The sequence below is a fragment of the Chinchilla lanigera genome, unplaced genomic scaffold (genome assembly GCF_000276665.1).
Source record: "Chinchilla lanigera isolate Chin_1 unplaced genomic scaffold, ChiLan1.0 scaffold00146, whole genome shotgun sequence".
Lineage (NCBI taxonomy): Eukaryota > Metazoa > Chordata > Mammalia > Rodentia > Chinchillidae > Chinchilla > Chinchilla lanigera.
Genome location: NW_004955547.1, coordinates 2673928 through 2814326, shown reverse-complemented (window position 1 = coordinate 2814326; position 140399 = coordinate 2673928). Strand labels below are relative to the sequence as shown.

The window sequence follows — 140399 nt, the reverse complement described above, 5'->3', positions numbered from 1 at the left end:
CATGCATGATCAGAAGAATTAGAGTTCATAAAGGGGCTCCAAATAAAAATTCAGGAGATTAATAATTCTAATGAAAGCATGGGCAGCAGACATGACCAATGTGAGGACAGAATCTCAGAACTAGAAAACAGGGCTGCTATGACCAGATAGGGCTGCTTCACAGGGCCTCTGCCCTCACACAGCACAGGAAGAGCCATTTTGAGTATTTCCTAAGCAGCTGCTAGGATCCAAGGAGTGCAGCAGAGTCTAGCCTCATGGGATAGACTTGGGGAATATATGAGCCCCTTCATTCCATGTCTTCTCTCTAAACTCTGAGGAGGCTGCAGCTGGCAGAATTTTCACTGGCACATACCAGGGACCAGTGATCAGTGCCAAGAGAGGCTCCCACCACACCTGCTTGATCTCAGACTCCAAAAGGATAAACAAGCAGTAGCTGTTTGTGTTGGGAGCCTTTGTGTTGGCCTGCCCAAGTCACCACCAGGAGTCTGAAGTTTGTCCCACGCCAACTGGGACAGTCATCTGGCACACAGAGCTAACATCAGTCCAGTTTAAACTCATACTCAGCACTCTGGGCTCTCTTGAGTCTATACCCAGCTCTACTTTCCCTACTCCAACCTTAGACCTGCCAGAGACTTTGACATCCAGCATCAGTCCTGAGTAACCTAGTGTTAATGGGGAGGTCAAATCCTGTGCAAGTCTCTGCCTGGTACAGTTGGACTGTGGCAGCATCTATTTAGCACCAGGTACACTGCCTCAACTCTAGGCACAGCGAAGTTTCCACCCAGCATTTTGCCAGAGTTGGGGCACGCTTCCTGTCCTCACAATAGGCTGGTCCTCAACCTGGTTAGCAGCAAGGGTTGAGGTTAGCTGCCTGTTTTTTCCAACACCCTATGCCCTCACTGGACCTGCCAGAATCTCCTCACATCAGTTCTGGAAGCACCTGGGGCTCCTTTGGGAGTCCTGAGGTGAAAAAAGCCTCATTGGTGTCTGGAGCTGGTCCCATGGACACTGAAATATACATCAGGTACCCAGCATTGGCCTCCAGTGTGCAGTAATCCACACCAGGAATCTTAGAATCCAATGCTCCGCACATCTGCTGGGCTGGTGTGATATCTTGGACAGTCATCACAAACAGTGATTTAGACAAGGGCCCCATTGAGCTGAGAAATCTCCACAAACCCACAGACTATAAAGAGAGGCAAAGAGGAATGTGACTTATAAGATTCAAGACTGCAGATTGTGGAAGAAAACACTCTTCTGGAAATATGTAGGAATTTTTAAAACTTTTTTTGCTTTTTTTTTTTCTTTTCTCAGTTAATTTTACCCCAATTTTTTTCTTTTCTCTCTTCATTTAAGTGTTTTCTTTTTTCCTCTTTAATTTATTGTTATTATTATTATTATTACTATTGGTGGAATCTGGAGTTGTATCACCTATTTTGTTACTCCCCCCTTTTTAAAATATAACTGCTTTATTTGTTTAAATAGAGCTTCCCTTTTTTCTCTGTCTCTCTTCCAACCTGTTTCCTGAGTGTTTCTTCTTATTCTATTTTCCCATAGTTTAATCTCCATTCTTGCTTATTTATCCTTATCTTGGTTGGTTTTTCTGCTACTATTATCTAATACTTCTAATTTTCCTTTACTCCTTAGTAGAACCTTGTACATCAATCTTACCACCTTCCTTCTATCTTACACTGTTTAATTTTTCATAACCTTTTTCTTTTTCTTCAGGCTACCATAGCCTTACTATTTACCCTTAAAATCTATAAGTAGTTAACTATAAGTAGATTTTAACTACTTAAAATCTATAAGTAGTTAACTATATGCTACTATGGATGAATATTATTCAATTTTGAAAGGAAGTAAAATTGCTCTAATAAGTAGGTATTTACTGTATAAATACCTGGATTTCTTAGTTCTGTGGCTAAAGATGGTACAGTGTTAGTTATCAGAGTTTGTCTAGTTTCTTCATCCAGCCTATAAACTTTTCATAGAGTTCTGCTACCTGTTATGTGCTTTCCTCTCCCTTTGTGAGCCATTTCTCTGCCTTGAGAGAGTTGGGACACCTCCAGGGTCTTCTGTTGTCTTGTTTCCCCATGCTACTATATGTACGTATAACCATGATTTGATATATGTATATATCACTCTTTTTGCCTCTCCCTTTTTGATGGGAACACTGCAGTTGAGGTCTAGTAGAGTGAGATGTACTTGTGGGATGAAGAAACTAGAGGAGTTCAAAGAGGAAATGAGGGGCTAGGGATTTAGCTCAGAGGTACAGCGCCTGCCTGGCAAGTGTGAGGTCGTGAGTTCAATTCCCAGTACAGGAGAAAAAAACAAACAGGAAATGAACCAAAAGTTCACAGCAACTTCACTCAGTATACCCACAGTGAATTCAGGGGAAATAAGCAAAAAAAATACCAGATGAGCTAACCAAAATAGTTCAAAACTTAAATGACAGCTTCAAAAGGATATAAGGATATCCTCAAAAAAATGTCAGATGAAAATACTTGAAATATAAAACTGTGCAGAATTCATAAATTGCAGAAATGACCAGTGTGAAGACAAAATGTCTGAAATTAAGAACAAAATAATCAGTTACAATGAAGAATTCAAAGAAGACACAAAAAAATAAGAGAACAAAGAAGATTATTCAGTGTCTATTCGATGACAATAAGACCAATCAAAGGTTAACTGGAGTTAGAGAAAAACTAGAAGGTAACACAGGTGGATTTACTAAAATGTTTACAGAAATCATAGACAAAATTTCTCAAATATAAGAAATGAATTTAAAATAAAAGTAAGTGATGCACATAGGACACCAAACAAGTATGACAAAAAAAAAGTTCATCAAGACATAGCCTTACTCAATTACTAGACATCCAGCAAAAATTTTAAAGAATTTTAAAAGTACTCAGAGAAAAACAAAAAAAATCACATATAAAGGTACACCAGTTAGAATCACAACAGACTTCTCAACACAAACCCTAAAGTCCAAAAGAGTTTGGAGTGAAGCCCTGAGAGCATATAACTTCCAACCCAGATTAATTTACTGAGCAAAGCTACGCTTCAAAACAGATAGAGAAATAAGGTATTTCCATAAAAAACACCAGCTCAAAAGATACGTGAGTGCTAAACCAGCACTCAAGAAGATACTTAAGAACAGCTTTAACAGAAACGATGAGCATTGTTAATTCCCTACCACTCTGTTTGTAACTCTGTAATGTCTGTACTGATCCTATGCTATTTTGTAAAATGTTGTCGGTCTGTTAGTATTTTCCTCTTTTTATTTCTAAAATAAAAAAAAAAAAACAGAAACAATGAAACCAACACATCTAAACACAGAAGAAACAAAAACTCTTAAGTAAGGTCAATGGATAAATAATAATTAAAAATACCCTTAAAAGAAAAACAAAAGAGTCACCAGCAGACAAAGAAAATACCCAACACCCCAAGTTAAAGGGAGAAAGATTTCTTTAGCTCACGGTTTGTAGAGGTTTCAGTCCATAATTGGGATGAAAGTACAGCAGTTTTGTAATGGAGGGAGCCGGTTGAAACCCCTGAAATCCCCTGTCAGTCACATGCCTAAAAGTCGGACAACGAAGATTATGTTCCCCATGGCCTGATGCACAGCACCAACTATCACATAATCTTCCCTGCAATACTGGAGCTGAATTTCATCAAGTCTCTACACTAGCTACCAGTACACAGAAAAGCCAAAGCTAGAAGGAGCTGTGTAACACCACTGGGAAAAAAATGAGCCAAGTGCACTATTTGAGCATCATGTAGAAAAAACTACAAAATTTCTCTCCAAATGCATGGCCTATAGAAAACAATAAGGTCTTACAGAGTAAACAACTTTAAGAAGTTCAGTAGCCAAATTCAATACGCAAAGTTAGCTAGAATGTTGCTTCAAGAAAAACTAGCCACAAAAGGACATCATTCAGATAATCGGAAAATATGAGGTAAGGAATAGACATCATTAAGAGATGGCTGTTAGTTATGATAAATGGATGCACTTTTGCAGATAAACAATAAATACAACATCAGACACATGTACAAATATTTACAAGTGACTTGAACTCTAGATTTTCTTTTCAATGTTTCAATAAAAGAATTAAGTAGAAAAATAGAAGTAGTTAGAAGGAGATAGATACTGGAAACATTGGGCATTTACCTAAAATATGAGAAAATTTTGATAATTGTTTGTTCTGGTGATTTTAAATGGAGGTTTACGTGTTACTCTCTTTAACTGTATCCCCTTGCAGTTTTCAATAATGCAAAGTTTGTGTGAGCAATAAAGGAACTTGTCATACTGAGAAAACCACGAATATGTTTTGCAACTCAATTTCTAGTGATGGTATTAATGAGCTTGTGGAAAATATTCAGGACTCAAAATAGTTCTCAAAAGAAAGACCATAACAGCAATGAGGACTGCCCTGAAAAAAATTGTTTTCATGAAGCATGAGAGAAGAAAAATTAATATTTTTCATCATTAGGTTAAAATTTTCAAGTGTGATATTTTAAAAGTAAACAAGTGAATGGGTAGCTTTTGAATGTAACCTAGTGGGGAAAATAGAGCTATGTATCTTTTCCCAGAAGTTACCTAAAGTCGATAGAGAGAACAAGGAACATAAAGACAACCCTCTTTTCAAGTAATAAAAGTAGAACATTTTAAAGTTCATTGAAAAATTTAAAAGGTAATTTTCACCAAAAAAAAGATAAATGAAAACAAACTTATTAGGGACACTCAGAGGGACAAAGGCCCACACATCCAAATCTTAGAAAAAGTAGGTGAAGAACAATACACTCACAACAAAGGAAGCAAAAACAATCAACATGGCAACCACAATGGAAATCGAAATCAAACTTAAACCTGAGCAGGCACTGTTATCTCATAAAACTCATGTCACACAGCATAAAAAGCATGCCCTCTTCTTGGAGATCCAAGAACCCTTTGTTTGAAACCATCGAAACCAGGTGAGCAAGCAGGAGGCAGGTGCCCAGTGTCATAAATTTTCTAGATTGTGAGCCACCATGCAGTAATTTTACCAGGTTGCCTGAATAAAAGAATTATTCACACAGTCCTATGGAATACAGAATTCCTGTGAGCCTGGAAGTGGCCCAGCCACTCTCCTAGAATACTTACCACAAATGGCAGGTCCAGAAGGCACTCATCTCATGCAGAGAGGCTGATTTGTCTTGAAGGAGCCATGCTTGGTCCACAAAAGATCTGTGCATTCCAAGAGTGAAACCAGTAGGAAAAACAAAAGGTAGAGAGAGAACACTCAACAACAAAAAACCACAGTAAAATATGAGCAAAAGTTGAACACTACACAATCAGAAACTGAAGGGGAAAACATCATGAACTAATATGAGACAAAACATTAGCTTCCAGACCTCAGAAAAGACAGAGTCAAACCACAATACACATCAGACCAAATTGAAAGCTCTACAAACATCAAAACCATGACAGGTGCCAATAATAGACACAGAGGAAAAAATGGACAAAAGCTCAGGGTTATGAAAGAGAGATCACATACTGTTAAAAGAGAAAGAAGAGAAAAAAGAAACCAGAGACCAATATGTCTATAGTAGTCACATTTTTCATTACTAGAAAAAATACAGGGCACCCAAATTTAAAAAAAAAAAAAAAAAGTTTGTTCGGCTCAAGATTTCAGAGGGTTCAGCCAGTGGTCACCTGGCTCTGCGATAGAAATGGCATGACTGAAGACCTGGTGGAGAAAATATCCTCAACCCCTTGCAACTAGAAAGCAGAGAGACAAGAAAGAAACAACGTATACCCCCAGAGATCCATCTCCACCAACTGCCCCACCACCACCACATAACACTACACTCAGCCTTGAACTCGTCAGTGGAGTGAATTATTAGTGAGTACAGAGCCCTTACGATCCAATCACCTTTCTAAAGTCCACCTAGAAACTCGGGGGAACATTTTAGATCCAACCCATAACACACATATACATTTTATATTCATAAAACACACACTCAGAAACAAACACAAACACACACACATTCTTCAGGGTATATAGTTACCCTCCTTTCTATATTACAGACTTTCTCTACACATAGAAACTGTGCCACCTCCCTCAGGTGTTCTTTCTCATACACACACACAGGCATATCACATATGGCTTAGGTTTGAGCATGTACTGTGTTTGTTAAATATGCATTACAAAAAATTAGTAGACTTTTATGAAAACATTATGTAATCTTTAAATGTATAAAATAATGTGTAATTAACAATATTTCACACGTAAATATGCAATCTAATATATCTACATTGGAAATATTTCAAAATATAGAAGAATCTTAACAAATTTCTAACTTTAAATATCAGTTTATAGGACACACGAAGCACACAATACATGTTAAATAAACACCATGAGCATGTAATTCTAAAAAGCCAAATACTGAGAGAACACATATGACAATTAACCTGGCTTCTAAAACAAATAAAAATGCAAGGATAAAATAAAGGGATGTTCTACAGTTTTAATAATGTAAAAGACATTTAGAAGATAAATACTATTCAAATACACATACAGGAGCAAAGTTGGATCTTGCCCTGGAAAACCAAAATGTAAGATTTGTACCACAAATAGGGATATTTTAATTGAGCAGACAACTGATGGTAATAATTGTTGGTAGTAAATGCATGGATTTTTAGGACATGCAAATGATATTTTGGTTATATTTTCTAGTGTCTTCCCATTTTGACATTAATGCAGAATTACTTATTCTGCATTAATGAGAAGTATTATTTCATATTATTATCATATTAAAGAAATAATCTTTATCATATTAAAGAAATAATAAGATATCTAAATAATCTTTATCATATTAAAGAAATAATGTGATGTCTAAGACTTGCTTTAAAAGTTTACATTTGGTGAGGGAACAGGAAAAATGTACAGAAGAAATAAGTTTGGCCATAACATAGTAATTGTTAAACTGACTAACAGGTGTACAGAGTTCTACTGCATTGTCTTCTACTCTGTCACAGGTTGCACAAAGGGGAAAAGAGCTCATGTTTAACATTTGTCCTCATTCCAGAAAAGACTAATCTCATTCTTCAGGTGTGGGCTATAGATTACTTATGATTTCCAACATCTCTGGTTAGAGAAAGATAGTGTGAAAATAAATGTACACTCAGTATATTCTGATACACACGGAGAACCTTTGTGGGAATAATGAGTAACTCATCAATACAATGACTTGAGAATAGACTAATTGTACTGACATTAACTCAAATCTGGGGGCCAGAGAATTTCCTCTGATTAAAGGAAGCTAACAATGCAATCTTGATATCTCATAACTTTCCTAATAACCCAGATGTGAGCTCAATGTTTGTACACCTGGCCCTCCCAATCTGCATGTTCAACCCTCAAACCTTCCTCAGCCTATTCAGCTCCAGGAACAAGTCTGCCAAAACCATCCAGAGGAGCCAGAGTGGCAGCTGCTGTGACTTCAATGCCAGCTCCGCCAGAGTCCCTGGGCTCAGCCACCCTGGCTTCAGCAGTGCGCCATTCTAGGAGCAGTGGTGGCATGGGTACAGCATGGGGAGAAACTGGTTTGGGCAGCAGGAGCCTCCCTGGATTGGGGAGCACTAAGATCTCCATTGGAGGCAGAAGCTGTGCCACTGGTGGTAAATACAGCAGCAGATTTAGAATTGGCTTTGGCTTTGGAGGTATAGTCAGAAGTGGATTTGGTTTTGGTGGAACAGGTAGCAGTTTGGTTCTTGGTGGAGAGCTGGGTCTGACAGTGGCTAGAGGATGCTGGCTTTCCCGTGTGCCCTCCTAGAGATGTCCATGTAGTCACCATCAACCAGAGTCTCCTCACTTCCCTAGACCTAAAAATTGATCCCCACCCCCTAGCAAATGAGGCCTGAGGAACATGAGTAGGTCATGAGCAGATCAAAGCCCTCAACAACAAGCTCGCCTCTAGCCTGGACAAGGTGAGCAAGGAGTCCTAGATGTCTGCAGGACACATGGAACATAGCAAACTTCAACCAGGGGAGATGGGGCAAAAGGAAGGGTACCTTACAGTATATATATATATATATATATATATATATATATATATACACAGTATATTATATATATATAATTTTAAAAGATAATTTATTAAGGAAATGGAGAATGACCATGAATCTGGGGTTATTTTAGAGGAAATACATGCACTAAAATAGGAAGTTAGACAAGAACTTCATTGCTAGGCAAACTTTGCATTCCGTATAGCTCACTCTGCCACATGAAAACCTAGAACAATATCTCAGAACAATAATTTTTTTCAAACCAGATTTCTGATTGTGCTTTTTAAAGAGGAGCAGAAATGTGAAAGCCAATGATGTGCTCCATCACTTACAGGGTGGAAGCCCTCCATGACCCCTGGCTGGTTTTCTGCACAAGTCCCCATGCTTTTCTAAAAGCCATAGAAATTTTAAATTAGATTTATTGGTATATTTTAGGTATACGTAATGATCATATTCATCATAGGGAATTTGTACCTGCACATAATATATTTTAATTCCTCTTTTTGCCCATCCTCTCTCCTCTCTTCAATCCCTCTTTCTCTCCCTATTTGCACTCTGGTTCCTCTGGATGGTTTTGCTAGACCTGGTCCTAGAGCTGAACAGACTGAGGAAAGTTTGAGAGATGATATTTTTGAGGTTTGAAAGATGATAATATTGCTTCCATTTTATCTTTTTTATTATCTTTTTTCTTTTTTATAGCACAGAGTAAACTTTAATATATGACATTTAAAAAAAAATTCTAAATATGGTACATCCCATGATGAAATGCACAATTGTCTTGGTTACTTTTTTTCTCATTGCTGAGACAAAATACCCAATGCCTAAAATTAAGGAAGGAAAGGTTTATTTAGCTTACAATTTGTGGAGGTTTCAGTCCATACTATGCAAGTCTGTTTTACAGATATGTGCTGGGCAGGTCCAAAGGTCAGTAGTGGAAGCTAGAAAGTCTGAAAAGTAGACATTAACTAAAGAGATCTCCATACTGAAAACAAAGCTTTTGACTACAATCAACCATCAAGCCTCAACAGAAACAAATTAAGCCACACCTCAAATTATTTGAAATGATACCAGGGGAAAAAACAAAATAAATCAATATGTGATTTGGTGATCTCACAGAAGAAATAAGCACAGATGTTCCTCACTTAATGACCTACCTGCTTACAACCAAGAAGCACCATTCAGACTTATGACCTATCACTCAGACTTACAACCCATTTTTTAAATCTTTTGCTGATTTCTGTACATCTTGTTTATAGAACCTCAATGTCTTTTTTTGTACAGTATACCTTGTTTTGTACAGTAATCCTTGATTATACAGTATGGTGACTTTTGCTGATTGTACTGTATGGTGTCCTGTTATATATTACAGTACTGCATATCAGAGTTATGGAAATAAAACCAAAGTCATCAAGTTGCAGTTCCTTTGACCATTTCTTTTTTCTGAAAATTATAATGTACATATTACATACAACTCCTTATTTAGTGACCAGTTCATTTAACAACATAGTCACAGGAGCAGAAGTCAGTCATTAAATGAGGAGTGGCTAAAATGAGATATTGGGCCAAATAAAGAAAATGATCAGTGAGTCTACAGAGAACACTAGTGAAAATCTAAATGAACTAAACAAAACGTGCATGACAAGTATAGAAACAAATTAAGAGTCCATAAAAAAGCCACCAAACAGATTTTCAGACGACTAAAAGGTCTATCAAACATATGGGCAATAGAAATGGCCAAGGTGAGGACAGAGTGTCAGAATTAGAAGACAGGGCTGTTTTCAGTGACTGATTAATGAGAGATCCTGAAAAACAAAGGAACATGAAAAATTAATCCAAAAACTCCTAAATGATGAAGACTAGACTAAGATTAATTGATTAAAAAAAAACAGAAAACAGCAAAAATTACATTAAAAATCTGATTCTTGAAATATTACAAACAAGAGAAACTTTAAATGAGGCATATAGAACTCCAAAAAGCCACATTCAGAAAGCAACTCTCACGAGACATAATACTTAAAACCCCAGAAGTCCTACACAAGAGGAGAATCTTAAAAGCAGTTACAGAAATGCAGTGAATTATTTATAAAGGCAAACTGATTGGAATTAGGGTAGACTTTTCAATGCAAACCTTAAAGTCCAGGAGAGCTTGGAGTGGAGGGTTACAAGCCCTAAAAGAAAACAATCTCCAACACAGGATAATACAGCTTTCAAAACTGTATTTCAAAACTGATGGAGGAACATGATGATACTTTTGATACAGAGGATCTAAAGAAATTCATGACCACAAAACCAGCACTCCAAGAACTTTCCAAGGAAACCCCAAAAAGAGCCAATGAAGCTAACAATGACAAAAATTCTAATAGAATTAAACATGTCAGGTAGGTGGAGAGTTAAGTGGAAGGGGAAAATAGAGAATCAGCAACAGGAAAATAAGGCAATGACAGGAATAAGTCAGTACCTATGATAAATAATTCTTAATATGAATGGTCTCAAGTTCCCCAATCAAAAGATACAGACTGTCTATGGCCATATCACCCTGAATGCGCCCAATCTTGTCAAAAGATGCAGACTGGCAGAATAGATCAAGAAGCAAAATCCAGACATTTAATCCAAAAAGAAACTAAAACCCAAAGGATGGAAAACAATATTCCATGCAATGGAAACTTAAATAAAAGCAGGACTAGCTGTCCTATATTCAGACAAAGTGAACTTTAAGTCAAAGCCAATTGAAAGAGGGTTAACTAGACCAGAGGGTTAACATATTGGTTAACTAGACCAAAAAATCAACAAAGAAACACTGGAGTTGAGAAAAAATTTCAAACAAATGGACTTAGTAGATATCAAAAAGACTATTCCACCCAACAACAACAAAGTATACATTTTTAGAGCACTGCATAGCACTTTCTCCAAAATAGATCACACAGTAGCAATAAAGCAAGCTTAAATAAATGTAAAAGCATTGAAATTAGTATGTGTATTATCAGATCATAGAACAATGAAGTTAGAATTCAAAACCAAAGAACACAGAAATTATGGGTGGAAATTAAAGTATTCATACTTAAATAAACAATGAGTTACAGAAAAAATTTGAAAATTTCTAGAACTAAATGATAAGCCAGTACAACACAGCAGAATCTACAGAGCACAGTGAAAGCAGTCCTTAAAGGGAAATTTATAGCTGTGAACGGTCACATGACAAAAACAGAGCAAGTCCAAATAAATAGCTTAATGAGCCACTTCAAGGTACCGAAAAACAAGAACAATCTCAACCCAAAGCTAGTACAGGGAAGGAAAATATAAAGATCAGAGCAGAACTCAATGAAATTGAGACAAAAAAACAATACAAAGAAGTAATGAATCAAAGAGTTGGTTGTTCAAAATAATAAACAAAATAGACAAAAACCTTAGCCATCTAACCCAAAAAAGGAAAGAAAAGACCCAAAGCAGTGAAAGTAGCAATGAAAAAGGTGAAATGATAATGGACACTGATGAAAATAAAAAGATTATTAATAATTATTTTGCAAACCTGTACATCAATAAATTGGAGAATTCAGAAGAAATGGCTAAATTCCTACATACACACAAATCACTAAAACTGAACCAAAAAGATTTAAAATCCCCAAATAATCCCAAAACAGGTAATGATATTGAAGCAGTAATAATAAAAAAAAAAAACCTACCAAAAAGAAAAGCCCAAGTACAGATTGATGCATTGTTGACTCTACAAAAATTTCAGGGGAGTTCTAACACCAGTACTCTTCAATCTTTTTATGAAATTGAAAGAGAAGGAATATTCCCAAAGTCATTCTTGGAAGCTACCATTACCTCCATTTGAAAACTAGAAAAGTGAATATAAATCAATCTCTTCAATAAATATAGTTGCAAAAATCGTCAGCAAAATACTGATACTACTAAACAGAATGCTGTGAATCTTCAAAAAGATCATATATCCTAAGCAAGTAGAATTTAATCCAGGAATCCAAGGATAGTTCAAAATGTGCAAATCAATAAATGAAATACATCAAATAAACAGAAGCAAAGACATAAAAATCAAATGATCATCTCAATAGACACCCCCAAAAAAGCCTTTAACAGAAACCCATCATCCTTTCATAAGAAAAACACTGAAGACAATAGGCATACAAGAACATTATCTCAATGATAAAAGCTATTTATAACCAACCTACTGACATCATATAAAATGGGAAAAACTTAACAACTTTCCCCCTAAAATCAGGAACAAGACAAGAATGTCTACTATCACCACTCCTGTGCAACATAGTACTCAAAATATTAAGTAATCAATGGGATATGTACAGGAAAGGTAGACATCAAATTACCATTACTTGAAGATGACAGGACTGTCTACATAAAAGAACCAGAAAAATCCACCAAAGGCACTTAGAATTAATTAAATTCAGTCATTTAGAGGAACATAAAATTAGCACATAAAAATAAGTAATTGTCCTGTCACTAATAATGAACCCACTGAGAAAGAAATTGAGAAAACTGCCATTCACAATAGCACCAAGAAAAATTAAATACTTAGGAATTAACCTAACTGAGGAAGGTTAATTAAAGGTACAATTAAACTGAGGAAGGTTAATTAAAGGTACAATTAAAACTACAGCATTCTGAAAATGCAATCAAAGAGGACATCAGAACATAGAAAGGCATCCTTTGTTCCTGGAGAAGAAGAACCAGTATAGTCAAAATAGCCACACTTCCAAAATTGGTATACAGATTTAATGCCATGCCAGTCAAAATTCCTATAGCATTTTTCAAAGAACTGGAGAAAACAATCCTAAAATTCAAATGGAATTCAAAGAGACCAAAAATAGCAAAAGCAATCCTGGCTAAGAAGAGCATAGCAAGAGGCATCATGATCCCAGACTTGAAGTTATGTTACCAAGTTACTGATTAAAAAAAAAAAAAAAACACCATGATACTAGAGCAAAAACAGACACAAAGAAAACTGGAACAGAATAAAGGCTGTAGTACAACCCCAAGCACATTCAACTATTTCATCTCTGGTAAATGGAACAAAAGCATACACTGGAGGAGAGATAGCCTCTTTAATACATGGTGTTGGGAAAATTGGCTACCCACATAGTTTGAAGCTAGACCCACAGCCTTCATCATATCCTAAACTAAAATCAAAACAGATCAAAGATCTAATTGCTAAACAGAAATAGTAGACTTGCTGAAAGATAAAGTGGGTAAAACTCCTGAAGTCATAGGCACAGGCAAGGACTTTCTTAACAAAACCCAGACTGCACAGAAAATAGTACCAAGAATCAACAAACAGAGTTATGTCAAATTGAAAAGCTTCTGCACAGCAAATGAAACAACCAACAAAGTAAAAAGACAACCTCTAGAATAGGTAAAAAATTGCTAGCGATGCCTCAGACAGAGAACTAATATCTAGAATATATATATAAAGAACTCAAGAAAATTAGACCTACAAAAATAAAAGACCCAGTGAAATAAGTGAGCAAGAGATATGTTTAGGCACTTCACAGAAGAAGAAGAGAAATGAGGAGGAACAGGAGGAGAACTAGCACGAGGACTAGGAGAAAAAGAAAAAAAAAAAGGTCAACAAATACATGAAGAAATGCTCAAAATTGCTGGTCATTAGAGAGATGCAAATTAAAACAATACTGAGATTTCATGTTGCCCTAGAAAGAATGAACATCATCAAGAAATCCAATAATCACAAATACCATTGGGGCTGCAAGGAGAAAGGGAACCCTTCTATACAGGGGTGAGAATGAACAACTGTGGAAATCAGGATGAAGATTCCTCATGAAACTGAAACTAGAAATTCTATTTAACCCAGGTATTTCCCTCCTAGGTACCTCCCAAAAGACTTGAAGATATCCTATTATAACATATGTGTATAGCCACGTTTATAGCAGCATAGTTCATAAGAGGTAAATCTTGGAAGCTGCTGATACATCCATGGAGTACTACTTTATCATAAAGAAAGATAAACTTGTAGAAAGCTGAACCCACCTTGAGACCATAATGTTAAGTGAAATCAGACACACAAGTTTAAATATTTTACAGTACCTCTTATTTGAGAACCGAAGTATAAATTGGGAACAAACTAAAACATAATAAGAGTAGGGAGATCGATGTTCTTCAAATAGGAAGGGGATAATGGGATGGAGAGATGGGGCAGGGAGGGGAGGGAAAAGGGGCAAAAAATAGAATTAAGACATTTTATGTATATGTACCAATTCCCAACAAGGAATATAAGCATTATGTACTACAAACATGTACTAAAAATAAATAAATAAAAAATATCATTCTCACAAAAATGGACAAATAACAAACTTGCTAGGAATGCTCAGAGACATAAGGCTCACAGCTGCAAATCTTAGGAAAAAGCAGGTAAGGAACAACAGTAATGCAACAAAAGAATAAAAAAAACAACAACATGGCAACCACAATGGAAATCCAAACAGCCTAATTCTGAGCAGGCACGGTGACCTCCTGAACTTCATGCCCTATCGGTGTAACAAGCGTGGCCTCCTTTAGGAGATCCAAGAATCCTTTGTTTGAAACCATCAAAACCAAGTGGGTGAGCTGAGGGAAGATGCCCAACGTCATAAATTTTTTAGACACTGTGAGGGCAGAGCTGAGTAAGATAACGGGCAGAACCTGCTGGCAGCATTTTGGAGATGAAGGAAAGCAGAGAGACTAGACTGTGAGCCATTCTGCAGTGACCTTCAGAGAGTTACCTGAATAAAAGAATTATTCTCACAGACCTAGGTAATATTAAAATTCCTGTGAGCCTGGAAATGGCCTGGACCAGTCTCCTAGATACTTCCTACAAATTGCCAAATCAAGAAGATGCTCACTTCAGGTAAAGATGAGGATTGGTGAGTAAGGAGCCATGCTTGATCCTCAAAAGATCTGTGCATTCCTGAAATGAAACAAACAGGAAAAACAAAAGGTACACAGAGAATACTCAACAGCAAAAAAGTACAGTAAAACACCAGCAGAAATTAAAAGCTACACAATCAGAAAAAGATGGAAAAACGCTGTGACACAATAAAAGACACAAATGTTAGCTTACAATGCTCAGAAAGGGACAGAGTAACAGTAAAGCACAAAATATGTCAGGCCAAGTTGCATAAAGAGGAAAACCATGGCAGATGACAGGAAAAGATGGACAAAAGCCCAGAGGATACAAGAACGATCAGAGAATATTAAAAGAGAAACAACAGAAAAGAAATGGCAGAGCAATATACCCATAGTAGTCACATTTTTCATTACTGGAGCAAAATATTTGCTATCAAAATAGAAAGAGAGATTTACTTGGCTCCTGAGTTCAGAAGGTCAGGCCCCGGTCATCTGGCTCAGTGACTGAAAGGGCGTGACAGAGGGTCTGTTGAGACAATCTCCTCAGCCCATAGCAGCCAGGAAGCAGAGCAAGAAAGAGCCAAAGCACACCCCAGTGACACAGTTCTTTCTACCGGGCCTCGCCTCCTAATGGCCATGAACTCATTAGTGGAGCTTAGTGTCCTATGAACCAATCACTTTCCTAATCCCACTTCTGAACATAGGAAACGTTTGAGAGACATTTTATATCTAAATAATAACAACATATATACATTTCATATTCATAAAGCACACACTTAGAAACACATACAAATATATACTTTGCTTACTTTGTGCACCTTCCTTTTGAAATTGCAGGCACTGTCTCTAAATATACAAACCTACTCCGCCTCTCTCAGATGCTCTTTCTCATACATGCACGCAGGTACAACATACATGACCTAGGAAAATCACAGAAGCATACCCAACTAAAGTTATCAGAAAGATCCACAGGGAACTGACAACATTGCTTACCTGCAATTTAGGAATATGGTAGCTGGGAATGGCCTCAAATATGTTCTTTGTTTATTAAACATGTATTACAAAACATTAATACATTTTTACAAAAATGTATAAGAGAGTGTAAATAATAATATTTAATATTTAAACGTATGGTCTGGAAATATTTACATTATTATGACACTGAAAAGCTTTCACTATATAGAAGATACTTAATAAATTTCTAATTTTAAATATCAGCCTATAGGAAATACAAAGGACACAGTACATGTTAAATGAATACAATGAACACACAATCACAAAAAGTCAAACATTGAAAGAACATACGGGATAATTTACTTGGTTCCAAAACAAATAAAATGAAAGTACATTCTAAAATTTTAATAATTTAAAGGGCATTTAAAAGATAAATGCCACTCAAATATACATATATGGAGCTGTTTGGATCCTATTCTGGAAAACCAAAATATAAAATTTGTACAGAAACAGAAATATTTTAACTGAGTGGGCCATTAGTGCTAGTAGTAAGTGCAAGGATTTTTAAGACATGCAAATAATATTTAGTTATATTTTAAAGTGTCTTATTTTGATACTAATGTAGAATTATTTATTTGAGAAATAATATGACCTCTGAAATTTGCTTCCAAATAATTTATTGTTAGTTGGGAGGAAACAGGAAAGGCATATTGAAGACATAAGGTTTGTCATGAAATAATAGTTAGAGCTGGGTGGCAGGATATAGATGATTACATTTTTTGTACTACTCTATATTTGTCACAAGTTACACAAAAGGGAAAACAAGTCATGTTTAACATTTGTAATCATTGCAGAAAGCCAGTAATCTCTAAAGGTATATGCAATAGATATCTCACCATTTCCAATATCTGTGTTTGGGGCAGAGACAGACGTGAAGACAAAAGGACACACAGAATATTCTGATACACATGAAGAACCTTTGTTAGGATAATGACTAAACCACCTGTACTGAGATTAACTCAAGCCCGGGGGCAGGAGAATTTTCTCCACTTAAAAGAAGCCAAAAATGCAATCCCGATATTTCATAACTTTCTTAACCATGCAGGTGTGAGCTCAGTGCTTGTAAAACCAGCCCTCCCAATCTGCCAACTCACATTCCAGAACCCAGTTCAATGCATCAACACCATATATAAAGGCTGCTGCCCCGCCATCTCTTTCATCTGTTCCTCTCAGCTCTGCCTGTACCTTGCAACACTCCTCAGCCTTCTTAGGTCCAGGAAACATGTCCAGCAAAACCACCATAAGGAGCCAGGGCAGCGGTCATGGTGGCTTCAGTGCCAGTTCAGCCAGAGTTCCTGGGCTCAGCCATTCTGGCTTCAGTAGTGGCTCCATATGCCAGGCCAGAGGCAATGGCAGCATGCAGACAGCATGTGGAGGAGCTGGCTTTGGCAGCAAGAACCTCTACAGCCTTGCGGATACCAATAGGGTCTCCACTGGAGGTGGCAGCTGTGCCACTGGAGGCAGACATGGAAGCAGAGCTGGAGGTGATTTTGCAGGTGGAATCAACTGTGGACTCGGTTTTGGTGGTGGGGCCGGTGGCAGTTGGTGCTTGGTATTGGGGCTGGGTGTGGTGGTGGCTGTGAGGGCTGTGGCTTCCCTGTGTGCCCCTCTTCAGGCATCCAAGAGGTCACAGTCAACCAGAGTCTCCTCACTCCTTTGAACCTGGAAATCGACCCCACCCTCCAGCAGGTGAGGACGGAGGAGCGTGAGCAGATCAAGACCCTCAACAACAAGTTCGCCTCCTTCATCGACAAGGTGAGCTATGAAGCCTATCCCTCCATGGGGCATTTTACAGTCCCCAGTGGAGACACAGCAAACTTCTACCAGGGGAGAGTAGGACATACAGAGGGGGTTTCACAGTAGCTCTCCTTGGGCACAAAATGGCCGCATAGTGAAGTGAGAAGCAAGAGATGGAAACCATTTAGAACAGCTGAGTCTCCCAGCCCTTGCTTCTTGCTAAGGACCATCAACATGCTGCCCCTGGGCTATGGCATCTAGACCAAAACACACAGGTGATACAGTAGTATGGCCTGAGATTCTGTATGCTCAGGACTGTACACTATGGGAAGCACAGATCCACTAGGGAAATTTCCACACCAACCAGCTCCTTTGTCCTACTTCTGTCTGTCATATGAACATCTGTCTCTCTTCAGGTGCGGTTCTTGGAGCAACAGAACAAGGTCCTGGACACCAAGTGGACCCTGCTCCAGGAGCAGGGCACCAAGACAGTCAGGCAGAGCCTGGAGCCTCTGTTTGAGCAGTACATCAACACCCTCAGGAGGCAGCTGGACATCGTCCTTGGAGAGAGAGGCCGCCTGGACTCAGAGCTCAAAGGCATGCAGGACACAGTTAAAGACTTGAAGGACAAGTGAGTCAAAGAGGAGTGAGCTCGCTTCTCAAAGCTGGTTGGTGACTTGGTCTATATGCAGGTGTCATTTCAAAGCAAAATGCGTTCAGAGGAATTAAAATCAGAAATTATTGCCAAAGACCAAATTTGGAAGACAAAGAGGTTTGTGGGAGATTGAGGGAGACTGAACTTAAAAATTGAATCACAACAAAACATCTTTTAGTCTCTTCTGGGGGAAAAAATGGATTTGGAAATATTCCATTCATAGAATTGAGGGATCAAGGACTAGATTTGAATGCACCAAAACACTGTTGCAAATATGTTATACTGTTCTTCCCATAGATATGAAGGTGAAGTCAACAGACACACAGCAACTGAAAATGAATTTGTGACCATGAAGAAGGTAAGGGGATTGGAAGAAGATCAGGATGTGGGTTGACCTTCATTGGGAGAGACATGGCTTGGGTTCCCACCCCACCCTAAAGGAGAGGTGCCAGGGAGATGCAGATGGATGGGCTGGCAGGAAGGCTCAGGTGACACCATGTAGTCATCTCTGTCTCCAGAATGTGGATGCTACCCACATGAATGAGGTTGAACTGCAATACAAGGCCAATGGTCTTAAAGATGAGGTCCGCTTCCTGACATCCATCTTTGATGCAGTAAGTATCCTTACCTTTCCTTTATCTAGGATAGGCTCTGCAAAAGGGAAGATCTGGGTGTTGGGTACATCTGAAAAGAGAAACTTAGAACTTTCTGTTGGGCAGGAACTGTCTCAAATGCAAGCCCACATCTCAGACACTTCCGTGGTTCTGTCTATGGACAACAACCGTAACCTGGATCTGAGCAGCATCATTGCGGAAGTCAAAGCCCAATATGAGGAGATCGCTCAGAGAAGCCGGGCTGAGGCTGAGTCCTGGTACCAGACCAAGGTGAGTGTGAGATGGTGACTGCTAAGAAATCCATGTCCCCTGCCCTGAATACCAGAAGATTTCTGACTCCATGGGTGTGGTATGGGGAATCTACACAAAGTCTACATGAAGAAAGCTGGGTCTTCTCAGGCACTGTTTCCTGTACTGTAAGAGCTGACATTTATAGGATTTATCTCCATTTCCAGAAAGCAAAAGAAATCAGAGACAAAAGGAAAGCCCCCGCAGAGAAGGACATAATCATCTTTGTTTATGCCAACTTGAATATTAATTCCCAGAATGCACTACAGAACAGCATCAGTTTCCAAGAAACTTGACAATCTGTGATCTCCTAGTCAGGACGATCTGTGACTCAGTTATACAGTATTCAACAACCATGCAAAATCAGCTTTTCCTAAAATTTCTCAAAGAGAAGGAAACCATTGTGTCACGGTTATTATCTGCCTTATTGAGAAGAGAAAACTCATTATTCTCAGTTAAAAACTATCTCTCTCTCTCTCTGTCTCTTTCTCTGTCTCTCTGTCTCTGTCTCTGTCTCTCTCTCTCTCTCCCTGTCAACTACAGTATGAGGAACTACGGGTCATAGCAGGCAGCCACAGTGACAACCTGCGCAACACCAAGCAAGAGATTGCTGATGTTAACCACATGATCCAGAGGATGAGATCTGAAATTGACCAGGCCAAGAAGCAGGTATGGTGAATGGCAACTGCAAAGACCTTGCTAGACCATGATGGAATCACAAACTAACTTTTGTGATATATCCCAGAGAATAAAGAAAACATCAGCAAGAGAGAGACAGCTGCAGTTCAGAACCCATCTGCGAAAGACATAGATCCTATCAAAGTCTTGGGAAAAGACCTGGGCAGATCCAATCTCAGTTAGTCAAGCAATAAAAAGATAAACAGGAATAATTGATTGCTTTTTGCATAAGCAAACTGACTGACTTGGGAATAGAAAATATACAAATTGGGAAAGAAAAGGGAGGCCTGAGATGTGACCTCAGAAATCTTACCTGGTTGGCCCTGGAGACCATACACCCCCACCAAAAAAACCCACTCTAACTCTTCCAATATTCCTTCTATTGTCTCTACTGCTGTGTCTCCAGTCAGTAACTAGCTGTAACTTCTTGAAGCATGGTTAATAGAATGGCCTCATATATTCTTGTCATTGACTCTCTAACTAGATAAAGACTACAAATGGAAACCACTGGGCAGAAACACTCAGAGGTGGTGTTGCACTCATTGATGGCTCTGTGACCCACTGGGAAAGAAGATCTAGGGTTAATCCACTGGGGAAGCACCAAACTACAAGCCCATTCTACTTGCTTCCTCTTCAGAGCTCCAATCTACAGTCTGCCATCACTGATGCCTAGCAGCGTGGGGAGCTGGCTCTCAAGGATGCCAGGCAAAAGCTGGAAGGGCTGGAGCATGCCCTGCAGAAGGCCAAGCAGCACAGGGCCAAGCTGCTGATGGAGTACCATGATCTCTTGAACATTAAGTTAGCCCTGGATGTGGAGATCGCTACCTACAGAATGCTGCTGGAAGGGGAGGAGTGCAGGTGGGTCCCTCACACGCTGTCAAATCTCTAACATCTGCAAAGAGCACAAGATTAGGAATACTAGTCATGGTTATAATTTCAGCTCTGGGAAACAATTAAAATAGCAATTCCACCTGAGCTTTCCCAGCTAGAGGCTTCCCACAGGCTCCTGTGAGCACCTCTCAAGGTCTCACTTTTCTGTGTTCCTCTCTTGCTAGGCTGAATGGTGAAGGCCCTGGACCAGTTGACGTCTGTAAGTACTCAGCTTTTCTGTTTCTGCTGTGCCAGACCTTGTGCCCTGGCTCAGGCAGGCACAAGAGCACACTGTGTCCTGTGTCCTTGTCTCCTTCCTACAGCTATGGTGCAGTCCACTGTCTCCAGAGGCTATGGCAGTGCCGGTGGTGCAGGCAGTGGCATAGGCCTGGGCAGGGGCAGCAGCTCTGGAGGAGATGGCTTCAGTGCCAGCGCAGGCATCGGTGTTGGGGAAGGCCTCAGCTCCGCCAGGGGCAGCACTTCTACCATCAAGTACACCAGCTCCTCTCCCAGCAGAAAGAACTACAAACACTGAAGTCTTGCCCATATCACTGTCATCACCAGAGCTCTATATTACGTTGTTTTCTGATAGTTCTAGTCATTGTTTCCGATGTTTTCTGGTTATTCTTACTTTAGTTAGTGGTAGGTATCCCTAGGTATCTTAGAGTTCTCATGTTGTTAGAACCCTTTTCCCATGATTTCTTCTTATTTAAATGTAGTATGTAAAAATTAGTGATTTCTCTACCTTCATCTTGCACCCAACCACCTTGTTAAACTTTATCCCCATTTTGAAGATGAGAAAATCAAGATTCAGAAAAGTTAACTAACATGGTAATAAGAGGCAGAGCAGGATCCGATGACTGATCTGACTCGTTGCAGAACCTGTGCTCTTTCCCTATACTGGGAAGTTCAGTCTCACCACATACTCAGTCTATCACCTCCTCGCTGGCTTATGGTGAGGGAGAGGCCTGTGACTTCCGTCACCCCTGCCACCTTTCATTGCTTGCCCTCTGGTGGACACACCTGCCCTGGATTGCTAAGAGAGATGCAGGATCAGGCTTCTTACCTAAGCAGGGCAACGCTGGACGATGACATCAGCTGGTGACACACACACCCAGGGCAAACACCAAGCAGTGTCTCCTCTTTGGCTTGAGAATTCCAGCCCATACTGGGAAGATGAATGACTGCTTTTTCCCAAGCTGGCTCTGCCTGCCATCCCTCCTCCCTCAGCCTGGACTCCAGCCAAGCCTTATTTTCACCTTTTCTCTTTTCAACACTTCTTACTAGTCTCTGAAGCCCTGTTTTCCCCGCCTTGATTTCTTGACAATTCCTTTGTGGTGAGGGGGTGAGGAGCAAAATGTGATTATCTTTAGCCCAGAAAACATCTTAAACACCTCATTAGTTGCTCCTGCATGCCTCTGTCACTCAGCAGCCTAGCAGTCACTCAGCATGACAGTTTAAGGTTGCCTGTGACATGTCAGGGTCCTAGACCCTGTAGAACAATTTAAGAAAAGTCAGGTGCATTGTTAAATGTATACTAAATTCAACTGAATTATGTTCTTATATTTGAAAAATCTCCAGAACTCTATGCATAAACACAGACATATGTATACACAAGCATACACACACACACACATGCACACATGCACACTCACACACACACATGCATGCACACAACAGAGACCAAGAGGCAAGGGCAGTGAATGCCCAAGCTTGAAAGTACATGAGCAATAGGAGGCCCAACTTCAGAGAGGTCAACTGAGTACCAGTTCCATTGAGGGGAAATTTTGAAAAACATAGGGAAACCCTGCTTTATCACAAAATCTATAAAAGGCTGTGGTACAATAGATACTGTGAAAGGGAAAGAAACTGCTCAAAAGGAAAGAACAACTGGTATAGGGGAAAGAAAAATTTTTTTTAAAATTATACATATATATATATATATATATATATACACACACACACGATAGCTAACATAATTGTACTACTAATTTCTATTAGTTTCTACAAAGGAACAGTTAGTGCTTATATTGTTTGATCAATTTTACATGCCTATGTCTTGTAATCTGAGCAACTACTTTGAAAATAACAATATGCAAATAATAACCACTGTTAATTTCCTATCATCTTGTTTTGAAATTCTGTATCATGTCATTGTTTTTTTTCTCTCCTTAAAATAAAAAAAAAAAAAAAAGATCATGATACCTAAACAGCATTATTGGGGTAGGGTATAGATGCTTAACTTATAGAAACACTAAGTGCTCAAAAAAAGCGCTTTTATTCACTGCAAAACCACATTCCCTAATTATCTCAGAAAGAATCTACCCAAATCCTTGCAACTTCCCCAGAGAGAGTATTTCCCTGTTTAGCACTAGAACATAGAAGCCTTTTGGTACTTGAATTGAATCCTTCACAGTGAAGTTTAATTTACTCCCTGGTAGTTAAAACCACGACCACCACCACAACAACAAAACAACAGCAACAACAACACACAGATTGGCTTCTTGTCACGGTTCCTTCCCTCTTTCCTCACTTCTCCCACTTCCGTACTCATCTGTCATTTTCATTAGTCCCTGGGCTCATTCCAGGTTAGCCACCTCTTGTGTAATAAATTAGTGCTCAGAGGTGGACAGAAATTACTTTCAGTCGTTTCCTTTAAAAGGAATTTGTCTCTCTCATTAGCCTAATGGGAGTGCATCCAAAATATTCCCAGGCCTGGCATGATGCAGAGGGCATCTGTCCATGCAGTCTGTGACATTTTGTCCTTTTCCGGGGAGAGAAAGCAGTGTCCCGGCTGCTGGGATCTAACCTGCATCACAAACGTGGTGCTCATCTACTCAGCAGACATTGTTTCTCCCCATAGATTCCTCAGTAGTTTTGGTTTTATGCCCTGCAAGCCGCCTGCCGCTCAATGGCACTTTGATTGTACACTAAGAGAGGGACTAATTGAGGGAGCCCTCTGCTGAGCCCTTCTACAAAGAGATGAATTCCAATGTAATAATAAGTCATTGGTCCTAATTCTCCACTTCTTTGCATCCAGGCTTTTGAATGTTTTCCCTTCTTAAAGAAAAACAAGGAAAGACGTTCCTGGTCTCCAGTTACCTTCAGTCAGTCACTCTCAGCTTAGTGGCTCTCAGTTTCCCATTGTTATCACCATTGTCATGTCACCACCCTCATCATCAGTGTGTCCTAATCTGGTATCTGCAGGTCAGCTAGGCGTGATGGAGCCCAGAGTGAGGCAGGGATTCCTCAGCCAAAGCTGGGTGTCCCATAGAACCAGCCTCCCTGGGAATTATAGGAAACACAGTCTCACATCCTGATGCTCCCGTCCCTGGAAATACCCAGGCAATGGATGCATCAGCTGGATGCCTCATGTAGAAGCACCGTGTCACATAGACAAGGTAGGTACACTCAGCAAAGGAACGCAATCCTGTCCAAAGTGTCTGTGGGTGGATTTCTCTGTGAGTTATCCGTGAGAAATGTTTAAGCCAAGCCAGCCACTTCAGCCTCTCTCCTATCCTCAGGAGCTGTGTGTTTCCAAAACACAGCATTTGGAACCAATAGGAGAGCAAGACTTATTTGAAGTCCTCAAGCCCCATCCAATCATATCAATCATACAACTCCCTTTGAAAGGAATTTGTCTCTGTCTTTGGCCTGACAGGAGCAGAAAGCAATCATACCACTTCCTGAACCATATTTCTAATTCTTCATATGTCATTTTATATGACTGTGTTGTTTCATAAATAGCAGTCTTGTCATCCTCACAGCCTATCAAGTCTCTGGTACCTGAGAATCATGGAGAACAATTACTTTCTGTTATGGCAGATAGGGGATTCATGTGCCATGGAAACAAAGCACCATGCTAGGGGACAGAAGACAACCGTCTTAGTTCCAATTTACTTCCTACTTCATGTAGAACTCAGAGTCTCCCTCTTCTCATTCATAAAATATGGGACTTCTATAATGTGCACCTCATGCATTTTGATGGAGCTGCAGTGAACAACTAAGGCCAGGACACTCACCACACAGTCATGGCGGGTCACTCTATGCTCTGGTCACAAGGAGGGCATGGCCTCCAGGTGTCTCAGAGCTCCTTGTCTACATCTTGAGTCTACCCCTAAGGTAACAGCCTACCTTTACAGTCTACTTCCTTGTCATATTGTGGATGATTATGTCTTCTCCCTTGTGGGTCCCAGTGCCCAGCACATCACAGGTCCCCAACAAATATTTCATGAAAGAATAAATGAATGGGTGAACAATAACTTGTGGCTGAAGGCTCTGGCCTCTCAGAAGTAACTGGGATGAGATAAGGAGGCTAGAAAGCAACAGGAAGGAAGGTGTTTTCAGGAGGTCCAAGTTCATGGACACGGAGGCACTGCCAGGCCCATCAGGAGTGTGGTGATTGCTTCCAGCTCTTACTTCCCAATTAGTGACACATACCCCAACCCTCAGCAGCAACCTCCAGACCAGTCACAAGCCAAGGAGATGGTGTCAACAGCGTCCTTCAGAGTGCCAGTATCACCCAGCCGGCCCAACATTTGCCCACAGGCTATGGCTCCCTGCCAGCATTCATGGTGTTGGGTTTCTAGGGTTCTTGCTTCTCAGTTCACACAGGGCATCTGGGTCCCCTCCTGTGCAGAAGAGCTGGGGTGTGTCTCATTTTTCTCCCACTTTCCTCTCTCACCAATTTCTCTATCTGGCAGCTCTACTTCTGCACAAACCAGAGATTTGGTGAACAAAGTACCCTGATCCCAGGAACCAGTGAGACCAATGCAGGGTCACAAGTGAATAAGAAAGACACCTGGAATCCTGTCTTCTCTAAATTTCTCCAGCTGCTCTCCGTGGGATGCACTGGGAGGGCCCTTGAGACGGTGACACCTCACCCATTCCTCCCCCAATGAAGACCCCATATGTGGGTCACAGGCAACAAGGAGCTTTACTCTCTGGTCTTTGTAAGGTGCAGGAGCCTCGGGGCAAATGTGTGGCAGCAGAAAGAATCAGGAGTTCTGGCTCACCTTCAAAACACCTCTGTGGCGGGCCACAGTTTTGTCACCTCTCTGATCTGCCCTATCTGTACATTCCTCCAGGCTTTAGAAGACTAATTCTGCTGCTTTAATTCACCTTTCTTTCCTGATGCACTCAGTTGGCATTACATTCACCTATGATTGCCATTTTGTGAATGTTCTTAAGACACATGTGTCTGTGTTGAACTTTGAGGAGTTGAATCTGTCGGGTATGTTGAAACACTTAATCATGGAGCAAAGGGTCAGCTCTGTCTCGCTTGTCTTAAACACAAGTTTGAATGAGAAGAGCACAGGAGCACACTACTTAGCCACTAAAACTGCCCAGTGGGGTCTTGAGGTCTATTGGCCTATGTACAAGAGGCCTGCACCCACCCATTAGTCCAGGCCCTGTGGAAGGCCTGAGTCGTGGCCAGTGGAAAGGAGCAGAGCAGGTGAGTTGGCTGCGTGTAGGTGGATGTCCCAAGTCCTGGGCCTTGATAGACTGTTGAGATCCAGTGGCACTTCTAGTGCCCTTTAAAGGACAATTACCATCACTGAATGGAGGAGCAAGAGTGCTGCAAAGAGGAGCATCTGAGCCCCTTCAAGGCAGGCTGGTGGTGTCCAGTAGACACTGCAAAGATTAAGGAAGCATGGCTCCACCAACAGTCAAGGTAGAAACGTGTTCCAGGTTGGGCTTTCTCCAGTCCCACCACAGCAAGACTACCTTCCCCACACAACCCAAGGAGTGTGTCAGCTGGCTGTGACTGCACCTCCAAACTTCCTCAGCTTCTCTCCTCCTCTAGAGTGAGCTCTATCTGCTTTTCTCACAACTATATCTCCCTTGCTTAGAAGAGTGAGAACCTGGCAGGCAAGAGGGGCTACTACCCAGAAAGGAAGATTAGTCTAAGAGGGAGCTAATGTATTGAGCAATGGGACAAAGGTGGCTGTGGCTTGCGTACTCAAGCCTTTGTGCAAGACCAGCCTGCACTAGGGAACCAGCCCCCTTCATCCTGTGTTCTACCAAGGCTCTTCCTCTGGTGCTGGCCTGGGTGGAAGCCAAGGCTCCCTGATTTCCCCAACTCCTCCTCCTTCAGATTTGTATGTCTTCAACATGCCGTCCTCCTCCCCACACTGCCACAGCCACCACTGTCACCTGGCCCAGCCTCCTTGAAACCAACCACCTGCAAAGGACTTGTGTGTCCCTCTGAGTACAATGGCATCATCCTGAGCAGGAAGGACAGGCAGTGGAGAAACTGAAAGGTTTGCCTTCCCAGGCTTGGGAAGGTATGCCCTCAAAGCCACCACTCCCCTAAATCTCAAGGTCACTCCTCCCAGCCAGACCCAATAATAGAGTTGGAGAGAGTCAAGAGTGCTTGTAGAATAAAAAGGAATATGTAGTTCTCCTTACATTAGACACCCTCTATCACAGAGGTAGGCTAGCACCCCAACCACCAGAAAAACCAACTCACTGCAGCTCAAGCCAAACACAGGTGTGCTCAGGGACAGGGGCAAAGTGGCACTCACTTGGGCCGCTTCAACTGAGAAGGCTTCTGGGGGTCAATTTTAAGCAGAATTACAAAGGAGGTTCAAAACAACACAAAACAAAAGCAAAGAAGAAAATGTTATCAGTCAGTAAGTTTTGAGATTTTAATAGGGATGGACTTAGTACGTGCAAGGATCCAGACTGGAACCCCAGAACCACAAAAATAAAATCAATAAAAATAAAGGGGGAGATGACACAGATTGTCAGGAAGGCTGTGTCCCAGGCACTCACAGTCTTCTAGGGTAAAGATCATGGTGCAAATCAGAGGTCACAAAAGAGAGAATGAAGAAGAAACAGAGCCAAAAGACATCCACCTCAGTGTAGCCCACCAATATCTGTGACCTGATGAGAAACCGCCATCCTGGTGGGAACATTAAGCAGAGGGGAAGAAAGCATAAGAGAGCATTCCCAGGGGAGAGGCTGCGGCTGTGAGAAACAGGAATGGATGCGATGAGACGGCAGGGCCTAGAAATGAGTGTCGCAGGAGGGGGTGTGGGAAGGGAAGAGACGGCAGGGAGAGAAGCAGCCTGCAGCCACTTCACCCGTGGGTGGTTCCATAACCTCCCATGGGCAGTCAGCAGAGCAGCTTCCTGTGCCTGACCCTCACTGCTTCTCATCTGCAGAGACCTCTGCAGGGGCTCACTCAGTACACTCAAGAAGCAAACAAGCATCCCTTCTTCTGGGGACAGATTGTTGTGTTATAAAGAGTGCAGGACAAAGATATTTATTCTTTCTGCTCAAAAAGATAAGCATGCACCACCCTGGCTGGCACCCGGGTATTCCAACTACCGGATGAGAGAACTCCTTTGCTCTTCTTGGCTTGTGTCAACAAACGCTGTGATTCATAGGTGCCCTATGCAAGCTGAGACTCTCAGGCAACCGTCTTTTAGCTAAAGGAGAATCCCAGCCCCTGGCTGGAGCCCTGAGGAAAAGCCTGCTCAGGGCATAGGGAACTGCCACTCCGAGCACCACATTGCCAGTCCAAGCAGGTGAGAACATTTGTCAGCCTCCAGCTGGTAGACACTGGCCAGACACCTGCATGGCAGGACAATGACTCTGGCTCTGCTTCTTACCAGCAAGGTCATGTGGTCAGTCTACTGAATTAATCAGTTGGGATCGCCTTTCTTCATCCACACAGTAGAGACTGAATGCATATAATTTCTTCTCTCTCTCTCCCACCTTTCAAAACCACAGCAAGAAGTAAGAGGTCTCAAAAACAAAGAAAACTGAATTGCTGTCTGCAATTGTAAAAGAGATGCAGAAAAAGAGAGCGCTGCTGTAGGCTTCCTGTCAGTTGCTACTGAATATAGGCTACAATCAGAAAGATAAATGGCGCCAGGGGCAAGGGATTAAAGAAAGAATCCTCCACTGGATACAAAGCTGAGAGTTCATTTGGTGAGGGTGAGAAGACCTGCAGAGCCCAGTCCTAAGGAGGAGGGAGAGGGCTGGGAAGCTTCTGGGAGAGGGCAGCCTCCAGGACTGCCTGGAAGTGGTGCTCTGATGCCTACCCTCTTGTTCCACAGTTATTTAGCATCTTTGCCAAAGGACCACGAACTTACTATCAAAGAAACAGAATGTGCATTTTGCTTCGTTGGAATCCCCACAGGACTTGTCATAGGACAGATACACAGCTGACCCTCTGTTAATCCTCACCTGAATGGATCAGGACGAGCAAAGACTCAGTGCTCCCATGGTTAAGGATTGCAGCAGTTTTCACACGTGTGTCCTCACCTCAAACCCCATTTTACAGGCACACAAACCAAAGCTCCAAAAAGTTGCATGATGTGCCCACAGTTCCACAGCTGGTCATTGGCGAGGCTGGGATTCAAACCCAAGTCTTTCTACTTTCCTGTCTTTTATCCACAGAAGTCTGAGGCTGGCTGGCCTTGATGGTCACATCCTATTGCAGTAGGCAGGGCATACCACCCCCATGCGCATACACATTCACGCTCCAAAAAATCGCAAGAGACCTACATAGCACACAGGGAAGCTTCGGAGCTAAAGAAAGGGACAATCAACCAGTCGACCCTGGGTGGATGCTGAGAAAGAGGAGTGCCCAACCCAGCAGGATTTTCATGATTAGGAGGGCCAGTCTGATGGGGTAGGGGAGCGGGCAGCAGCTGCTGAGAACGTCCTCAGGCTTTGGAAGCACACCCCAGAACAGGAAACAGTGAATATCACCGGCTTGTATTGACACAAGATGTTTGGACGGGAGGGAGTTGGTCCCAGGCCTAAGAAAGCGGTTTAGAAACGAGGCAGTGTTTTTTGAGTCCATTAGAAGATGCGTGATTAGGACATGACTGAGAGCAATTAACGTGCTTCTCACTGGTCTGCTGATCAAGTTGCAACTGGAAAGGAGTTTCCACATGGGGGAGGGAGACAGGGAACCAACCAGTGGCTTTTTTTGGTATTTCCCGGGGGGTGCTGAGTGTGAGCTCAGGGCTCGTGGATGCCTAGAGGATGCCATCAGCGAGGCCCCTTCATTACCATGCCCCGCCCCTTTTGGAGCCCCATAAAGCCCAAGGATCCCACAGCTCCCTAGCTGCCTGCCTTCTCCATCCCCTTCACGCCTACCTCAGAAGCTCCCCGCCGGCCTTCCTCACCACCATGTCTCGACAGTCCACCATCACCTTCCACTCCGGCAGCCGCAGGGGCTTCAGCACCGCCTCGGCCACCACACCTGCAGCGGGGCGCTCCCGCTTCAGCTCCGTCTCTGTGGCCCGCTCCACGGGAGGCAGCGGGGGACTGGGCAGGATCAGTAGTGCTGGGGCCAACTTTGGGAGCCGAAGTCTCTACAACCTGGGGGGGACCAGGCGGGTCTCCATTGGTGGGTGTGGAGGCAGCTTCCGAAGTGGCTTTGGTGGCAGGGCTAGTACCGGATTTGGGATCAGCCATGGATTTGGCTATGGGGGTGGTGTTGGAGGAAGCTTTGGTGGCCCTAGCTTCCCAGTCTGCCCTTCTGGAGGCATCCAAGAGGTCACTATCAACCAGAGTCTCCTGACTCCCCTCAACCTTCAAATCGACCCCAGCATCCAGCGGGTGCGGAAAGAGGAACGCGAGCAAATCAAGACCCTCAACAACAAGTTTGCCTCCTTCATCGACAAGGTGGGACGAGCACTTCATCTGTCCTGTTGCTTTGGGATGAATACACTTAAGGAAGGCCCAGCCCAGAGGGGAAAGCACTGATGCAAGGGCCCCCAGGGGAGATGCGGCTGTTCTACTAGCACTGGTGGTGGGCGAGGCATTTTCAAGTCAGGCTGGCTTAGCCCGCAGGACCTTGGGAGGTGGCCCTCACCCTCTCTGGGAGCCAATGGGTTGGTTTGGAGTCAACATCTGGAGGAGAGCAGCTTCTGCTGAGCCAATTACCTGTAACCAGGCAGGTGGTGTTAAAAAACTCAGCTCAGGCACCACGGGCTCTGAGTCCCCTACACCCCTTCCGTGGAAGCTCTGAGGGACTTTGGATTCTTCGTGGCTTCCTCCTTGGAAGTGGAACTGTCAATTACAAAGCTGCCAGTTGGGCATTGAGTGAAAACCATCTTTTCCTTTGCTTTCTTGTTAATAGGAGTGTCTGGCTCTGTGTCCCTGGCTTCTTAAGATTCATGCTCAGGCTGGGGATGTGGCTTTGTGGTAGTGTTGCCTTGCATGCTTGAGGCCCAGGGGTTCAATTTCCAGAAACACGCACACACAAAAATTGATTCTCTCCGCTTCTCTCCAGGTGCGCTTCCTGGAGCAACAGAATAAGGTCCTGGAGACCAAGTGGAACCTCCTGCAGGAGCAGGGCTCCAGGACAGTGAGGCAGAACCTGGAGCCCCTGTTTGACACCTATATCAACGACCTCCGACGACAGCTGGATGGCATCACCACAGAAAGGGGCAGGCTGGAGGCAGAGCTGAGGAACATGCAGGAGGTTGTAGAAGACTTCAAAGTCAGGTGAGTAGGAAACAGGCCTCTGGCCACACACAGCTGTCCCAGGGCTCCTTTTTCTGAAGACCAGAGATGTGCAGAGAAACAGCAGCCAGTGTCACCTGAGAGCTCTGGACCTTGCTGTCATGCCCCGTAAGGAAAAAACAGCATGTGTAGAGTAACAAAGAAACGTTCCTCTATTAACAAGGAGCGCATTTTTATCAGTGTATACGCCACATCTAACAAAACACAGCAACTCATTTTCCCACACACATTATTTCACTTTGGGCACTAACGTTTAGCTTCACTGGCTGTGAGCTCAGAGTTTGGGATCGCTGGCCTTTCCAAGGAGCCATTAGCTTAAGGGTTGAAAAGAAAGGAAGAAAGAATGGGGGTTTAAACAAGGCTATCCAATCTTCTTCATGATGGCAAATTTCGGCTTCACATCACTCAGCCTGCAGTAGGGGAGGTTAGGAAGAGCAACCTAGCTAACCCTTAGCTGGCACACCCTCGGCTTCTGAGTTTGAAGTACACCTTGTTACAAAAAGCACACCACTCTGTGGTCACCCAAAGGTCCAGTGAAAATAGGTCAGTGTCCACCTGGAACAGTGTCCTGAACAAGTACAGCTTCCTCTACTATTTCAGCAGATGCTTGAGGCATCGTTTTCTGAACAATTAGAATTAATTATGCATCTCTAAAGAGACAATTGCCTAAGACATATTTCTATTCCCATCAGTTCCATGATCATCTTCTAGGCTTATAAAAGCTTTAAAAAAAAAAAAACTGTCAGAAGAAATTAGCCCCCTTTTATAGAGGAAGAAATAGAGCTTAAGTGAATCACCTAGAGTCACACATAGGTCAGCAGAAGAGCTGGAAAGGCTTTGATGTCTCTGAACTCTTGCTACACCAGCCTGGAAGAGTTGCACGGAAGACTTGCTCAATAGCACACCCCCTCCCTCGCCCCTGTCCTTACAGGTATGAAGATGAAATTAACAAGCGCTCAGCTGCTGAGAATGAATTTGTGGCCCTGAAAAAGGTGAGTGAACATGTCTCTCAAAGGAAACAATACTGAATCTTGGAGTGAGGGTAAACCGACAATTGGAGCACTCAAAAAAAATTTTTTTTCACTTCAACCTTAAAATTACCCAGAGAGCTTAAACCAGCCAAAATGTTGTGTGCCCCACCACACACACACTGCACTGACCCTGCTCAGGTTTCTGTCACCTCAGGTAACTCAAGTCCCCAGCCCCAGTCACCCACCCTCAGTACTCCTGGTACTGAGTTTTCTAAAACCAAAGCTAGAAGAGCCAGGCGGGATTCTGCCTAGGTTTGAGGGGGGAATGACTGCTTGGAGCTGGGGTCTCAGAGGAGCTTCCTGTGTTATTCTAGGACGTGGATGGTGCCTACATGAACAAGGTGGATCTGGAGGCCAAGGTTGATGCTCTGACAGACCAGGTCAACTTCTACCGGATGATCTTTGAGGAAGTAAGAGTCTGCAATAGTTTTTTGTTCTCCCTGGAGCCTAGAAAGGAAAAGATAGTACAGAATGCCTTTCATGGTGTGCCTCTACCCAGAGTCTTGGCCTTCATCCTCCAAGCTGGACTTGGGGGATAGCCCCAGCTCTGAGACCTATCCCTCCTCCCATGGCAGGACACCCCCAATCAAGGAAGTACTGTTGATTCTCAAATTCTGGGTCAGTGGGTAACATCCCCAAGGAATCAAGAACCACCTGCTCCCCCAAGAAAATTTCACAAGAGCAGCTGCCCCTCAGCTTACTGACTGGGGGCTTCCTATCTTCTGAAATGCTTCAGTCTGGCAGAGCCCTGGGTCTGTGGAAAGGGAGAGGGAGAAAGGGATGAACTCATACTATGCAAGGGACAGCAGGGTCCTCAGCATCGCCTGATCCCAAAGGCACCTTTTATGCTGACATTAAAAAACATACGTCATAGTCAAGTCTATGTGATTTGGATCTGGAGGACACTTACCCCCCATAACACTCAGGGAAAGCACACAGATGGGAGACTGGAGAGGTGGTGCCAGGGAAACTCTCTCAGCATACTGATCAGTGGCCCACACAGAGGCTCCCCGGGGTGAAACAACATCCCCTTGATAGCTGTTAGTGTCCAGGGCACCTCTGGAATAATCCACCAGGGTTACCAAGGAAGAGCTTCCTCCTCACCTAGATGGTCACCACAGGGATTCAGGATCTCGCCTGTGCTTGGGTGACACTGAGTTGCTGCTCTGCAGGAGCTGTCCCAGATGCAGACCCAGGTCAGTGACACCTCTGTGGTGCTGTCCATGGACAACAACCGCAACCTGGACCTGGACAGCATCATCGCCGAAGTCAAGGCCCAGTATGAGGACATCGCCAACCGCAGCCGGGCTGAGGCCGAGTCCTGGTACCAGACCAAGGTAAACGTGGGCATTTCCATGATCAGTTGTAGGGTCAGTGAGGCACCTACATCATCACTTCACTCAGGCAACATGAGCGCATTTCCATTTCTTTCAACACAATAGGAGCATCTCTGATGCTATGAAAACCTAGCTTGATGTATCTATGGATATCTCACCAATATTGCTAATATGCTGCCAGGCACTGCTGGGTGCTCAGAGGGACATGCACAGTCCCCACACTGCTCATGCAGAAGTAGTCCTGAGGCAGTTTCTAAAAGGCTTACTAATTCCGTACAGATATACTGAGCTCCTACCATCTGCCAAGTGTTGTTACAAGGTTGTAAATGAGTGAACTGCAAACAGAGAACCCAAGGTTGGGAAAGCCATGGAGTGAATAGGGAGTCATGGAAGGGAAAATGAAGACCTTCCCAGAAGAAATGAGTCTTTTGTCCAGCAGGACAGAGATTATGAAGGGGGTAGAGAAATGTTTATGGCTAAACAAGCAACCAAAACACAGGAATGGGTCTTTCGTGGAGCAAGAGTGTGAATGTGGAAGAGGGAGATTGGGATGACAATAGAATTTCTGTTCCTGGACTCTGATGGCCAGAGGGAGCTTAGGCCTTAGTGAGGTATAGGAGACTAAAAGGTCAGCTCCCTGCCAAATACAGGTCACTTACAGGGACAGCTGCCCACTTACAAGCTAGCCCCTGTCCCTTGCCCTATCCTAGTGCTGCCTTAGTCCCTTCTGGCCTGCAGAGCGTAGAAAGGAAGAGAGTATCAGGAGTTAGGAGTCCACAGAGCTGTTCTGTGATAGTGGACAAAGCCAGGAAGCACTCGGCTTCAAGGTGACATGGTGGCAGTGTTTCCTGAATGATTCTTCGTGTTGCTGCGGCTGTTGTGTTTTCTAATCCCGAGTATCTAGAACCAGAGGTAGCTAATTTGCCCAGTATTTTCAAAACTGGGCAGATCTTGACTCAGGCAGGGTTCTCCTTTTGTTGAAAAAAATAAAAATTTCACTCTAGTCTGCCACAGGAGACAGGACACAGTGATTCTTCCAAATGAGTGTGTCCTAGACATGTACCACTAGACTGATAGCCACTGAGACCAGGAACATTCCCCTAAAAGTCCCATTTGTGCCACCCCCAACTTCTACACCACAAACACTGTTCCCTTGCCTCATCTCCATGTGTCCCCAGCACCAGTACCTGAAGGGCTACCAAAACTCCTGGGTACAGTTGGTTTGGACACATGCCCAACACTGACTATGTCATCTCCTCACTTCTAGAATTTTCCATGTTCTTTCCAGCTCCAGAGTCTTCCCACCAGCTATTCTCCATCTGGGATGTTCTCCTCTTAAGAAAGCCACTTAGGCTCTTCTTGCCATCCTTCAGACCACAGCTCAAGCATCTCTATCTCTGGAAAGACTTCTCTTACCACTCCTTCCCCACATGCAAGTTGATCAGACTCCTGTATGACACTCTCAAGGGCCCTGCTTCTTTCCTTAGGGGCACTTAACTCTGTTTGGAACTATAAATTGAATAATACACTGGTTTTATTAATGTCTATCTCCCCCAGGAAACTGTAAGCCTTAAGGTAATGATGGTGAACCTTTTAGAGCTTTCAGTGATAACAAACAGCTTGTTGAGGCATGCATGCCATAGGTTCACCACCACTGTCTTAGGGAAACAGGGGCCTGATTGCTCATTGTGGTATTCTTGGAACCTACTGCCTCCTAACAAGCAGATTTACTCAAGAATTACCATCTGAGCTGAGTGTGGTGGCACATGCCCATAATCCTAGCAATCTGGAAGGCTGAGGCAGGAAGGTCACAAGTCCAGGACCAGCCTGGGCAACCTATTGACTTAGCAAGACCCTCTCTCAAAATAAATTTTAAAAAGGTCTCAGATTGTAGCTCAATGCCAAAGCCCTGGGTTCAATCCCCAGTTTTGAAAGGAAAAAAGAAAGAATGGAAGGAAGGAAGGAAGGAAGGAAGGAAGGAAGGAAGGAAGGAAGGAAGGAAGGAAGGAAGGAAGGAAGGAAGGAAAGAAAGAAGGAAGGGAAGGAAGAAGAAAGGGAGGGTAGGAGGGAGGGAGGGAAGAAGGCAGGCAGTCAGGCAGTCATGTTGGCCACCTGAATTAATGAGTAATGGAATTAATAAGTGTCCACAGGGTGAGTAGGCTACCTCTAGCATACAGGGTTTGCCCAAGTCAAGCATTTCAGTAGGTGACTGGGTCTTCTCTGGTCCTATCAGTATGAGGAGCTGCAGGTCACAGCGGGTAGACATGGTGATGACCTCCGCAACACCAAGCAAGAGATCTCTGAGATGAACCGGGTAATCCAGAGGCTGAGAGCAGAGATCGACAACGTCAAGAAGCAGGTAAAGTTTTAGCAAGGGCAGGAGCACCTCTGCTGCTAACTTGCTCTGGGTTTTTCTGTCTTCAGTGACTTCTGCCCAAGCAGCACCCCACCCACACATCCAGAGGCTGTCTGTAAGAGCCACAGTTTCCTCTTTCCCTTGCAGTGCTCCAGCCTGCAAACAGCCATTGCTGATGCAGAACAGCGTGGAGAGCTGGCCCTGAAGGATGCACGGGCCAAGCTGGTGGATCTCGAGGAGGCCTTGCAGAAGGCCAAGCAGGACATGGCCCGGCTGCTGCGTGAGTACCAGGAGCTCATGAACGTCAAGCTGGCCCTGGACGTGGAGATTGCCACCTACCGCAAGCTACTAGAGGGCGAGGAGTGCAGGTGAGGGGCAAGGGCACCAACCCATCCTCCATACAAGTTGAGCTCTCCCCAGCTGCCTGGGTATTCCAAGGGGCTCAGATTGCCACAGCCTTCTCCTCTACTAGAAAGGAATAAAGTATGGGTGGAATGGGGCTATCACAAAGAAGACAGGTGCAATGTCCTTCTGAGCTAGCAAATCACTTGAGGTTCAAGTGATATTACTTATACAACTATATTTAGCATGCCAGAGAAACCTAAGATCTGAGAGGTCTTAGATCTGAAGTCTAAGGTCTAAGAGAGTACATCCTATCAAAGGAGAGGTTGGTTACACAGCAGGTCTTGAAATATGGTAAAAATGCTCTGGACTGAGAATAAATTTCCCTAGTAGTTGGCTCACCTGTCCACCACTGTCTGGCTACATAGGCTTGGGCACATCCATCTCCAGTTCTAAATTTCTTCAATGAAGAAATAAAAGGTCCAGATTACATGATCCCCAAATCTTGGTGGGATCTTGGTGTTCTGCACATTACCATCTTTGTAGCCAAGGGAAAATTATTCATCTTCTCCATATCATGGTGCTTGCACTTCTAAAAGGGGGGTTAATGATAGTTCTGATGTCATATGTTATTAAAAGGGTTAAAATAAGAATATATATGCAGATCTTAGAACAATGCATTTTATGCAACAAGTATTCAATAAATGTTAGCTCTGAGTCAATATAGTGGCCAAAGACATGGGCTTTGGAGTCAGATGAACCTGGCTTCAAATCCAGCTTTGTGTTCACGGGCAAGTTAATTAACCTCTCTGAGCTTCAATTTTCCCTTTGCAAAACTGAGATAATAATACCTACCTAATGACGTTGTTGAGAGAACTAAGTGGCACAATGTAGGTAACAAGTACCCAATAACGTTAGTTCTTATTAAAGTTGTAAGTATGTGTTTGTAATGAATGCCAATTGTCCAGACAATAATAGATTGATTGTTGCTATTGTTAATTTTACTGCTCAAACTCCTCTTCACGCCTATAACAACCTCAGTGTTGGCCCAGTACATGACAATAGTCCCTTGTTGGAGAGAAATCCTGTTCTAGGATAAGCTCTACCTTTCCAATTATGGTCACTGTGTTATTAGTTGTAATTTCTTTAAGGTATCCAAATACTTGGATACCAAAATATCAGAACCAAAAAGTGTTTCTGAGATTATAGGTTTATATTAGTATTTACATAATTTAACCTGTATAACATTTGCAATAAAAATAATAAAATGTTTTTAATACATTCAAAATATCTGCAAAACTGTCATGGCAAATACCCACAAACTGTTGGACACAAGCATAACCTTTCTTCCCCTTCCTCCTGGTCAGGCTGAGTGGAGAAGGAGTCTCTCCGGTTAACATCTGTGAGTATGGCGTCATTCTTGGGTCATTTGGGGTGGGGGCAGTTGAAGGATGAGGAGGTATGGGCTTAAAAGGTGAGAGGACCTTAAGCATGAGAGGGAATCCCACAGGCTGGGTTCATTTTTGAGGAGGTTTGAGGTTTTTGAGTCTATTGACAAGACAGTAATATTAGGAGAAAAACGTCAGTGTCACAATTCTTGCCTCTTTGTGAATGAGAATGCCAAGAAAATGACAATGGGGGGGGTTGTTATAATTGCTTTGTGTGAGTTTAGAAAAACATCAGCCAAGTCTTCCACCTCCCAGGAGTCCATACTGTTTTGCTGGAGCTGTGAGTCTAGCTCAGAGACCTCCAAGATGAGCACTTGATGTCAGGAGTTATAAAAATTCCTGGTCTGCCTTGGGGCTTTGGAGAGAGACTTCACACTGGGTACAAGGGCATGACCAATGAGGAGAGCCCTCTTCCAAACAGCTTGAGAAGAAGCCACTGCTTGGCTCGGCTCTGCAGTGTATAGCTGAGGGAAGTTGCTGGGGGTTTCCAAGGCCCTTGGGGCAGCATGGACCACAGCAATTGGTTACAGCTGCTGCAAAACAGGACAGGCTTTATCAGTGTGCCAATAAGAGCAGAAGTCCTCTCTCACAGAGCTCAGTGCTAGCATGGTGAAGGCAACAGAAATGACCTTGGCAATTCATACCCTACAAGTGAGTTTGGTTTTCCTGATGAAAGATTCATAAGCTCAATGATCACACTAGCCAGTGATTCTAGAAGGCAGAGCCCTCTGAATTACCCCAGTGTCCCTGAATTAGCTCCTTCCCTCAGTCCAAGTCTAGGGTTCCAGAGACCCTCAGAACTACTTCTTGGAACAGATTGCATAATCTTGAGATTCCTTTTCTTCTGAATACACCTGGAGGATTGTGTTAGTTTCCTTCAGCTGCTGCAACCAAGTGCCATAGACTAGGGGGCTTAAAAACAACAGACATTTACTGTCTCACAGTTTGGGAGGCTTGAAGCCCACAGCTGAGGTATGACAGGGCCAGGCTCAGCTCTGCAGGAGAGAATCCCTCCAGGCCTCTTCCTCACTTCTGGTGGTGGTTATCAACTTAGTCTTCCTCGGCTTGTGGCTTCCTCACTCCAATGTCTGTCTCTGTGACGATAGGACCTTGTCCCTGTGCATACTCGTCTTCACAGGAATGTCTTCTCTATTTTTAAAAGGACCAGCCATGCTGGACCCAGGCCCATCTGAAAAATTTTATCTTGATTACATCTTCAAAGGTCCTGTTTCCAAATAAAATTGCAACAGCAAGCAGGAACACTGAAAAGAAACCCAGGATTTGGAGGCAGATTTATTTACAACAATGGGCACTGATTGAGATCATTTCCAGAACATCAGGCTCTGATTTCTGGTACTCTAGGGCCTTTCCATGATGCACAGGCAGAAGGTACAAAAGAGGTGCAAAGGTGAGACAGCAGCCTGGCAGTTCTTCTCATTAGCTAGCAGGGTAAGACCGCCGGTTACAGGCCTTGATTAGAGGCCACCAGTTATCTTGTATGTTCGGTTACACTCTCGCGGTTACAGGAGTCAAGAAAGTAACTACAAAGCCATGAAGCAGTTACAGAGCTAGGCAGTTTCAAAAGAACAAAGCTTTAAAAGGAACAATTTCTCTTGTACAGCTTTTCCTTTTCAAGATCGCACTCACACATACTTGAGATTAGGACTTCAACACAGTTTTTTTTTTTGTTTATTTTTGGAGACTACAATTCAGTCTATTATAGTTCATTTCTCATTTTGGCTTTCTTTCTGCAAAGCCCAAAGTGGAGTGCTAGATAATTTATGGTGCTGAGTGCTTATAAGTTAGAAGAATAGATTTGTAGAAGAAAAGCGGGGGCAGAGCTGACTGGCCAATGTCTTTGTCTTTGGCATATCGAGAATATATTCCAGTTCCCATCTGGGATGCTGAGTGCCCTAGCTGGGGGATACTGAGAGAAGAGCACATGAGGCCCCCTATTAGCTGACAGAAGGAAGAGAGAGATTCCAGAGCCAGGGATGGAGAGGGACATAAAACAGAGGATCCAGTGGGGGAGACTGTGAAGCCAATAAAGGGAAAAAGCTTTTTGGAGAAGAGAAGTCTCCAGTACTTCTGAAAGGAGAAGGGAGGCAGTGAGTAGCAGAGAGGATGCAGGAAGCCATTCCAGTCTTGGAGAATGTCCACTCTAGCATGCAGCAGGTGGGCAGAGCAGGTGGAGCTACAATGAGGCAAACAGCTCCCTGCTGAGATCATTCCATCCCCATACCAAGGACTTTAGGGCACATAGCGTGACAGCCCTAGGTGTCTTCTGCTTGTGGTTCTGACCATGTCCTCTCTCCTGCAGCTGTGGTCACCTCCACCATTTCCAGTGGCTATGGCAGTGGAGCTGGCATTGCAGGTGGAAGCCTGGGTCTCGGTGGAGGCAGCAGCTATTCCTTCACAACCAGCGGTGGACACAGTCTGGGCACAGGCCTGGGAGGCTCTGGCTTCACTACCAGTAGCAGCCGGGGCCCAGGGGGCAGTGGCTCTAGTGTCAAGTTCATCTCTACCACATCCTCCAGCAGGAAGAACTACAAGCATTAAATGCAGTCACAGACCCGTGCCTGGATGCCTGGATACCTGGATGCCTGTTTGCACTCCCACTAAGATACCTGAGTCCTTTTCCCGGTCTCCCTTCCACCACCTCACCTGTACTGCTGGGAAGCCTGGCATCCTGGCTAACCTCATTTCCCAGTCTAAGGTAGCCCTGGCCCTTCCTGTAGTTCCCAGGCCACTCCTGACACCTCTGTGCTAGACGTGCAAACCTACAGCATATTCTCTTCCAAGGTTCTGGTTCAACTGCTCCTAAGAGGCCCAGGCAGGCTGCAAAAGCCCCATCAGCACCACCTCCAGATGCAGCAATGGGAAGCCTGTGCCTCTAAGGCCTTCTCAATGCCAGGCTGTCCCCTCCCCCCCATCTCAGGGTGCTTATAAACTGCTGGAAGAATGAGTGCATCTCTGTTCCCTCCGCAGAATGTGTCTATTAAATGCATGTGTAACGTGTTTGGCGTCTGGCCTTCTGTTTGTGATGGTGATGAGCCCAGGACAATTCTCCTCCTCCCAGAGACTGCCCAAGGATGGGGATCCCCACACTCGACACTCAAGGCACACCAGCCCACCTAAGTGATAGAAGCTAAGGAGAAGGATGGGAAGATGGTAGAGACAGGGGCTACAGAAGCAGGGGGAAGGCAGGAGACTGCCAGGCTCTCTGCCCCAGTTTCTCCCCCTTTTTACTTCTCGCTGAGATACTCTATTTGAGGAGCCGGAGGCCTGGGCAGCAGCCCTGCCCAGCCTCCCACTTAGTATGCCCAGTACGTCATGCAGGACGATGCCTTCCCCTCCCCAAATCAGACTGTGTTCCTGGGACACTGACGCAGGGTGGGCGGCCCCGGCCTCTGCTGGCAAAGGGGTTGATTGTTCCTTGACAGCTTCAAACTTGCAGGCCTGAGCAGAGAAATAACAGGCCAGGGAGAGGAGTTAATAGTCAGCCCTGAGGCCAGACACAGCAGCCACTTAAAAGCTCATAATTGCAAGAGCAATGAGACATCCTAGGAGCTCCCACATTCCTGGCTTTATGAGTGTCCCAGACCCATCCCCAAGGGGACTCACCTCGACTGAGGCCAGGTGGGCTCAGACAGAGTGGACACAATGCTACAGACCAAGTGGGAAGCACAGGGTAGCTGCAAACCAGGGCCATGACAATGCTTACAGTGCAGAGCAGGAAGTTAGAGGGCAGAAGGGAGTTGAGAGTGAAAGAAGGGGTGAAGCTTGAAATGATTGGAAGGGCGAAGATGATTAGAAGGAGAGGTATCACTGAGAAAAATTGTTAAATCTCTCAGTCCACAGGGGCAGGGCAAGTTACGACCAGGGATGAGAAAAAAAGAGACAGGAAGTTAGAGTAAAGTCCTGTTTGCTACTCCCCTTGGACAAGCCAACTCTTGATGTCTGACTCCCAGGTGAGTGAGATTCAATGATTCTGAGCATGTAATGTTGGCCCCAAAAGTCATTCACTATATGACCTTAGCCAAGTTGCTTAACAATTCTGCTTAAGTTGCTCCATGTGTAAAACAAGAATAGCTATGCCATAGCGATGTCAAAGAGTCAATGAGAAGATAGGCATAAGGCAGCTAGCCATGTCTGTTCAAAAAACATTAGCAATAATACTTTTATCATTCATTCTCACAAAGTAATGAGAATCAAATAAAACAATGCTTGTGGCAGACCTGCCACGTGAATGGTGTAGCACAGACTGAGTCCTCGGGAAACAGAAATATAAAGGCATATATAATCACATCCAGAATGGGACATGCCTAGTCAGGTGTCTGGATTCAGAGTCCAAGACCTGAGAATAGAGGATGGAGCTGCAGAGAAACAAGAGGAGTATCCATGGCATGAGGCTGGGAACCTGAGTGGAGTGGGGGCTCGAAATCCAGACCTGCCCCAGGTCAGAATCCTCAGGCCTGGTCCTGTCTGGGGAGGGTGTTCCCCCATGATGATTAGCAGGACAGGAAGATGGGCTGTGGCCACACATACCATTGAGGTGAATTCAACAGAGTGGTCTTTGATCTCCTCCAGCCAAGCCCAGTTCTCAAGAGGGATAAAAGTCAAGGGGAGCCCAAGACAGCTGCACTTTGAAGGCTGCTCATTCCTTTGACATTTTGCTCCTCTACCCTCTGGCACCAGCTCCTACCATGACACAGAGATCATCAGTCACCATCAAGTCGGGAGGCACGCGGAACTTCAGCGCTTCCTCAGCCAGTCTCCTCCAGGGGTGCCGACCCAATTTCAGCTCTTTCTCAGTGTCCAAGAACAGGAAGAGCATTGGAGGTGGTTTTGGGGGAAGCTTTGGGACCAGGAGCCTCCATGGCTTTGGGGGCAGCAAAAGAATCTCCATCAGTGGGGTTTACCGCTCCAGCCGGGGCAGTTTTGGGGGTGCTAGCTGTGGGCTAGGTATCGGCAGCACAGGGTACAGAGCAGGGGGAGCCTTTGGTGGATATGGGTATGGAGGTGGAATGGTACATGGACCTGGGGGCATCCAAGAGGTCACCGTCAACCATAGTCTCCTGACACCCCTGCACCTGGAAATCGACCCTTCTCTCCAGCATGTACGCAAGGAGGAGAAGGAGCAGATCAAGACCCTCAACAACAAGTTTGCTTCCTTTATTGACAAGGTGAGGGACCAGTGGGGTCCACACCAGGAAAGCAGTTACCATCAAAGGGTCTATGCTTTCTGTGCTTTTCTGAGGTCAACTGTTGTTTCCCTGAACCTGAGGCTGGGCAGTCTGCTGATAGAGTGGAGGAGTGGGTAGTTTTCCACTTTGTTGAGGTAGAAGCCAAAAAATGTCCATCTCCAGACCCAAGAGCTCGCTGATCTACTACACGGACATCATTCTTTGATGGCCAGTAATGATGTGCTTGGCTTAAAATTAGACAGCATGTTGAGGTCAGTTTCAAGAGGAGACAAAGGAAAAAGAGGTACATTCATGGAAGTGTACTGGGTCCCAGTTTAATCAGCACTAGTGTCCTGCAGTAATAGGCATCTCCCTGGGGACTGGACGTATCTAAGAAGCCAAGTGAGTAGTGAAGAGACACTCGGAACATTTAGCATATGTTCTTGAGTTAAAGAAAAGTTTTGACCTTAGCCTGAATCTCAACTGCTGCGTGGCCGGGGATCCAAGAGATTCTCCAGCTCTGGGAGAATACCCGCATGACAGGCACCACCTCCACATACCTGAGTGGGTCGCTTTGGCTTGGGAAGGACCAAGCCAAAGATCCAGATCACTCAGGCTCCATGCCTGGGATCTGGAAGAGTCTGAGCTAAGAGGCAACCAGCTAAGGTTCCAAATTTGGATCTACTCCTAGGAGAGTCACTCCTCAAGGACTCCAAGGTAGGTCCCTTTTGCAAATTTGAGAGGCCATGATGCTTCATCTTATGGATGAGATCATGGAATATGCAGACCTAACCCAAGCATTGCTGAGACCCTGGATCTTTAGCTTTGTCACACATGTTACTCCTCCTGGCCTGGGTTGTACCAAAAGATGTGAGATGCCCAGTGGTCTGATTGTGCAAGATAGATTCTGGACCTTGCTTTTCCCTAGCTTCTTTGGAGGAAATGGAGAGAAAGAAGGCATGGGATTAGGGAGGGAGTTGGAGCTGGGACATCCTCCTTCCTCTGGCAGTGAGAGTGACACACAGGAAAAGATGCATCTATTAACGACTATCTGTAAGAATGCAGCCATCTCCAAAGTTGTGGAGATGCTGGTCCCTTTTTCTCTAAGGTTAGTTGTCATTGCAGTTCCTTCCAATGAAAAAACTTTGTTTAAGGGATGGTTGTTCATATTTCCCGAACCTGACTCCCAGACTGAGGAGCAGGTGGAGCTAATTCAAGAAATCCAAGTTAGCAGCACAAGGTCACAAGGAACTTGAGAGCACAGAAAGGAAAGGTCTTTCCCAGGGTAATATGGCTAGTGAGGGACATGGCTCAAATGCAACTCCAGGGTGACCGATTCTAATACATCTGGAATGTGCAGGCAACTGAGACCAGGTTCTAGATCCTGAGAAGTCTTGCCATAAAGAAAGTGGACAGGCGGAATTTTCTACCACAAACTCCTATCCACTTAATAGGAAGAACAATCTCACCAATAACATGATGGTAGTGTGTTCTTTGCTTAAGTTACCACACATCAGCATGGTTTAGTGTCTTCAGATGCTTCTATCCCCTCTGGTCCTCCCTAGTTCTCCCCTTCCCAAACCAAACCATCACCTGTCTCCCAAGCTCCCTGCACCTACATTGGCTTGGCTCTCTACATCCCATGCCCCTTGTAGCCTAGAAGGAGGAGGAAGAGGAGTCTGCCATCTGACTCTGAGCTTTCGTGCAAACCCCCCACACACACTGTTGAGGGGTCCTTTTCTGAGAGGCCTCCGGAGGCTGTCCTCCTGGAAGCCCTCACAGTCTCTTATCTCTGGCTGGGCAGGTGCGTTTCCTTGAGCAGCAGAACAAAGTCCTGGAGACCAAATGGAGCCTCCTGCAAGACCATAAAACCACCAGGGCCAATCTTGAGCCCATGTTTGAAGCCTACATCAACAACTTGAGACGACAGCTAGACTGCCTGGGAGGAGAGCGGGGCAGGCTGGAGATGGAGCTGAAGAACATGCAGGACGTGGTGGAGGACTTCAAGATCAAGTGAGTGGATGCCCACCAGCTCCCAGGCCAGAGCCTGGCCCTGGGGCAATGAGGAAGGCCAGGGCAGCAGGAGAAACCAGCTTCTTTCTCCAGGTGTGCTTAGACCAATGCGTACTGGGATACACACTTAGGGGATGAGGGTAGAAAGAGAACTGGGACATGGTGATCAAGAATGTTGAAGTTTTGGGAAGGTACAAGTTATAGATGATGATGATTAGCTTAGGTACAGAGAGTAGGGTGTACATGACTATGCAAGTGAGGAGAGTCAGGCTCTGAGATGGCTACCAGCTCATCCATGATAACACAAGGCACCAACTCATGAATTAGGAATTAAATCCAGAGAATCACATTTATTCAACTAAATCCTACTGCTGATTATCCCAGTTCATACATTCACCCCAATCCTGGCCAAGAAGGTGGAGGTGCAAAGAAGAAAGACAGCTCAGATTCCTTCCCCCAGGACTACACTGCACACACACACACACACACACACACACCCCTAACATCAGCATGTTTACATGCTCATGGCTGTAGACATGAGTTTATTGTTTTTATTGTCATTTTCTAATTTTTACTCTTTTTACTTCTTATTTTTCTTATTTTAATTGATTCTTATTTATCTTGCTCCAACTAAAATTGGTAATTTGATAATGAGGCCTGGTTACTGTTTGTATAATATAGGATAAGTTCAGGATTTAGAGTCATGCTCTCTAATATGGAAGCCGCTAGCCTCATGTGACTATTTAAATTTAAATTTATACAAAATAAATAATTTTTGTGGTGCTGGCAGTTGAATTTATGACCTTCATACCCCATATATATCCATATATATGTATATATGGGAGATATATATATAGATATAGATATAGATATAGATACATTCTTTTCTTTTTTTTTGAGACAGGGTCTTGCTAAGTCTCTAAGTTACCCAGGCTGGCCTCAAACTTGGTCCTCCTGCTTCAGCCTCCCAGAGTGCTAGATTACAAGAGTCTGTCACCATACCCAGCAAAAATTAAATAAAATTTTAAAACCACCTCCTCAGTCATATTAGCTACATTAGTTGTTATGTATGGCTAGTGGATCCTATGATAAACAAAGAGATATAGCATTTCCATCATCACAGAATATTCTATTGGACAGTGCTATGGAATCTAGTTAGGCAAGGCATGATGGCACACACCTGTAATTCCAGCACCTGGGAGGCTGAGGCAGGTGGATCGCTGCAGGTTTGAAGCCATCCTGGGCTACATAGTGAGTTTAAAGCCAGCCTGAACTACATAATGAGACCCTGTCTCAAAAAAAAAAAAAAAAAAAGAATCCAGTCAATGATACTTAATAGATGAATGGCCTCAAAGAGAACTCTTTAACCTCTCTCAGTCTCAGTTTCTGTAGCTATCAAAACTCAAAACACGCATACAAAGTACTTAATAAGGTGTCCAGTGCCTGGTACATAGTAAGTTGGTAGTTGTTAGCTATTTTATTGTATTTGTGGTTAGTTATAAGTGTGTAATGATACAGTCACAGGTTTTGAGTGCAGATGGCAATTTTAGAATATGTTTGCAAACAAGGCATAAAAATGTTTCGGCCTAAGAAGAATCCCTTGAGGAAGAGCCTAAAGCTTAAAGCTGAGAAGAAAGAGGGCACCAGGAGTGACATGGCAAGGGATGTAGTACAGTACATATTCCTGGTAAATGGCCGGCAAGATTCCTGTGGAGCCCACGTGGCCTGTGTAGCAAAGGGACTATGAGCCGGGAAACACAGAAGATGAGGACAGTTGCATGGAATTAGTGGAAGAAAAAAATGTGCTTATTCCATCAAAAAGAGCTTGAAAAACAATAAGAAACACCAAGGGTCTCCAAGAGAAGGCGGAAGAAAGCACAGATAGCACTGATGTCTCAGTGGCAGGAAAGATTTTCAGAGCAGACTGGGCACTAGAGTCAGTACGAAAGCAGGGAGATTCTGGAGGTGTACATAACACGGGTTCATACTCTGTGGTGGTAAAGGAATAGAGACTTCCCACCTCACAGATGGGAAAGCGCCTCCAAGAGGTTAGGGTTGGCGTAGCATAAGCTGCCCAAGATGGCTCAGTTGAGGTGGAAAAGCCAAGGTTCGAACTCCAGGGTCCAGCACAGCTAAAATGACAGGACGGGCTGATGCTGAAATGGCTTGTGTGGAAAGTGGGTCAATTGGAGCAGAAGGGACTCTTTCTTCCCAGAGGTCTGGAGAGCCATGGGCATCGCCACATGCCCCTGGGGACAGACAGAAGGGTTGGTCTGCTGTTTAAGGACTAACTGAAGAAAAAAGAAACCTGGGGAAGAAGGACATCTATAAACATGGCAACCGTGCTTCTTAGGTCCCAGTTCAGGCGGCTGAGGCCGCTGAGGGGGACATGAGGGCGGCAGGGTGTGCAGGAGCCAGGGCAGAGCCCAAGAGCTGCCACCTCTTACCCTTCTCTCTGCCGTTCCCCTCACAGCCTCTGTTTGGATTGAGTCAAGTCTACTTTTCAATAAAAGGAAATATGCTTTAGGGGACCCAAGTTCTCTTTAGACTTGAAGAGCCTCCCCCAGGAGCTGAAGCTGTCCCTCAGAATCACAGAGGCAGCTGACTAGCTCAAGCAGAGTGAGCCCCAGGCAGTAAGAAACAACACCTCAGAAAAAGGAGGGATGGTTCTGTTCTGTTGTTGTTTTCAGTTTGTGTTTTGGGGGACAGAGCATTCTTGGATTTGTGATTTGGAAGCACATGTATTCAGGAGAGTTATGATACCGTAGAATTTCCAAGGCTTCTCTGGAGGTCCATCTGTCTGCCTACAACCCCATAATCCCCACCTGGCTCCAGAACCTCCCTCTAATCCCCTCTTCTCTGCCCTTCCTGCAGGTATGAGGAGGAAATCAACAGGCGCACAGCAGCAGAGAATGAGTTTGTGGTACTTAAGAAGGTGAGAAGACAGAGGTCCTCTACCTACTCCTAGGCTCTTCGGGGTCACAAATTGTCACTTACCCTAGAATGGCCTTCCCTACTGGGCTTTATTTTGCATAACAAATCTTAGAATCAGGTTTTATTTAAAGGCAATAAATCCATTGCCTAAGGTTACCCAAATAAATCAGAAGTGGGTCAGAATCAAGAACTCCCAAGTCCAAACTGTAGACTCCCTCAGGAAGTCCAGTGTAAGGAGAGGGGCTGAAGAAAGGACTTGAACTTAGTCTCCTAGACATCCAGCCAAGTTCAGAGGATGGGGATGGTGTACAGATCAGACCACAGAAATCCAGGCCTTCCTGCTTGGCGGGACCAGCGAGGGAGGAGGACCCCACTGAGGGGCTCAGCTAGAGGAAGAATAGAGCAACCTTAGAAGTGGGCATCACACAGAAGAGTGAGGAGGAGGAAAACTGAATTAGACTTTGGCAAGAGGCCTGGAGAGCCTAGAAGCAGTGGCAGCCCAAGGGCCCAGGATGGAGGTGCCCTTCCTGTGGGAGGTAACAGGTGGCACCACTGATGAACAGGTAGGCATTCCTGAGGCCCTGGTCTTCACACCATGTTGACCTCCCAATCCCAAGTCCCATTCCACATGCTGGAACAGCCAAGTCCTCCCCCAGGAGCTGAAGCTGTCCCTCAAAATCACAGGCAGAGGCAGCTGACTAGCTCAAGAAGGGTGATCCCCAGGGTGATAGCATGTTCTGTGCCCAGGACGTGGATGCTGCCTACATGAGCAAGGTGGAGCTGGAGGCCAAGGTGGACGCCCTGATGGATGAGATCAACTTCCTGAGAGCTTTCTACGAGGCGGTAAGAGGGCCTGCTCTTCCCCGCTTGGGAGTGCTGGAGGCCTCAGCTGAGCACAGAGGCTGTTGTCCCAGCCTTCCCCTGGCTCCCCACCCCATCTGTGGGTTATATTCATGGGGGCAGATGATGCTGTCCCTATAACAGAGAAAATGAGGTTTCCTGGGGCCCCTGGGAGGGCAGGAGAGGTGAAAAACTTATCATCAGCAACTTGAACTATGAACCAAGTTGGGCCAACAAAGTACAGGCTGCCAATCATTCAAATGCACATACTTTCTATAGCACTGTGAACGGCTGGGCTTGCCCAGCCCAGCCCTGCCCCGCCTGCTGCTTCCTAGATAGACTGCAAAATGATGAGATTATGCAAATCAAGTAGCAATTAGGAAGCCTCCAGGTGATTTCGAAGTCTGTAACACAGTTGTGTGCACCTCCTGAAGACACTTTTTCGTTGAGCACCTCTGTAGGTATTCTCCAGGCTTCAGGGATGGCACGGGACAAGCACAGCAAAGCCCCTAAGTTCTTAGGTCTTCTCCCACAGTAAGGGAGACAGGCAGCAGGGGGCATAATCAAATAACTGCACCATTTCAGGAATGAAAATATCAATAGGCCTCATCGGCAAGAAGGGAGAATCCGAGCTACAGGGAACAAGGATGCAAATGCCCCTATATAAGGTCTAGATTGGCTGAAGAACCAAGTGAGGAGATAGGACAGCAGTGCCAAGGTGGGGGGGCAGGGTGGGTTATGCACCTCCAGGTAGGACTCAAGGTAAGACAGATGGTTTTCCCAGAAGGTTGTCTACGTTCGGTGCCTGGAGTATGCCTGCTATGTTACCCCAGTATCAGGATCATCCTCTCCTGGTTGGGTGGCTTCAGTGATCATCTCACAGCCCACATGGGACCAAAAGACTTCATTTGCTCTGCCTGTTCTCCTCACTGTGACAACCAGTGTGGCATTGGCTCCTAATTCTGGCCTGGCCCACTGCCCAGCAAGCCCATGAGTTGAGACACCCCAGCAGCAAGGGGAGAAATTATTGGGAAACAAACTATAGCACAAGAACCATAAAACAGTACTTTGCTGAAACATTAAATGTATGGACCCACTGAGAACTCAGAAGGCAAAGGAGTGCTTTTGCTTAGATTTCTGCTTCAGACTAGCAGTTCTGATTCCAAAGCCCATGAACCTTCTGGTGTTTCTGCTAGAATATCGGTTGGGGCTCAGGAAGTCTGGGGCTGGAATATCCATTGCCATCACACGCCCAGGTGGGTAAGGCTGCTGCTGCCAGTCTGAGGTCACATTTAGAGAACTGAGACTTTGGATCATGCTGAAAAGAGATCAGTAAAAAATGAATCATGATTTTACCATTTAAAGCCCATCTAATAGAGAGACACTGTTTAATCTTCACAGAAGCTGTGCTAGGCCTGCGTTGTGAGTAGCATCTCTGAGCCCCAGAGCTTGCTCAGGGAGCTGATTTGTGGCTTTTTCAGCCTGATGCCCTGTCTGCTGTTTCAAGTTAATTTCCATTTTCTGTACCTGAGAAGCTGAGAGCAGCGAAGTCGGGAAACAGAACAGAAATGCTGCAGAGTTGTTTGGCCCCTTCTGCCTCAGCTTCCTTTCCCAAGATGATGTGTTTATGTGCCCTGCAGGGCAGTGCCTTTGCATAGCATGGGATATTGCAGCCCTGACAGTCACAGTAAGGTGTGCTCCCTTGACAATGGGAGTGGCTTCTGGAGAATTCCAGCTAGACTTACCTGTGCCGCTCCCTGTGCAGATGAGCTGATGATAAAGAGCAGCTATAAACTCAGTGGCCTCCCTCGTGGCCTCCCCAGCCCTTTCACACCTAAGCGGTGAGCTCTTTCCCAACAGTGAAAGACCCTCCATGCCAAGGTCTGTCCTGGGACAAGCCACAGTCCTCCAACACACACACACGCACACACACGCACTCACACACATGTGCATGCGAGAGAATGTCCTGCCTCAGCTCTCCATTCTGCCCAATCACAGGAGCTGGCTCAGCTTCAGGCTCAGCTCTCAGAGACCTCTGTGGTCCTGTCCATGGACAACAACCGCAAACTAGACCTGGACAGCATCATCGCAGAAGTCAAGGCCCAGTATGAGGATATCGCCAACCGAAGCCGTGCTGAAGCTGAGTCCTGGTACCAGACCAAGGTGAGGCATCAAGGTCAGGTTAATTAAACAGGCACTGAGACCAGAGCTTTCTGAGACCAGAGCTTTCAAAGGCAAATTAGCTAAGGTCCTCTTCCTCTTAGATGTCCCAGTCTGGTGGGCTGCAAGGATCTGAGTGCCGTTAGAGGTTCGCTCTGTTCCGAGCCCTACCTGAGGCAGCACCATCAAGAGCTGGGGAAATTGCCAGAGTCAAGCAGAAGGTGGCAAGTCTCTGGCAAGATGCACTTCCAATGCCCTATATCAGAGAAACAGGCGCAACTGGACAGTTCTAGCCCTTGGGGCCAACAAGAGGAAGAGAGAGGTGTAGAGAAGACGCAGGTCTAGTGCTTCTTAGGAGAGGCTGGCGGGATGGAGAGAAGGGGTAGAACTGGCTGGGGCCAAGTTACTGGGAGGGAAAGTTTGGATATGGGTCAGATTGAGATTGTCCAGGTTGGAGCAGGCGATCTGAGCTGGAGAGTCACTGGGGGTGATGAGATGTGGTATCAGTATAAACAACTATGGAGAGACTTTAACACCACAAAGGGATGGGCACCCTGCGTGATGGTGAGTCTGGAAGATCGAGATGCATAGAGGAAAGGGAGAGAGCAGAGAGGCTGGTCTGGGAAGGAAGCACAGCACAGCTGTCCAACTGTAGAGTGAGGCCTGTGGACATGGAGAGTGAGGGGCAGAGCAAACAGAGCAAGGCAGACAGGTTAGAATGGGGTGGAGACAAAGCCAGGAGTCTCCAAGCAGTGCACTGAGCATCTGAGGATCCCGGCAAACTGCAGCCTTCTGTTCTGTGGCCTGCCCGCCCCTGCCTGCTGCACTCATCCCTTGCCCTCACTGAGCCTGCTTGTTCTTCCTCCCAGTATGAGGAGCTGCAGCGGTCCGCCGGCCAGCACGGGGATGACCTCCGCACCACGAGGATGGAGATCTCTGAACTGAACCGGGCCATGCAGAGGCTGCGTTCGGAGATTGACAACCTGAAGAAGCAGGTAGGGCTGAGCTCCCAAAGGCCGCTCCATCCAGGGCCCTGCCCCAGGGGCAGATGTGAGCCTGGGTCTAACTCAGCACATGCAGAGAGAAGCCTTACACATGAGTGGCTTCCAGGAATTCAAAGGTCACTGACCTAGTGTCCTTCACATTATAAGAGTCCTTTTCCCCTGGAGCCACAGATGGCCAAACTCAGTTTGCTTTAAGCACCCACTCACTGTCCAGGGAAAGGCAGCACTGAAGGACCTTAGAAAGCCAAGAGTCTAAAGTATTAAAGGGGACAGAGAGCAGTCCTTTTTTTAACATGATGCTCCAGCACCTGCACATTAAGTTGACTTCAAGGAACCCTTCCACATTTTTAACCCAGAGCCCACCTCTCACAGTACTCCCTGTGAACAGTGTCACAATCTCTGTCTCCTGCTTGCAGTGTGTCACACTCCAGGCTGCGATCACGGATGCTGAGCAGCGTGGGGAGCTGGCCCTCAAAGATGCCAAGAACAAGCTGGCAGAGCTAGAGGAGGCCCTACAGAAGGCCAAGCAGGAAATGGCCCGGCAGCTGCGAGAGTACCAGGAGCTCATGAATGTCAAGCTGGCCCTGGACATTGAGATTGCCACCTACCGGAAGCTGCTGGAGGGCGAAGAACACAGGTGAGCCATTTCTGCTCCCACCGTGGCCCAAACAGATGTCATGAGAGCATGATAGTAATGCCACAGAGGCCACATGGGCCCCAAAATATCAGGATCCCCGCTAGAAAGTCCAAGGCTAGAAATGGGGTGAAAATTCAATTGTTCCAGAGGCTCTCTTCAATTACACCCCCTTCCATAGCTCCTCCTGGGCAAAGGCAGAGGCCAGGGTCAAAGTGTCAGGAACAAGTGGGCATGACTACTTGGAGGGCCCCAAGCAGGGCCATTTATACTCAGGCCCTATAACAAACATGGCCATATCTGGGACCAGCCTTGGGGTTTCCAAGTTTATCCAGAGATGCCCTACTGTCTCACTTCATCTCATTGGCACAAAGTTCCTTTCTTATTTCTCCATGTGTTTTAATTTGATCTCTCTGGACTTCCTCTCACATATTTGCATGAGGTTCCTTTTTTTTTTTTTTTGGTTTTTCTCCGGTACCGGGAACCGAACTCATGACCTTGCGCTTGCCAGGCAGGCGCTTTTGCCGCTGAGCTAAATCCCCAGCCCCTGCATGAGGTTCCTAAAGCTAAGGAGGTGAATAAGAATCTTAAGCACAGTGCCTGGCACGTAGGAAGTGCTGAGTGCTAATGACTTTAAATACGAAGAACCCAGGACCTCTAACTTGTCATCAAATAATACATCTCTTTCTCTCCCCACCTGCTGCAGGCTCACTGGTGAAGGTGTCGGACCTGTTAACATCTGTGAGTAAATGTATTGGGATGATAGAGGAGTGAGAGGCAAAAAAAGGTGCTAACAGCATCACTAGTTAGGATTCAGCAGCTAGAAAATGACCCACTGGGGCAAGGATGTCATCATGACCTTCTTAGGGGCTCTGTGGAGGTCCCTCTGCTCTTTGGCTCCCCTTCTCAGTGGGGTCAAGAGAACTCAGAGTGGGGACATTCCATGTCCCAAGGGATAAATTAGAGCAGAGCTCAGTGACTTTCTCATCATTCTAGGAGAGTTTCTCACCCACCCCTCACCCCGGGGGTGATCACAGTGAGGTCACCTCTGGCGGTGGTCACAGTGGGGTCACATTCCCATGGACTCCAGCCTGGCGCAGAGAACCCCATAATGGGATGGAACTGCTCAAACAGCACTGGCCCATGGGTTCAATGGTTGATTTCTTGGCTATTCTGTAGGAACTCAGACTAACATAGCAAGGGGCTTGGAAGCACATGAAAGGTAAAGATCGATATTTAGAGTTTAAGCAGATTAATTGAGCACGTAGAATAGTGACTGGCCTGGCTTGGCCTCAACTCCCAGGAGACCAGGAGGGATAATCTCAGGAGTGAGCAAAGAGGCAAAGGCGGTGTTGAAAAGGTCAGCATCCTAGGTGGGAGCATTGCGTCCTGCTTGTGGCCACAAAAGCCCCAAGTGGATAAGCCCAGAAGAGGGAGGCTGAGGGAGCCTGCACCCACCTGCCCCAGGAATAGGAGCACTTCACAGGGAAGGCAGACTTGGGGGTGGGCAGAGCAATGGCAGCATGTCATAGGGTGCTGCCTCCTCCCTGGGCGATCACTGAAAACAATGGGGCAGACATTAATGGATGGCCTCTCATGACTGAATGGATTCTGATACTGAGGGTTATCTCCATGGTCTTTGGGCCTCTTCCAACATGGAAGTCTATGGTGCTCTGCTTGGATCTGAGACCTCATAGTCCATACAACATGAGAGCTTCCTAGCAGACAGGAGAGACAAATGTAGCCCAGGAGCCTAAAGCCTCAAGGTTGGCATGACCTTGAAGATGTCATCGCTTTGCACCTCCATCTTTTCCTCTACAAATGGGGTCACTGTCATAATGGTGTCCTCTCCAGGCTGTTGAGATAAATGTGGTCACAGCTGTGAGTGCTTTGAAACTGCACCTGTACAGAGGTTCACATTGAGGTTCATATTGTGACAGGAGTGGTGTGTCTATTCCCATGTGCCTCCCAGCTCAGGAGACCACTGGCCATGAGGCTTCTCGATGGGGGTACATGAAACAAGGCACATGGGAGGAAACAGACACCGGGAAGATGGGGAGAGCATTGTAGAAAACTCAAAACCCTACCAACATCCCCATGCCTTCTCTTTACAGCTGTGGTCTCTTCCTCTGGTGGTACAGGATACAGCAGGGGCAGTGGCCTCTGTGTAGGTGGGGGTGGCTACAGTGGTGGTCTCAGCAGTGGCCTCTGCTACAGCGGCTCTGGGGGCAGCAGCTTCAGTTCCACCAGCGGCCGCAGCCTCAGTGGCACCAGCTCCAGCATGCGCATCATCTCCAAGACATCATCCACCAAGAAGAGCTACAGGAGCTAAAGCACTTCCCACCTCAGCTGCTACCCCAGGCCTGCAGCTTTCCAACCCTAAGACCTGATGCTTTGCCCACACTCCCATGCACATAATCTAAAGCAGGAGGCACAGGAGCAGCAAGTAGCTGGAGAATGTTTAGGTCTCTGTCCATCCCTCTGCCTCTACATAGTTCCCCACAGAGAGAGGCCAGCCATTCCTGATATCAGACCCACCAGGGCATATTCCAACCCACTCTGACTCAGGTACTTTAGGTGAAGACCTGGATTAGCACTTTGAAGTTAGGTAGTAGAGGATGCATGGGGGTCTTCCTCCTCCGTCTGACCCAGACCCATTGCAACCACAAGATGATTCCTCTTTCTCAGTCCTTCATGGAGATGTTAGAATTGACCCTGCAGGCCCAAAGACGTCAAATGCAGCCTAGGCCAGAGAGTCCCTGAGTTGTTTCTTCCCATGGGCAGGGTACTTCCTGCAACCCTGCCATACACACTGCCTATCCTCCTCTTTTTTTGTCCCTGCCGAGGCCCCCAGCCAATTCCCCTGACAACTCTCACCAGCAGAATATTTGTGTGAGAAACTAACATCCTTTAAAATACTACCAACACTTGATTATTCATACTACAATGGATTAATTTTATCAGGAACCCAAAAGCTCTCCTTGACTTGCAGCTGCATTAAGTGATAGCTCATAGCCAAATTCCTTCCAAATCTGCCTCATTCAAGCCAGTGTTAGAATTGCTTTCCTTAAACAGAGACACCCTGGTGATGAGGGAGTGGGAGGAGATTCATGGAGGTGGAAAAGCAACTCAGCCCAAAATGCCTGCAGAATATACACCAGAAAAAGGAGACTCTATGGGCCTGTGTGAAGAATTGCCCTGAGAGTTTCCAAATAAAGCTCCTGGCCCAGGTCTTTTCTGTATTCCCATATGCTTTCCTGTCCCCTTGCTTCTTCACCCTCATTTCTTTTTCTGCCATCCTCCACCACCCCCTGTGTCCCCTTTCTCAGTACCCACCTTTCCCCTCTTGTCCTTTATTTCTCTCCTTGGTAGCATGTCTCCTGCTCTTCCTGCTCCCACCTTTCTTTTCTATCTCCCAGCCTTTGAAGTTTCTCTGTGCTGCATGGATTTGCCTGTCTCCCACCCTGGAACAAAGCTCCCTAAGTCCCAGAGGAAAGGCCAAGATGGCAAACTCAAAGGAATGAGGCAGACCTGGATTTGCTGTGTCCCTGCCTCTGAGGGACATGGCACTCAGCCCCTCCAAGGCATAGGAATAAGGAAGTGGCCATCTGGAGGTCTTTGTGAAGCTAGTCTTCATGGGTAAATTCAATTTGGTCTGAAGAGTTGTAATCCTCAAACACCTGCCATGAGTTCAAGACCAAAATGCACTCCAGAGGCAAAGAAGTCATCTGCCATGTTACCAACGTGAAGACAGAATTAACAAGGACAAAGCAAACCTTCCAATGTACTTGCTGTCTTATGCTCACCTATTTCCTGAAGTAGCTTCAATAAAATGTTGCTGAGCACTCTAGGTCTTAACTGAGTCAGCATTCTCTATCATACCCAGGGGCAGCCTCAGAACTGGTGGGCTATGGGAACAGTTCCTTTCTGCCTACCACGAACCCAATGAAGCATCCTATCTCCTATTCCTGAGCTCTGGTCCTGGGATCCCAGAGTCCCAACACAGTCACTGAGACCATCATCTGGGCTGGATAAGATTGGGGAGCTCTGCTGTGCCTGCATTGCTCCACTGGACCCTATCCTAACAACCCTGCCAGCTACTTCACTCGTCCTGTCTAGTGGAAATCTGATATTTGGTCAGGCTTCTCATATTGCATCATAATTCACACTGGTTCCTGGGCCCCCAGAGCAGAACGAGGCTCTTCTTCCCTGACACCAGGCAGCAGCACCTGTGACGGTTGGGCTTGATTGCCAACTTGCCTAGATTAAGAGGTCCCTGGAGAGGTGATAGCACTGTGAAGGCCCTAACTGCATTGATGGGTTAGCCTATGGATGAGTTCATAGCTGAAAAGAAATAGGGCCTAATGGGAGGAAGTATGGAATGGGGCTGTGTGCTTGGAGACTAAATCTGATCCCTGACCCTTTCCTCTCAGCAATTTCTCTCCTGTCTGAATCCTGGATGTCATAAATTGAGCAGTTTTTCTCTGCTAAGCCATCCCACCATGGTATTTCTGCTTGGGAGCCAGCTTACCATGGACTGAACGCTCCGAAACCAGAGTCAAACAAACTTTTGCTCCTTCATGTTGCAGATGTTAGATATTTTGGTGGGAGAGGTGACTAAGACAACACCCCAGCCTACCCTTCTCTCTGCTTCCCACTATCTCCCACGTGGTTCATCACACACCACTCCAAACCAAACCAGTCCTCACAACCCAAACCAAAACAATGACAAAGGGGAACAGTGTGGAAATGGCATAATTAGACTGAGACTTTCCAAGGCACAAGAACATCTGAGTTCCAGTTTTCAATCTGCAGGTGGGAAAGAAGAGGAACATAAAGCACATAGGCAGCAGATTCACCAACTCTACCTCAGGCTTGTGTCCTCTAGATCAGTGGAGCATGGCAAGGTCAGAAGGTATAGAATTCAACCCTAGACTTACCACTAGCAAATAGGCAATTTGCGCATGTAATTGTTCACTATTCTGCTCCTCATTTTCCTTATCTGTAAAATGGTAACTATATCATAGTGTTGTCCCAAGAATTGGATGAGATAATAGATGCAGTCAGGGTGGTCTGGCACATAGTAAATCCCCAGTCAGGGTTACTATTACCACGGGCTCAATTTTGGCATGGAAACAAAGAGTATAAGGACAAGGCCAGTCATCCCAGCAGAGGTTACACGAGAAGGAGAGGGGTTGCAGGTATCTACAAAGACCTGTGTCTGTGACATGGTGTTAGGAAGAAAGGCTGAATCCCACATCCACATTCCTGTGGGCAACTGTTGTCCCCAGAGATGTCTGCAAGCCAGCAAAGGCTCCATCTACTCAGGGAGATTCCAGGTGGCAACACAGAATCCCAGGGCAGGGGCAGTTGCACCAGACCCAGAGCCCCGTAATCTTGAGGAAGCACAAGCTCCAGCCTGTGGAAGGGAGACTTCTCCTGCCCCAAAAACCTTTTTCCCTGAGAACTTCTGGGCCCACCAAGGGGTTCACAGGGGCTCTTGGGTCTGGAAGACCTGGAGGAAGACACAGAGATGGGCTTGGGCAAATAGAGCACCCTCAGGATGTCTCCTGTGCTCTCTAAGCCCGGGGAATTCAGGGCATATAATTCAGGGCCCTGACCTCCTATGAAATGATAAAGTCCCACTCTAAAGTCCCACTGTCCCTTTCCTCAAGGCTGAGCCACTGGATAGGTCAAATACAGCATTCTGGCTGGCCCCTTTCTTTGCCGCTGTAAACAAGAAAAGAGGACAAACAGAATTTTTATAGGACCCACCAGCATTGACCATTGGCTCCTTCTCTTTGCTCTTTGCTACCCTAATTATCCACCCTGCTACTTAGCAGCCCCTAATATCCCAAGCTCATAAACCTGATTTAATGCTGATCTGAGGTTTGACCCAGCTCAGCCCTCCAGTCCCCTGCCATATAAAAGAGGAGAAGCTGGGCCGTGACTTGGTCATTCCTGCCCCCTGTTCTCCCCTCCAGGGCTCTGTCTCTTTGGCTCTCACTCCTGCCATGTCGTGCCGCTCCCTGCAGATGGGCTCCTGGTGTGGCAGTCGGAGTTTCAGCTCATGCTCGGCTGTCATGCCCCGGATGGTCACCCACTACGAAGTGAGCAAGGGGCCATGCCGGCCTAGCAGTGGCGGGGGTCTCCGAGCCTTGGGATGCCTTGGTTCCAGGAGCCTGTGCAATGTGGGCTTCAGCAGGCCTCGGGTCGCCTCTAGATGTGGCCTGCCTGGCTTTGGGTATCGAGCAGGTGCCACCTGTGGATCTTCTGCTTGTATCACCCCTGTCACCATTAACGAGAGTCTTCTAGTCCCATTGGCACTGGAGATTGACCCAACAGTACAGAGGGTGAAAAGGGATGAGAAGGAGCAGATCAAGTGCCTCAATAACCGCTTCGCATCCTTCATCAACAAGGTAAGAGGGAGGGCCCAAGGCATCAGGGCAGGGGATACAAAATCCACCACAGAGGTACCTGTGTGAGCCCAAGGACAAGTGCTGACAGTGGAGAAGTAGCCACTTGTCTACTTGCTTATCTAGGATTCCGTGAGGGTTCATCGTTGAAAGCTGTTAGAGCAAGTACATCACTGAAAGTTTCTGCTTCCCAGTCCTTGTTTTAGTGTATCATTTCGGTCTAGATCTAATCTGAGAAAATCACCAAGGGTGCCTTAGGTCAGACTATAAGAGAAACTTCCGAAGCCATACTGAAAAAAATGACCAGAGTCTGAAAAGTACACTTCCTGGTGATGCTTTAACATAGGAACACCTTCTATGTGCCTGAGCTGCCTCAAGACTTGGGCTTGAAGGCAGGAATTTTGGGCACTGTGATGCCAGATTTTGCCATCAGCTTAAAACTGACATGAGGAAAAAGTAGAGAAGTCACAGCAAGGGGCACACAGATGACAGCCCAAGTCTTACATCTGTCAACCCTAGATCCAGAACTCCAGAAGCCCTCAGAGAAGGGCAGTGTGCTACCTTTAAAAGCATTGAACTGGTCTGTAATCTATCAGCAGCCCCTGGCCTGTCTCCTCTCCCTAGAGAAGCTCTTGAAGGAGTTAGGATCCATGTCAAGAACTGACCTGGTATTTCTGATGACTCTAAGGCCTCTGGGACAGAAGTCAGTGTCCTGGGCCCCGGTGCTAGCTCCACTCTTGTGATGTAAATCCCCGTGTAAGCCACTCCCTGCTCAGCCTTGAGGATTCTACTGTCTCGTGGGGAAGGGGTGAGAAACAGTGGGAGAATTAGAGGACGTAGTCTATGAAAACCTGCTTCACAAAGGATCTTGTTCACTGACAATTTTATTTTTAAACTTTACAAATTTCTGGTTATAACCCCATTCCAAGAATGTGGATCCTGGCCATCGACAATGCTGTGCCCTCTTCAGTAAGGCTAGGAACCATCCTCCCATTGATGTGATGGATGTTCACCAGAAGTAGGGCCATGTTCCTTCTGCAGCTGTCAGGAGAGGCAAGGCTCAACACGGGAAATCCCAGGGGAAGAACTGGAGGCCATGATCCCTTTGTTAGTGACAAAGTAGACGGCCAGGGTCAACTCACTTAATCTCTTTTCATATTAGTGCCAATACACAAAATTGGAGATGTGCCGGTGGCTGTCCATGTTACTGTGAGCTATATTTCTTAAAGAGGTAGCCATGTGGGTTGGGACAGAGCAGGAGAAAAAAGCAGACAGTCCTAAGACATAATCCTTGATGTGGCCTTCTGCCCCTATAGTGCAAAAAAAAAGAACCATGGACTCCCAGGGAACACAGACTTACATTAGTGGGCAGGTTTGTAGAGTACATCCCAAGAAGGCTCTTTAGGAAGAAGAGCAAGTTAAAGTCACAAGTCTAGCGAGGCAGGCAGGCAGGGCTGGAATGTGGACCCGCCCCAGGCTTCATGGAGCAGCATCCTACTACACACGAAAGTGGAGGTCCTCCAAGTACCCCCTAGGTAGAAGAGACACACAAACACCCTTAGGTTCCAATCTGTGCAGACCTTAAGTTTTGCACATTGTAGTGTTGGGAGAGGGCACGAAATCATCCCGCTACCCTCTCCGAGGCAAGGGCCCCAGGGGCCCTTCTTCCCAGTGATGCCTCATTTTTGGCTGCAGGTGCGGTTTCTGGAGCAGAAGAACAAGCTGCTGGAGACCAAGTGGAACTTCATGCAGCAGCAGAGGTGCTGCCAGAGCAACATGGAGCCCCTCTTTGAGGGCTACATCTGCACCCTGCGGAGGGAACTGGACTGCGTGTTGGGGGAGCACGGGAGGCTGGAGGCAGAGCTCTGCAGTGTCCAGGAGGCCTTAGAGGGTTACAAAAAAAAGTGAGTTGGCTCTGTTTTCACCGCATGAGGGGACCTAGGGCAAGATACAGGATCTGGGCCTTGGTTTCCCACCTATAAAATGGGAAGTCTAGCTCAGTAGAGGAAGAACAATTAAGAGGGATAATGTAGGCTGAGCACACCATTTATAATGTAGATGGTACAGACATCTTTGCAATTCTGCATTCTTTCACGTCCTTCCCCATTCCTCTGCCTAATTAAGGCCTTCAAAATCTCTCAGCATAAAACACACTCTTACCTGCCATTTTAGGAGCCCAAGGTCTGCTCCAAGCTACCTGCCTGTCGTGCCTCATCTTCCATGGGCAGACCCAGGACTATTTCCTAGTCCCTCAATGGATCCCTGCAGCTCTGTGCCTGCTCTTCCCTCCACCTGATAAGCCTTCTGGGCATTTCCCCCAGCCATCCAGCAAGCTCTGCTTCCTCTCACCCCTGACTTCCTGTTTCCCCATCCCTTCCTATCGCTCAGCTGGAAATTATCTAAGATCTTTGTCATCCACCCACTCCCCATTATCAGGGACTTGAACTCCTTCTTCCTCCATCCCCAGTGCTTTGAGATTTGCATTGTCCATCCCGCCGCACATGACCTCCCCAGGGAAGCTCAGGTCTGATCACAGCCTGGAGTAGGTGGCTCGTGATCATGTGTTAATGAAGAGTTGCCAGGCAAGTAGCTCCAATGGCTGTAAGAGACGGAGGCCCAGATTAGTTGCCTCCTGGGGAGTGCTGGTTGGGTCTACCCTGAGGTCAGCACCCTGAGGGAGTGCATGTTGCTGGGGGAGATTGAGATGGACATATTTCCATTAGGGAGAAACTGCAAATGTACCAAGAGCAGCAGTTTGTAGAGCATGTGCCAGTAGAATTGAACTATGTCAGGGACATTCATGCTATGGGTGTCAGCCACAGTCCTTCTCAGTGCCAGACACTGCACTGGGAAGTCTTGGTGCTCTAGGAAGGGAAAAGTGGCCCCTTCCCTCAAGATGCTCCAGCCCAGTACACACAGGCCACCTGCACTTAAATGTGAACACCTATAAGTGGGACAGCACAGAGAGGAGAGGAGTCCCGAGATGAGGTGAATGGAGCGGGTGGGGAGGGCTTCCCAGGGGAGGTGCCGTTGGCTTGGGGCCTTGGAAGGTGATGTTTATTGCAGTGGTTTCTTCTAGAAGGAGAACATAGAGTAGACCTCAGAAATGAGAAAGGAAAACAGTAAATGACAAAGAAGGGCCAGGGCATCCAAGTGAGGGGACACCTGTAGCAGACAGTGGCAGGTAAGAGATGAGGTGCAGAGGTCAAGTCCCCCAACTCACTTGCCCATGACTAGCAAGTGACAGAGGGGGATTCAAAGCAGGGCAGTGAGCTCTGAAGCCCAGCATTACAGCTGGGCAGACTCTGCTGGGCAAGGGAGAAATGGGCAACCAGAAGCTCAGAGAAACTTCTAATGGATGGATACTGTTCACCAAATGAATACTCTGGCCAGGGTGAACCTCAGCTCTGATCCCTGTACCTCAGGGGAGCAATGTGTGTGCCAAGGAGCCTGGGCACATAGTGAGGCTGCCTCCAGGAGTCTAGTGAAGCGGTTAATTGCTACCTCTGCCACTGGGCTTCAGTTGGGGCCAGGCTTGGCACCCCTTGCACAAGAAATTTTAGGGGCTGCAGCCAGTTCAGAATAGCTCAGTAAGGCTGGCCAGGCCAGCAGCACCACCTCTCTCAGATTCCCAGAGGAAACAACAAGGTGGGGGGCCTCCTCCACAGCAAGAGGGAGCGCAGGGAGCCTCCAGGAGGACTTCCTGGAAGATGACTCATCGCAGAAACCGGAGTGGGAGGGCATAAGCTTGGAAGGTGGCTGTGAGAAGCTCTGGTAATAATCACCTGTCTTGAGTGGAGGAGGAACAGCAAGTGTCCAGAGGCAGGTCAGTCAGTCAGTTAGCAACGGCATAGAGGTTCCTAAAGATCTAACCCCAGATCCCTTCCAAACTCCACATGCCTGAGTAACACCTCTCCATCATCCTGCCAGGTATGAAGATGAGCTCTCCCTGCGTCCCTGTGCTGAGAATGAATTTGTCACCCTGAAGAAGGTGAGGAGGAGGCACAGAGAGGTGGGAGGGAGCTGGACTGTGTCCAGATGTGTCCACAGCCCACCCACTCATCCAAGGATCTTTATCTCTCAGACTTCTATGTCAGCTCCATTACCCTGGGAGAGAGGAAGGCCAGTGTCCTCCCCACACCCAGCCTCCTTGCAAAGGGGCAGAGATTGGCCTGCCTCACCCCCAACTCCTATGGACCAAAGCTGGATAAGGGTAGCATCTACACCGGCCCAACCAGCTGGAAGTGTGGCTAATGCGAAGTCAAAGATAAAACAAAACTCTGACTCAAATCCCCAAAGACGAAAATAATTGCCGTGATTCCTCAGATAAAAAGCCAAATATTTGCAAGCCAAGTTCTGCAGAAGAAGCTCTGAGGACCCACATTTAAGACTCCTCCCTTCCAATCCCTCCCCGATAAGGGTGCCCCCTGAATTTTCACGTGGGCCTCAGTGAAGAGAGGTGGGCCCACACCTACCAGTTGCCGCCAGCTGGCCAGGGATGTGCCTAGCTGGAAGAGGTATGGCCCCTCCATGCTCTGGCTCATGGTTCCATCCCTGCCCTGCTGTAGGATGTGGACACGGCCTTCTTGGTGAAAGCTGACCTGGAGACCAATGTGGAGGCTCTCGAGCTGGAGATGAACTTCCTGAAAAATTTGTTTGAAGAGGTACCTACAGCTATGCTGCCTTCTAGGTGGTGGGCCAGGGGCTGTGCTAAAAAAGCTGGTGGGGGGGGAATGTGCCGAGTGCTGTGTTTCTGTGAGAAATTCCAGAAGCTCAGGAAGAGGTCCCAGTGGGAAGGCTGGTGCTCAGAGAGTGAGGTGACCAGAAGGTGGGCCACCCAGCTCCTTGGCTCTCAGGCCCTCTGAGAAAGCTCAGTCACTAAAGGAAGGGGACAAGGAGCACCTTGATGATGGAAGTCTGGGAATAGTTACAGCCCCGTCCTGTGCAAATGCGCCATGGGGGGAGGCTGGAGCTGGCTCTCCCTCCCCGCTCCCTGCCCCATCCTCTCATCTCTTCTCCCCAGGAGATCGCGCTGCTGCAGTCTCAGATCTCCGAAACGTCGGTCATCGTGCAGATGGACAATAGCCGGGATCTGGATGTGGATGACATCATTGCTGAAATCAAGACCCAATATGAAGAAATCTCCAGACGCAGCAAAGCCGAACTGGAGGCCTGGTACCAGCGCCAGGTGAGGCTAAGATGCAGAGGGACAAGGCTGCGGTGGGGGCGGTGTGGGGAAGGAATGGAGAATGGGATGGGGGCGGGGAGGACCTCTAGATGCCCTCTGCCCCAGGAAGTGATGGGTACAGAGCTAATGAAGGCTGTGGCCACACCACAGCATCAGGGAATCCCATAAACCCAGCCTGTTGTTTCTGCTGGGCCTAAGGCCGGGTCCCTGTAGGTTATGTGGGACGGACCCACAGACAGCCCAGGCCTGTCACTGGGGTGCTGGGACCCAGGTGTATTTACCTGTGTGCTCATCAGATGTTCCTCTAAGCAGCATCCAGTACATATAATTGGAGATGATGGCAAAGGAGGCTCTGGGCTTCAAGGCGAGGGAGGAAGCTGGTGGCATGGGGTGATGACTAATGGTGGGGCAGAGACCGTGATTAAAGTGGCCCAGACTCAGTAATTAGGGGCTTACGGGAAGGCAAGGGGAGCCTTCGGGGCAATATGATTTAACAAATATTATCATCTTAGTCCCACTGCCCTGCCTACAAAAGCCACCTCGCATGCGATCATTACTGGCTGGTGCATTCAGCCAGGACCTATTTGTTGGACACTCACCATGTGCCAAGCTCAGAGCTAGGAGCTGGAGATTCAGCCGGGGACAGGACAGGCAGCAGTCCCTGTCCTCGTTTTCTGCTGGGGTTGAGGGCAGTAGACAAGAAACAAAGCCAAGCCGGGGATATAGCTCAGTGACATAAGCGCTTGCCTGGCAAGCCTGAAGTCATGAGTTCAATTCCCGGTACAAAAAAAAAAAAAAGAAAAGAAAAGAAACAAAGCCAATAAGTACAGAGGATGCGTGGTAGACGTTGGTGCACGCTACTGAGAAAATAAACCAGTGTGAAGGGTGAGGGGGTATTGTGAGAGTGTGAGCGTTCGAGGGAGGAGCCAGGGAAGGATGTGGTGGCACTAAGGATACCAAACCTTAGACCACCCGTGTTCGCAAGGAGGTTGCCAGGGTGGTGAGGGGGTGACCAACCAAACCTAAGCACAGGGAGCACGCCAAGGTCAGGCAGCAGGTCCAGGGAGTTGATGACAAAAACCATAAAGCATGTCTGGGAAGATAGAGGCACCGTCATCCGATCTGCTCTTGAAGCACAAGGAAGATGTCAGTAAGCAGAGAATGGGAGAAGAGTGTGCCTGGCCAGGGAGCTGCAGTGCAACCCCCGCTGTGCTGTACGCTATGAAGGAGATCAGGCTGCACAGACTACCTGGGGCCGGGGCCGGCACCTCTGCAGAGCTGCGCTAATACTGAGGACTTTCCTCGGAGGTCACGGGTGCTACTGTACATTGGGTGCCTCCAGTGACACTCTGCCTATGGTCTGAAGATCTAGGGTAATCAGACGTTACGAACCCTGGCAGCAGTCAGCCCTGCTGGCTCAGGTGTGACCATCTACGGGCCAGGTTGCACCCAGCAGTCCGCTCTTCTGGCTGCGCCTGTGTTACCCACCATTCAGGTGGGCTCCAGGAATGTGAACTTACTTTTCCACCAGCAGAATGGTAAAGACAATGTCTATTAGTTAAGGATTGTATTTAACCACAAGGATCAGAAGTTTTTTAAAACAAGCTCAGTTTTTACCTTTTTCTCAGATAACAAAATACAAATATATAATGCCCAGCATGACAGAGAAGTATCAGGGGCCCAGAAATCCAGCTATCCATTCTGCCATGTTTAACATGTGTTTTCACGTTCGCGGTTGCCTCATATCCCGAGATAGCTGCAATACCTCCAAAGTCACACACTTGTGCTAGGAAGGAAAAAAGGAGAAACATGAAGAAACATGCCAGCTGAGTCATTCCCCACTTACAGAGCTTTCCAAGAAGCTCTGCCCAGCGATGGTAATAGATCTCTTTGCTCAGAAGGCCCAGAAATATTCTTGTGTCTGGGCTCACAGGGTTCTGTTTTAAGGAAAGAAGAGTGAATATTAGTCAGACAACTTCGGGCTTGCCATAGTAACCAAATGACAAAAGAGCCAAAGAGTATACCTGCATCCTGTTATGTATTCTCTGTACAAGGTGTCCCCACAAACTACCAGAAAATCTAAAGTTGGTTGATTCCTTAAAACTCTATAAATGTAATTTGTATAGAACCGCTCCTCAGAAATTGGATTTAAAGTCAAAAAGCCAAAAAGAAAAAAAGGATTAGGCCAAGGTAGGACATAACACTGCGTTTTTTTTCCAGTTGTTTCGGGTCCTTGGTCTGTTAGCCCTGGAGCCTGAGCCCAGAAACCCCTTCCAAGGTCCACAGCGTCATCTAAAAGAGAGAGAGCCCTGAGCTCTGGCACAGAGGAAAGGTCTTAGAGCTTGGAGGGAAACTTAACAAGCCTGAGGCTGAGGGCTGAGGGGGCAAGATGGGAACGGGAAGCAGCCACGTAAGGACCCCAAACCTGATCAGCACTGAGAAGGGGATTGGAAGCAGGGCAGGCAGAAGAAGCCAAAGAGGTGAAAGGAGCCGAGGTGTCACAGGAGAACAGTGAGACAGGGGCTAGGCAATGCCACGGTGCGGGGCCTGGGTTCTGACCTCTATGTCCCGGCAGTACGAGGAGCTGAGGGTGACAGCCGGGAACCACAGCGACAACCTCCGCAACCGCAAGAATGAGATCCTGGAAATGAACAAGCTGATCCAGAGGCTGCAGCAAGACACTGAGACTGTGAAGGCCCAGGTGAGATGAGCAGGGCCGATGAGACCCTGACCCAGAGAGCAGGGTGATGTGGGCAGGTCCAACCTCTGCAGTGAGTGCAGCTGGCAAAGGGACAAACCTGGGCCACCTTGCGTAGGAGGAAGCAAGCTCTGTCTATACAAGAGGACCACTACCAGGGGCGATGAGCAGCCTCAGGAAACAGCCAGGTCCCCAACAGTGGCCAGGCAACCTACTGTCAGAGGTGAAGTCACAGCGGGTAGAGGAAAGATTTCTCCACAGTCCCTTCAAACCCAGACTCCAAACCTCTAACTGTAAACATGAAGGTGACCGTAAGTTGCTCATAAAATTAGACCCATGCTATTCTCCTAGGCTAGCAAAGATCAGCCAGGCACTTAAAATCTATTAGACCCTCAACCCGCCCACCCTCTTCATTGCTGAGCATATCCAAGAGGAAAGTCTCAGGTCCCCCTCCAGTGTTTTAGACAGAAAATGGCTTCCACTTCTCAGGAGGAGCAGATGTCACACTCCTAGGGTGAAATCCACAGCACATTTGGACCTGGCAGGTACCACCATGTGTTCCCCTTGCTATTCTGAGGATCTTGCTCAGGGTTCTGGGCTTCCCTGTGATGCCTTGCTATGCCGTCCCTTCCAGCGCTGCCGACTAGAGGGGGCCATCGCTGAGGCTGAGCAGAAGGGTGAGGCAGCCCTCAATGATGCCAAGTGCAAGCTGGCAGGGCTGGAGGAGGCCCTGCAGAAGGCCAAGCAGGACATGGCCTGCCTGCTGAAGGAGTACCAGGAGGTGATGAACTCCAAGCTGGGCCTGGACATCGAGATCGCCACCTACAGGCGCCTGCTGGAAGGCGAGGAGCACAGGTGAGCTTGAAGGAGGGGCACCAGGGGCGTCTGCTCTCCTGAGCTTAGGCTGTTACTCAGCCACCAATCAAGGAAAACCCAGAACACCCCAGGGGCCCGAGCCCTCCTCTTTTGTAGGATGAGGGTAGAGGAAGGGAGGTGCTCCTTGAATCTCTCTAATGCAGTCATTGTGTTTTCTCCTTCCTGTTCCCAGGTTGTGTGAAGGCATTGGGCCCGTGAACATCTGTAAGTAGCCACGTCCCCGGAGGTCTTAGGCTCAGGAGTTGCTCAGCCCAACACAAAAGCCCACACTATCCACACAGGCCTCAGCGGCTCCCCCACCCAGCAGGAAGGGCCTTGTCTGCTAGGAGCCCTGGGCTGATGGAGAAGTTCTCTGGCAGGGCTATCCGTATCTTTGAGGGGCTGAAACTATGAACACGTGCACAGCATGATCCCCAAAGTCTCCAGGAGCCACCCTGACAAGAGAATGCTTTGCTAGAGTTCAAGGGTTTGAAGCAGGCTCAGGCGAGACCTGGAGGGAGTGAAGCAGACATCAGGCTAGGCCTCGACAAGCCTCCAGGGAGAGGGGAGGAGAATAGGGGGCACTTCCAAGCCCTGGACGAGGCTAGGATGGGGAGACATGGAAGTTGTAGCTGGGATGGGTATCTTTGAAGGTGAGTGGCAATAGGTAAGAGTAATGGCCCAGCTGAGGTGTTTCAGGACCGCTGTCTGAGTTATGTAAGATGGGGCCCTGAGTCTCACTCCCTGTCCCCACAGCTGTGAGCAGCTCCAAAGGCGCCATCCTGTACGAGCCATGTGTGGTCAGCACGCCTGTGCTGAGACCTGAGTACTGCACTGGGAGCACCAGCGTCCTCAGGAACAGTGGGGGCTGCAGCATGGTGTCCACTGGTGAACTCTACATCCCCTGCGAGCCCCAGGGGCTTGTGGGCTGTGGGAGCAGGAGGATCTCCAGCATGAAGCTGGGGGCCGGGGGCAGCTCCTGCAGTCACTAGAGTTAGCACTGACCCAAAGGCTGGAAATCCAAGGGACAATCCCTGAATGTCACTATTTTAAAGCCCCACCTTCCCATATTGACTCTAGATTCCCCTGGGGTTTCCGCTGGGAACTGAGCTGCTCCTCAGGTCCATCCTTATCTTCAAAAGCCATCTTTCATGTAGCCAGGTGCAGAACCCAATGGAGGGCCCTGGGATGGGGTGAGATGCAGAGAAAGAGGATGCATTGCTCCTGGCGAACGTCAGCCCTAGTATGACCAAAAGAATGGCAGTATTCCCAACCACTGCTGTCCTGCATGAGAAGGCTAAGTGGACACCTCACAGTTCTGCTTTGTGGGAGGTCCATGGCAGTTTCCCCACAAAGCCAGCCATTCCTCCCCACCCCACCACGGCTCCCCACCTCGCTTCCCTCTGGTTCTCACGCACCTTAGAAAAATGAACTTCTTTTAGCACCCATTGGAAACATGCACTATTGCAAACACTAAAATCCCCCAAATACCATCCTGATTTCCAAAAACAAGTGCCACAGTTTCAGGATCACTCAGGATCTGACACTGTCCTTCCAGCACAAAACTCAAGAGGTGTTCTTTGGACAATAGATTTACTTGCTCGGGTATACTGAAACTAAACTATGAAAATAAGTCTTGTTCCCTGAGCTCACATTGGCAGATGATGGCAGGAAGTATTTAGAACAAAGGCCAAAGTGCCATGGAATTGTTACTGGACAGATGGAGAATCAAGAACTTACGTTATTCGTTCAGTGGAATCAAGTCTCACCCCCACTGTACACCGTCACCCCCACCCAATTCCTGCTCCTTCCCCTTCAGTTCTTCTTGCTTTGGGACTTTGGGTCTGACAGGAATGCAGATTTCCCTGCTATAGGTCTGTATGGTGGCCTTAGCAATTAGAAGCTCTAGTTTAGTTCTGGGGAAGGGAGAGGGGATGCTGGGCTGATCCCACCCTCCAGGATACCCTCCTACGAGTCCCACCCATCTAGGATTCAATTTCTCTGCCAGGAGCCTCTGGGCTCTCTGTTACCAATAAACTGACTCTGTTTACACTGTGGAAATTAAGATTACTCACCTCTGCTCTGTACAGGATACGCAATAAGGCTAAAGGGAATCAGGAGCAGCCTTATAAGACTAGAGGCTTGGGAATGGAAAAAAGTTGCTATGGCGATGGGAAAATGCCATGTAAACAATTTGTAAGTGACCTGTGGAGCAAATATGGCTCCATACAAATTGTACTTAAAGCCTGCACGTCATCCCCCAATAGTTTGCAAGTCATTTGTGGCATTAAAAACCATAACTATTGCACACAGATCTCCTCAATACATAGGGCCCTATATGCAGTCTAGAGAAAATCCATGGGGCCCCTGTCACATTAGGATTTAGCAGGCCCTAAGCCTGCTAGGGCCCTAAGGGGCCTGTGTCCCCTATCCTGGACTATTCCCAGGGCCTGGGCAGACTGACTTGGAGAAAGTAGTGAAGACAGGTGACAGCCCACCATGGGAAAATAAACAAGACGCTCAACCTTATCGCATGTAAAGAACCCCAAGAGCCAGAGAAAAAGTTTAGTGGCAGTGAATGGATTCCACCATCTGTGAGTCCCCTGTACCTTTCCCTGTTGCCTCAGTGATGCCAGAAACAGCTCCTCTTCAGGGGCTTTCTGCTCTTTATGGGGCCCCTCCTAAGTGTTGAGATGAGCCTCCCCACCCCACAGCCACAGAGAGCACCCACCCCTGCGCCAAGACAGAGATGACAAAGATGCTTCTTACCCCTGGAGGGACTCTCAGCCTCACAGAGGAATCATAACTAATTGCGTCGTAAATAATAATGCCAAAAAGTATGAGAATAACACGTAGCAACTAATGATTATGCTGGGAAGAAGGTCAGAGAGAGACTCACAGGGAAAATTGCAAGAAAAGAACCCTAGAGTTACCGGTTCATAGGCAACATGCTCAAAACAAACCATTTGTTTACTTTTTCATTCATGCAATAGGGAATTTATCAAGCACTGTTTGGGTCAGGCCACCCACGGACTGGCAGGAGAATGAGACAGCCCCGTAGGCGCAGTAGGCTCAGTACCCAGGGCCCAGGATAAGGAACATAAGAGAAAACAACTCTTCCACTGTAGGAAACAGCCAGGCAGGTCCTCAAAACCCTCCGTCAGAAGACCCAGCAATTCTACCCCTATGTCTATCCGCAAAAGAAAGGAACATGACCCCACACAAACTTGAAATATTATTCATAACATCTAAAAAAGTGGGAACAGCTCAAATGCCTACCAACAGATGAACAAAATACAGCACAACCATACAATAGAATGTTATTTTGACTATAAAAAGGGATGGAGCTGATACATGCTACCTCACTAGTGAATCTGAAAACATTATGAGAACGGAAAGAAACTGGTCACAAAAGACCATTCATCACATAGTCCATTCACATTATAAATACACAGAAAGTCCAGGAACAAAGAAACCTGTAGAGATAGAGAGCTGAGTAGTATAACCTTAAGGCTGGCAGGAGGTGGGGATATGAGTTGGGGCGATGCCTAAAGGTTACTTTTTGGGGTGATGACAGTGTTCTAAAACTGATGGTAGTGATGGCTATAAAACTGGTAAATATGCTAAAAACCGCTGAATTGTAATTCTAAATGAGCGGATTGTGTGGTAATGAGAATTATATCTCGAAAAGAATGTAAGAGGAGTGGGGAGCTGGCCCAAGCCCTCGGAGCTATAGCCCAGCAGGGAATACAGGCCTGGGACTCGAAGTTAGAGCTGCGAGGATTTCTATGGAGGTGGCAAGGCCATGGGAGACAGAACTGAGGGGTCACCTTAGTCACAGGACGTAGGACACTCTCCAGTGGGTGGCAGGCAAACCTGAATCCTCGAGGCCTGTGGAACTGTGAGGGGAAGGTAGCCTGGCTGGGAGCCTCCAGGTAGAGGGATGTGTGGCTGAGAGCCAGGGACTCAGAGATCAGTCTCCATGTACTGGGGAAAGAGGGAGGGAAAGGGTCAGCCCCAGAGCCTCGGTTTCCACTTGAAGCCTCATTGCTCTGGCCCTGGCCCTGGTGCCAGCTAAGCTCCCTGCTGATTAATACCTCAGAGCTCTGGAAATGACAGGGATGTTTTGGCCCAGAGTCAACAAAAACAGATACCAAGGAGATCAACCACCCCTATATCACAGATGACTACCTGAAGCCTGGTAAATAACCCCACTTAGGTGTTCGGGTGAGGTAAAAATAAAGATGATTGCTTTTCCCCAGTTGAGGGCTCTGGCCTAATGACTATCTCTTTGAGACTTTGGTTCTAGAGCACGCAGGCCCCTCGGGAGTGTGTGCTGGGGAAGGGAGGACATTGGAACCATCACTAACACTACTCATCGCAACAGCGGAGTGTCGCAGCTCAGCTCTGGACAGAAGCTCAGAGGCCTGGGCACGTCCCCTCCAAAACATCTATGTGGGACGCCCCTCTCCTCACTGTCAGCAAGTGGCCCATTCTCCCCTCCCCACAGAGGAGGAGATGAGTCAAGGCAGGTGGGACAAAAGTGCCTCCTAGTGGTGGCCCAGTGCTCTCAGTGCTCTAGTTCCACTCTGCTAGGCAAACTCTTCTCTGGCCTGCCTCGCCGGGCACCAGGAAACAGGAAGAAGTGTCAGGGCCTGCTGCCCTCTAAGAGAAAGGAAAAACATCGCAAAAAGCCAGAGCTGCCAGAATCTGCCTGGAGAATCCAAGCCCCAGCCCCTCGCAGAAATGGCATCAAGAAGCATTAAGAGGATGGGAAGACCCAGCCTCCTCTCCCTATGAGGCCTTCCCTGCCCCTCCCCAGAGCCCTCTGCCTCTGCCCCCAGTGGCTTCTCCTCACGCAGTCACCTCTGTGACCCACTGCTTTCTTCACTGGAGTTTCCAAACATTAGGGCCAATGTCTTCAAAAATGGCCCATGAGCAAAGGGGAGGAGCCCAGGGTCACTGGGTCTGACGGCAGGAAGGGGGCTGCCCAAATGCTAGCACCTAGTGCAGTATCAGGCACACAGGAGCATTCAGCGGCAGCATGACGCCTGCCACGAACACTTTTGCTCTGGACAGGTGACCACAGGCAATGTGAAAGACTTTGACAAAACCTGAAATCCCCTTCCCAGAACAGGGGGATACCCAGCGAGAGGGAGTGATTTCCCTCCCTTGGGGAAGGGTTTTGGATTCTGAACAAGTGGTCTGAGAGGGCAGAAGTGGAGGTTCAGGCAAGGGCAGGGCAGCCTCCCCTCTGCCCCGGTCTCCTGCTGGGGACTCCAGCTGGCTTCCCCCACGGGTACAGGTCTCAGCATGAAGGACTCCCCAGACAGTACTTCTCTCCAGCACAAACTTGTCCCCAGGCAAAACGGAAGCACTCGAAGAAGGCTTTCAGTAAAGCCTTCTCAGCACCTGGGCTTCCCCTCGGGTCCATCTTCCCACACACACCCACACACCCAGCCACAGCAAGCCCAGGGCTCCCGAACCCAGCTCAGCCAACCAGAGGGGAGACGCCTCCCCCTCCACTAGGCGGGCCTCTTCCTCCTCCTCCCTCCCTCCTCTGCAGATAGCATCAGGATGACCCAGCAGTGGGCGCAGTCATCCCACAGAGGAGCCACTGCGGGCTCAGCCAGCAGATCTCCAGGATTACACTCAGGCTGGCTGATGACAGCAGGAAGAAACTGTCACAGCAGCAAAACCTCCAGCCCAGAGTTGCCGGGACAACTCCTCCCCCTCTCCACCTGCCACCCCCTAGAAAATGGCTGAGGGTTGTGTTATGCATCGTCTGGCGAAATAATGTCTCAGAACTATAAAGTGCTGATGGTGACAGGGTTATGCTTGACTGGTCCCAATCACCCCCACCCCACCCAGCCTGCTCAGGGTTCAAGGAAGCCGAGATCGGGAAAGCCCGGGAAGGCCGCCTAATGGGGTAATGAGCACCTTCGCCAAGGGGTGTGGGGTGTGGGGCCAGGACAGGGAGGACTGCTGAGAAGTGCAGGGAGGATTGAGCCAGAGAAAGAAAACAGGGCAGAGAAAGGGTGGGAAGGAGGAGAGCAGTGGGACATGGGGACAGCGACAGGCCCACCAGCACACATCCCAGATAGGTCCGCGTGCATCCCAGAACATGGAGAAGTGGGTCCCATTCCACACCACACAGGAGGGAGCTGAGGCTCAGACAGGTCAAGAAATTCCCCCACGGTCATCGATGCACCATGAATCAGGGCAGTATTTGATTACCATTATTTGGAATGGCCAGTGCACAGCAATCATAGAAAGCAGAGGAACTTTTAGTTAATGGTGTCATTGTTTTTAGGCTCTCTGCAGACAAGAACCCCTTTTGATTATCATATACAGTACCTCCCTGAGCAGAATGCTACCACCACCTTGCCCTCATACCACCACTGTCCCAGGTCACACTGCTGGTGAGTGGCAAAACTGGGATTAAACCTGGGTCCAGCTGGCATGGTGGTGTATGCCTGTAATACCAGCGTTTGGGAGGCTGAGGCAGGAGGATCACTGCGAGTTTGAGGCCAACCTGAGCTACAAAGTGAGCTCAAGGCCAACCTGAACTATATAGCAAGAGCCTATCTCAAAAACATACACACACAAAAAAAAAAACCTGGGTCCATTTGACCCCAAAGTCTGTATCAAGTCACCTGTCCTCACTGGTGACCTTTACACAGTCCTACCTCTCTACCTTTCACCTAAGCAGGGGTCCTCTGGTCTCCTTCCCAATCTCCTGGGACCCCCTGCCTTTGCCCAGAGGAGTGGGGTGCCCTTTCCTCCAAGAAAACAGACTCAAGTCCAAGAGGCCAGAGCTGTGGGGAAAACTAGTTTGATTCTCTTGTGAGCTCCTGCCTTTCTGCCCCACTGGCCTCCTCAGGGCTGTTCCTACCTATGTTGTGCCTGGAATCTCCTCTTCCTAAAATGTCTGCAAAACCCAACACCCCACTCCATCTCTCCCTTTCTCTTCCCGCTTTTAAGCTCTGCAGTATATTCAGTCATTCAACAAAACTGGGTAGCATGCCTACCTTGTGCCCACTTTCTCAAGCCCTGGGGACACCAGGAGAACTAAACTTATAACAGTGCTGCTTCCCAGAGCTTATACCCCAGCCAGGGAAGACAGGCAAACCATGCAAGAGAGGACCTGGCTTGCTAAGGAGAGGGGACAGGTGACAGTGAGTGCATGAGACAGGGAGCATCAGTAGAGGAGAAAAAGGGGACATATGAACAAAGACCTGCAAGAGTTGAGGGAGCTAGGGCCAAGGGGTTGTGTGAGGGAAATGGTCTCAGCAGTGAAAACAGCAAGTGGGTAAGAGTCTGAGGCGTGAGTGTGCCCGCCTGTTCTACAGACAAGCAGGAGGCCAGAGTGGCCAGAGCACAGCAAGTAGTAGGACAGGTGGCGGGACACGAGGCCAGGAAGAGGAGGCTCACTGCGGAGAGTCTGGCATGGCCTTGTCTCTGAGGGCTGTGAGCACAGAAATGATGCACTGTAACTAACAGGTTTTTCAAGGATGCCCTTGGGTGTGGGCTTGAGAAAAGTCTGAAGAGATAGAGGAGGAAGCTGGGAAACTAGCTAGAAGGATGGTTCCGTGGACCCAGGGAGGCAAGAAGGAAGGACATGGGCCAACCTGGGAGCAGGGGGATACCAAAAGTAGTCAGATATATTTTGAAGGTAAATTTGTCAATGTACAGGATAAAGGATACAGCAGAAACTAGTGGGGAAAGGAGGACTCCAAGATTTTTGGCCTGAGCTACTACAGGGGCAGTGATGCTGGCAGGTAGAAAGTATTTAGTGGGAATGAGTAGGGGAATGTTTTGGGATATGCTACATTTGAGATGCCTATCTCACACCAAAATGGAGACACCCATTCAAATATACAGGTGGCACATGGCGGGAGGGTAGGTAGGGTAAGGATCTGCCCTAGCAGTCTTTGTTGGGCAGAGAGTATTTAAAGTCCCAAGCCTCTTGAGTGTAGGCAAAGATGAGAAAAGGAACAAGGGCTGAGCCCAGGGATGCTTGGGTGTGGAGAGAGCTTAGGGACATGAGGAGGAGTTCCAAGTCCTCATGAGGAGGAGTCTTCGGCCAAGAAGACTGAAAAGAGTGGCAAGGAATTGGGAGGACATGCTCTTCGGAAATGAGAAGGAGAAAGCGTGTCGAGGAAATGGGCTTGTCGGTTACATCAAATACTGCCGCTAAGTCGGGAGAAACGAGCCCTGAGAACAGACGCTGAACTCAGCAACACCGAGGCTGTTTGCTGTTTGTGATCTTGACACGTATTCTCTAGTTCTTCATTTCTCTGTGTCTTTTCCAGGATTTGTGTCTGTAGAAAACACAGTAGTGCCCACCTGAGCTGGATACTTCCTGTCAAAATCCCGTATCCCCTTCTAATGAGAATCCAAAGCGTCTGAAAGAATCCAAGCATCCAGCCCAACAAAAGCTGTCCCAGGCACAGGACGAGAAGGACAAACCAAGCCACACATTGAACAGGAAAAGTAAACACCAGCCTCCTCTGGGTCCTGAATAGCTACAATGCTGCTAACAATAATAACAATATCCATTTTTATTTTCCCTCCAGATGCTTCTTGCTTTGCATCTCTGTGTCCTAACAATTATACAAGAGATCTGCATGGGCCTGACCTCAAATCAGTCCTGCGGTATATTTGCTAAGGGGTGTGACATTAGATCAGGCAGGTATGTTTACATACAGAAGACATGGCCTGGTGCAGAGTAGGTACTCAATAACTGCCAAATGAGTGAAACTCCTTTCAGCCTTTCCAATCAGAGATGTGTCTACACCAGCCCAAATGAGCTTTGCTGTAGATTCATTCTTATGTAAACAGCCAAAGCTAGATCATGGAGAATAGATGAAACACTGAAAAAAGATTATTATTTATCTGTCTACAGAGATACCACACACTATGTTCTCTCCTTATAGTTTCTTCCTTGGTGCTGTGAAGACCCTGTTTGCCCTTTGCATACCCCTCCTTGTTTTAGGGCATTAAATCTACATAGATGCATCCCCTGTAAGACTCTGGCTGGAACTGTTACCATCCTAACTTTCTGGTGGTTAGCCGCTTTGCAGTGAAAAAGTCTTTGGATTTATGACCAAAGCAAATTAATGTCCCTGTAATGGCAATTGTGGTAGACTTATGGGAAAAAATAGTACCATAATGTTTATGTGTTTATGTGTTTTTAATGTTTATAGGTCTGATGTGACAGTCCTCATCCTGCTGAGAATAGGTGTGTCTGAGTTAGCTCATTGTTAAGGAGGTTACAGGCATGAAGAGTTTCTGCTCACTACCCAAGCTCATAAATGCCTTCAAATGGCTTTTTCGTTTTTATGGGGCCAATCCTCAGGTTTCCACACAGATAAAAGGGGAGAGAAGGATCCACTAGTCTCAAAAGGACTCCCAGCTCCAGCTCACCCCTCTCTACAGTTGCTGCTCAGCTGTCACCCAAGAAGTCATCATGTCTTGCCGCTCCTACAGAGTCAGCTCAAGTCGCCGGGTGGGCAACTTCAGCTCTTGCTCGGCTGCGACCCCCCAGAATCACTTCAGGGCCAGCTCTGTCTCCTGCAGGAGTGGCTCTGGCTTCCGGGGTCGGGGTGGCTTTGGTAGTCGGAGTGTCATCAACTTTGGATCTTACTCACCCCGGATAGCAGCTGTGGGCCCTCGTCCCTTCCACTGCGGAGTTGGCTTTGGTGCTGGCAGTGGCGTAGCCTTCGGTAGTGGTGTTGGTCTGGGGTTTAGAGCTGGCAGCAGTGTTGGTCTGGGGTTTGGAGCTGGCAGTGGCCTTGGCTATGGTTTTGGTGGGCCTGGCTTTGGCTACAGAGTTGGAGTTGGTGTTGGAGGCCCGGCAGCCCCATCTATCACAGCTGTGACTGTTAACCAGAGCCTGCTGACCCCCCTCAACTTGGAAATCGACCCCAATGCCCAGAGGGTGAAGAAAGATGAGAAAGAGCAAATCAAGACCCTCAACAACAAGTTTGCCTCCTTCATTGACAAGGTACCTATGATAGCTGAATCTCTGGGTTTGGGATGATAAGTGCTAAAGTGGACTGCAGTGCTCTTTCCTTTCACAAGAGCTGGTCCAGGTTGGGGACATTGCCTTTGACACCAGATCCTTCATATGCCCCAGCAAAGGCACTGAGATCTGAGTCCTAGGTTGCTCTGCCACTGAGCAAGGACAAGCCAGAGGAGCTGCCATATGGTGAGATAGGCTGACACTGGTTAATTCTTCTGGAGGGAAGAGGAACACCCAGACAAATTGGAGAGCATCTGAGCAAACTAAGGCCTACTATCTGCTCCCCTGGCAATGTCTCCTGCACAGGCTAGCAACACTGAGACTTCAGCCTGGGATCAGGTGGTATAAGTTTAAAGGGTTTCTCTTTTGAGATCCTTATGCTCTTGATGAGAGTCTCCTAGTATCTGAGGCTGGGTGGCCTCATCTGTTCAGGCCTAGCAAAGGGGGAAACAGAATTAAGTAATTCTCATATGAAAGGTCAAGAATTCATACCCCACAACGGGGGGACCAAGATTCACCTAGGCTGCCTGGATTGAGGAAAACATAGGGAACACCCATCTTCAGGCTACTGCAAAGGGCCAGTGATGTGACTTGTGCAAAAGAACTGCTGCCCCACAGAGGACGTCCATGTGCAGACGGAGCCACAGGCTTGGAAAGCAACCTCTGAGCTCCAGTGTGCTTGTGTTTAATAGGAGGAGGTTAGGGGGAAGTGAGTTGTGATTATTTCCCTTTCAGCTGTATACATCTCAGCTGAAGCAGTATCTGAGATGATTGACGTGGTTTACAACCCCAGAATCCCATCTCCTGACGGCACAGCTTACCCCAATGTACTTTCCTTGGCTCCTCATGCTGTGCCAGGGGTGGCTGACATCAATTTTTCAGACAAACTCCAGCTTAAGCAGAATCAAATTTCTAACCGCCAAATGAACCAGCTTGTGCCCTGGGGCGGCTGAAGTGCTTTGATTCAAACACCTCTATTTTTAGCCAAGCCTGGCTGAACATGAAGAGAGGGGGAACAGATCTGATCTTCCAGCTTCTACTGAGTTAGAGGAGGGATGAAAGTCAGCAGAGGAGAGAACGCTGTCACCAGTGACAGAGTCATTGCGAGACCTCTGAAGAACTAGCCAACATGTGGTAAACTTCCCAAGCACCTCAAATGCCATTTCTTTGTCCCTGCTGATTTAGGTAAGGTTTCTGGAGCAACAGAATAAGCTGCTAGAGACCAAGTGGAGCTTCCTCCAAGAGCAAAAATGTACCAGGAGTAACCTGGAGCCTCTCTTCGAGAACTACATCACCAACCTGAGGAGGCAGCTGGATGTACTGGTCAGTGACCAGGCCCGGCTGCAGGCTGAGAAGAACCACATGCAGGATGTCCTTGAGGGCTTCAAGAAGAAGTAAGTGACACCTGGATTGCAAACACAAAGGACATGTGGGAGCTGATCCAAAAACAGCAGCCCACCTCAAATGAGAGCAACCTAAAGCCTTGGGACTAATATTGGTCATAATACCAATAATACCCAGCCTGGGGATGGGGGTGGGGGGCAGTGATGTGGGTGGGAGAGGTTCCCTGTGGGTCTTAAGAAAAATGAAGTCTTGGAATTGGGCACAATCTGTCCCTAATACTTCTAGTGAGAATAGGTAAGTTGACCCCAGAAATGCAGCCCTCTGGTTCTGAAAACGGTACCCATATTCAGTATTGAGCTGGGCCTACATCCTCTATGATCAAGTGCAATGATCCTAAGTCATTTCTAGCAGAAGATTATAGCAATGCTCCAAATCCAAGTTGAAAAAGTAAAAGGGATTAGAGGAACTGAGGACCGCTAGCTCTTAAAGGACCTTAAAGATAACAGAAGGATGGTAGTATGCTGATAGCAACAGGAAGTCATACTCCTCAATGGATCAGAAGGGTGGTAAGAGGCTCACAGGGGCTCACAGAGGTCTTAGGGGTAACTGACCCAGTTTACACAACTCAACCCTGCTCCTGTTTATCATCCCAGGTATGAAGAGGAGGTGGGATTCCGAGCCAATGCTGAGAACGAGTTTGTGGCTCTGAAGAAGGTAAGGAAGAACAATTGGTCGAGACAAATTTTCAGATGGGAAATGTCCTCAGACCATCCTCCCAGAAACGACCCAGGCAGCCCTGTGGAATCTAGGACTACTCACACAAAGACAGTGCAGCTTCAAAGATGATACCAGACTCCCTTCAATGTTCTGATTTGGCCTCAGATTATTTAGGATTGGGTGGCATGAGTGCAGAGATCTGAAAAGATGAGCTTTTATTGAAGTGTCATGAAACATCCAGACTTTCTTACCTTTAAATAAGCACTGAAGAATATCCAGCAGCCACTGAGGATTTTCACATTGTGTTAAGGAGAAGAGCGATAGTCACCAAGCTTCACTTCCACCCATCCCAAAAGCTTCAAGAGTTGGCCTGTGAGGGAAGGGTCTTCCCACTCATCTACAGACCCTGGGTAGGTGGGAAGGGTAAGTGGAGCATAGGTAATAAGTGTCTTATCCTTCTTTTTTATGCAGGATGTAGATACAGCTTTCTTGCATAAATCTGATTTGGAAGCCAACGTGGATACCCTAACTCAGGAAATTGACTTCTTGAAAGCTCTGTACTTGGAGGTGAGGTCTCTTCTTGAAGCCGTCCAAGGAGATCAGTGCTGGGCCTCAACCCTGTGAGGGCTTAGTCTGGGTTGTCATGTTTTCAACTCTGGTATCAAACATTTTTGTTCTCCATGGTGATGTATCTGCAAGTGGAGAATGTGAAGGAAGCCAGGTTCTCAGAGCCTGGCTCGGGCCTATGAATGATCCCTTGCATCTATGATCCAAATCCTCATTGGCCAATCTAAAGATTGGTGTTTAGAAATGTCATTTCCTACCTTCTGGGCACAAGAGTCTAGAAAACTGACTTAACAGGAAGTATAAGAAAAATCGTGTTTGATCTAATATGCAAAACCAACTAGCTTTCCTTTGCTTCAAAGGTGATCTGTTGGTCAGGAGTAGACCCAATCCAAACTGAGTTTCTAGCTCCAAGTGAAGAGGCTGGGCACTATCAGCCAGCTCCAGCCTCCCAGTTCTATGAAGGACTTGGGATATAGAAATTCCTGGACAGACACTTTTGGATATGCCAGAGAATATTTAACCCTTAGCATGGCTCCCATTCCCCCCACTGAGTTCCTAGGCCCCCAGTCTAAACATTTCACCTCGCATAGGGTGAGGAGTGTGGCATCTCTAAGCTTACAGCAAGGATCCTAACCAAAATAAACCTGGCTTTTTCCAAACTGAGGTTCTTGCTTTGTCCTCAAGCAATAAGCAATGCTTTCTGCCCTGACACCACCACGTGGGAGCCCTGTGGCAGAGCCCCAGACAAAGAGGGGACTCTGAGCCCACCTGTCTTGCTGTTCCTCCAACATAGGAAATCCGGTTGCTGCAGTCACACATTTCAGAGACATCGGTCATCGTGAAGATGGACAACAGCCGAGACCTGAACCTGGATGGGATCATTGCTGAGGTCAAGGCACAGTATGAGGAGGTGGCCAGGCGCAGCCGTGCTGAAGCTGAGGCCTGGTACCAGACGAAGGTGGGCACTAAGAGGCTGAGGAAAGGGAGCAGGAAGACCTGGGGGGTGGGGACTCATACAGCAGGGTGGACCCAGTGGGGGTCTGAGACTCCAGCTCTGTGGAACTGGCTGTAGTCTTGATCGGACTTTGAAGCCTGACAACACTTCCTCCTCCCTAGTATGAGGAGATGCGCGTGACTGCTGGTCAGCACTGTGACAACCTACGTAACACACGGGATGAAATCAACGAGCTGACTCGGCTGATCCAGAGGCTGAAGGCAGAGATCGAGCACGCCAAGTCTCAGGTAGGCAAAAAAAAATAAGAGAAAGCCACAGAGGGAAGAGAAGCAGGGCCCCTATCTTTGAGGAGCCCCAGTCTAGAGAGGTAAGGAGCCCAGCAAGACCCAGAAGTGGAGGAAGGAAGCATTCATGCAGGAAGTCTTCCTGGAGGAGGAAAATATGAAACGGAAGGAAAGCCTCCCACGTAGAAGGAAAGGCCTGTGGCTCCCAAGAGGATGAGGGAAGGGAGAAAGAACAGGTAACTCTCTGGACCCCGTGAGTCGCAGAATAGCAGAAATCAGTAAGGGCACAGTCAGTAGGGATGGGGACTGAGCAGCCACCGGAGGCTCCATACCTGGCTCAGCACCAGGCTCCATCCCATCCGCGCCTAGCAGGGTTTCTGAACCAAAGCCTCTGTACTCTCCCTACCCTCCTACACCCCTCCATGACCCCTGGAATGGAGCCAGCGCCCATCTGCAAACTACCCTTTCTGCAGCGGGCCAAGCTGGAAGCCGCAGTGGCTGAGGCTGAACAGCAGGGTGAGGCAGCCCTCAACGATGCCAAGTGCAAGCTGGCAGACCTGGAGGGTGCCCTGCAGCAGGCCAAGCAGGACATGGCGCGGCAGCTACGGGAGTACCAGGAGCTCATGAATGCCAAGCTGGGCCTGGATATTGAGATCGCCACCTACAGGCGGCTGCTGGAGGGCGAGGAGATCCGGTGAGCACCCCTGGTGCAGCAGGAGGGAATGAGGTCAGGCATCTAGAAAGAGTAACCACATAAGGGGGGGGGGTGTTTGTCCAGGTGAAGAACTGCTCAGATGGGCAGTCTGCACAGACAGTGATACATTTTCTGCAAGCATTAGCCAGTTGCCTTTGTGAGGGGTTTAGATCTGTGTTCTCAAAGGCCAGCGGCACCAGCTCATAGGGAGTTTTGTTGCTTAGTTAATTCATTAAAAACAATAACAATAATACATTTCCTCAGAATGTTTTGTGGAACCCATGCTAGGCAAGTTCTCTACCACTCAGCTAAAACCCTAGCCCTTTTTAAAATTTTATTTTAAAACAGAGTCTTGCTAGGTTGCCCAGGCTGGCCTTGAACTTGTGATTCTCCTGTCTCAGGCTTCTAGGTAGCTGGGATTACACCCGGCAGTCCTCAAGTATTTTAGTTCATAATTTGGGTGTGGGCTGTAAGAATGTGTCATTTTTCAAAACTTCCAGACATGTGTACGGCCAGGGCTGAGAACTGCTGGTCCACTGGTCCATTCAAAGAAGAAAGGCTTTTTCAAGCAAGCAGGTTCAGAGGAGGAACAATACCCAAGAACTGATTCATTTCTTTCTCCCTCCAGGATCTGCGAAGGTGTTGGACCAGTAAACATATGTGAGTAACTTGGGTCTTTTCCTCTTTACATAGCTCTGTCCTTCAATTTTCCTGTAAACTCATACTGAAGTCAGGAGGCTTCTGAGATGGTGGCCAGGGGTGCAGGGACCATCATCTGTCCCCTGGACTGGGAGCAGGTTCTCCCTGAGGTCTGAGAGCTCCCTAGAGCAAAGGAGTTCCAGCACCTCCACGGTAGGAGAGGGCCCGAGAAGAGAATCAGCCTTTTTGATTTAAGTAGCCTCACCTTCCAAGGGAACCATCCGGAGACAGAGAGAATGAAGAGGCTGCGCCCAGGAGGTCTCTCGCCCCCTGATGGCAGTGACAGGACAAGGTTTCATAGATGTTTCCCCTCCAGCAGGGTTTGAAAGTAGATTTTCACAGTATTGGTTGTGTCCAAGGCGTGCAGGACACTGCGCTGGGCACTTCAGGGTGGAGCAAATTCAGCCCCTGCTCTGTAGGATTTCAACCTTCTTGAGAAGGTGAGCTTAGTCACTGCCACCCTAATCCTAGAAGGGCCCCGGGGAAGGAGCAGGCATAGGCACAGCAGCTCGCTTCACGCAGAGAAAAGACAGGACGTGCTAGCAGTCACAAGATAGCCGGAACCCAAACCCAGACCTCTGCCCCTCAAAACACAAATGTGCCCACATGCAGGGTGGAACTGAGCACTGACGCGGATGGGTCAGATGGGCAGCACTACCCATGCTAAGAGGAGAGGCCCAAGGGGGAGGGGCAGTAAGCAGTGGCCTTCTGTAGGAGGTCAAAATCAAGCAGAGATCACGGGTGGCAAGAAGGACTCCAGTGAGAGGAGAGGACAGAAAAGCGTGTGCACCATGCGGGTGGGAGCTTGTCTGAGCAAGGGTTGGTTGAATTCTCTTCTGTGTATACCGAGGTTAACACAGCAGAGCCACCGGTGGGTCAGGAGAGAGCTAACAAGGGGCTCACGCTGGCAGGTTTCTTGGGTGCTGTCCAGGGGAAACAGAAGGCACAGTATAATGGGAAAGTGAAGTCACATGGCTTTCTGGAGGCTACTGCTCCAGCAGCCTGCATGATCAACCCACTCCCTGCCGGCCACAACGCAACCTACGTGGGCCATAGATAAATGACAGTCAAGCTATGGAAATATACAAACATTAGGGGAATAGTTTGAACTCCTCTACTTTAATCTGGGTGTTTGATTTTAGTGTGGTCATAGTATTTGGGCCACCCACATAAGGGAAAGAAAAGCGGACACTGACTCTCTGATGGTCTCTTCTCTGCAGCTGTGAGCAGCTCTCGGGGCGGTGTGGTATGTGGGCCTGAGCCATTGCTCTCCAGCTCTACCCTTTCCCGTGGCGTCACCTTCCTGGGTGGCAGCAGCGGCATCCACACCGGCAGTGTGAGCCTAGGTGGGGCCCGGGGTGGCTCCGTGATTGTGGAGGAGGCCTGCGTTCCCAGTGTCCCTTGCTCACTGCCCACGGAGGGCGGCTTCAGCAGCTGCAGCGGTGGCCGGGGCAGCCGCAGCTCCAGCGTCCGCTTCTCATCCACTACCACCTCCCGCCGGGCCAGGCGCTGAGAGCCAAGCCCCAGACGGCCACTGCCCGGAGAAGAACCAGCTGAACGTCCCCTGCTTCTGTCCCCCGAGGTGTGCGGACTTTGGCCCTGAATGGTCTCCAGCCAGCCTTCCTGCCGGGACGCTCTCCAGTGTTCTCCCCAGGTGCGGCTGCGCCTGGGCCGGGCCCTCTTGGAGGATTTTTCACCCTGTAGATGCTATAACTACACAGCCAGACCGGCTTCTCCCTGACTGCCGGTTTCCTTCACCGGGATCACGCTCACCCTCAACTCACAGCCTCTAGATGAGCAGAGTCAGTGCAGCTGCAGACAGCAGCACACCTGGGGAGGAAAGGAACCACTGCAAGCCGCAAAGCATGTGTTCCCACCCCACAGCCACCTTGGTTTTGGAGTAATGGGGAGAATGCACTGCAGACACATCCTTGGCCCGCAGCCTCTAGTTCCTTTCTCTTTCCTTCCCCGGCAGAAGACGATTTTTTCCTTCTCTTCCTGGCCCCGAAGAACCCACCATCTTTGGAGGCCAGGGATCCCTAGGTGTCCCGCAGTGGTTCTTCTCCCAGGCCTTGCATGTCGCCATCTTACTTCCTGTGTTGTTGGTTTCCCTTCCCTGGCAGCACATCCCAAGGTGGGTGGAGAGGCGGCCTCCAGCACTCCGTTCCTCTGCCCTGTTGCTGCAGCAGGGTTAGTGCCTGCTCTTTCCAGGGAGGCTTGGGGTGGGTGGGTGCCTGTTTGTACTGCTCTTTGTGTTCCCGGGTTTTCAATAAACTTGCCGAGCTAACCTGCCGAGGACTGTGGCCTCTCCTTCCGGACTGCCCTGGGGGTGGGGAGGCCACTGTCTCACCCTACTGAGGACTTGCCAAGCGAAGGCGGAGGCTGGTGTCCTGGGCTGGGGAAGGCACTGAGGAAAGAGGCCAGGGGCCCTTCCAGCAAGGGGCTCACAGTTCCTCAAGGCAGGGAGACGTGGAGCAAAGGCTCTGAAAACAAGCACCAAAGGGGCTCTGTTCTGCAGGCATCACCTTACACCTCAGAGTGCGCTGTCCTGGCCATGGTGAACCCCGCCCCCTATTCCAAGTCCCATCCATGCCTGGCCCAGAGAGACCCCTGGAGGGATCTCCTGGGCTTTCTGTCCCCATCCAACTCACTTGTCACAGCACGACCAGAGAGCGCTTTCTCACATGAAGAATTAATCATGGCTTCCCTGCTTATAGCCCTTAATGGCTCCCCATGGCCTTCCAGAAGTAGCCCAAACTCTTTCACATGGTATCCAAGCCTTATATGATCTGCCCACACACTTCCACCCTCTGCCACCCCACCTATGCACCCCACTTCCAGCCTGTCATCTTTTATTCATTCACTCAACAAACACCCGATAAGTGCCTATTACCTGTTAGCCATGATGCTGGGAAAATAGCTGGGAACATGACTCAACCCTTGTCCTCAAAGAGCTTCCAGTCCAGTCTGATGGGCAGACAGGTACACAAGCAATTAGGGCTCAATGTGCAAAATGCACTGTTAAGAGTCAAACCGATACCTCAGTGCATGGAGAGGCCCAGTGCAGACTCACGGCATCATTAAAAGCTTCCTGAATGATGTGCTGTCTTAGCAGAGGTATGCAAAATGGTGAGTCAGCCATACTAAGAAGGAAGAGGTGTCCCAAGCAGGGGCCATGACATGTGCAAAAACCAAGTGGTTATGGAAGGCGCCTAGAATTGAGTATGATCATACCAGAGGGCGAGGCATAGCCCTAATGGGGAGCCTCCAAGCCAGGTCAGGACCAGCCATGTGGACACAGGCATCTCCTGGCAGGAACTGTATGCTGCAGCTTCCCCAGAGCTGGCTTCTCAGAGAGCAGGAAACCATCTTTCATCCTTGTGTGTGCCGCCTCATCCCTCCTCCAGGCAGCACCCCGAGGAGGGAGAGGCACCCTGTGCACAGCTGCAAGCCTACAAGCATGGCCCTGGGTGCAGCTGCCATCTGCCCTCCTGCTCTCCAGGGGCTCCTGACATCCCAGTTCACTCCCACGTGCAAGGCCACACACACCCCTCGGGCAGCAACACCAAGGCTGCGCCGTGTGGCCTCAGTGCCTCTCTCGGCCAGACGGGCACATATCCCGTGCCCGCGATCGGTTCATGGCCTGAGCTCCAAATCCACCCTCAGCTGCCCTCTCTGTGAAAATGGATCTGGTACCCTAAAATCGCTTCTTTTGCCAGCTGGCACAGTGGTAATCTTTGTCAGCAGGCAGTTCAACAGGCATCAGAGAGACGCTGATCTGCCTGTTTTCGTTTACTTTTCAAAAATCCTCAAGTAGCTACCCTTGAATTCGGTCCAGAGTTTTAGTGGTAATGAGTGGGAGGGAGGAGCTCCCTCCGCAGCCCTTTCTGGTCTCTCCAGCGCCAGGTCCCCGAATCACAGAGGGCTTGTGTAGCATCTGGCCACAGCCAGCAACCCTCCTGGCAATTTCAAAGCCAGGTGCTTCCAGGCACTTCTTTGTGAAAATCCTCCTCCAGCACCCAACAAGGTTGACTTCCAGTTGCTCCGGGTGGATGATTTCCAGTGAGATCTGCCACTCTGGCATCTGGTGGGAGGGGCTGTGCTCTTTCCCGTGAGATCTGGCTCCCAGCCTGGCTTTCCCTTGGGTCATGCACCTTAGCACGAGGAGGAGCAGCTGGTCCTTACACTTGCTGTTGCTATATTTTTTAGAGTTCCCTTCTCACTAACCAGTCCCTCATATTACTATATTAAGTGTCAGTCCCTAATATGACTGTACTAAGAATTCCCTGTTCAAGTCGTTTATGGTGCTATCCTCCTCCCAACTGGACTTAGACTGACACCTCCAGTTCGCATGGAGTTGCTTCCAGCTTTTGAGACAGACAGCAAATCATCTACATTGCGCCCCAGGCTCCAGCCATCAGGCTCCTTCTCTCATCTCTCCACCCTCCCCACAGGTGACCTCACGGCGAGTCCCCTGGCTCTTATATCCCCAGCCCGGCCTGGCGCTCCAGGCTGGTGTATACAGTTTGCTCACTGACATCCTCAGGTGATGTCTCGTGGGCACCGCAGACTGAACACAGAAACAAGCTCTTCATCTTCCTCCTTCCTTCTCCAGGCTGCTCTTCCCACGTTGATGGCAGCTCCACTAAGCTGCTTACACCAAAGAGCCTTAGAGCCCTTCAACCTCTCTCTTTCTCTTACACCCTCCAAATTCAATCCATCAGTAAACTTTGTCCCCTAGGCCTTCAAGTAATACCCATAATCCAACCGTCTCTCACTACGTCCACCACTACCAAAGGCCCAAACAGCCATCCCTCTTGACTGGACCATTGTAGCAGCCTCCTAACTGGCCTCTGCTTCTCCTCCCATCTTCCTTCAGTCAGTCCTTAGAAAAGCAGCCAGAGTGGTCCAGTTAAAACAAAGCTGAGGGGCTGGGAGTGGAGTTCAGTGGTAAGCACGTTATCTACATATGCGAAGCCCTGAGTTCAATCCTCAGCATGTGTGTGCGCACACACACAACCGCACAACGCACACAAACACACACACACACAGGCACATATTGTCTTCTAATTCGCCCATGATAGAGTAAGCTTATCACAGCGCCTCTCTACCACTAATTACAACTAAAAAATGTAGATAAAATTCAAAACAATTCTATGAGGATCCTGGAAAGTAAACAAAAGCAGGCAAGTCCTAGTGAGAAGACAAAGCTTGGAACAGTGATCCAGGCCTTTACTTCCTTTCTGCTCTGCAGCCTTGAGCTGTGGGCCCCAGCTGTGGGCTCGGGGAGCACGAGCATGCACAGCTAAAACTCTCATGGAAAACGTACTATTCCACCAAGAGGAACCACGGAAAGGGGTTGTTGTTTGCCAGAAAATATGGCAGGCGAGCCCCATAACCTTCTGTTTTCTCTCACCTTTGTCCCAAAGACGAGTCTGAGTACGGGGCTGTGCAGCAGCAGTGATATAATTAAAACTCCGGGAGAGACCTGCTGTGTCAGACATGAGGAGCCAGGGCCTCACGCATGCTAGGTAAGCGCTGTAACCCCAGACACACTGTAGCCCCATAAATACAGAATTCCATCGCCAGCAAAAATATCTTTCAGAGGCAAAGACAAAGAAAAAGGAAACCAAACAAAGACATTCTCAGGCAAAGGAAAACTAGAAGAACCTGTCACCTGCAGACCTGCTCTGAAGGGTCTGATCTACTTAAAAAAGAAGCAAAAGGATACCAGAGAGGAACATGCAACTCCAAGGATAAAAGGAGACTGTAGGAATCACAAATACCTGGATAAATGGAAAAAACTATTTTGCTTCTTACATTCTTTAGAAGATATGACTATTGAAAGGAAAAATGAACACTTCAACAAATGGGGTTGCAAGGTATGCGGATATATGATGTGTGATCTTTGCAACGTAGGGAAGAAGGAACTGCACATGAAAAATATTAGCTCTATGTAGACTCTGAAAGATGAGATCTTGTACATTTTACCTCTGGAGGAGCCGCTAACAAATAATAGCAGATGCTCAAAAATCAATAGATAAGTTAAAAGGAATGTTTTTTAAATATGCAGGTAATCCAATAAGGCCTGAAAGGAGCAATAGAAACAAAATCCGAAAGGCTACAAGGAAAAGAAGTCATAATGGATCTAAATAGAGCCAGACTAATACTCACCTGTGATGCAGGCGGCTCAAGGGTGCCGTCGCAGAGGAGAAACACTCCCCATTGCGTCCCATTTCCCCGATGACGATGCTAAGGCCCAGGGAGGTTACACAGGCGTGGAAGGAGGGGTCCTCTGACCCTGTTTCCATGCCCATCACCCCCATGCTTCTCTGCCTGTCATTTAATCTCCACAACCCTCTTGTCTCTTCTATAAAATGTAAAAATATCTCCTACTTCAGAGAGTCGGCGTGGCAATGATATGCGACATGTATCTACTTAGAGCGCTTGCGTGCAGCCTGGCACACAGTAGCAGCTTGCTCTTATTTTGAAGGTGGTTGTGGTGGTGCTCCCATTTTTATCATCAGTGGCTGTAGGCCGCAGCCAGCACCCTAGCTGCCCCAGCCTAGCACCATCCACATGTGGGTACAGGAGTACGTAGACTGCTCCCAGCCAGCGCTGTCGTGGAGCTTTGCTGCCCTCTGCTGGCCACTAACTTCAGCAAAGAAGGGGCAGGACATTTTCAAAGTAAGCTAAAAACAGGACTAGGCAGTGTGACTTGGGGAGGGGAGAAGGAAGGTTGGTTCTTCAATTTTTTCCACTGAAATTGTATTTAGGATGGAAACATTGTAAAGATTTGTCACGTATACATACACATGTGTGTATAGCAACTCCCCACAATGAATACAATCATTACGTATCATTACGTATCACAAACATGTACTAATAAAAATGAAATTTTCTAAAGAAATCCACCTCCTATCCCAGCTTCTTCACTATCATTTGCTTCTTCACTATTTTGCTACTTTGCTATCTTCTGTCCATCATGAACTGTCTCTCCTCTGTGATGCCCCTCTGCCATGCCACCCTGCCCTGGAGCCAGCCAGCTACGAATTGAAACCTCTAGAAACTGACAGCAGCTAAAATAAATCTTTCTTCCTTTAACTTTGGTACTTTGTCAGGTACTTTGTCTCACAGTGAGAAAAGTAACTAAGATAGATGGAACTAACACAGCCTGGTTCTCTTCATTCTGCACTTCTGTCAGTCTTTGTTCCCAAGGGTGGTTGGAAAACCAGTCTTGAAGCAAGAAAGAGCCATAGGAGGAGGTGTTCACTCCTGTGATTTCCAAACAAGATGTGCTCCTCAGACTGAAGGGCCAAGGCTCTCCACAACCAAACCGCAAATACCTATAGACTCTGAGATACCCACTCATTTAGACATGCGTACGTTCACCCAGGCCACAAACAATTACCGAGAACCTACTTTATTCCCAACGCTGTTGTAGGTAGCTAAGATTCATCTATGAACAAAATAGATAAAGTGGAGTTTATTTGGGGTGAAAGGAGAGACAGACAGTCATAGCTAAATAGAATAAATAAGCACATTCTAGGGTGTATTAGAAAGTTTTAAGTACAAGGGAATAAAGAAATAGATCTCAGCCAGAAGTAGCACGCTCCCGGTGTAAGAAGTCAGGTTGCCATTTTCACAAGGGTCAGAGAGATGATACTGAACTCAGACCACAGGGGGGCGATAAAGTAAGTCACATGGGTGAGAGGGGCCACGGGGCAGAAGGCCTGAGATAGGAGTGTGTCTGATATGCTCCAGGAACAGTGAGGTTGCTGAGAGCAGGAGCTCCGAAGAAAGAGACTGAGTGAGAGAGCTAACAACAGGGTAAAACAGTGCAAGGCCTCATATGCTGATGCTGGAACTCCAGATGAAGTGAGGAGTCACTGGGACATTGGAGCAGCACAACTTAAGGTGTTACCAGGTGACTTTCTGTGTTGGGAATGCAGTACAGGTGTCCCGGGGCGAGTAGGAAGCAAAGAGACCAGTGTAACAATCTCATCTGTTCTATAGCCAAACACAGAAGTAAATACAGTCACCTTCAGCACCCATGATTTCACACCCATGGATTCAACCAAAGGCAGATGGGGACAAACTGTCTCTACTGACCATTACGGACTTTTTTCCTTGTTGTTATTAGCTAAACAATACAGTGTAACAGCTATTACATAACACTTAGCTTGTACCGGGTATTATAAATAATCTAGAGATGACTTCACGTATGCAGGAGGATTTTGTAAATTATACACAAATACTGTATGCCATTGTATACAAGGGATACGAGCATCTTTGGATTTTGGTGTCCTGGGGGTGCTAGAACCCATCCTCCATGGATACTCAGGGGCAGTCTTACAGCTTTGCACAGCTGTTTTGCTCCTAAGGGAAATGGTTCTACTGCTAAAATATAAGAAGAATATTTTCAAATCTATGAATGTCGTCCAGTTCTGAAATGAGAGGCTCTGTGTTGACTGAATGTCTGCTGTGACCCAGAGTAGCCACAGGAACAGCAAAGTCACCGGGGAAACTGCCCACAGGAGGCCGGGCGGACGGAGTTCAGAGCAGAGTGTAGTTTCCTGGAGATCCTGGTAAGGAAGCTGTGAGAAGAAAGGTGGGCAGGCCCGGGAGCAGCCTGGACGCCCTGGGGAGGGGACAGTTGTTCATCCTGCTGCCCCTATTGTCCAACCTTCATTCCTCCCACACAGGGTCTCTGAATCATGCCCCAGCCTGTGAAAACCAAAGGAAGGGTCATGGGGCTCAGAAGTCTCATTAAGAGCAGAGTCCCAGCATGGGCAGGTGCTGTAGATCCGGCTGCATAATGAACGTGTGGCCTGGAGAGTTGAAGAGCCATGCCCAATTCCAATCAGCTGTGTGCACAGGTACCAAGGCCCTGCTCGGAACAGGCCTTGTTTGTGAGAAGCCATCAGGGTTGACTCAGGACAGCCCGCCAGCCAGGAGGGCTTGTAAAAAAGCCCAGGCAGATGCAAATACAAAATAGGGAAGGTCCATATCCGGCTCTAAGGACAGACAGAGCAGCACGGGGGAGGCATCAGGGCTCTGCTACCTGCTGACACATCCAGGAAGTCTTTCTGGAAGCAGCAGTGATTAGCATGGGAGACAGAGCAGAAGGCAAGGAGGTAGTGACCCTGTTGTGTGCAGAGCAAGCTAACCCAGGGTATCCCAGCATGGACCAAAGGAGAAGGATGGGTCAGCCCTGAGCGGGCTGGGGTGTGAGTGGTACAGCCTCAAAAATCCAGGGCGTGTGCTCTGTGGAGTGGAGCAGACCCAGAGGGGGTCTTCGAAGTCACAGGGGCTCGGGGTGGACAGGGAAACTTTCTTCTAATTAGCTCTTGGAGACTGCCTGGAAGTGACCGCTTGGGAGCATTTTAAGTTATGGGAGAGTCATGCATTCCTGGGTAGACATTCTGACAGTGGGCGGTGCCTCCAAAGGTGTGGGACCAGCAGGGGACGGGACCAGGGGATGATGAGCGGCAGCGCCTAAGACGAGAGGGCAGGAAGATCTTTGGGAGTTACTGGCGAAGCCTCACAGAGCGTGTTTCACGAGACACTAAGGAGGAGAAATCACAGCCTCCCACAAGCTAGTTCACAAGGGGATGTTCTGGAACATTCCAGGCGAAGGTGTGACTGGGGAGAAGGCTTAGAGATGAAGGGAGAGGTGCAGTGCAGGAAATCAACAGGGCGCAGGTGGGCAGTGGGGGAGGACGAGACCAATGAGAGGCGCTTCCATCCAGCCTCAGAAAGAGCCTGACCCTCAAGGCAAGGACCTAGGTCTCCCTGCCCTCCAACAGTTGGGCAACGGGCAGAGACAGGCAGGGAATATGAGTTCTCTGTGCCTCCCTAGGGTAGAACCACACAGCAAGGCCCTGGTCTGTCCAGGACAGCTGTCCCAGACTGACCCGGCTTGTGAGGTTCTCACTCCCTCTGGGCCGCCCAGGGCCTGCCAAGAAGAGTCAGCCTCCTTCCCCTCTTTTCCTGAGCCCAGGCTAGATGGCCATCCTGAGCACTCAACCAGCCCTAGGTACAGCACTACCAGCTACAGCAAAGCAAACTTTACGCAGCAGCCAGAGCACACCAAGTGCAGGGCCAGTGTGTCACCGCTCCCCACATACCCGCATGACGGGGTGCACCCTTGTTCCAGTCTTTTGGCCCTGCTCCAGTACCTGAGAACAGTGGGGCTGTCCCCACATCTCCTGAATGCCCACCCCCTTTCCAAGGCCCCATCCCAAGAGGAGGAGATGTGCGTGCATGTGTGTGTGCATGTGTGTGTGCGTCTTGGGACAAGGGAAACCAGCTAACACAGATCCTTGCTGGGACACAGTCCCCCATAGGATAAGATGCCACTCCCTACTGCCCACATGGGGAGGCAGAAATGGTTCTGGTTCTGTCATCATCACCAAACTGCAAAGGGGCATGGCTTCTGGGGGTGAGGGGATTCAAAGTTCCACTGCTGCCCGTGCTTTTCCATGCGTTCCTCCTGAATCCCTTCGGCTCTCAGCACACCAACTTCAGTCTGCACAGTAGTTGGCCAGCAGATTCACTGTCCAAAGCCCCAGAACTCACCCCAGGCAGCAGGGCCCCCATCCAGGGTAGGGCCTGGTAGTCATCTCCTGTGCTCCCCAAACAAGCATCCTCTCTCCACCCCCAGACTCCACCCAAAGAATTTATACGAGTGAAATCAGGCTAAAGAAAACATTAAAGGAACACTTGAAAGGGTAAAGGAGTTGTAATGGGCAGAAGAGGTGAAGGCCGTGGGCAGCCAGGAACAGGCCCACTCTCTGCTGGGTGTCAGGGCAACAGGGACATTTCCAGCAGGAACCAATGGTTCCTTTCCTTCTACATAGTATTATGGCTCCCAAAGCACCTTCTCATGTGTTAATCTATTTAACCTTCCCAATAACCCTGAAAGATTAAGACTGAGTCCCACTTTCTAGTCAAAAAAAGGAAGACTTAGAGAGGCTAGGAACTTCCTTCCTTAAGGAAGGGCTCAAGCCGGCACTTGAACAAGGTCTCCCAACATAGAATCCATGGGGGGCTTCCCCCATGGATGAAACCACCATGAATGTTGTCTAGGGCCAGTTAGTGAGGCCTCCTGCTCCTCCCACCACCACCAGCAGCTGCTGTCCATAGTCTCTCTACCTCCCCTGAAGAACAGATAAGGAATGTAGGGAAGAACTTGATTGGCCTGATCTTAGACAAAAACCAGAAGTTGGCTGGCCATGGGGATGAGGACAGACCTAGGACGTAATGAATGCATGGCACCTTCCACAGGACTCAGAAGACTAGCAGTGACAGTTTTTGGTTCTGGAAGCCTCCTTGAGGGAGAAATCACCATCTGAGGAGGATCATTAGCTCTTTTTCCCTAAGTTTCTAACACCTCAAGTGTCTGGCTAACCTCTCTGAAGGAAGAGACCACATCCTCATGGTTTGCGTTCAATAAATATGAAAAGAATAGCATTTGTTACCTTAACAAGGGGCCCAAGGACACACAAGGAAGTAGAAACATTAGCAGGCCAAGGCATCAAGAGGCCCAGGAGCCAGATATCAGAGCTTCCTCAGCAAGAGTGGACCATGTCCCACTCCCACTACGAGCAGAGCAGTCTCTAGACATTTCTCTCAGGTGACAGTTCTGGACTGCCAAGAGGAAGGCACTAACTCCTCCTCTTCCGGGGTTCTTGAAAGAAGAAAAGACTCACAGGACCTATTTCTGCCTGAAGAACAAAGGGAAGGTGCCTGGAGCAAGCTTGAAATGGGATTCTCCAATCATTTTTATCACATGAAAGAAAGCGGCTGAAAGGAAGTCTGCCCATTACCCACAAGTAGTCATTATTGTGGCCACTGAAAGGTGAATGGTTTGTACTTTTGCTGGGTGAGAAACGGAGCAGAGCCCTCTGGGCTGAACTCCAGAAAGTTCCAAATGACCATCTGTTCCATGCCTCCAGAAAGAGCATGATCAAAAGGCCCCTCTGAACCACCTTCCTGTCCATGCTGCCTGGACATCTGCGGACACTACTGTCCTATCGCCTTGAGACAGTGATATACTTGAAACTGTGTCCTGCAAGGAGCCAGGTGGGTAGAAGCAATAATTTCCTAGGTTCGCCCAACCTAGAATCCCAGCACCTCTCCCATGAGACAATGGCTTCCACCAGTATCCCAAATCCACCCACTCCCGGACTGTTGTGGAGTTCAAATCCGTCTCCAAGTGTGGGTTGGGGCCATCTCACAGAGAGACTACAAGAAAATTAATTACTTAATGTATGTAAACGAGCTTTGAAGATGAAAAGTGCAAACGTACAATGTCCCTAATAACATCTTCAATACTTTTACGGAGCCCAACTCACCGCTGAGCTCACCTTTAAGACGAGTCCTTGGGAGTTGCTGGCAAGCTCCCCAAGCCAATAAACAACATAAAATGCCTTTTCACTCCTTTTATGCAGCCAACCCCAGCTCTCCCCACCAATAAAAGGACCCGGGAGGATCAGAGAGACCAGGAGAACCTTAAGTCTCATACTCAGCAGCCCACACCAACCTTCACAGCTGCTCAGACTCCGCTCAGACCCACAGGATGTCCTGCCGCTCCTACAGAATCAGCTCAGGATGCGGGGTCACCAGGAACTTCAGCTCCTGCTCAGCTGTGGCCCCCAGAACTGGCAACCGATGCTGCATCACTGCCGCTCCCTACCGAGGGGTGTCCTGCTACCGGGGACTGACAGGCTTCAGCAGCCGCAGCCTCTGTAACCCGGGCTCCTGTGGGCCCCGCATGGCCGTTGGGGGCTTCCGCACAGGCTCCTATGGACGCAGCTTCGGCTACCGCTCCGGAGGCGTGTGCGGCCCCAGCCCGCCCTGCATCACCAGCGTGTCTGTCAACGAGAGCCTCCTCACACCCCTCAACCTGGACATCGACCCCAACGCGCAGTGCGTCAAGCATGAGGAGAAGGAGCAGATCAAGTGCCTCAACAGCAGGTTCGCTGCCTTCATCGACAAGGTCAGTGAGACCAGAAATGGTCCAGAGGAGACCTCAACCCTGCCTGCCCTAGACAAAGCCCCGGTCTGCTGGGAAGACAGGCTGGCTGGCTGCCAGTTCTGAGACAGCAGAGAGAGGAAATGCAGACCAGTATGGCTAGGAAGATGACTGTCATCACTTAACTTCAGCTAAGTTTATGGAGGTCCAGGCATGGCCTAGAAATTGAGTTTGTGCCCTAAAGGGTGCATGTATTTCAGCAGACAAGATGGCAGCAGTGACAGAGCTGTCCTCAGGAACCTGGACTGGGCACTGGGTGTGGGAAGAGTGGAAGATAACACAACAAAAGGCATTTTGGATCATGGTCCAGGCAGCAGGAGTGGGGGGACATGGGCCCTGGATACTCTGCCCCCACCCCCGGGTCTTTGCTGAGCCACTCAGCAGGGAGACCATGGCAGCCTATCCCTCTGGACAGCAGGATCCACCTCACCAGCTTGTGGTGAGGCTTAATGAGCTTGTGCATGGAAAGTACTGGCAAATAACAGCCCGCAATTAATGACAGCTGTTATTATTTTCCAAAGATGGAGGTGGGTGAAGAGGTGTGATAGTTAGTCAACCCAGGCTTAGCAGCCTCTTTATGGATGGAGGGCTGAAATGTAGCCAGGGATGTTGGCCACACAGCTGAGAGGCTACTCCCCAATGAGGTCTGGGAAGAGGAAAAGGACCGGCCTTATTGGATCAGGAATCTGGGGGCTGAGAGTGTGACCATGGTGTTATCATTTTTTCTTTAGTGATCTTAGTTAATACGCAGAATGACTCATTGGGTGAGGTGTTCTTACCTCCATTTTTCAAAAAGTCAGTTGGAGCTGAGTTTACATGAGCTGTTCAGAAATAGTGTGGGGAAGGGGAAGGCAGTAGACGGAGACCCAAGGGACATGGAATTTTTACTTCATCACTTACCATGAGCTGGTCATCTCATCCCTCGGTAGTCTCAGTACCCCCATCTGTTACATGGGAGAAGTAATATCTACCTCCTCATAGTATCATGGTAACTGAAATCTATAGACAAATGCCCCAGATATAGACATAGACATAGATGTATGTGAATATTCAATAAGAGTTTGTTGCATGAGTGAGTAAATGAAGGACAGCTGGATATTAGTAGTTAAATTGATTGACGACATGTCGGGGCTGTTTGGGGCACTTTACATGTATTAACTGGCTCAGTCTTCCCAACAACTTTATCACCATTATCTCCGTCTTACAAAACCTAATACCAAATTTGCCCACTTCAAGTGGCAGAACTGGGACTTGAACTAGCCCTTTGGCTTTGAGCTAAGACTGGATCACTTTCCCGCATGCCCACAACTGCCTCTCTGGAGGCTGGGAATGGGGTCCCTTGGACCTTAAGCTCTCAACCCCATGGCTCAGCCCTGTTCAGCTAATATCCAAGAAACCAGATACCTCCCCAGGCTCCCCGCTAAGTCTTTCCTCCACCCCCGCCCCATGCACAGGTGCGCTTCCTGGAGCAGCAGAACAAGCTGCTGGAGACCAAATGGCAGTTCTACCAGAACCGCGAGTGCTGCCAGAGCAACCTGGAGCCGCTGTTTGAGGGCTACATCCAGACGCTGAGGCGGGAGGCCGAGTGTGTGGAGGCCGACGGCGGGAGGTTGGCTGCTGAGCTCAACCACGTGCAGGAAGTGCTGGAGGGCTTCAAGAAGAAGTGAGTGTGTACGCACCCAACTCAGGGGAAGTCTGGGCAGTTCTGCCCACAGCTCTTTAACCAATTTGCGAGGGACCCAGAGGAACTTTCCTCTGGGATGTAGGTCTCCCCAGACTCCTGGGGCCCCCTACAGTCCTCAGAGGCCCTATGAATCTTGGAAATAGTATTCAAGGGAGTGGGAAAAGGAGCTGCGTCCTATCTGTCTCTATTCCCTACCCTCTGCTCACTTTGCAATCCGTCCTGAGCCTGCCTGCCGATGGCACTCGCTCTCCTTGGCTCTAGGGTGCACAGGTGGTGCTAGACCTACAGGGTGGGGTGTTCACCCCTGATCTCATCCCAGTTGCAGAAGGACTGGGGGTGTGGATCCTGGCTGAGAGGAGGGCTAGCCCATGAATGACGTACAACTAGATCATGGAGAAGTCAAGGTGACATCTGGAGAAGGCTATCCCTTTTCAAACCCTGGAAGAACTTGGCCAGGAGCTGTGATGGCGTTTAAGGTCCTCCCCCTCTCAGCTCCAGCCCTTCTCTCTTCCACACCCAGGTATGAAGAGGAGGTAGCCCTGAGAGCCACAGCAGAAAACGAGTTCGTGGTTCTAAAGAAGGTGAGGGGGCTGGTTGCAGGGCAGGGAGGGAGGGGGCCCACCGGTGCCACCTCCAGCGTAGGTTACCATGACCGTGCTGGCCCGAACACCCTCCTGCACCCCCCCATGCATGCTCCTCTTGCTTGCTACGCCCCAGGATGTGGACTGTGCCTACCTGCGGAAATCAGACCTGGAGGCCAACGTGGAGGCGCTGATCGAGGAGTCAAGCTTCCTGAAGCGCCTCTATGAAGAGGTGAGGGGCACCTGTCAACCAGCAAGGTGTGGGAGAGGGGCAGGGTGCCTGTGTGTAGTGTGGCTGAGGGTGTGTGGTATAGGAGGGAAGAGCACACACGCATACGAGAGGGCCCACAGTACAGGGCGTGTGTGTGAGCCTAAACATCACATTTGTGTTTACACGTGTGAGAACTGTGCAGCGCATGTGCGCTGGTCTGCTCTGTCTGTGAGCAGCTCTGCGGGCTAGATGAGCGCATCTGTGCACTGGTCTTGTGAGGCTTTGTCTATAGAAAAATTTGAAAGTGTAGATTTGAAAGGGTAGATCTTCGGCCAGGGGAGGGTCTCTGCGTGGGGAGGGACCTAATTAGTGAACTGATCACCCTGCCTGGCATTCAAACCCAGCTTCCCTAGAAGGTGCCTTTGGGTCAGGCCTTTTTCATACTGTGGGCTTCAGTGTGTCCATGTGTTTTATCAGAAGCTGTCCCCAAGGTCCAGGGCCCTTTAGAGCTCCGCTGTTCTGTAGCTGGCCTGTGTATGAATGACCGTAGTAGGGGCAGGAGTCACATGACATGTCTGCTCAGTGCCCCCCCCCACTTCCCCGAGAGTGAACATGTCACCAGAGGTGGGGCACATGCCCCAGATGAGACCCGGGACTCAAATGCACTGGCTGCTGGCCCCACAGGAGATTCGCGTCCTTCAAGCTCACATCTCAGACACCTCAGTGATTGTCAAGATGGACAACAGCCGGGACCTGAACATGGACTGCGTGGTTGCCGAGATCAAGGCTCAGTATGATGATGTTGCCAGCCGCACCCGGGCGGAGGCCGAGTCCTGGTACCGCACCAAGGTGAGTGGCTCAGGCTTTCACACATGGCGGCGGGAAGCATGTGAAGGGTCTATTAGAAAAGGATTCTTTTACCATAAGGATGATAAGGCAAGGGCTGACAGCTCTCACTCAGGTTGATGTAACAAGGCAGGATTGCCACGTGTGGTTCCACAAGCTGAGCCTATACAACCTGCACCTCCGAGTCACTGGAGGTGTTCAAAGGAGTGGGATGTCCCACCCTGAACCTCATGAGCATCTTTGCCTCCTGCAGTGTGAAGAGATGAAGGCCACAGTGATCCGCCATGGGGAGACCCTGCGCCGCACCAGGGAGGAGATCAACGAGCTGAACCGCATCATCCAGAGGCTGACAGCTGAGATAGAGAACGCCAAGTGCCAGGCATGTTACAGGGAAGACTCAAATACCTAGCACAGATGGTCTGTAACACGAGGAGGACAGAAGCCCAGCTCTTATCAGGCCACACAGTTAGGAAACAGGGACCCAGGCAGAAGCCAGGGGCTCCCCACCCACACACAGCACTTGAGCTTGGATGAGCCCTAACGCTGACTTCCAAAAAACAACGGAGCCTTTCTTTGGCGGCCCGGCAACCACCATGAGGGAGAGGTGTAAAGCCTGCCCTCACCTCCCTCATGTCCACAGCCTTATTAGCTACCTGGCATGGACCCAGCCTTCTCTCTAGGACCCTACCCCTACACCCCAGCCCTAGCTCTGTCTGCTTGAGTGAGCCAGGCTCTGCTTTCTCTCCTCTCATCTGCATATCTGCACCCCATAGCGAGCTAAGCTGGAGGCTGCCGTGGCTGAGGCAGAGCAGCAGGGTGAGGCGGCCCTCAATGACGCCCGCTGCAAGCTGGCCGAGCTGGAGGGAGCCCTGCAGAAGGCCAAGCAGGACATGGCCTGCCTGCTGAAGGAGTACCAGGAGGTGATGAACTCCAAGCTGGGCCTGGACATCGAGATCGCCACCTACAGGCGCCTGCTGGAGGGCGAGGAGCACAGGTGAGGCTCAGAAGGACATTGTGAGGGTGCAAGGGGGTGGTCTAGTCTGGAGCCATACTGCCCTGAGTGCACCTAACCCTAGCAAGAAGGCAGAGCTGGGTCTAGTGAGTACTTGGATGGGAGAACATGGATCCTGATCCTTCCAGAGTGACCCATCTTGAGCTCAAGTGTGACCTGCAATGCTAACCAAGCTAGTACCGGCTTCCAAAGTCATAATAAGCCATCAAATGCTGAATCTGTGCTAAGTGTGCATTTTATAATCCTCACAGTCCAAGGAGGTAGGTGTTCTTTTTCCCCACCCAAAGATACAGAAATAGGCTCAGAGTTCAGTGCCTTGCCCATAGCCACAGCTACTGAGCAGAAAAGCTGGGACCTGTACCCAAGTTCTGCACCTCTACAACCAATTCTCGTCATGCAGCCTCTGTGCAGGGCTGCACCCCCACAGGGGCTTATGCACAGTACTAGCAATGCACCCCATAAGCAAGTAATTCTACTTCATCCCTGAGCCCTGTCACACAGCCTGGAGAGCTTGGCTCCCCATCCTTGCTGTGAGCACCACCGGCACTGGGGGAGGGTGAGCACTTGGGTTGAGGCAGCACATGGACACCATGATCTCAGCCCCTCCTGCCGGGAATCAGAAGGGCTGGTGTCCATGGGTAAAGGGCCACGAAAGAAGGAGCACACTGAATGCAGATTTGGGGGAGCCCTTCCTGACCACACACACAGGACACAGGATGACCCTTTCGGTCCCCAAGCAACCATCTGTCTCAGCAGATCCAGCTCAAGCCCTAGAACTAATGGAGTTTCTTTTCCCCCAGGTTGTGCGAGGGTGTGGGCTCCGTGAATGTCTGTAAGTATTTACTTGAAATTCCCCCAGAAAATGGCTTTAGTAATAGGTGAAGCTGAACCCACTGGCCTAATCCACTGAGCCCAGAGTGTTCTCCCACTGACAGAGGGTCTTTGGTCTTCTGGGCTGCTCAATGGAAAGCAAGTGAGGTGGAGAAGGCAGAGTTGAGCGCCCCTTAGTGGTAACCACGGAGAACTGCAGGCCACGGAAATGGGTCCCAGAGGCACAGCTTCGTTCTAGTTCAGGCCCCAGGCCTTTGTTACTGACCACTAAAGAAAGAGGAGGAGGTGACTCCTGCAATATGATGCCCCAGGGTCTGTCACAGGTTGAGGGAGATCCCAGCAAGCTCCTCACCTCGCATGTCTTCCCTTTTCACAGGCGTAAGCAGCTCCCGCGGTGGAGTCACCAGTGGGGGCCTCACATTCGGCAGCACACCAGGGCGCCAGATCGCCTCTGGCCCCACTGCCACCGGGGGCAGCATCACGGTGATGGCCCCCGAGTCCTGTGGTCCCTGCCAGCCCCGCGCCTCCAGCTTCAGCTGCGGAAGCAGTCGGTCGGTGCGCTTTGCGTAGCGTGAGGTCCTCTGCTCCGCCTCTGTCTCCCCGGCACTGAGTGGTGTGTGAATGGAAAATGTGTGCTTGCTTCGAGAATCTTCCAGATGTTCCTACAGAGGGAAAGACCCTCGGGTCGCTGTCCTCCACCTCCTTGTCTTAGGAAGCTGCTCCCTAGTTCTCCCCACTTCAGTTAGAGGGTCACTCCCAGCCCTTTGCTTAACTCCAACTTTGGCTCCAGACCCCAGGGGTCAGTGTATGTCATTCACCAGGCTCTCTAGGACGCTATCAGTCACTGGAGCGGCTGGACAGTGTGGAAGCTTGGTCCTCCCTGGGTCAAGGCATGATCCTACACCAGCCAGGGCTACCACAACCTGAGAGTCAGAGAAGTGTCCCCTGTCCCCAGCAGATGGCCAGCACTGCCAGTTTATTCTTGGTTGTGTTTGCTTGTCTCTCTGCCTGCCTGCCTTCTTCTGGGTGACCCCGCTCCGCCCAGACTCCTCATGTGATCTGCAGTGGAGAGGCCCATCGTAGTGAGAATCCTTTCACCTATAGCCTCCTAGTTAGGGGACTTTGGACAGGTCTTGCTACTCAGTGCACCTTTATACATTTCAAAGACCCCATGGTGGTTCCAGATGTCCCTCTGCCAGCTGCAGGAGGGTACTGTCCAGTGCAGAGCTGGTGGGGTGGAGAACATTAGGCCATTTCCTGGGTCCCCCTCTGGTTATGTCTACGGGTGCCTTGCCTTCCGGGTTGTCCCAATCTGTGTTTCAATAAATGCTGCTGCAATGCAAGGATACGTGGTCTTATGAGCTACAGTGTCTCTGCTCCCTTCTTTCCCAGCACCAGCTCGCCAGTTCTAGTCCAGCCCCACCTAGCGCTTCCCCAGTGATTCCACCTCTTCCTGTCTCATTCCTCAGCCTGAGTCTACTTGGTCCTCAGTGCACATAGGCCTGGACCACAGCCCCAGGTCCCCTAAAGTCTCCCTCCTTGGCCTTCACAGCTCAGCAGCCAGAACCCTACTCCGAATGCACTGTCTTACACTACCTCCGGGCTCAAATCACTTTCCAGCACAAGTGCAGGCCTCTTATGCCAGGGCCAGCTCCCTCCATCACCTCTTTCCAAGCTATGCATCTGTCTGTCCAACCCCTCCACCCAGCAAGGACCCTCCCAGACCTGGACTCCATCCAAAGGGGCATGTCCACCCTCTGAGGCTCCCGAGACTACTCTCTCTCCCATCCAACAGGGACACATGAGCCAATTCATGCCCCTCCTCTCACTGGCCTTTGATCAACAGTCTTCTTTGCTCTTTATGCCTAACACACACACACACACACACACACACACACACACACACACACACACAGCCCTAGGATCCTGAAAATATCTGGTCCTGCTCTGTGGGTCTGGGCCAGTGATGTCAGTGGGTATGTCTGAAGCCTGGATCAAGCTGGAAGCTCCTGGCTCTGAGCCTCTATTAGGCCCCAGGAAGGAGCCCTAAGACATGCCGGGCCTAGGATGAATTAACTGAGGCAGCTAGCAGGACAGGAGCTATAGACATCCAGCCCTCTTGGACTCAGTTCTATTTCTCCATTAGGGGGAAAAATGAGATGTCATTACTGTCAGGCAATGTCTGTCCACTAACCTGTGTCTTACACTACCTCTGGGCTCTACCCAGAGAGCCTCTACCTGGAGAGTGCCTCTACCTGGGCACTACCTCTGCTCTAACTTCCTCCCTATCACCCAGCCTCTTTCCCAGAGAAGTTAAAGCCCTAGGCATTTGGCTGCAACCTCATTTCAGACCCAAAATGTTATGACCTCTCTAGACTGTTGGCTTCTCCTAAGTGCTCAGGCTACCACTCCATTTGAGGTTCGCAAGTGACACCAGACAGGCCTCCTCTGAGTCTCCTGCCTGCCCCCTCCTTTCTCCTAGCTCTCTGGGCCCAGGAGACCTGCATATGATCACAATGGATCAAAATTCAACCTTGGGTGCATCATTCATCCACAGGAAAGGCTAAATGTCAGGGGCTAACAAGTCAAAAGATGGAGATCTGAGGCCAGTGCTTACAAGGCTGCCAGGTCTCAGTGAGCTCCTAGACAAGATATGGGCTCTATGCTTTGGGGAGGGGGGTCTCTGAGATGAGAAGGCTGAGCTTTGCAGCTCTGCCACCTCCTTCATTCTGGGTTGCTAGAGTGAGTCATGCTGGAGGAAAACAACTTGATATCACCACAGATCAGGGCCAAGAAAAACTAAAATGCCAAATTCAATACCCAAAAATAAGACACCAAGATCTGGAAGATATCAAGCTTTTTAATGTGTTTCTATGCTTAGTGTACAAATATCATCAAGCAGTTTGGCCAGCCAGGGGTGCCTTTGGCTTCCACGTACAGGCGCCTCTCCCCAGCCCCACTTTACAACCAACAGCAAAGATCCAGAGCCAGCTCTTCTGATTCAAAGCACTCTGGGCTCCCTCAGCCCTCTCCTGATAAAAGCTCTGTTCCCTGAAGAAGGCAACAAGGATAGTCTGAGTAACTGAAGCTTTGAAGTTTGGTTTTTTTGTTTTGTTTTGTTTTGTTTCATTTTTGTACCGAAACTGTCAAACTCAGGACCTTGCACTTGCCAGGCAGGTGCTGTGATGCTGAGCCATATCCCCGGCAAGAGTTGAAATTTTATGAGAAAAATAATTTTAACAAGGTCAAGTGATCAGAAATTGCAAGATCAAGGAAAAATCAGAAGAGCAAATGGCCCAAACCAAAAAGAAGGTCTGTAAGCGAGTTCCAGCCTCTTTCCTAGGCTCGCTTTCCTGTGAAACATCACAAATCCATCTAGCACCCCCATCAGAGCAATCAGACCTGTCTACGCAATTCTTATCTAAGTAACTGATGCTTTCCCAAAACATTTTCCAAACAACTCAAAAGTATGACCTAGGTGCAGTGTGCATGCCTGTAATCGGAGCACTCTAGGAGGTTGAGGGAGGAGGATCAATAGTTCCAAATTTCAAGCCCAGCCTGTGCAGGAGACTTAGTGAGACCCTGCCTCCAAATAAAAAAGGGTGGGAATGTAGCTCAGTGCAAAGGCCCTGGTTCAATCCCCAGTACTAAAGGGAAAAGTGTGGAGTTTAGTGCTTCCTAAACAATAGACGAGCTTGGGCTTGCCTGTCTTCTCTTTTCCCTCTAAGCCATTAAGACTCCCACCAAGCCCCTGTTTCAATCTTCCTCACAAACACTCCCAAGACATTTCTTTCTTCTGGGCCTGGTATCTTTGATTGTTTCCTGCTTCAGTCTCTGGAATCTCAGGAAATAGAACTTTGTGTAATTACTCTCCTGAGCCAAGCATAGTAAGAAACACAAATTCACTAATTATCAAGAAAACTAGAAAGTGTGTTTCACGCAGACATGGAAATAACTACCTGGGAATTACCCTTTATCTAGTTTATTCACACCACTGCTTCTCTCTGGGAACATGAATGTTACAGGGCAGCTGTCCCAAGTGTTTTGTTTGTTGAACACTGGAGCAACTAGGACCTGAGTTCTGCTGTCCTTGGGTGCGGGGACTTGCCTGGAAGAAAGAGCAGTGGGGAAAAGATTAGTTGACACTGCTTCATGCAGTTTTCTTGCCTCCATTTAAACCAAGGGACACCCCCATGTGCCCACCATAATTCCTTTGTTGCTGCTGAGCAGGAGTGGTGAAAGGTGAACAGTCAGGGCATGGAGCAGCATAGGAGCAACACATAGAGGCTCCACTTAGGCACTAAAAAATTAAGAAAACATCAAAAGCACACACTGGTAAATCCACACCATCCACCACTATCACCACCACCATCATCGCCATCATCACTAGTGCCACTACCACTGCAATTGCCACTGCCATCACTACCATCACAACCACCACCATCAGCACTAACACCAACAACATCACCACCAAAATCACCATCATCACCCCATCAACACCAGCATCACCACTAACACCACTAACACCAACAACAACATCACCACCAAAATCACCATCATCACCCCCATCAACACCAACATCATCACTAACACCACTAACACGACCACCACCAACAGCACCACCAGTATCACCACCATCACCACCATTGTTACAAAGGAAACACAGACCCTCCCTAGTTCATATTCCCCAACTGCAGGGCAGCAAGAGCTCTATGGGGCTCCTTTTCCTCCCCAGAGGAGTTACTCTGGTGGCCCTTCTTACCTGATTTTACCCATGCTCAAACTTGGTGGGATTCAGACCACGATGTGTCCAGGATGCAGGCCCCTGTGACAGCCTCTTAGTGCGGGAGGCAGAAGCCCAGGGGAGCACTGCACAGCTAAGAAATATGTGCTCAATCTTCTCAATCAAGGCATTGTTCCGGAGCACAGAAAACTATACTCTAAAAGATGGCACTTTGACATGCTGAGCTGGAAAAAGTCTTAGAATCAATGTCTCTGACCTTCTCCTTCACCCAAGCTGCAACTTGGTCTTCCTTGACTCCTTTATCTGGCTGAAGAAACTTCTTTTTAAAAAAAAGGAAGAAATGTAATTATTTTAAACCCTCCTTCCTTCCCTAGGAATCTCATTGAATAACCAGGAAATATTAACTACCAAAGAAGCAAAACACTAAAGGTCACTAACACCCAAACAGGCTTTTCATTTATTCTTCTGAAAACCACTCTGGAAGATTACTGGGACGTTTCATCACCTAGTAAGACAACTCGTTTGAAGTACATCTCTTCCCTTCACCCTTCCACGACCTGTTGCCACCTCCCTCCAGAAATTTCAATCCCCTCTGTCTTTCTGCAGCTCAAAATGCTAGTTAGCATCTGGTCATTTCTTTGAGTCTCATATCTTGTGTGTGGCTCCCATGGACATTTGCACATTAATAAATTTTATGCTTTTTCTCCTGTTAATCTGTGTTGTCAGTTTATCTAAGAAGACTTAATTTGAACCTTTGGGGGGAAACGTGGACTTCCCTATAACAAATAGCCTGACCAAGGAGGCCCCTGTGGACACAATATGAAGGTGTCAGAAAGACGGCATTTTGCCAGGGAGAACTGTTCAATGGCTTCTCTTTGTCTTGAAATCAAATATATATATTCTTATGGTAAAATTGTCTTATGCCTGATCAGGTCTTTCTTAAAATTTCATTTCTAAAATGATCCAAATAAAATCAGGTATGAGAAGTAGCGTTCTTCCAGAACAAAAGGGAAAGAAAACTGTCCACCCAGAAGCCTGGTCTCCGTCTCATCACTTCCAGGGTGGGCCACCCAGCACCAAAGGCGACTCTGGGCAGGCTTCCCAGGTGGAACTTCCCGAGGACCACCAGTCCAGGAACGGGCGAGATGTAGACTTCACCAGGGCACAGTCTCTGTCCAGAAGTCTGAGTTTCAAGTCTCGGTCCTTACAGAAGAAGCTGTTCTTAACTACCCTATCGTATGATTGTCCACGACTGTTGGAGAGCACAGGTTATGGAGAGATGCTTCTACAAATGTTCCCAGGAGGTCTCTCTATCACCTCCCATCTCTTATTTCTGAAATGTTGGCAACTAGTAAAGTAGGACCAGGCAGAACCCCTCATCCAGTAGCATCTGAGGAACCAGAGTATTAGGCTTAAAGGAGCGATCAAGAAATGTAGAGTAGGGGCTGGGGATTTAGCTCAGCGGCAAAAGCGCCTGCCTGGCAAGTGCAAGATCGTGAGTTCAGTTCCCAGTACCGGAGAAAAACAAAAAACAACAACAAAAAAAAAAAAATGTAGAGTGAAGGCTTGTAAACCTGGATCTGAGTTTGAATTCTGGACGAGCTTTATGGTCTTAGTAAAGTCACTTCTCTCAGCCTTAATTTTCTAGTTTGTAAAGAGAGGTAATAATGCTACTGCTGTCAAAAATGAATGAAATGTGTATAGTACTTGCTGAACACTTAGCAGGTGTTTAATGAATGCCGGTTCCCTTCTTCTCCTCTTTTTGGCCTTTGCTGTACCCCACAGGGGTATGTGTAGGGATCAGGCTATGGCTCTGACCCTTCAGAAGAATTACAGGAAGGATGCAAAAGGACTAACTAACATGATCCTGTGAGAATCAGGGGGAGAATCACCTCCATATCTAAAATTACTTGACCTTCCTCTTCCTCCTGCCCTCAGGAACCAGTGGCTTGTACAGCAATTTCCCAGAAGCTTACTACCATGCAGATTCCTGGGCTCATCCCTAGAGCTGTTGATTCATGTTCTAGATCGAGCCCAGGATCTGCATATTGGACAAGTAGCCCCAAGGGATCCGGATGCAGGTGCTCATCCATGGGCCACACTCTGACAAGCACCAAAACAAGTAGGGCTCTGGGTGTGTGAGAAGAGCAATGAAGGAACTCAGTAGGAGAAAATTTTGCCATTAATATTTAATCAAGCACACCAAAAGAAAGGAGACGCCCTGTGGGAATCACGGGAATTCTGTACAATTCCAAGCAACCAATAGAATGGACTCATCCCATTAGCCTCAGCCAGTCTTTTCATTCTGTCATATAAAATAGTTTGGGGACTCCAGGAATATCCAACCTCTCAGATCAAGTGAAGGGCTTCCCTCAGCCCTTCTGTCCCTGTTGTCCCCTCAATGCAGCATCCACAGCTCCTCACATCCAAGAGCAAGGCCCAGAGACACACCCACATGCTGCACATCCCTCTACCCAGCTCCTTGCCAAACCCAGGATTTACATTCAAAGAGTAAAACATAACTCCAGTAAGAAGGAAACTGGAGAGCTACTACTATGACCAATGAATAAACTGGCACTGGGAGCACAAGAGAAAAGCTTTCCCCTCATACCCCTCCACAGCCCCCAGCAGACCCACAAGGTCCAGAGTCCTGCCCATCTATGCAAACCGCACAGACCTTGCACTGGAGCAGGGCCCCATGACAGAGGAGGAACACAGGACACTGCTGCTAGCCACACCCCCCACGCTCCGTGAGACACTGGAACCAAGATCCCCGCTGATCACGCCACCCTGTGAACGGCTCACACCTGTGGAAAGAGATACCAGGTCAGAAGTCTCTCCCATCCCAGACATGGTATAACACAGGGTCTTCCTATACAAATGATTCATTCTTTTCATATTTTGAGGGACCAACAACATGTGACTTGTAAAACTACAGACAAACCTAAATTCATTGTCATCTGCTTCTTAAAGGAACATGGTCAGCAAATTCAACACTTCACTCTACTTGGACTAGACTACTGTTGAGATGTGTTTTCATGCAATATTTGGGCAGAAATGGGTGGTTCACACTAAAGGAATCATCTATAAATATGGTTGCTGGGAAGCTGAGGGAAATGGTTGATCAGAAGCAGACACCTGCCCGGGGCTGTGTATACAGTAGAATTCTAAAGATCAGGGGTTGCTAGCTGACTAGAGGCCCTGAGTGATCAGAATATAAATTTAGCATTTCTTGTTAAAACATGGGGCCTTGTGAGGAGTATTCTGTGTGTAGCAGAAAGGCTTAGCCTGTTTTGTAGAACCGGTTAGGGAGCCAGAATTTACCACATTAATTAACTTGGGCTTCAAGAATACTCCAGGTGGATCTACATAGGTACCAAATATTGCGGGTCACCAATTTGTTCATTTCCCAGAGCCTCCACCTCTGGTCTCCTTCACCCAGTGCCCATAGACAGAGGTTTGGTCCCCAGTTTGATGTAACCTGATGTTCAGACCCAAGATGATACCCAAGAGAGCCATGCCCACATATGCTCAACTTACAGATGTTGACTGAGCCCATGCCTTCACACAACCTGCAAGGGGGAGAAAGGGAGACATCAAAGCCAAGTTCCTCTGCTTCTGCACCAGACTGGTGTCTTTTTTAGCTTACCCTCAATAGGTTATGATATTGGGCACACACATTCCCCTCTTTGCACTCATCTTCCCTACCTATAAAGTGGGGGGCTGTTCAATTCCACAATCACTTTGAACTGAGCCCGTTTTGAACATTCTCTGCCTGGAGGATTAGAGCTCATGGGGCTCTTCCAGTCCTGAGTAGGGATGTAAAGGAACACCAGAGTCCCTGTCCTCACCGGCTCTCCTCGCCTTCCAGCAGTTTGTGGTACGTGGCGATCTCCACATCCAGGCCGAGCTTGGAGTTCATCACCTCCTGGTACTCCTTGAGCAGGCAGGCCATGTCCTGCTTGGCCTTCTGCAGAGCCTCCTCCAGCCCTGCCAGCTTGCAGCGGGCATCACTGAGGGCCGCCTCGCCCTGCTGCTCTGCGTCAACTATGGAAGACTCCAGCTTACAGCGCTGTGGGGGAAAAGAGGAGGGAAGGAGTTTGCAAAGGGTTTGGTCTGTGAGGGTGGCTGGTGGGTTTCCATTGGTCTTGGTCATCAATTTTGTCTCCATTTGAAATGATCAATTTGTGAACTTGATGCTTTTTCAATGAAATGCATCTGTGGAAAATTAACTAGATGGAGAAGTAAAAGTTCATTTGGAGCTCTTTTTTCTTTCATTCTTGTACCACTTCATTGTAAAATTCACTTGAGTTTTACAAGTGAGCCAGTAGAGGGAGGAAATGTTAACATCGGGATAGCACAAATAATAATTAGTGCAATTGCCATATATCTGGGTTAGTTTACAAGGCACTTTCAAGATATTATCTTATTTGACCTTCAAAGTTACTCCGCAGGCTTGTCAGAACAGGTATTATTATTCCCACTAGGCAGATGAAGAAATTGAGACTCAGACAAGATGCAACTTGTCCTAGGTTTCCCAAGTATGCAGTGACAAGCCCAGATTTTCCAAGACCTCCATACACACACACACACACACACACAGAGAGAGAGAGAGAGAGAGAGAGAGAGAGAGAGAGAGAGAGAGGTTTCATTCTTTGGCCACAGAGCTCAGCACAATGAAAGATAAACTCCCAGCACACTGGCTTCTAGCTGCTCCCATTGGACGGCACAGAAGGACGCAATTGAGCAACAGCAAGGTTAAGATGGACAGCACTTCAAATCCCCTCTAACTGCACTTCCATAAAGTAACCCACTCTGTGTCTCATTAACTTAGCTATTATTAGCAACAACTTACTTATGAAACATCTTGCATTCACCAACCACACAGAAGGGAGAGGATGGGAAATGAGCCAGGTGTGTGTGTGATCTCAGCACTATGCTAGAGGTAGTACCACAAATCAGCAGGGAGAAGCAGATGACATAATCTATTTTCTTACTCTATATAGAAAAACTAAATTAGACCCCTCTTTACTGTATATATAAAAATGAAGCTCAAATGAAGTAAAGACCTAAATGTAAGAGGTAAAATTGTAATAGATGACAAAAATATGAGATGATATCGCTATTATCTCAAGACTTTCTAACCATAAACCCTTAAGGAAAGAACCAATAGACTTGGTCATATTAGGCTTAGATTTCACGTAGACAAGCAACAGACTGAAAGATTAATTAACTGCAATAGTATGACTGACAAAAGGCTACAATCTAGATAGAATGCATAAGGCAGTAATCAAGAAAAAAATGGTGAAATCAGGCATAGCAGCTCATGCCTGTAATTCCATCACTCTGGGAGACAGGAGGATGGCAAGTTTGAGCCCAGCCTGGATAATGTGGCAACTTAGTGAGATCCAGTCTTAAAATTTTAAAAAATTTAGAAAGATCTAGAATATAGCTAGTGCAAAAGCCTTGGGTTCAATCCTCAGTAACACCAAAACAACAACAAAAAGACAGAAATCCCACTAGAAAATGGGCAGATGACGTGAACAGGCAATTCTTGGAAAGGGAAATACAAATGACTAGTATGTGTACGAGGAGAAGTTCCATATCACTAGTTAATCAGAAGAATGAAAAGTTAACAATTAGCTTAGCTTCCAGTTTTACATCTACCAGATTTATAAGCACTGGAAAATCTGACAATAGCAAATGCAGGAAGAAGACAAATGGCAAATTCTCTGGCACAGTGAAAATAAAAGCCACTCTAAAGATAATGGCAGCCCTTGAAGATAGGAGCAAAGCAGAACCAGATGAGAACCACAGGTCCCCAGTAGTCTTAGTGTCCCTGACCTGCTGCTTAGCATTCTCCACCTCAGCCGTCAGCCTCTGGATCATGCGGTTCAGCTCACTGAGCTCATCCTTGCTTTTGCGGAGGTTCTCACTCTGCTGGGTCACCGTAGCCTTCATCTCCTGGCACTGCAGGTTGGGAGACAACAGGTAGGCAGGGTGTGATGTCATGGTGTAAAGGACATAGTGTGATGAAGGACATAGTGTGCTGTCACCTACAGTCTGCCATAGTCCCACCTCCTTGCCTTGCTCTGCCCAGGACCTCAGCCACAACCCCTCCGGGTGGCGCATGAGCACACATCCCAGGGGAGCTCCAGGCGTACAGCCACCTGCTTGTTCGGTGAGGAGCCCAGCCCTCCCATTTACCTTGGTCTGGTACCAGCCCTCAGCCTCAGCTCGGCTGCGACTGGCAATATCATCATACTGAGCCTTGATCTCGGCCACAACCATGTCCATGCTGAGCTCGCGGCTGTTGTCCATCTTCACCACCACTGAGGTTTCCGAGATTTGTGACTGAAGGATGAAGATTTCCTGTAGAAGACAACACACAGCCCTCAGCAATAAGCCCTGTTCCCATTCCATCTCCCAGGCAATCAATCCTCAAAACAGCCCCAACTTAGAAACCTTAGAGAAGAAATGAGAAAATGACCTTAACTGGGAAATTGTAAAAGTGTAACTTTTAAAGGAAAAGGCTAGAATTTGGGCCATGAGCCTATGCAATATACGAAGGAGAATTCTACTAGTGCCTGAATCGGCATCACCAAAAACAGATTTAGATGTATGCAGATCAGCTGGATCATTCCACCTCAGGGCCTGAACTACCAGATCAGCGGTAGTCATCTGTACCAATATAATCCACCAGAATACAGCCAGAGTTAAACTCCTGGGTGACTTACTTGGGTTTTTACACTACTCAAGTTAATAAATGAGCTGTCAGATCTTCATGTCACGTCCTGCTGAGTGAACAAGGGGTGAGCCACAGTCTTTCTAATCATCTTAAAAGAAGGGCCTTACCTGCTCCCATTTGGAAAGGAGGTCTGAATCCAGAGAAGATTATAGAAGGAAAGAGCTTCAGGCCCTAAGAGGGTAAGCAATGCCCAACTTTCCAGAGAACCCAGGAACCAGGACAAGCCACAGCCCAAAAGACCCCTTCCCCCTCTCCCCTCGTCCTCCTCTTACCTCCTCATAGAGGGACCGCAGGAAGGCGATCTCCCTTGTCAGCAGCTCCACATTGGCTTCCAGGTCTGACTTGCGCAGATAAGCATTGTCTATGTCCTAGGGGAGACAGACCAGAGAGGGTGCGGAATGGGCACACTCCCTTTCCCCATACCCTGAGCCTCTGCACTTTGCAGTAGCCCTGAGGTCATCCCCTGGCCACCTCTCTGCCTCTGGCCCGCCTCACCCCTCTGTCCACCCATAAGTGTAACGAGGACTCTTCATCTTCCCCTCCAGGGCCCTCTTTGCTATTTGCTCCTCTCATTCCCTCTCGAGGCATGAATAGCAGGCAGTAGAACTGACTGCCAGGGGAAGGGAGGTGGAGAAACATTCACCCCCTTAGTACTGAGGATCTTGTTGAACAGAAATCCTGGTATCACAGTCCAGAATGTCAGGCTGCTTCATCTCAGCCAAGCTGTCCACAGAGCAAGAGCATGCTGACTTCTGCCTGAGATCCAAGTCAGACCTCTACTGGCAGATCTGTCACCAGCTCCTCCCTCAATTCCACCAGTACTTACGTTATAGAGGCTGGCAAGCAGGCTATTTGCTGAAGAACACATACATATACTTTTACTCATCACTTTGAAATAAAATTCCATGAGCAGCTTTTCTCCCTCTATGTTTTCATTCTCTCTAATATCACTGAATGACAGCATCGCTACTAAATTCAGTCACAAATTTCAGCAAGCTAAGAACCACCAGCCAGCATCCCACTCCACCTCCACTCCACCTAGGATGGTGGGAGGAGGCCATGTCCAGGCCAGAGCAGAGCAGATTTCACAGTGCACATCTCAGCTAACCCGGTTATGTAGAAGACCCCCAACAGCACTGCACCAGGAGGTTCTTGTCTCCAGAACACTCCTCAACACAGTCTGGGTTGCTACATGGTGGCCAAGATGGTTTCTGCAGGCAAACCAGCCCACTGTCATCTGCCAGGGGTTTAAGTCCTTGCCACCACCAACTGGATTTATGGGAATGTGATAGGACAACCTGTATTAGAGTTTGCAGTGTTCAAGATTTCATTCTTCCCTATGTGACAAGAGTCACTCACCTTTTTTAGCAGCACAAACTCGTTCTCAGCTGTGGCCCTGAGAGCCAGCTCCTCTTCATACCTAGGAGAGTGGACAGGAGAAATGTTGGCCAGCCAGAGGCCAGGGCTGCCAAACTCCCTGGCTTTCTGCTTATTTTCTGTGTGCCTTTGGAGAAGAGCTTTGGCTTCTCTGAACTTCTGTTTCCCAACCAGAAAGAACGGCAAAGCCTGAGCCCAATGATATACCATGTCTTAAATCACCTGCTCTGTGATGAGGCATAGGGTAAATATTTGTGGCTGGGTGAAAGGCAGACAAATGTTCCCCAGAGCTTTTCAACTCTAAAAGTGAGCAAAATATGAAGCTCTCTAAAGGCACCCCCTCTCGAGTTCGGTTCCCTGTGACCCTATATCCCAGGACTTGAATTCCTCCTGGAAGTAACCCATGGTCCAGGGGCATTTCTTCTCCACTGGCCTCAGCCCCTTCCCCAAGCCAGTAGGACTTCCTCCCTGAAGCAGCCAGCAAGGAGAGCAGAGTTCCCAGAGAGGGATATCTACAACTTTTTAATTACAGGGAAACTGTAACTGTAATAAACTCTCCATTCTATAATTACCAGCTCTCATATGCCAAGAGTGGGAGGTAAACCTTGACACCTGGCCTCTGAAAAGGGTATCTGCATCGCTTCACCCTAAGGGAAGAAAAGACCCCCTGCCATGTCCCTCTGGCTGGCGAAATCTGATCTTCTAAGACCAGAACTCCAAAGAAGGCTAAGGTTAGAATGCCCAGGACTGATTAATGTCAAAATCACCTTTCATTCTGTCCATATCTTACAAGATATAAAGGTGCAAATGAACAATGAGTTTAGACTACACATTGGCCAGACTAAGCCCAGGCTAAAATGAAAGATTTACATTGCGTTTAAATTGTGGAGCCTTACATAAGGAAAACTTGTTTTATCTGCAGAGTAAAAGAAGGAAAAATATAAGGTCCTCAAATACTTTGAGTGGCATCAGGCAGATTACTTGCAAAAAATCTCTTCCAAGGCCTCTATCTGTATACCCAGGGTTGGCCTGCTGCTCCTGGGCCTGCTCTCCAGCCCTCCTGGCCTTGTCCTCCTGTTTCATTTGTTCTCACTCTCTCTGTGTGTCAGTCTGTGCCCCAGAGAGTGTATTCCATCCCTCCCAGCCTGGGACTCTACTTCTCTCCAACTCTTACCCTGGTCTCCAGGAAGGGGTTGTGAGAGCCAGAAGTTGAGACAAGGCAGAGAATGCTGATAAAATAGAACCGACTGATAGGAATCAGGGTGACCCTGACTTTCTGCAGCCCTGACTCCAGGACAGCTGTATGACCTAATCTAAAACCCACTCCCCTCCCAACAATTGCCCCCCTACCCTATCCTGCTCACTTCTTCTTGTAGCCCTCCAGCGGCTCCTGCACGTGGTTAAGCTCCAAGTCCAGTCTCCCAGTATCACCCTCCACCTGTTCAATCTCCCGCCTCAATGTCTGGATGTAGCCCTGGAACAGCCCCTCCAGGTTGCCCTGGCAGCACTCTCGGTCCTGGTAGAACTGCCACTTCGTCTCCAGCAGCTTGTTCTGCTGCTCCAGGAAGCGCACCTGCCGGTCAAGGTGAAGGAAGACACTCAGTGGGGAGTCTAGGGAGGGTGCTGGGTCCCCCAGAGCCCTCTCTGTCCTTGGGATGGCCCCTGCCCTGCAGCCACCTGTGACCTTCCCAAAGAAGCCAAATCAGTGGCAAAGTCTGAAAGGCAAGATCATAATCATCCCCCACATACCTTCCCTCCACCCATGCTCACCTCCCAGAAAAAGCAGAGAACTTACAGGCATCCACTTACTCTGCACAGAATGAAATATGAGCTCATCCTGCAGACTACATGTGATAGGCAAAACAATGACTCCTCAAAGATATACATGCCCTATTCCCTGGGTACCCGTGACTGTATTACACTGCATAGGGTTCTTGCAAAGAGATCTTACTGCTGAAATTAAGGTTATGGACTTGAACATGGGAGATTTTCCTGGATTATCCAGGTAAGCAAAAGGTACAACAGGACCCCTTCAAGGTGGAAGAGGAAGGTACAAGAGTGAGCAAGATGCTCATATGGAGGCAGAACGAAATGTGACACATGAGAAGGAGTCTACCCACTATTACTGGCTCTGAAGATGAAGGAAGAAGGGGCCACTTACCAAGGAATGTAGGAAGTCTTTAGAAGCTAAGAACAACCCCTGAGAGCCAGCTACCAAGGAGCAAGAATCCAAGCCCTCTAACCACTTAGAATTCAATTTCTCCAAAAGCTTGAATGGTCTAGAAACAGATTTTCTCTGGGATCCTCCAAGAAGAAATGCATCCCTGACCCCACACAGCTGTCAGCCTCGCAAGAAGGTGTGTGTTCTTTTAAGCTGCCAACTTGTGTGCAGCAATTAAAAAATACACACCTATCACAACTCTCACTTACTCTGATCCTGAGGCACTGGAGCTCAGGAAGTGGTTCCCTCCTACCAGGAATTAGGAGACTCCAGATCCCTAACTCTGCCACCACCCAGGCCACTTTACTTCATTCTCTCTGAGCCCCACTGTGTACTGAGGCCACAGGAATTCGTCACTGGCAGCTGCTCAGGCCCACAGCCAAGGCTTATTTGGCCTCCTCACGTTTTATAGAAACCTGAGTAGTTACCAACCTTTAGTAATTAAGTGATTTAAGGCAAAAATCTGGATCTCTGACCTTTTTGACAAATCAGAAGTTCTAACAGTGCAAAGCCTGCAGCTAGTGTTGACAAGCAGGCTGGCCTGCCTCTCCATTCGGCTTCGCTGATGTGACCTGCCATGCCCCAACCTAAGTTGTCAGTGCCAGCCCCAAACTAGATGATTCATTTGCAAGCCTAACCTCCTGGAAATTTAAGCCTCATACAAAGAACTCTCAACTGACCATGCCAATGGAAAAGGAAAAACAAAATCCTGATTATTCAAAAGGCACCTGCCTTAGGATTCACCATGCAGGCCAAGGGCCTAGCAAAGCCCTCCAGCTTGCTGCTTTGCAGGATTAACCCACCACATCCATGCAGTCCACAACATCGAGGTGGTCAATCCAGCCTTGTGCAGTGCTTTGACTCTTTCCCCAGCCCAAGAGCCAACTGCTCTCAACAGAGAGAACAGCAGCCTTGGGTGATACCCAAAAGGCCGCGTGCACAGATCCCTTTGCGTCTGCATGTTCGGGGCCCTCACTGCACAGATGCAGCTCCTGCTAAGGCATCCAGCCCCCAAGCAAGTCATGGGCTGGATTTCAACCTCCCTGACTCTGAGTGTGTATCCACAGATGGACAACCTGCCTAGCCCCATGGTCAGCTTCACTGTGCCAATACAAGGGCAGAGAGGCCGTAGCATGCTGAGGATGGCGTTTGTCTGAGAGCAGAGATCCCCTCATCATCGCCCTGGCCCATCCTTTCCTACACAAGTGCCTGGCCCGGACATCACACCAGTTGGCCCTGGAAGATGAATCTTCCCTCCCTGAAACTTCAGTGGCTGATCTCCCTTGAAGACAGTGAGCACTCAGAGGAACACCATTAGCTCGAGGGAAATCACCCATATCGCTACAACCAAAAACTGCAGTGTCAGCAAAGTGCAGTACAGCGTGGTCTGCATGGGCCTGCCTCTACGTTTCTCAATTTGCTGCCTTTAATCCGGGGGGGGGGGGGGTACCTTGGGTAGAGGTCCTGAGGATTCATAGCCTTGCTGCAATGCCTCCACCAAGAAGGAGAAGAAAAGGAGCCTCTGGCCCCTCTTGGTCCTGGCTCCTATCTCCTTGCCAGAGATGGCAGCATCTCCTTAAAACAGCTGTGCTCCCGCCCATACCCTCCTACCCATCATCAGGTTCCAAGTCCCTTGCCCCTTCTTAAGCCACATCCTCAGAGAACAGTACACAGACCCACCTTGTTCAGGAACAGTGCAATCCAGGACACCCACCTTGTCAATGAAGGCAGCAAACTTGTTGTTGAGGCACTTGATCTGCTCCTTCTCTTGCTGCTTGACACACTGTGCGTTGGGGTCGATCTCTAGATTGAGGGGTGTAAGGAGGCTCTCGTTGACTGTCACAGTGGAGATGCAGGGAGGGCTGGGCCCACAGAGGCCACCTGCCCGGTAGCCAAAGCTGCCACCACTGCGTAGGGGCCATCTGCAACTCACTGCCATCCGAGGTGAGCCCACCACACACATGCTGCGGCTGCCGAAGCTCCCGAGGTGCCTGTAGCCTGGCCCCCCAGCACTGCCCCCCCAGTAGGCCATGGCACCAACACTGCTGTGAGTCCCAGGCTTGGGCACAACAGCAGAGCAGGAACTGAAGTTCCTGACCCCACAGCTGGAGCTGACGCGGTAGCAGCGGCTCGCCATCCCTCTGCTGTGCCGGACAGACCTGGGAAGGTGGAGGGGACTGAAGAACAGGGCTCTTGCTGAGAGCTGTTGTTACTCCTGCCTTTTATCAGGCAGAGGACAGGAATTCTGACCACATAAAAGGCAGGAGAAAGTTATGGGTACCATTTATGAGCATGGGAACTTCCCGCTAGGCAGCCCGAGAGCAGAGCTGAAACCTGCTTCTTTTAATAGGCATCTCAAGGAGACCCTGTATCACAAATAAACATGATTCCTGACTTTCCAGCTTCACAGGCCTACACATAGCTCTCAAACCCCTCATCTCCCTCCAGTGCTGTGAATAGATGAAGAATTATCATCCCACATTGGCAGACCAACGCGTCCTATGTCCCACTCAAGCCCCACTGTCCCACGCTTCCAGGTCAGCACATGCAAAGGAACCCTTCAAAGACTTCCTGTGACTGCCTTCACCCACATCTGCCCTGCAGAAATGACCAGGGTTTGTGATCTCTCCCAAAGACAAAGACCTCAGCCAGGGGCTGCTCGTCCCACCTCCCTCCTCAATTTACAGGACACCTCTGTGCCATGCCCAGAACAGCATGGCAATGGGATGCAGTGGTGGAAACGCCTCCAAACCCACCAGCTCCCAGGGCTGAGGTGAAGCTCTCTGTGCATGAAGACAGAAATGAAGAACAACCTCTGAACTCCCCCTCAGGGAAACAGGCTTGCATGGGGGCACGAGAAAATAGCCAGACACAACAGGAGAGAACAGAGGTCCTCTCCCTCTCTCCTCATGCTTGCACACATGCACACACGAACACAAATATCCCTCAAGAAGACACAGATGACAGAATCGCCTTGTATGAGGAGAATGTAAAATGGTTACGGAGGGCTTGGGGCCTAGCTTGAACCTAGAGAGCATCAGCGAGATGGCCTTGTCCCCGAGTCTGTAGGACAGAGCTCTAAGAACCAAGTCAATGGAACAGGCCACAGAAATGCCTATAAATTAACTTCTATTTAAAAGAACAACTCTTTGACCAAGTTATTCCCCTTCTAGGATTCTTCCCAAAAGAGATTAAGTCATCATATTATAGGGATACATGCACACCTATGCTTACAGCAGCACAATTTATAATAACTAAATCTCAGAAACAGCCTCTATATCCATCCACAGATGAATAGATAAAGAAAATGAGGTATTTATACACAATGGAACACTACTCTGCCATAAAGAAGAGAAACTTGAGCTATTTGTAGGTAAACAGATGCACCTCGAGACCATAATATTAAGGGAAATAAACCAGATGTGAAAGTTTAAATATCACATGATTTCTCTTATTTTGCTCTTTGTCACATGGAGCTTACCCTCATCTAACATAGAATTTATTAATTTATATGAGAGTTTATGTGAGAAACAAAGTTTCTATATGAGAAGCAAAGAGCAAAATAAAAGACAGTATATGAAGTACTAAGATCTTTTTCAAACGGGAAGGGGAATAAGAGATGGAAGGAGGGGTGGGAAAAGATTTTTTAAAAGAGAATTGAAGAAAAAATGGAAATAGAGCTTTTTCAAACAGGAAGAGCTCAAGAGTTGGAGGGCACAGGGTGGGATGAAGAAGCAAAGGGACAAAAAAATTCAAATGTGTTACATACATGAACCAACTCCCCACAATAGCTGTAATCCTTATATGTTGCAAACATATGCTAATAAAAATATTCCTTACGTAATAAAAACATACGTAAGGAAAAAAACTCACTGCAGCCATCTGTGCTTTGGCCACATGGCTGCCCACAGAAGCACAGCCAGGGGAGAAAGGCTTGAGTGTGTCTGAAGGCAAGTGGCCCTTCGACAGTGGACATCACTCACTCACCAAGCAAGTAATGAAGAAGGAACTCATGCTCTGCACACCCTGTCTCAGGCCAGTTTCTGCTGGTTTCCTTTTTCAGTCAACTGGTATGTATTGAGCACTACCTATATGCCAAGCACCTTCCTATGAGTTTGTGTCTGCAAATAAAACAGACAAGGGTGCCTGCTTTTGTGGCCTTGCATTCTAGTGGGAGAGATGAATGATACACTTAGTAAATTAATAAATTCTATGTTACATCGGAATAAGTTCCATGGGCACAGGACAGAAACAAGATATAGGGAACCTAGCTAGCTAGGAGAAACAGTGAAGTATGCTTTTGACAGGGTGGCCAGAAGCCGCTTCACTGGGAACTTCCCGAGTATCTGGGATCATAGGCATGCACTACTGAGGCTGGCTATTACTTTCATTTTTAAAAAGTAATTTTTCCAGGTGTTGTAGTTTTTATTGGTACTTACACATACACAAACACACACACACACACACACACACACACACACACACACACATTGAAAATGTCCTTCTTTCCTGGCTTGCAAAGTTTCCGCTGAGAAATCCACTGATAATGTTGGTGGAGTGGGGAAACTGCCTTGAACATAACAAGTCACTTTTCTCTTGCCTTTAAAATTCTCTTTTTTGGGCTGGGGATTTAGCTCAGCAGCAAAAGCACCTGCCTGGCAAGTGCAAGGTCGTGAGTTCGGTTCCCGGTACCGGAGAAAAACCAATAAAATTCTCTTTTTGCCTTTTCCTTTTGACAGTTTAATTATAATGAATCTCAGTGTAGACCTCTCTATGGAAGATTATTTTGGCTGCGTGAATCTGAATCTCCATTTCCCTCTCATATTTAGGAAGTGTTTAGCCATTATTTCTTTAAATAAACTTTCTGCCCATTTCTCTTTCTCTTCTTTTGAAACTCACATAATGAGTATAACAGTGTGCTTGTGGTATCCTATGAGTCCCACAAATGTGGAGAACCACCTAGGCTACTCTCCTTGAAAGAGGAGCAATTGCCTCCATGTTGGCCGAGCCTAACCCTATTTCCATGTATTGATACATACAGAGCTGGCTAGGACCCTTTCCTTATCCCTTCAACTGGCTTTAAGCAAGGCATACTGATCTAGCCCAGGTGCTGATGGTAGTCTTTGGAAATGACAAGCACATTTCCCCGGACCCCCATTGTTCCCACAAGTGAGCGGGATGAGGCGGAATGTGTGAGCCAGTGCTCCATGCTGTCAGTAGGGATCAAGCCTTGGGATAGAGGCTATGACTTCCTGGGGCTTCCAACATTACACATCCGAGCTGAAGCACCGACCCCAAAACATTAGACACTATCTCAGTTGTGTTATGCAGATTACTCTTTCTGCATAGCCTTCTCTCTGCACTGGCAGAGGTGCTATCAGGCCTCCTACGCAGCCCGGCTCATGGCACTCACCTACTTCCCATGGTTCTCACAGTCACTCACCCTCAAGCCACTCCCTTCTTCATGAATGAATAAAACCTGGGTTCGGCCCTGGGTCAAGGCCTTTGATCCTGATGGCCATTATCATGGCTGGACTTAGGACCCCTTGGCTCCCCATAACTACAAATATGCTTTAGTGTCTTTATTCTTGCCATGGGTTGCACTGGAAGTGACAGATTGGAATTAACTCTCTAGAATTCCAATAACTTTTCATGGAATTACAAATACAAACTTTCGGGGCCACGATGAAGACTGGGAAGGGCTATCTATATACAAGTTTCCTTCACTTTTTCTTTCTGTTCCTCTGGCTAATTTCTAATGGAATGGCTTTGTGCTTGCTGATTCTCTCATCTGCTGGATAGACTGCTGTCAAAGCGCTCTACTGAATGGTTCAGCTCAGTCATTCATGTTCTTCAGCTCCTGCTTCTATTTTATGGTTTCTGTCTCTTTATTGAGCTTCTCATTGTGTTCATATATTATTTTCCTGACTTTGTTTAGTTGTCTGTGTTCCCTTGTAGTTCACTGAGTTGCTTTAAAACAGTTATTTTGAATTCTTTGTCAAGTAGTCCATAGATTTCCTTTTTTTTAGGATGAGTCATTGGAGCTTTATTTTGTTTCCCTGGTGATATCAGGTTTGTCTGATTTTTCATTATCCTTCTAACTTTGTGTTGGTACCTACACATTTGAAGAAGCAGGTACCTCTTCCAATTTCTATAGATTGGCTTAAGTACACAAAATCCTTCAGCGTTAGGTCAGTTAAACACCTGAGCTGGCCTGGTGCCAGGGCCTACACTTCAAGTGGGCCTGTGCCAAAGTCTATACTGGCAAATGGGCCTGGCATTGGAGGTCTGTAAACAAGGCTAATACAAGGGTCTTTAAGGGTCTAGTGGAAGTAGTGCTGGGGTCCACAGACTGGTAAGTTTGGTGCCAGGATCCACATGTATGCAGTGCTGATGCCAGAGTATATAGCCGAGTTAGCCTGGTGCAAGGGTCTGGGATTATCGGCTACATACTCACATTCACGGTTTTCTCTACCCGCTGAAAGATATAATTGTTGGGAATGTACCTCAAGAATTGCAAGCATCCTACTTTAGCATCTGTGTTCAGGCATGTGCCACGTGTTCTGATGCATGCAGTCCTTCATTCAATAATATTAAGGTTTTGTAGTCTGTATTTTCAAAGCATTACACCCATCCTCTTATGAGAGGGTTGATCCCACATAGTTTTGCTTCTTTTTTTCTTTTCTTTTGTCCTTACTTAGATACTTCTTTCCTTGACTCTGTAGGATTCTCAAATGTCTTATTCATACTATGACTCTCCTTACCCTTACATTGAAGGGGCTAAATGCAGGCAGGCAGGCAGGCAGGCAGAACTTCCTGGATTACTAAATGCATTCCTATATTCCTGTATTATAAAGAAGGACAGCTGCTGTTAAAAAAAAATTGGACAATGGCTCCAATGATGTGTCATAGGTGGAGGGGTGTGAAAGAAGTTCACTGGTGGGAAAGAGTATCTTATGATTGCATTCTTTAGACTTTCTAGTGAAGGATGATAATGAAAAAAATACAAATTTTGGTTCATTTTATTATTGTTTTTCAATTCTCTACATATTCACAGGGAAAACCAGTCCCATTGCCCACCACCCTCACCCCTTCCCTCTTGTAAATCACTGAATGGCTGAAACACAATCAAATTTTATTTCTGCTCGCTAAACACTGCTGAGGGCATGTTCTTGTCAGGAGGGAAACTCTCCTCCACACAGTTATACAGGGACCCGGGTTGTGATAAATATTGTCTACCTCACTTTTCATGACAGAGACCGCCTTTGAGCTACAGAATGCTAGACAAATGGCAGAAGGAGAACCTGGAATCTTCTAGGGACTGGACAAGTAATGAGGACTACACTATATAGCCTTTCTGTTTTGCTTAAAGGTAGCTGAATTTTTTACTGACATCAGCATCATTATGAAGATATCCAAAATATAGATCAAGAAAGAAAGATCTCATCTGTATCTTCTGATATGCTCAGCTATTAAAACAAAGTGGCCAACTCCCGGTCCAATTCTCCAGATAGGAATCCACCAGGAGGTTCCTGCAGGCAAAGAACAAAACTAGAGTAAGCCCTATCCATCGTTGACCAAAGCTATCCCGCCTATACTTAGCACCTGAATCCATGCATAGGGGATTGCTATAGCACAGGGGTGGCATAATGGCCACTGAATGTCCCGAATCCCTGTCTTGTCCTCATTGATCTGTCCACTCATTTGGCAAGTACTTACTGACAGCCTATTCCCAAATGCACTGCACTACACACTGGTGACACCAAGATGAGCGAGAGCCCCCAAGTGGCTCATGATCTACTAGACAAGATAGAAAATCAAACATCTACAGTATCATGTGATAAGCACGTGACATCTTAACAGAGATCAGGTAGTGGTGCATGCCTATAATCCCAGCACTTGGGAGTCTGAGGCAGGAGGGTCTCCACAAGTTTAAGGCCAGCCTGAACTACATAGTGAGTTCAAGGCCAGCCTGAACAACATATTGAGACCCTGTCTCAAAAAAAAAAAAAAAAAATCAACAAAATGCCTGACTCTGTTAAAGGAAATAGTCACTGAACTAAGTCTTGAGTTCCTGCACCCAGGGCCCAGTATGTACAAGTGTCTGGAGGTGTGAGTGCAAATGGCTTATCAGGGAATGCACCTAGCTGAGCATGGCTACAGCATAGATGCTGCCTGCAGAGAGATGAGAAGTAAAGTTGGCCAAGACACAAGGACCTGTGCACCACCTCTAAGAGTTAGGACTGTCTCCTGTTGACAGTGAAGAATTGGCACATCATCAGACAGTGCCATGCAGGGACAGTGGATGGATGGGATGGACCATGGGATGGGAGGACGGAGATTGGTGCATGATCAAATCAGCTAAGAAGTGGGATGAAGAGCATAATATGAAAATGTAAAAAAAAAAAAAAGGCAGAAATCCAGTTAGCAGCCATCACATGAAATGAAGTGAGAATTCCATAGTCCAGAGCTAAGACAGTATTAGCGGAAAAGGAATTGGGAGACTGAAAGAACCTTGAGGCATCTAGAAGCACCTGTGAGCTAAGGGGATGTGAGGGAGAGAAAGGAGTGGTGCATACGCTGACTCTCAGGCTGGCAGCTGGTGCAAGAGACTGGCAGGTAGTGCAGTCTCACCACACACATGGAGCAGGAGAAGGTGTAGGTCTAGCACTAAGGGGTGAGTGCCTGAGCTCTGTTTTGGATATTCTGAGATTGAGATGCCCATGGGACATAAAGACAAAGAAAAATAAAGAACACTATCCTTATGGAGTGTTTGAGATGGGCAGGATATTTTCAGCGCTCACTAGGATAAGCCCTTTAATCTGCCCCACAGCCCTAATGGGAGGGTGTTGGCCAGGATGGGCTGGGTTCTGTGATAGCAATGAACAGCCCACAGGTCTCCGTGGTTTAGGACAACATTTCAGTTCTGACTCACACTACATATCCGCTGCAGCTGCCTGAGGGTTCAGCTCTTTATTAAACCTCCTCCAGGACACTGAAATGGCCACGGTGGCACAACCACTCCCTGGAATATTTACAGTTGTTATGGCAGAGGGCCAGAGAAGCCTTGAGAGGGCATCACACTGACAACACAGCATCAAGACTGGAAGTGACTAAATCAGTCTTGCTCACGCCACCCTGAAGGGCGATCCTGCAATATGCCCAGAAGCGGGGAATGCAGAATTATCTGGGAGCCAAACCAATGAGAGCAGATGTATTATTCTCACGCAAGAGGTCACTGAGGCCCAGTTAAGTGGGCTGGTCCCATGGCAGGTCAGTAGAAGAGCTGGGTCCATCTAGTGCCCAAGGCCAGTCTCTTAAGCCCCACACCGCTCTGGCTGGGTGTCTAGAGGAAACCAGGCAGGGATGAGAAGCCCTCCATGGCTACTGACTCTCTTTAATGACAAACCAAGCACATCACCTGCGTGCCACAAAGCATCACCCCATGCTTCCCTGGAGGCTGAATTTAAAGCCATCTTGTCATCCAAAGCACAGTTTTGCATCAGAAATAAGCAAAAAAGTTGATAGAGTGGCAAACCACAAACCACCGCCCTTCCCTGACAGTATGACCAATATCAGGCCCTCCTTGTGTACATTAAAGTCAGTTAAAAGCACCGAGGCACAGTGATCACAGCCCCGCCTGAGCGAATTTAGAAGGCAAAGTGAAATAATCGTGTGTGCACATTTAGCACAGTGAGCTATACATTCTGCACTCTCAATAAAACGTAACTTTCCATTATTTCTACCTCAAAGTAAACACAGGCATCTCAAGCCAATGTGTATTTGCAAATGGCACAGGCCATGGGCTGCTTCAGAGTAGAAATGAATTCCTTATGCATTCACTGTCTCTGGAGTGCTGCACAACATAGGGTCACGTGCCAGTCAGCTGTGAAGCATCCTACCCAGTAAGGCGCTGCAGCAGGATTGCTGTCTTGCTGGTTAACACAAAGTTGAGGCAGAGATATATCAAGAGAGAGATCTGGCCTCACAGCCAGGAACTGGTGCCATTTGGCCTTGAGCCAGCTCTGCTCGTGAGGATAGCCACAGCCCCTCACTCTCAGTGGCTTTCCCATCTGTGCAAGGAGGGGCTTGCCCTGACTAGTTCTGGAGATCCATTGGGCTGCGTGATGGTCCTTGTGATTCTAAGCCACAGAATAAACCAGTGTGCGTGTGATGCATGTAATGCTTTGGGAAAACCAGAGATCTGCTTTAGAAACATTCCTATCCATGCAGAGCCTTGGGGTCAAACGTCACATATATATTATCTTATTACGTGTACCACCTCTTTCCCTCACGATTCCAGATTAGCTGAAAGTTCCTGCCCATGACTTCAATCTCCCTGCTTCTAAGATGCTTGCAAACCAAGGGAGACTGACTGAGATGGAAGAGAGGTCAGAGAGCCCAGGATAGGACCAGGATGAGGAGGGGCATGGCTGCAGGAAGTCCTGGGCAGGACGTATGCAGGAGCAGGGTCTCTGGACTGGAGTTATCAGAAGAGAGTGTGGGGAGGGGCACCCAGACTCTTGTGATTTCTAGGGTCAAACAGCCCTAAAAAGTTCTTGGAGCACGTGCACAGTAAACCAGGGTATCCACCAGGGGACTGTGTGAGGAATGGGAGAACAACTGTATTTTTCGTATAGTCCCAGCTTTGCAGCCAAGACCCAAAGCTGAGAGTGTGTGGCTAAATGTCCTCCCTCTTCTAAGAGCAGCGTACATTAGACCCTACCATCCACCTTTGTAGTCACGGATCCAAAGGATGGATGGGGAGACAGCTGAGGCAGAAAGGTCAATCTTACTAGCACCCAACAGCACAGAGGGTGGGAGGTGACCAAAGGTTGCAAGCAGCACCAGTGTAGGGGGCCTCGTGAGAACCAACCTCCAAAAGAAGAGTTTGTGAAGCCACCAGTCAAACTTAGAGCCACTCACACTGCTGCCCCCCACAGCTGCTACCTCAGCAGAACTCTGCTTGACAGGCCCTTGGCTGACTCAGCCTAGGTTACAAGCCTCGACAGAGAACCAGGGTGAAAGTGGGCAGGAGAGTCACTGACAGGCCAACCTGGACCCGAAGGGAAGTTGTGAGTGCTGGGAAAAAAGAACTCGTTTTTGCAGGGCTGAAAATCAAAAATTTTTAGATCTTGTTGGTGTGTGGTCTATAATTTTGATAGTGTTTCAATAATCAATCTGTATTTTGTAATTGCTTCCAAAATTTCCCTATTCAACCAGAGGTATGCTGTTTAGCTTTCAGATATGTGTGTCTCTTTTAAAAGGAGATTATTGGTTACTGATTTTTTTTATTGCAGTATAGGAAGAATAACATTTTTACGATGTTATGTAAATTATTTTTACGAAATAATTCTTTGTGATGTTTTTATCCTTTATGAAAAAAACGTATATTCTCTTTGTAACTACAAAGGTATGTATTTGTGTGGATTTTTTCAAGCTTATTGTTGCAGCATTTAAAGGTTATAGTGTTTGTATTCTGTCTGCTTGAAATGTATCCAACTATAATTTTTTATTTACTTAATTATATGAGTAATTCTGTCTTCTGCTTCTTGATGGTTTTATGCCTATATTCTTAAGAACATAAAAATTCATGACTATAGTTACAAAAAACTGAAAGTTTACAATGAATACAGAACTCTTTAAAATTAAAGTACATTTAACCACACACTGGAATAAATTGGTGCTAATAATCAGAATGACTGCAAGTTATAGAATCCAGCTAGAAGTCTTTTCAGTCACTACAGCAGTTAGTGAGCCCGGAAGCCTAGTGGCTTTAAAACCTGACTTTGGTCTTTCTGGTGACCCTGCAACTGGGCAGGGCTCAGCAGGGGCAGCTTGTCGTTTCTGCACTGAGGAGCTCCTGGAGTCTCAGGCACACGCACAGACACACCATGTCCATTCGAACCTTCTGCTGTTCAGTCAGAAAAAAGGAGTGATCTGCAGCATGGGCCCTGCTCCCACATGGTGTCATGTGCACCTGGCCCGTGAGACTGCGCCCTGTGAATGCCTCCCCATGAGGGGTCCTGAGGAGAGGAGGTTGTGTGTTAGGGGGAAGTAGGGTATAGAGTGAAGGCTATTGCGGGGAGGATACTGTGGGCTCCACCCAAAGAGGTGCAGTAGGACCAGTGGATCAAAATGACAGGGTGCAAGTTGGGCTCCTCATCAGGCTACTTCCAGGCTGCCCATGCTTACCAGAGGCTCCCAAGGCCAGGAGTGACCCTGTACAAGCCATGCAGCCTAAAAAGTGGGGTGGGGCATGGCGTCCTCCAGAGTCCCCCACTACAATGCAGGAGTTGCCAGTGCAGGTGTTGTTTCAGGAAGAAAAACTGAGCCCGCAAACACTAAGAGTTACCCTTTCCCTGCCTTCTTCCAGGACCTGCCCCCGCTGCGTCACCTGTGTGATGTGGGGCCAAAACCCAGGCTCTGTGGTGCAGAGAAGCTGTGTGAGTCAGTACTCTGCAGGAGGAGCCTTCCAAAGGAAGCTCCAGGACAGTAGGACAGCCCCAGGATTCCCACTAGAGGGCATCCTCACCTGCCACAGAAGGCACCCAATGCCACCAGGTGGGAAAGCCCTCTTCCACCAGTGGCCTTCCCGGGTTGGCTAGCGTGGAATGCCCTCCACCCCCGCTCATCCCCGCTTGCATGGCTCATACTCCCAGTGGCTTGCCTGCAAGCACTAAACACCCCGCTGCATACAGTTCCCTGCGCAGCCTACAGCCACCACCCTGCATGTCAACTGGGGTGCAAGCTAAACAGACCTTGCTCCCTGGCTTTCCTCCTGAAGCCCCTGTTACACTTTGACACTCTCTGCTCCCAAAATCTTCACTTCCAAGATGCATAGTCTCAGGCACCAAAGGCTCATGGCAAGAATGTGAAGGCTCAGAGCCTCATCCTCGGGCTGGCCCTAGGGACACTTTCTAACTCATCTCTTAGGTACCTCCCACCTGACTTTCAGGTCTCCTTTTGGACATCCCAGACGGAGAGCTGGTCCGCCCTCCCATCCATCCTGTGCATGTGGTCATGTGTTTGCTTCAGTTCCTTTCCCTTATCTCACTCTCCTCACCCCCAAAGGGAAAAGTGATTTTTAAAAAAATAGAGCTTTTGTGAAGGGGACAAGGTACAGGGAAGGAAGGGATGGGTAGGGGGTGAAAAAGAAAGAAGAATTAAGATGTATTATGTACATGTACCAACTTCCTGTAATAAATGTAATTATTATGTACTGAAAACACATACTAATAAAAAATGCAGCACTAAAAATGTGGGGTTGCTATGTTATTGGTCCATTTTACATTATTATGACAAAGTATCTGAGGTTAGGCACTTACAAAGAGGTTTATTTAACTCATGGTTTTAGAAGCTAAAAGTCCAAACAGCATGGCACTGGTTCTGGCAAGGGCCGCTCTAGCTGCATCATCCCATGGTAGCTAGCATCATGGTGGCAGCACATACAAAGAGAGGTCACATGGGGAGACAGGAAGTCGGAGAGTGGAGTGGGGCCAGGCTCACTCCTTTATAACAACCCTGCTCCCAGGAACTAACTCAGGGTCCAACAAGAACTACCTTAACCCCTCCCAAGGGCAGCACCCCCAGACGAACTAACCATCTTCCACAAGACCCCACCTTTGAAGGGTCCCTCTGCGTCTTAACATTCCCATTCTCATGACCAAGCTTCCAGTGCATGAAGCTTTGGGAACACACTTGTAAAAGAGCCAAACTGTAGCACCAGTTGATGGTTTACACATGCCCCAGTGCCCTGAGTAATGCTGTAGCTTTCTGGAACATCTGCACCAGCCCACAGGGCATGAGGGTTCCCATCCTCCAAGTCTCCACCCATAGCTGGTTACACACACCTTTTTTCTGATTCTTGCCATTCTGGCAAAAAGATATCTTGTGGCACCAATCTGCATCTTTCCAAAGACAGAGCATGGTCATCATCCCTTCATACCCTAGTTGGAGATTTGGGTTTTCTCTTTTGTGAAGTACCTATTCAGATCCATGACAAATTTCTATTGGGTTTATTTTTTCAACTGCCTGACTTGTAAGAATCCTTTGAATATTTTAGATATTAAGCTATCAATTATCTATTTTTTCCTAGTCTTTCATCAAACTGTAATTCTTCATTTCAATGCGGTCATATCAATCATTTTGGGGGGTTTGACTTTTAAAGTTTGCTTAAGAAGCTGGGTATGGTGGTACACACCTGTAATCCCAGCATCCAGGAGGCTGAGACAGGAGGATCTGTGCAACTTTGAGGCCACCCTGGGCTACATAGTGAGCTCAAGACTCAGCCTAGACTACACAGTGAGACCTTGTCTCAAAAAATGGAAAAACAAAGTTTGCTTAAGAAGCATTTTCCCAATCCAGAGGTGTTGGTCTATTCTAGGAGGCTGAGGCAGGAGGATTACAAGCTCAAACTCAGCATGGGCAACTAAATGACTTAGAAAGACGCTGACTCAAAATTTTAAAATTTTGAAAAGGCTGAGAGTGTAGCTCAGTGTGAAAGCCTTGAGTTCAATCCCAAGTATCCATCCCCACCCCCCAAAAATAAGCAGTCTTTCCTCACTCCTAAATTCATGACATTTTAGTTTTATCTTTCATGCCCAGGCTTTTGCTTCATGTCCCATGGTATAAACTGGACTCCAGCTCTCTGCAGTAAATTTATTTTTATAAATGTCACCAACTTTATAAATGGCCTTTTGCTTGTTGTCACTTTCATTAAATATCAAGTTTACCTTATAGTAAAGAGTCTGTCAGGAGCTGTCTATTCTGGTTTACCAGTCCATTTACATGTCACTGCCCAAGTACTTTCCTTTCTCTTTACTCTGACTTTCTCGTCCTCAGATACCCAGCCTCTTAAGGCTTTTTCTCTTCATAATGAACTTTACTAAACCATCTTAGTCATTTTCTATCACTAGGGCAAAACACCTGACACCTGCAACTTAAAGGAGGGATTTACTTTGGTTCAGAATTTCAGTAGGTTCAGTCCATAGTCAGCTGGCTGCAAGGCAGAAAAAGCACTGCAGAGGGAAGCTGTTTACCACACAGTGGCTGGGAAGCATAGAGAAGGCAGGGAGCCAGGGGAACACGCCCTTCTGGGTCATGTTCCCAACGACCCACTCCTTCTGACCCGGTCCTACCCCACACAGACTTGTGGTGAACATTTCAGATCTAAAGCATAACACTGACTTTACTATAAATGGCCTGTATTTTCTCATACACATGTGACTGCTTTTACTAAATTTCCTTTAAAAATCCAGCTGTAATTTTTATTGGGTTTGCACTGAATTTACAAATTAGAGAGCATTTATATCTTTAGAATATTAGGCTAAAGTATCTCTTATTCTAGTGTCATTCCATTTAATCAGATCTTCTTGTATGTTTTTTATAATGATGTTGTTTTCCACAAATTATATTATTCTCCACTACAATGCATTGTTCTCTTGTGAATAGGTGTAAAATTATATTGCAAATACTTCGTTGTCTTTATCATTCTTAGGAACAGTGTCTTCTTTTCTATTGCTTTGTTATTGATAGACATCCAGAATCCCAAAAATGGCGCTGGCCAGGACACACACTTCTTTGTTCTTCTTCAGACTCCGAGATAAACTTCCTATTCCCTTTTGCATACGCGCCAACTAACCTCCAATTCCCTCGAGATACGACACATCACCTGCCCATATTAATTCCACCTCTAGTCCAATCTAATAAAAACCTGTTCCCCAGCCCCTCCTCTGAGGGTCCTTGCAATCTCCTGTAACCCTCCCTCCCCAGCAATAAAGGCTTTATCTACCTCTGTCTCTTGCTCTATCTGGTGCCAAACCTAACAGTTATTTCTCTGATTTGTTCCTTTTTTCTGGTTTTTTGTCATGGAGTCTCACTGTGGAGTCTAGGCTGGCCTTGAACTTGTGATCCTCCTGCCTTAGCTTCCCAGGTGCTAGGATTCCAGGCATGCACCCCACACCTATCTTAGTTCAACATATAATTACATTGGGCTTTCTACATAGCTGATCCCATTGTCTGAAAAGAATGCCAGGTCAGTCTCTTCTCTTCCTATTCTAACACGGGCATCTTTCTTTGACCAGAAATACCAGTGTGTTGCTGCACGGCCTTGAGAGTGGGCATCTCTGTCTCGCTGTCAGTGTCACTGGCATGTGCCTGGAGTTCCCCTCGAGGTGTGACATCCTCTAAGCTTCACCCAACCTACCTATGATCTGTGACCATTTCTGTGTTTTTCTGTTGCTTACTGCTTCTCTGTATCTACCCTCCCACCTTCCCAAACTCTTCCTTCCAAACTTTCAGAGCTAACCTCAGGCCTGTCTTCCTCCAGAGCCTCTCCAACTGTTGTCCTTGTACTCTGGGCTCCTCAAACTAGATGCACCTACCCATCAAGAGACGGTACGTCAAAAGCTGCCTTGGGAGCTGGGGATTTAGCTCAGCGGCAAAAGCGCCTGCCTGGCAAGCGCAAGGTCGTGAGTTCGGTTCCTGGTACCGGAGAAAAACCAAAAAAAAAAAAATTTAAAAAAAAAAAAAAGCTGCCTTGAAGAACTGCTTTATCTGACATCCATCCAACTGGTGCATATTTACTAATTGACCCAACTAACCATTTGGCTCCTGAGAACCAAGAGCAGGTATTAAGTCCCCCTTCATCCTCTGCACTGCCCAGCCCTTGTGCACAAAGTCATTGTCAGTGTGTGATGGTGCCAGCCTTTGTCAGCACAAGCTCACAGGCTTGTGTTGTGAAGTCAAAGTCAGAAAGCAAAACGAGAGGCATCAGGCTGGGAGAGGAATGGTGAGTGAAAGCTCAGGGACTTTTCTCCAGGCTGGGCTGCCTGGAGCATATTCAGCCATCTCTGATCAGGTGCCTCCTATGTGCTTTCACGGATACCAGCCCAGTTCATTTTCACAGAGCTTCAGGAAGTCACTACTATAATCCTAACTTGACAGATGGAAAAACAGGGCTTCTAAAACTAATGACCTTGTCATAGCATGCCGGAAATTGGACCAGTATCTACATTTTCTGACTCCAGCTCTTACCAGTTCATTGCAGAGGCCTCCAATGGTAACATCACCTCCACCTCCATGAGGTACCAAGCAGGCACACCCAGCACCAGGACAGTCTCCTGTGCCCCAACAAGTCCACCTCTAGGAATTTGTTTTAAGGAAATGAATGGAGACATGTACACAGAGGTATCCACTAATGTTCATTACAGGATTACTTATCAAAGTTCTATTAGCCAAAAACAAAAATCTGAAGGTTGATGGATATTAAGGCAAGAGAAAATGGCAAACTCAGACAAGAGCAGCTAAGAATAAGGACAGGTGACAGCTGAAAGTCCAGAGAGATGGGTCAGAATCAGAGGGCCAGGCCCACAGGACAAGCAGCCAATCTGGGCAGCAGGACAAGTGAGTCCCCAGGCTGACCCAGTCAGCCACCAGACGGGCAGGCACAGCGCACAGGCCACGGTGACTGAAACAGCCGTGGTCCACCAGAGACTTTATAGGCCCTTGGTTAGGGAAGGGTCCAGTCACAGCCCACACCCTGGGTGGAGGGAACCAGCCTGCTGGGCTGCTGCCGGCCCTGTGTCAGCTTCCTGTTTACATTTGTTTTCTAGGGGCTCCTGTTCTGCAGTCCTCTTTGTTCTGGGTCACTTACAAATAGAGACTCTAATTTAGGCTTTTTGAGGTGGCCATGACTGCCTTGTAAAGCCATCGGTTGTTTTCTGCTGACACAGGCACAGTACCTGGTATCTCATTGGCCCAGGACACTGTCCCTTCCCAAGGCCCTGCTCGCTTCGTGCAACCAAGACCCAGTCACAGTGTCAGCGTGGAGTGGGGGTGGGACAGCCCTTCCCACCACCTGGCATTCGTTTAATCCTCCCAGTGCCGGCAAAGTAGGAGCTGTCAATCACATTTTATGAGTAAGGAAACTGGGGAGGCAGCCTGTGCCACATCAGAGTAAGTGGTCAAGCCGGGATCCAAACCATGTCTTTTTAATCACCAAAATCTGTGCTACGTCAGCTCCAGTGCAGGCGGGAGCAGGCACTGCCACGGCCGCCCCAGCCCAAGGAGGTACGTGAGTCTACACAGAGCTCCTCTGTGAAGAGGTCCACCCTGACACCAAGCCCACTTAAGATAGATGAGCTGGGTCAGAGAAGAGTGGAGCAGTCACTAGGGGCTCGGGCAGGACTCACTGCTTCACACCTTGGCATTTCACAAAAGGACAAACCTCACAATTGTTAGATGTGTTCTGAGAACCTTCAGGTGCTCACCAGTGCCAGCATGGGTGGCAACACCGAGAGACCTGGCACTTTCTTGGATGCCTAGCAGAGGTGACCCAGCAAGGGCTCAGCGTGAAAACACCAGGCAGCCCACCCTCTCCGACAGGTGCTCCAAGAACCTGGCAGCCAGCTAGCTAGACCCAGCCTCCCACGGTCTCAAGGCTGAGGCCCGTTCAGTGTGCTTCTCATGCCAGAAGCCCATACCCCACTGCACACACCCCCAGAGTTCCCACTCCAGTTGTCTGACTATGGAAGCCTGTGCTTGGACTTTCCTCAGGATCTGGGGCAGTTTGTCTAGTTCCCTGACCAATTCCCACAGCACCATCCCCTGCCCTTCCTCAGGCAACACAAAAGATGGGCCTCTCCTCTGCCATTCCCAAACCTTCCCTCAGGGGTAAAACTAGCCCCAGGACCCAAGGGGCAGTGGAGGGGGCAAAAGGAGAGGACCCTAGAAGACAGTGGGAGTGGATGGTATTTTTAGCCCAAACTAGGCCAGTGTTTGGCTACAGCTGGGTCAGGAAACGTCTCCATCAAAAGAGTCACCCTCAAGGGCTGTCTAGACACGCATGTTGAGGGGTTATGGGCAAGATTGTTGGGTTAAAGGACACCAAAGGGCTCAGCCCCACTGTCCATCCATCAAATCTATCACCTGACCTAGTCCTAAGGGATAAGGGCCCAAGTTAAACGCAGTTAGCTTTAAGTTCCAAGCCATCCGCCACCCTGGGAGATCCACTAAGAGGAAGAAGAGGTGCAATTGCAGGACCCTGGTGACTCCACACACACAGCACCTTGCCTCCTCCTTAGGGGATACATACATACCAGGACCCCACTGCTGAGCTTCCCTGCTGAGAACCTAAAGGATTTCTATCAGACCCTAATTCTTCAGCTCGGCATTGTGGTGACCTCCACTCCACTTGCCAGGTCTTCCATCCCTGCTGGCCAAATGTTGTTACCCTCTCCTACTTTCAAACACCCAGGTCTCTGCTGGATTCCCAGAACCTAGCATGTGGCTAGTGCATAGTCAGGGGGCACTCAGTAAGCATTTCCTGAAGAATGATGAAGTGACCATATCCCTAACCAGAACCAAACTCCTGTTTCCTCTCCTTCCAACCCTGCGCCACTCTACCCTAATCCTCCTCAACCCCTAAGCCCCACTGATCAAGCGCTGGGGCTCTGGGACATTGCACATGCCCAGCCCCTGCTCCAGACCCCAGCAGCAGTGATGCCTAGAACTCAGAGGAACTGCCCTGGCTCTATGCTGAATCCTCTACCTCAGTTTCTCCCGTGTCCCAGGGCGACTCCTTGCACTAAGAATACCCAAATGCAGAGACCATGGCCCACTCCCTAAATCTCTACCCCTGCTACCAGCTCTGACCAGGCTTGGCAGAAATAAGCTAGGAGAGGCTGAACCTGACAGTGAAGAAAGACTTAGACATTGAAGGGAAGGCAAGCAAGTCTAGAGCTCTGGGGCTCCAGCAGCCCCCTTGGTGGGAGGGCAGACAGCCTCAGCACATGGAATCTGACTGGGTTTCCAGGAGCCCTTCTCCCCTTTCCACCTAGAGCCAATGGGAGGGGCAGAGCAGTGGGGAAGCTTGTAAAGAGCTTTGAAGATGAAACAGGGCCTGTGGCCAGGGATTGTTGACACAGCCACACTGAAGAGGCAAGCGGGTTGGAGCTTAAGAGGCCAGGTGATGCCAAGCCAATAAAACACAGCTATTGTCTCTTTGCTGCCCCTTTTAACGCCAGCTGCTGCCGGCAAATAAAAGGGCCCGCCACAAGCCAGGTGCACAGTCCTTTGGCTCCATCCTCGACCAGCTTCTCCACTGCTCAGACACCCCCTTACCTCCATCATGACCTGTGGCTTTGGTTCCGTGGGCTCTGGATTTCGCCCTGGAAGCTTCAGCTGCGCCTCGGCCTGTGGGCCCCGGCCAGGCCGCTGCTGCATCACCGCCGCCCCCTACCGCGGCATCTCCTGCTACCGCGGCCTCGCAGGAGGATTCGGCAGCCACAGCGTCTGCGGGGGCTTCCGCTCTGGCTCCTATGGACGCAGCTTCGGCTACCGCTCCGGAGGCGTGTGCGGCCCCAGCCCGCCCTGCATCACCAGCGTGTCTATCAACGAGAGCCTCCTGACACCCCTCAACCTGGACATCGACCCCAACGCGCAGTGCGTCAAGCACGAGGAGAAGGAGCAGATCAAGTGCCTGAACAGCAGGTTCGCTGCCTTCATCGACAAGGTGGGTGTCCTGGATCGCACCCTGCCTCAACCCTTGCTCATGTGTACCGCCGGGGTTGGGCACTGGCATTGGAGGCTCCCAGATCAAAGGGAATGGTAGTCACATTTCTAGGACACAAGAATAGGGTTAGGAGCTGCCAGTCCCATGTGGGGAGAGAAACTGAAAGCACATAGGCAGAACCACAGCAGGGGCTTTCGTGCTTGGAGGTGACATTACCTGGAGAGCAAAGGGCCACCGTGTAGATATTCAGTGCATTTGAAGCCAAGTCACTGCTGACATGGGAAAGAAGTGCTCCTGATGTCAAGGTTAGGGCCAGAAGCCATGAGGAAAGAATACCGCCTGCAGGAGGGCCTCACAGGTCACACAGGGCTGTTTTACCCCTTGCAGTGACTTGGCGACTGACCAGGAGCCAGAATAGTGTCTCTAAGCCCCTGCAGTGGGACTCAGGATGCAGAGTAAGAGACAGAGACAGGGCCCATTCTTGTAGCCTTGTGGAAAGACAGGCAGCAGATGGTGTGGACTCCAAGGACGCCATCTGCAGAGCTGTTGTCCAGCTCTTCCCACACCCATGCAAGCAGCAGTTGGCTGCAGTGTGAGGGCTGAGAGAAAAGGTTGCCACTAGGCGCTCTTCAGAGCCAACCTCAAGTCACACGAGGAGCTTCCCCATAAGAAGAGTCAAAAAAAAAAAAAAAAAAAAACAACCCGGCTAACATGAGAGACTAAAGACAGCAAGAGAAAGAACTTACCAGGGATGAGGCCGAGTTACTAGGCAAAGGCATCTGAACAGCATAGTGGGCCAACCTGGTGGCAGGGAGATGGATGTTGATTGGAGCCCTATAGGCCGTAATCATTGTAGTGCATTAAGACCCTTGCTGAGCCACAGCTCAGCATGTGAGTTCTGCCCGGTAAGCGCTCAGGCAGCCAGGTCAGCGCCCTGGCCACCAAGCCCCCTCTGTAAAATGAAGGGTGAGCAAGGGCACTCCTGCACTAACAGCCCAAGCGGCTATCATGTTAATTGTATTATTGTTGTAGGGCTTGAGTAATTGGCACATACTTTTACAGTGTGCCTTTCTGCAAAGGTCCAGTTATGCATTTGTACCCAGCTGGACCCCTCTGGCCTGGGGTAGAGTGTGGGTGTGCGTTTCTGTTCTGGAGCTCCTTCACGCTTCACAGTGAGTATTGAGGTCACACTGTTAACAAGTGGCACCAGAGTATGGATTCAGTACTGTTTAAGCATTTCTCATAACACCAGGTAAATTGCCTTGGAAGAGACAGAAATTAGCTCTCAGATGGACTTCCAGGTAGTGAAGTGATTAAGCACTGGTGGGGGTGTTTGAGACAAATGACCTTCCCACAAAGGAAAACTCTGTGCCAGAGGTCAGGAGTTTCAGGTCCTGGTGCTAGGACCCCCTCCTTCCCTTGGATCCTGTAAGAGAAGTTTCTCAGGCTGTGCTTCTGGGCGACAGGTGCGCTTCCTGGAGCAGCAGAACAAGCTGCTGGAGACCAAGTTGCAGTTCTACCAGAACCGCGAGTGCTGCCAGAGCAACCTGGAGCCGCTGTTTGAGGGCTACATCCAGACGCTGAGGCGGGAGGCCGAGTGTGTGGAGGCCGACGGCGGGAGACTGGCCGCCGAGCTCAACCACGTGCAGGAGGTGCTGGAGGGCTACAAGAAGAAGTGAGTGTGCCGCCCAGGGGCTACCCGGGGCAGGTTTGAGGGAAGACGCCTGAGCCCAAGCAGTATCTGACCAGTGGCTGGGATCCCTTCTGGGAGTGGAGCAGACCTTGCCTTCCTCATGCTCTCTCCAGGTCAAGTGGCCCTTGGCGACCCTGACCTTGGGATGGAGGCTCACTTTGTTTCCCTGTGTCCATTCAGAGCACAGGGCTCTCTCCTATTCTCTGTCTCTCAGATCCTGTAGAAGAGTTTGTATTTTCTAGTTCCTCTGAGTCCACTGTCAAAGTTCTAGGCCCTCAGCTAGGAGTTAGCAGACCAGGGCTAAGCAGCAGACTTGGTCCCTGTCCTTGAGGGATTATTGACTGCTGGGAAGCAGATAACATAGTCACAGATGTAGATCTTCACTTACAAAGTAAGTAAGTAAAGCAAGTTACTTCTCTTGGCTCAGTCCAGCAGGGGAGTGACAGGGGAATTATACTACCAACAGCAAGGTGGGGGCGCCGAGGGAGGGCTCAGAGGAAGGAGAATGGAGACCTAGCGAGAAAACAGCCACTTCCGCCCCACTTCCCCTTCTCTCTCCCCCTCTCCTCCCTCCCTCCCTTTCTCTCTCTCTCTCTCTCTCTCTCTCTCTCTCTCTCTCTCTCTCTCTCTCTCTCTCTCTCACACACACACACACACACACACACACACACACACACACACTCACAGGTTCCATACCCTGCCCTTCTACCTCCACTGGAAAGAGACCCCCGGGTGCTTCACTTCCCCAGGGCACTCCTACCCCACCTTTCCCAGGCCCTGTCCATAACTTTGGAGGCGAGAGGAGCAGGGGCAGGCCTGGCAATCAGGCCCAGCTTCACAGCCAAGCTAGGGCTGTGCAGACAGGGCCTGCTCTTCCCTCCACCTCAGGTATGAAGAGGAAGTTGCACTTCGGGCCACAGCAGAGAACGAGTTTGTAGCTCTGAAGAAGGTGAGTGTCCAAAGCCAGCCCACCCCTAGTGCCCCCCTACCCTGCCCCTGTGGCCTGCCACACTGCAGCTGAGACCCCACAACACCCTGGGGGAGCTGGCCTCATAGCTCTCCCCCCAACACACAGGATGTAGACTGCGCCTACCTGCGCAAGTCAGACCTGGAAGCCAACTCAGAGGCGCTACTGCAGGAGATCGACTTCCTGAGGCGACTGTACGAGGAGGTGAGGGGCTCACAGCCATGGTGGGCACACGGGTGGCTCTGATAGGGTCCCCCACCCCTGCCCAAACCCCACAGGCAGGATCCAGGACTCCTGTGAGCCCAGGCTCCAGGAAAGGGGGAGGAGCAAGGAGAGGGGAGGAACAGGGAGGAAAGAATGGAGACCCCAAACTAGACCAGTGCAGTGGGGACGAGAACGTGAGATCTCAGTGATAGTGGTGCCTGGGAAGCCATCCTGTGTCCTCCCCTGAGTAAGAGGTGTGCAACAGAAGCCTCCAAAGCACCAAACAGCCTCTGGCCTGGCTGGGGCCCAGGGTTTTCTCTGGCAGCCAATATCCTTGCTTGATGGGGTTGGTCGAAAACAGTGATGGCAAACCTTTCAGAGAGAAGTGCCCAAACTGCAACCTGAAACCCACTAATTTATGGCCAAGTGCCAACACTGCAATTAAACCTCAACACTTAGGTTTTGGTTTACAAAAAACAGCTCATATATTATCATCTTTTGTCTTAAAAGAAAAACACAATCACATGCGTGTCAGAGGTTCACTACCGCTGATCTAAGAGAAGGTGTACAAGCCCCAACACCTGGTCTGTCCGCTGGGGAGCACTGGGATATTCCAGCTGGGGGAAGCAGCCTGCATTCACAAGTACCCAAATAATGCTAGAAAGAAGGGCCTGAGGAGTGGGTGCTGTTGGGGACTTTATCAGAGAAAGTTATGTCAATTCATTGG

General features: G+C 48.0%; 8 protein-coding genes and 2 long non-coding RNA genes across 13 annotated transcripts in view; 7 read left to right on the top strand and 3 right to left on the bottom strand.

The window, feature by feature from the left end:
- The first annotated feature begins 17156 nt into the window (after window positions 1–17156).
- On the top strand, window positions 17157–21311 carry LOC102010097 (keratin, type II cytoskeletal 6A-like). Its single transcript, XM_013508500.1, is given in 10 exon segments — window positions 17157–17478; window positions 17481–17689; window positions 18088–18302; window positions 18624–18684; window positions 18845–18940; window positions 19046–19210; window positions 19772–19897; window positions 20544–20764; window positions 20962–20996; window positions 21100–21311. Coding segments are annotated over 10 exon segments (1662 nt in total).
- Window positions 21312–29878: 8567 nt separating this feature from the next.
- LOC102009764 (keratin, type II cytoskeletal 75) lies at window positions 29879–40803 on the top strand. Its single transcript, XM_005411943.2, has 9 exons — window positions 29879–30427; window positions 31038–31252; window positions 32202–32262; window positions 32616–32711; window positions 33474–33638; window positions 35872–35997; window positions 36142–36362; window positions 37704–37738; window positions 40105–40803. Exons 1-9 carry the CDS (start codon window positions 29930–29932, stop codon window positions 40341–40343), a joined length of 1656 nt encoding a protein of 551 aa, XP_005412000.1. The 5' UTR covers window positions 29879–29929; the 3' UTR covers window positions 40344–40803.
- A 1687-nt stretch (window positions 40804–42490) lies between these two features.
- LOC102009424 (keratin, type II cytoskeletal 5-like) lies at window positions 42491–54887 on the top strand. Its single transcript, XM_005411942.2, has 9 exons — window positions 42491–42970; window positions 44775–44983; window positions 47858–47918; window positions 48665–48760; window positions 50756–50920; window positions 51787–51912; window positions 52338–52558; window positions 53262–53296; window positions 54670–54887. The coding sequence occupies exons 1-9, from the start codon at window positions 42491–42493 to the stop codon at window positions 54885–54887; spliced, it is 1611 nt and encodes a 536-aa protein (XP_005411999.1).
- A 3645-nt stretch (window positions 54888–58532) lies between these two features.
- Window positions 58533–69773, top strand: Krt82 (keratin 82, type II). The gene is made up of 9 exons (XM_005411941.2): window positions 58533–58974; window positions 60667–60875; window positions 62902–62962; window positions 63540–63635; window positions 63995–64159; window positions 66735–66860; window positions 67492–67712; window positions 67906–67937; window positions 68469–69773. The coding sequence occupies exons 1-9, from the start codon at window positions 58570–58572 to the stop codon at window positions 68702–68704; spliced, it is 1551 nt and encodes a 516-aa protein (XP_005411998.1). The 5' UTR covers window positions 58533–58569; the 3' UTR covers window positions 68705–69773.
- On the bottom strand, window positions 59850–63543 carry LOC102008896. 3 transcript variants are annotated; one of them, XR_001232234.1, is made up of 3 exons: window positions 63447–63543; window positions 60332–60502; window positions 59850–60074 (listed from the first exon to the last, which is right to left on the bottom strand). It is a non-coding gene; the product is annotated as an uncharacterized LOC102008896 (long non-coding RNA). The 3 variants fall into 3 exon arrangements; XR_001232235.1 differs by having other exon boundaries at window positions 59850–60058; XR_264910.1 differs by having other exon boundaries at window positions 59850–60012.
- On the bottom strand, window positions 63985–70593 carry LOC106147372. The gene is made up of 3 exons (XR_001232236.1): window positions 70482–70593; window positions 64441–65945; window positions 63985–64063 (listed from the first exon to the last, which is right to left on the bottom strand). It is a non-coding gene; the product is annotated as an uncharacterized LOC106147372 (long non-coding RNA).
- Window positions 70594–77184: 6591 nt separating this feature from the next.
- Krt84 (keratin 84, type II) lies at window positions 77185–85281 on the top strand. Of its 2 annotated transcripts, XM_013508447.1 has the most exons (10): window positions 77185–77440; window positions 77567–77721; window positions 78925–79133; window positions 79737–79797; window positions 80272–80367; window positions 81161–81325; window positions 81484–81609; window positions 82080–82300; window positions 82929–82960; window positions 84220–85281. In XM_013508447.1, exons 1-10 carry the CDS (start codon window positions 77185–77187, stop codon window positions 84510–84512), a joined length of 1614 nt encoding a protein of 537 aa, XP_013363901.1. In that variant the 3' UTR covers window positions 84513–85281. The 2 variants fall into 2 exon arrangements, with proteins under 2 accessions (XP_013363901.1, XP_005411997.1); XM_005411940.2 differs by having other exon boundaries at window positions 77185–77721.
- Window positions 85282–95498: 10217 nt separating this feature from the next.
- LOC102007058 (keratin, type II cuticular Hb5) lies at window positions 95499–102546 on the top strand. The gene is made up of 9 exons (XM_005411935.2): window positions 95499–96002; window positions 97493–97701; window positions 98243–98303; window positions 98440–98535; window positions 99199–99363; window positions 99614–99739; window positions 100134–100354; window positions 101173–101204; window positions 101580–102546. Exons 1-9 carry the CDS (start codon window positions 95583–95585, stop codon window positions 101771–101773), a joined length of 1524 nt encoding a protein of 507 aa, XP_005411992.1. The 5' UTR covers window positions 95499–95582; the 3' UTR covers window positions 101774–102546.
- Window positions 102547–108121: 5575 nt separating this feature from the next.
- On the bottom strand, window positions 108122–118470 carry LOC102007598 (keratin, type II cuticular Hb5-like). Its single transcript, XM_005411937.2, has 9 exons — window positions 118008–118470; window positions 115437–115645; window positions 114055–114115; window positions 112968–113063; window positions 112155–112319; window positions 111792–111917; window positions 109799–110019; window positions 109488–109519; window positions 108122–108754 (listed from the first exon to the last, which is right to left on the bottom strand). Exons 1-9 carry the CDS (start codon window positions 118428–118430, stop codon window positions 108606–108608), a joined length of 1482 nt encoding a protein of 493 aa, XP_005411994.1. The 5' UTR covers window positions 118431–118470; the 3' UTR covers window positions 108122–108605.
- Window positions 118471–136328: 17858 nt separating this feature from the next.
- LOC102007943 (keratin, type II cuticular Hb3) overlaps window positions 136329–140399 on the top strand; it is a 6696-nt gene continuing 2625 nt past the window's right edge. Inside the window, exons 1-4 of the mRNA XM_005411938.2 lie at window positions 136329–136808; window positions 138275–138483; window positions 139390–139450; window positions 139577–139672. Coding sequence (XP_005411995.1) covers window positions 136425–136808; window positions 138275–138483; window positions 139390–139450; window positions 139577–139672 — 750 coding nt within the window. The 5' untranslated portion in view covers window positions 136329–136424. The remainder of the gene's footprint in view (window positions 136809–138274; window positions 138484–139389; window positions 139451–139576; window positions 139673–140399) is intronic.

Coding starts and splice junctions, on each gene's coding strand:
- LOC102009764 (XM_005411943.2), top strand. CDS start 29,930: ATGTCTCGACAGTCCACCATCACCTTCCACTCCGGCAGCCGCAGGGGC. Junction 31,253..32,201: donor GTAGAAGACTTCAAAGTCAG/GTGAGTAGGAAA, acceptor CTGTCCTTACAG/GTATGAAGATGAAATTAACA. Junction 32,712..33,473: donor ACCGGATGATCTTTGAGGAA/GTAAGAGTCTGC, acceptor GCTGCTCTGCAG/GAGCTGTCCCAGATGCAGAC.
- LOC102009424 (XM_005411942.2), top strand. CDS start 42,491: ATGACACAGAGATCATCAGTCACCATCAAGTCGGGAGGCACGCGGAAC. Junction 42,971..44,774: donor TTGCTTCCTTTATTGACAAG/GTGAGGGACCAG, acceptor CTGGCTGGGCAG/GTGCGTTTCCTTGAGCAGCA. Junction 48,761..50,755: donor TGAGAGCTTTCTACGAGGCG/GTAAGAGGGCCT, acceptor GCCCAATCACAG/GAGCTGGCTCAGCTTCAGGC.
- Krt82 (XM_005411941.2), top strand. CDS start 58,570: ATGTCGTGCCGCTCCCTGCAGATGGGCTCCTGGTGTGGCAGTCGGAGT. Junction 64,160..66,734: donor AGGCCTGGTACCAGCGCCAG/GTGAGGCTAAGA, acceptor ATGTCCCGGCAG/TACGAGGAGCTGAGGGTGAC. Junction 67,713..67,905: donor CTGGAAGGCGAGGAGCACAG/GTGAGCTTGAAG, acceptor TCCTGTTCCCAG/GTTGTGTGAAGGCATTGGGC.
- Krt84 (XM_005411940.2), top strand. CDS start 77,185: ATGTCTTGCCGCTCCTACAGAGTCAGCTCAAGTCGCCGGGTGGGCAAC. Junction 77,722..78,924: donor TTGCCTCCTTCATTGACAAG/GTACCTATGATA, acceptor CTGCTGATTTAG/GTAAGGTTTCTGGAGCAACA. Junction 79,134..79,736: donor CTTGAGGGCTTCAAGAAGAA/GTAAGTGACACC, acceptor TTATCATCCCAG/GTATGAAGAGGAGGTGGGAT.
- LOC102007058 (XM_005411935.2), top strand. CDS start 95,583: ATGTCCTGCCGCTCCTACAGAATCAGCTCAGGATGCGGGGTCACCAGG. Junction 96,003..97,492: donor TCGCTGCCTTCATCGACAAG/GTCAGTGAGACC, acceptor CCCCATGCACAG/GTGCGCTTCCTGGAGCAGCA. Junction 101,205..101,579: donor TGTGGGCTCCGTGAATGTCT/GTAAGTATTTAC, acceptor CCCTTTTCACAG/GCGTAAGCAGCTCCCGCGGT.
- LOC102007598 (XM_005411937.2), bottom strand. CDS start 118,430: ATGGCGAGCCGCTGCTACCGCGTCAGCTCCAGCTGTGGGGTCAGGAAC. Junction 114,116..115,436: donor CTGGAGGGCTACAAGAAGAA/GTGAGCAGGATA, acceptor CCACTCTCCTAG/GTATGAAGAGGAGCTGGCTC. Junction 109,520..109,798: donor CTGGAAGGCGAGGAGAGCCG/GTGAGGACAGGG, acceptor TCCCCCTTGCAG/GTTGTGTGAAGGCATGGGCT.